General features: G+C 40.5%; 1 protein-coding gene and 1 long non-coding RNA gene across 2 annotated transcripts in view; one reads left to right on the forward strand and one right to left on the reverse strand.

The window, feature by feature from the left end:
- Nucleotides 1–32,703: 32,703 nt before the first annotated feature.
- On the reverse strand, nucleotides 32,704–120,099 carry LOC115836104. Its single transcript, XR_004031110.1, has 3 exons — nucleotides 119,918–120,099; nucleotides 117,450–117,586; nucleotides 32,704–34,050 (listed from the first exon to the last, which is right to left on the reverse strand). It is a non-coding gene; the product is annotated as an uncharacterized LOC115836104 (long non-coding RNA).
- Nucleotides 120,100–121,098: 999 nt separating this feature from the next.
- FRG1 (FSHD region gene 1) overlaps nucleotides 121,099–144,179 on the forward strand; it is a 23,526-nt gene continuing 445 nt past the window's right edge. Inside the window, exons 1-8 of the mRNA XM_012503867.2 lie at nucleotides 121,099–121,334; nucleotides 123,767–123,834; nucleotides 132,826–132,951; nucleotides 133,732–133,789; nucleotides 136,284–136,398; nucleotides 138,607–138,711; nucleotides 142,172–142,263; nucleotides 143,238–143,348. Of these exons, the coding sequence (XP_012359321.2) occupies nucleotides 121,273–121,334; nucleotides 123,767–123,834; nucleotides 132,826–132,951; nucleotides 133,732–133,789; nucleotides 136,284–136,398; nucleotides 138,607–138,711; nucleotides 142,172–142,263; nucleotides 143,238–143,348 (737 nt within the window). The 5' untranslated portion in view covers nucleotides 121,099–121,272. The remainder of the gene's footprint in view (nucleotides 121,335–123,766; nucleotides 123,835–132,825; nucleotides 132,952–133,731; nucleotides 133,790–136,283; nucleotides 136,399–138,606; nucleotides 138,712–142,171; nucleotides 142,264–143,237; nucleotides 143,349–144,179) is intronic.

The following is a 144,179-nucleotide window of genomic DNA, read 5'->3' on the forward strand; positions in this document are numbered from 1 at the left end:
ATAAATGTAACTATTGAAAAGTACAAGGTGTCATAATTACCAGTAACATCCTTTTATGAGATAAAGTGTCTTAACGGGCATCAAGAAAGAATTCAATGTCCACCTCTCAGTGACTGCAATTATATTCAGTGACAAGATTAACTGAAGTAACTAATCATTTATTGTATTTCAAATGCTGGTATCACAATTTGGATAATGTATTTTTAAAGGGGGATAATGCACTTTTAAGTTCTACATTAATATTTGCAAAGAACTCAGAGACCCCTGTGATGTGCAAGTCAGATCTATACAAATGATCTGCAGGACAACGTCCACCCAGCCGAATGAGGGTAACCCTAGGGAAGGAAAGGGGTGCGAGATCATCCTATGATACAGAGCACCAAACTGATTACTTTTGCTTGATTTTCAGGCAATCTGAATATACCAGCAGGATCCAAACCGCTCTGAAATATGGTCTCACTGAAACAAATTGGTTTTGCCAGCAAGGTGGAAATGAATTCATCAAGTCTGTGTCACAAGCAGCCACACAGTGTGAAAACAGCCAACGCTTCTCCTGTTGACTGACATCACTTCAAGGATTTAACTTCTGTGCTTCCAAGCCCAACCTGTATATCCTCTCCACAGGTATTTTACATATTACTTGTCACTCTCTACTCTCTAAAAGCAGAGAAGCAGCTTTGCAAGAAGTAGTAAAATTATGAGAACAAGCTGGGAGAAATGTTTTGGATAAAGAGCTGGTAACATTTAAAGCAAATTGCTCTGGTATAAATTCAGTCCTGTACTAGCACCATCTCATAGATCACAGAGTAGGCGGTCAGTGAAGTTGATGGGATATTGATTCCAGCAGGAAAATAAAGGGCTATAAAACAAAAGATGATTAACATGAAATCGTTGAGCAAAGCAAAGTCTTAATAGACTGGGAGTTGTTAAATGAAAGAGTGGGTGAGAGGACTGGGCTCTCAGATCGCTTACAACTGAATTCTTTTCATTGTGTATTAAAATTCTCCTGTGTGTTTTTACTCTCCTGTATATTATCAATCCATATTCCCCCAGTGAAAAACATCTGAAATTGCATGTGGGGAAAAGTAACCAAATCCAGGACACATCATCAATCAGAGAGAAGGCAACTCAGAAAGCAATGTCAATCAGGGCCTTAAAAACCTATAAATATTGTCAGAAAATGAATATTTTTTTATTTCTTTCATTTCATAAAGTCCCACTAATGTTTCTCTACATACCATGTGCACCTCTTTTTTAATAAATGCTGCCACAATGCACTTTACAGGTTGATTTGTTGCTTAAAATATGCAGCACTCAATGAACAGATATACTTCTAAAATATTCTTGTAGCAAATTTCCGGAGCCAAGTAGTTTTTTGGTCAAAATTACTCTACAAAGGAAATGCACCCCTGATTCCCTCCACCCTCTATGAACACGCACACACACCACCACCACCACATCACCAATGCCGCTAGTATGCACACCACCAACACCACATCACCACTACCACTAACACACACATCACCACTACCACTAACACACACATCACCACCACATCACCACTGCCTCTAGCACACACATCACCACGACCATGAAATCACCACTGCCGCTAGTACACCCATCACCATGACCATGACATCACCACTGCCTCTAGTACACACATCACCACGACCATGACATCACCACTGCCTCTAGTACACACATCACCACGACCATGACATCACCACTGCCTCTAGTACACACATCACCATGACCATGACATCACCACTGCCTCTAGTACACACATCACCACGACCATGACATCACCACTGCCGCTAGTACACACACCACCACTATCATCACATCAACACTGCCTCAAGCACACACACCACCACCACCACATCACCACTGCCACTAGCACTGCCACTACCTCCATTCCCACTAAATATCATTACTCCAGAAGCTCCTTGGCCCAGGAAATCAGGCATTCTTCAACACTTCATGGTTTCATTACACAAGGAGAGGCAGCTTTTGTGAAATAGAGTCAGAACTATTAGGGAAGTAACTACTGAGCTTACTGTGTCCAGTCAGCCACGCAGAACCGAGAGTTAAAGGGACAGCCTTAGGAGTCCATGTGCCCACGTTCCAGAGCAGAAACGCTCATCGCAACTGAAAATTTCAAGTTCCTGCTGATGGAAGGACTTTTTTCCAGAAGACCTCAAAGGCCCTGCAGTACACTCAGATAAAAATTAAACATTTGGAAATATTAAAACAAGGTTTGCCTTGAGTCTTACCTTGTGGGAGCTTCGGCGGAACTATTGATAAAGACAAAATAATCCTTGCGATGGTTCTAATCGTTACCATTCTACACAAAATATCAATGACTGAAAACACGTTTGACATGGACAAGATTTTATGAAAAGACTGATTATACAAAGCAAGTTGATTCAAGTATTTACTTTCCCAATGTTTCTCTTCTACCCATTTCACAGGAGTTTTCTCTTGACCTCTGTGGAATATCATGAAACGCCAAATCCAAGTTTCATTCTTTGGACATACACCTCTCTAATTTAATGCAGGGCTACCCGACACAGCAAATAAAAATACAGACACCTCATTAAATTTTAATTTCAAAAAACTATGAAAAATATTTCAGTGTGAGTATGTCCCATGCAGTATTTAGTAAATACTGACAACTTTTAAAATTATGTGTTGTTTACCTGAAAATCAATTTATTTGATGTTTTGGGTTTTACCTGGTAACTTTACTCTAATTTTACTTGCTGATGATTTACATTGTATTTTAGAACTTGCTCCATCATTAAAGAAAATAAAAGAGCTGTCAGGGATAGAACAGCTGGAGAAATCACTATTTGTGAATGAGAAAAAGTACATGAAGGCCTTTTATAGCTTTATATGTGTAATATCAGTAATTCCCAGTGGGCCATGGCAAGAAAGAGGGAGGAGAGAATTAGAATCATTGAGGAACGTTTACCTGAAACTGAAACCACTGCACTGTACAAATATTATGCAGTTCTTTCCTGTTTTTATTTTCATCTTGGAGGACAGTGGTTATAGGCACCAGCTTTGGAGTGAGTCTGACCTGTTGAACCATGGCTCTCCCTCTTACTAGCTGTTCCATCCTAGACCAGGCATTTAACCTCCCTAAGCCTCCTTTTTCATATTTAAAATGAAAGTGATGATACGCATCTCATGTGGTAAGAGAAAGCACTCATAGCGGTAGTCCTCTTTCTAAAGCACTGGAACATGACCTGGCTTAAGGTGAGCCCTCTCTAATCGAATGCTGTTATTCTTGTCATATTGTGCAAATGTTTTCACCATGCCTGTTAGCAACAGATAAAGCTCCCTGGCAATAACTGTCACATAAAGTGTTCCACCTACTTTATCTAGGAGTCAGCTGTGGCGCAAGTGAGAAGGGCAAGCAGCCACTTGTAACTTGCAGAATATCAGGCTCTACAGGAGCATTTATTCTAAAAAAGTCAGGACTCCGGGGAAAGTCAAGCTCCATTCACAGCCGTGTCTCTCCTCATCTGTCCTCGTGCGACTCTCTAGAATCTCTCTGGATGGAATTCCTTCCCAACTCCAACTGACAGAAGTAGTGAGTCCGTCCAGTCTGTAAGTCGAACAGTCCTTCGATGATTCCACTCCAGGGTGTGCTCTGTGCGGTCAGAACAAGTGCTTCATCATAACATGTCTACACATTCGAAAAGGTTTTGCACAGCCTCGTTCTGCTCTTAGAAGCCAACACTCCTCACACCCAATCTACCACATAATAGAACAACAGAATCAGCCAAACCCTCTCTCCACAGAGGCGAAGGACACAGAATCAGCCAAACCCCCTCTCCACAGAGGGGAAGGACACAGAATCAGCCACGTCCCCTATCCACGGAGGTGAAGGACACAGAATCAGCCACATCCCCTCTCCACGGAGGCGAAGGACACAGAATCAGCCAAACCCCCTCTCCACAGAGGGGAAGGACACAGAATCAGCCACGTCCCCTCTCCATGGAGGCGAAGGACACAGAATCAGCCAAACCCCCTCTCCACGGAGGCAAACGACACAGAATCAGCCACATTCCCTCTCCATGGAGGCCAAGGACACAGAATCAGCCACATCCCCTCTCCACCGAGGCGAAGGACACAGAATCAGCCAAACTCCCTCTCCATGGAGACGAAGGAGCTGCTGCAACTGACGGAGGGACCGTCCAATTGCTCGGAGGGTCCATTCAGCCTGTGTGGGCAAAACCCATCTGATCATTGACCCTGGAGACTTACATTGCATTTTCAGGCGTATTACCTTATTAGAGGAAACAGGACAGCTGCTTCCCTGAAAGAAATGCTGGCAAAGCCCAATATGTGAAATGTTTCATTTCAAAGGCTGTAGCTTACAGGCAACATGGATTTTGCAGGACCAACTCATAATGCAGTTTCAAACCTACCCAAAATCTGGAGTTTCTCTTGAAGATTTTTACCTTTCTAACGTACTTGAGGAAGTGAAGAATTACTCATAATATTCTTTGCTACCTACAGTGCCGGCAGATGCCAGCACTGTTAAAACTGCTGTAGGTGGCAGGCGCTTTGCCCCCTGTGCCCTAATACCACATGAATATTTTCAACCTGATCACTTTTAAACTTTTAACAGACACCTAGAATTATACTGCTGAAGAACAAATAGATAAGTACATAACCTCTTGAGGTTTCTTACAGAAACAGAAAACATTTTCCTAGGGCTTAGTAGTAAAAATGCTTTTGCAAAAATTTTGACAATGAGAAAACTCTGACATAGAAATGTTATGACAGTGAAACAAATCTGACCTAATCGGGTTCATCGTGCCTCTAACCTCCAAGCTGCCCTTGCTCATCCTTGAGTGTAAGCCACGCTAACTTTGCAAGGAATCTGGGTAATAGTTTAACTTTGAAACAAAGATGATAACAGCCCTTCCCTGAAACAACTCCCTCCTTGCCTGGGGACCAGAAGACCTTTGGAAAATTAACAAATTAGCCACAAGATTAGAAATTACGGCTCAGGAATCATGCAGCCAGAGCCCACAAAATCACTGACCTCTCCAGTTGTTACTATGGATAACATTACTACTGTAAACCTAAGATTGGTGTTCAAGGTATTTTTCAGACCCTGAATTTTGATGCACCAGCTGGCACCACATAGAAGGGTAAACTGGCTCATCTGGTATTGGCGCCCCCACCCAGGAACCAACTCAGCACAAGAGGGCAGCTTCAACTCCCTGTCATTCCATCTCCAACCCAGCCAATCAGCACTCCCCATTCCCTAGCCCCTGCCCTGCCAAACCAGCTTTCAAAAATCCTAGCCTCTGAGTTTTCAGGGAAGTTGATTTGAGTCATAAGAAAGCTCCAGTCTCCATTCTAGCTGGCTCTACATGTATTAGACTCTCCCAGTTGCAGTCCCCTGGTCTTGACAAATGGGCTCTATCTTGGCAGCAGGCAAAAAGAACTCCTTGGGTGGTTACCGTGGTCTGTTTATTTCAAAGGCACTCTCATTTCCAAACTCACTAGCAGAGAACACCCACACATGGAGAGATGCACACCCTTTGTTTTCATGGCATTCCTAAGATGCTGTTTCAGAAACCATCCTTTCCCCGGTGTTTATGCAGAGAAGGAGATGACTAGATGGTAGACATATTACACCTGCACCTCAGTGGTACCTGTCCTTCCATCCTCCACATTCCCCTCCAAAGCACTTCCTTCCTAGTCATCTCACTAGCCCCATATTCAATAGGGAAACAGGGAGAACTAAGGGTGATAGCAATTCTTGTCCCGTGAATTCTGCCTTCTAGCCCTCTGTCAATGTATCCAGCATCACTGCTCAGAATGTCTAGGGGACTAATCTCTCACCCCTTCAAGTGCACAGGTTAGGAGGTGGATAATAATACACGTATCCCTTAAAAATTATCAATAATTTTGATTATCTTCAAAATTTAAGGTCAAGAATGCTAAGATCGGAAGGTTCTGCCAGGCCCACCGCTAGGCCGTGGTGCAGGGCTTTAAATCACATGATCAAGATCCTTGCTCATGAGGCGCAAGAACTCCATGTATAAAATGTCTGAATTTTAGACTTTCAAGGTGTGTAAACATGTTAAACCACATACAGATATTTTTTGGTACGGTGCAATTGAGATTCTAAAATGCCTAATATTTGCTGATTACTTCTTTATATTTAGTGTATCATGCCTTTTAGATCAATGCTGAAATTTAAAAGAATACTTTTCACCAGAGATGGGCAGTGACCCATCTTAAGTAGGATAGAATATCCCTGAATTTAGAAACAAGTAGAGGTGGCTGTAGCAAGCTTATGTTTTAAAAACAGTGAGGAGCAGCAGTCCTTAACCTCCCTGATCAGAAATACAGGTCTTATGTGAAAAGAAAAAGGGAAAATAAAAGGTAAAATCTCCAGAAAGAAGGAAAGTGCCTAGAGCATCTGGGACTACCTTGTTAAATCAGCCTTGGGAATGCTGTGATGTACGCTGTTGCAAGGATGGCACAGACATCTAATATATCTAACTATAATCACATAGCTACTGGTTCTTTGAGTTCTATAGTGGGTGATATTAAAAAGAAACGACACTCTTCCAAGGAGGTCGTTGACTACAAAGTAGATATTTTATATCCTCCTCAAAAATCAATTCTCCTTCAAAGCAAATTTGTCTGCCCAACCCTCTAATCACGTAGTTGGCTCTCCTGGCAACCAGCCCCATTCTGAAGCTATCTAGGGACCCACCAAGGGTCATTACCATAAACCCAGGCACCGTTGTAAGTGGCTTATTATGAACAGCAAAAGATGGTCCTCGCACCCCATCTCCCAGAAAATTACAAGGGCTGTGGGAACTCTGTGCAAAGAACCTGGGATAAAGGTCAAATATCTATTTCTTAGGATGTTGCAAATCACACCACCGTTTAGCACTACAGCGACTCGAAGCAAGAAGCTTTCATCTGAGTCTAAACGAGTGAACACACCTTGTCATGATATTGAGATTCAGGCACCATGTTTAGCCTACGGTGGGAAATGAGAAACTTGGGACCTAAAAGATTGGGTTTCTTTTTGTCCCATCCTAACAACATCCAATCACAGAGTCAGTATGCTGGGCACTGTGGATGGCGTAACATCAAACAAAACTCACGTACTCAGGGACCCTGTTCTACTCTGTGGATCAACAATTGTGGTAAGGAGAAGTACAACAAATTGTAACTTTTTTTTTTTTTAGATGGAGTCTCATTCTTGTTGCCCAGGCTGGAGTGCAGCGGTGCAATCTCGGCTCACTGCAACCTCTGCCTCCCCATTTCAACAGTGCTCCCACCTCAGCCTCCCGAGTAGCGTACACATCACCACACCTGGCTAATTTTTGTAGTTTTAGTAGAGACAGGGTTTCACCATGTCGGCCAGGCTGGTCTCAAATTCCTGGCCTCAAGTGATCCACCCACCTCAGCCTCCCAAAGTGCTGAGATTACAGGCATGAGCCACTGCACCCAGCCCAAATTTTCTTGATAGATCAGTCAGTCAGAAAAAGAGTTGTTGAATACTGAACCCACCTTAAACTCGAGCAGGGTGGACAACTGTGAGATTCATGTGTTCATTGCTCACATACTATGAAGTGCCTACTCCATGTCACCTACTAGGTGGTGTGTTCTAAAGGGTGGCAACAAACTCTCCCTGGCAGCCTGGCAACAGCTTGTAAATCCTATGCCCAGCCCCAGCTGCAGGAAGCTGTTAAATCCTAGGTGCAGCCACAGCTGCTGGAAGGTGTCTCACTGCATTTTTCAACATTTGGGCTGCTTCAGCAACCTCCAGCCACACACCCACCAGCACTCACATGTGCAGTCACCTGCAAATTAGAAAAATGTTCTCACTCAGTCCCTGAAACAATTTAAAACTGCATGACTTGTCTCCAGCATCAGCCATAATTAAACGGCTAAGTTGGCCGTGTGAGTTGTACTTTGTGTGACTTGTCTCCAGCATCGGCCATAGTCAAACGGCTAAGCCGGCAGCATGGTTGTACTTTGTCATGTTTTCCCTTGTCCTCCAGCCTGACCCCCTCCTACCCCATGTCACTCCTCCCAAGCTGACCAGCAGGGGCCCTGCCGGATGCAGGTATGCCCCTACCTTTTAATATTGGTTTTTGAGACAGGATCTCACTCTCTTGCTCATGCTGACCTTTACATTTTTTAAACCCCTTTCCGTCACTCATTTCCCTTCTTCCCTCCACTGCATCTGAAACCTGCCCAAGGTAACAGCTAGTTAATTTTAGATGAGATTGAAGAATTCTGCTTGACTTCTTCAGGTCATATATTTGCATTTGCTGAATGCATTCTCAGCAAACAAACCTTATGCAGTTTGCTTTAGGCGGTGACTATTCCAGCACACACAAGCCATGAGAAGTTCAGAAAGTAAGTGGGGTGGAGGTGGCACGGTCAGCAGTTAGGAGCACCAGCTCCAGAAGCAGATGATTTGGGTTGGAATCTGCCCCACAGCTTAGTAGTTTAGCAATTTCCCCTCTCTGTGCTCAGTCTCTCATCTGCAGTTGAGAGCCATAACACCTAACTCAGAGGATTGTTACAAATATTAGATGAACCGATACAGATAAGAAGCTTAAAACAGTTCCTGCTAAGAACACAGTCAATGTCACTTATTATGTTACTATCAGCAAGATGGATGACATAATTGGTGAGGCCCAGTACAAAATGAAAATGCAAGGCCCCTTGTTCAAACATCATTAAGAATTTCAAGACCGGGAGAGGAGCCAAGATGGCTGAATAGGAACAGCTCCAGTCTACAGCTCCTAGCATGAGCGACGCAGAAGACGGGTGATTTCTGCATTTCCAACTGAGGTACCAGGTTCACCTCACTGGGGAGTGCCAGACAGTAGATGCAGGACAGTGGGTGCAGCGCACCATGCATGAGCCAAAGCAGGGCGAGGCATTGCCTCACCCAGGAAATGCAAGGGGTCAGGGAATTCCCTTTCCTAGTCAAAGAAAGGGGTGACAGACAGCACCTGGAAAATCGGGTCATTCCCACCCTAATACTGCGCTTTTCCAATGGGCTTAAAACACGGCACACCAGGAGATTATATCCTGAACCTGGCTTGGAGGGTCCTACGCCCACGGAGTCTCACTCATTGCTAGCACAGCAGTCTGATATCAAACTGCAAGGTGGCAGCGAGGCTGGGGGAAGAGTACCTGCCATTGCTGAGTTAGTTGTTTGATTAGGTAAACAAAGCAGCCGCGAAGCTTGAACTGGGTGGAGCCCACCACAGCTCAAGGAGGCCTGCCTGCCTCTATAGGCTCCACCTCTGGGGGCAGGGCACAGACAAACGAAAAGACAGCAGTAACCTCTGCAGACTTAAATGTCCCTGTCTGACAGCTTTGAAGAGAGTAGTGGTTCTCCCAGCACGCAGCTTGAGATCTAAGAATGGGCAGACTGCCGCCTCAAGTGGGTCCCTGACCCCCGAGTAGCCTAACTGGGAGGCACCCTCCAGTAGGGGTGGACTGACACCTCACACAGCTGGGTACTCCTCTGAGACAAAACTTCCAGAGGAACGATCAGGCAGCAGCATTTGCGGTTCACCAATATACACTGTTCCGCAGCCACCGCTGCTGATACCCAGGCAAGCAGGGTCTGGAGTGGACCTCTAGCAAATTTCAACAGACCTGCAGCTGAGGGTCCTGTCTGTTAGAAGGAAAACTAACAAACAGAAAGGGCATCCACACCAAAAACCCATCTGTACGTTACCATCATCAAAGACCAAAGGTAGATAACACTACAAAGATGGGAAAAAAAACAGAGCAGGAAAACTGGAAACTCTAAAAATCAGAGTGCCTCTCCTCCTCCAAAGGAACGCAGCTCCTCAACCAGCAATGGAAGAAAGCTGGACAGAGAATGACTTTGACGATTTGAGAGAAGAAGGCTTCAGATGATCAAACTACTCCGAGCTACAGGAGGAAATTTGAACCAATGGCAAAGAAGTCAAAATCTTTGAAAAAAATTAGATGAATGGATAAATAGAATAACCAATGCAGAGAAGTCCTTAAAGGAGCTGATGGAGCTGAAAACCAAGGCACGAGAGCTATGTGACGAATGCAGAAGCCTCAGTAGCTGATGCAATCAACTGGAAGAAAGGGTATCAGTGATGGAAGACGAAATGAATGAAATGAAGTGAGAAGAGAAGTTTAGAGAAAAAAGAATAAAAAGAAATGAACAAAGCCTCCAAGAAATATGGGACTAAGTGAAAAGACCAAATCTACATCTAATTGGTGTACTTGAAAGTGACGGGGAGAATGGAACCAAGTTGGAAAACACTCTGCAGGATATTATCCAGGAGAACTTCCCCAATCTAGCAAGGCAGGCCAACATTCAGATTCAGGAAATACAGAGAACGCCACAAAGATACTCCTCGAGAAGAGCAACTCCAAGACACATAATTGTCAGATTCACCAAAGTTGAAATGAAGGAAAAAATGTTAAGGGCAGCCAGAGAGAAAGGTTGGGTTACTGACAAAAGGAAGCCCATCGGACTAACAGCTGATCTCTCACCAGAAACTCTACAAGCCAGAAGAGAGTGGGGGCCAATATTCAACATTCTTAAAGAAAAGAATTTTCAACCCAGAATTTCATATCCAGCCAAACTAAGCTTCATAAGTGAAGGAGAAATAAAATACTTTATAGACAAGCAAATGCTGAGAGATTTTGTCACCACCAGGCCTGCCCTAAAAGAGCTCCTGAAGGAAGCACTAAATATGGAAAGGAAAAACCGGTACAAGCCACTGCAGAAACATGCCAAATTGTAAAGACCATCAAGGCTAGGAAGAAACTGCATCAACTAATGAGCAAAATAACCAGCTAACATCATCATGACAGGATCAAATTCACACATAACAATATTAACTTTAAATGTAAATGGGCTAAATACTCCAATTAAAAAACACAGAATGGCAAATTGGATAAAGAGTCAAGACCCATCAGTGTGCTGTATTCAGGAAACCCATCTCATGTGCAGAGACACACATAGGCTCAAAATAAAGGGATAGAGGAAGATCTATCAAGCAACTGGAAAAAAAAGAAAGGCAGGGGTTGCAATCCTAGTCTCTGATAAAATAGACTTTAAACCAACAAAGATCAAAAGAGACAAAGAAGGTCATTACATAATGGTAAAGGGATCAATTCAACAAGAAGAGCTAACTATCCTAAATATATATGCACCCAATACAGGAGCACCCAGATTCATAAAGCAAGTACTGAGTGACGTACAAAGAGACTAAGACTCCCACACAATAATAATGGGAGACTTTAACACCCCACTGTCAATATTAGACAGATCAACGAGACAGGAAGTTAACAAGGATACCCAGGAATTGAACTCAGCTCTGCACCAAACGGACCTAATAGACATCTACAGAATTCTCCACCCCAAATCAACATAATATACATTTTTTTCAGCACTGCACCACACCTACTCCAAAATTGATCACATAGTTGGAAGTAAAGCACTCCTCAGCAAATGTAAAAGAACAGAAATTACAACAAACTGTCTCTCAGACCACAGTGCAATCAAACTAGAACTCAGGGTCAAGAAACTCACTTAAAACCGCTCAACTACATGGAAACTGAACAACCTGCTCCTGAATGACTACTGGGTACATAACGAAATGAAGGCAGAAATAAAGATGTTCTTTGAAACAATGAGAACAAAGACACAACATACCAGAATCTCTGGGACATATTCAAAGCAGTGTGTAGAGGGAAATTGATAGCACTAAATGCCCACAAGAGAAAGCAGGAAAGATCTAAAATTGACACCCTAACATCACAATTAAAAGAACTAGAAAAGCAAGAGCAAACACACTCAAAAGCTAGCAGAAGACAAGAAATAACTAAGATCACAGCAGAACTGAAGGAAATAGAGACACAAAAAACCCTTCAAAAAATCAATGAATCCAGGAGCTGGCTTTCTGAAAAGATCAACAAAATTGATAGACTGCTAGCAAGACTAATAAAGAAGAAAAGGGAGAAGAATCAAATAGATGCAACAAAAAATGATAAAGGGGATATCAACACTGGTCCCACAGAAATACAAACTAACATCAGAGAATACTATTAACACCTCTATGCAAATAAACTGGAAAATCTAGAAGAAATGGATAAATTCCTCGACACATACATCCTCCCAAGACTAAACCAAGAAGAAGTTGAATCTTTGAATAGACCAATAACAGGCTCTGAAATTGAGGCAATAATCAATAGGTTACCAACCAAAAAAAGTCCAGGACCAGATAGATTCACAGCCGAATTCTACCAGAAGTAGAAGGAGGAGCTGGTACCAATCCTTCTGAAACTATTCCAATCAATAGAAAAAGAGGAATCCCCCCTAACTCATTTTATGAGGCCAGCATCATCCTGATACCAAAGCCTGGCAGAGACACAACCAAAAAAGAGAATTTTAGACCAATATCCTTGATGAACATTGATGCAAAAATCCTCAATAAAATACTGGCAAACTGAATCCAGCAGCACATCAAAAAGCTTATCCAACATGATCAAGTGGGCTTCATCCCTGGGATGCAAGGCTGGTTCAACATACACAAATCAATAAATGTAATCCAGCATATAAACAGAACCAAAGACAAAAACCACATGATTATCTCAATACATGCAGAAAAGGCCTTGGACAGAATTCAACAACCCTTCATGCTAAAAACTCTCAATAAATTAGGTATTGATGGGACATATCTCAAAACAGTAAGAGCTACCTATGACAAACCCACAGCCAATATCATGTTGAATGGGCAAAAACTGGAAACATTCCCTTTGAAAACAGGCACAAGACAGGGATGCCCTCTCTCACCACTCCTATTCAGCATAGTGTTGGAAGTTCTGGCCAGGGAAATCAGGCAGGAGAAGGAAATAAAGGGTATTCAATTAAGAAAAGAGGAAGTCAAATTGTCCCTGTTTGCAGATGACATGATTGTATATCTAGAAAACCCCATCGTCTCAGCCCAAAATCTCCTCAAGCTGATAGGCAACTTCAGCAAAGTCTCAGGATACAAAATCAATGTACAAAAATCACAAGCATTCTTATACACCAATAACAGACAAACAGAGAGCCAAATCATGAGTGAACTCCCATTCACAATTGCTTCAAATAGAATAAAATATCTAGGAATCCAACTTACAAGGATGTGAAGGACCTCTTCAAGGAGAACTACAAACCACTGCTCAATGAAATAAAAGAGGATACAAACAAATGGAAGAATATTCCATGCTCATTGGTAGGAAGAATCAACGTCGTGAAAATGGCCATACTGCCCAAGGTAATTTACAGATTCAATGCCATCCGTATCAAGCTACCAACGACTTTCTTCACAGAATTGGAAAAAAAATACTTTAAAATTCATATGGAACCAAAAAAGAGCCGGCATCGCCAATTCAATCGTAAGCCAAAAGAACAAAGCTGGAGGCATCATGCTACCTGACTTCAAACTATACTACAAGCCTACAGTAACCAAAACAGCATGGTACTGGTACCAAAACAGAGTTATAGACCAATGGAACAGAACAGAGCCCTCAGAAATAATGCCACATATATACAACTATCCGATATTTGACAAATCTGATAAAAACAAGCAATGGGGAAAGGATTCCCTATTTAATAAATGGTGCTGGGAAAACTGGCTAGCCATATGTAGGAAGCTGAAACTGGATCCCTGCCTTACACTGTATACAAGAATTAATTCAAGATGGATTAAAGACTTACATGTTAGACCTAAAACCATAAAAATCCTAGAAGAAAACCTAGGCAATACCATTCAGGACATAGGCATGGGCAAAGACTTCATGTCTAAACACCAAAAGCAATGACAACAAAAGCCAAAATTGACAAATGGGATCCAATTAAACTAAAGAGCTTCTGCACAGCAAAAGAAACTACCATCAGAGTGAACAGGCAACCTACAGAATGGGAGAAAATTTTTGCAACTTACTCATCTGATAAAGGGCTAATATCCAGAATCTACAGTGAACTCAAACAAATTTACAAGAAAAAACAAACAACCCCATCAAAATGTGGGTGAGGGATATGAACAGACACTTCTCAAAAGAAGACATTTATGCAGCCAAAAAGCACATGAAAAAATGCTCATCATCATTGGCCATCAGAGAAATGCAAATCAAATCCACAGTCAGATACCATCTCACACCAGTTAGAATGGCCATCATTAAAAAGTCAGGAAACAACAGGTGCTGGAGAGGATGTGGAGAAATAGGAACACTTTTACACTGTTGATGGGACTGTAAACTAGTTCAACCATTGTGGAAGTCGGTGTGGTGATTCCTCAGGGATCTAGAACTAGAAATACCATTTGACCCAGCCATCCAATTACTGGGTATATACCCAAAGGACTATAAATCATGCTGCTATAAAGACACATGCACATGTATGTTTATTGCGGCACTATTCACAATAGCAAAGACTTGGAACCAACCTAAATGTCCAACAACGATAGACTGGATTAAGAAAATGTGGCACATATACACCATGGAATACTATGCAGCCATAATAAATGATGAGTTCATGTCCTTTGTAGGGACATGAATGAAACTGGAAAACATCATTCTCAGCAAACTATCACAAGGACAAAAAACCAAACACCGCATGTTCTCACTCATAGGTGGGAATTGAACAATGAGAACACATGGACACAGGAAGGAGAATATCACACACCAGGGACTGTTGTGGGGTGGTGGGAGTGGGGAGGGACAGCATTAGGAGATATACCTAATGCTAAATGACGAGTTAATGGGTGCAGCAAACCAACATGGCACATGTATACATATGTAACAAACCTGCACGTTGTGCACATGTACCCTAAAACTTAAAGTATAATAATAATAAAATTTTTAAAAAAAGGAATTTTAAGACCATAGCCACAAACCATTAAATCAGGTACAGGGCCCTGCTAAGCACAGAGCACTTGGGAATGCATGGCCACATACTCACAGCACAATCCTGCCTCCCAGCTTTAGCACAAAAACACGTTATTGCCCTAAGATCCAGGGACACTTCTGGGTGATCATTGAGAAAAAAATCCTGGAAACCCATCTTTAGTTTGCCTCTGGGAGAGTGGGGACTGGCAGGAAAACATAGGTAGCACTTTCCAAAAATACAAACAAAATTGGCCCCATGCAGTGGCTTAGGTCTGTAATCCCAGCACTTTGGGAGGCTGAGGCAATCCCAGCACTTTGGGAGGCTGAGGCAGGTGGATCACCTGAGGTCAGGAGTTCAAGACCAGCCTGGCCAACATGGTGAAACCCCGTCTCTACTAAAAATACAAAAATTAGCCAGGTGCAGTGGCAGGCGCCTGTAATGCCAGCTACTCAGGAGGCTGAGGCAGGAGAATGGCATGAACCCGGGAGGCAGAGCTTGCAGTGAGCCAAGATTGCGCCACTGCACTCCAGCCTGGGCGACAGTGTGAGACTCGTCTCAAAATAAATAAATTAATTAATTAAAGTAAATGTAATACCCCCACCCCCCAAAACATCCCACAGTACATTCTGCAAGTGACCATCTCTTGCACAGCTTTTTGATGGAAGATGAGGAACAAAACTCACTTTGCATATTTCACTAAAGCTTCTCTTCAATGACAAAATCTTACAAGAAATCCATGTTGGTCATTCACCATAACCTCCTGCAAACAAAAGCTTTTACTACATGAAAGGAATGTTGGGACAACAAAGTAGATTTGTAATAAATTTGCATTCCATCTGAGATTTAAAAAAAGATGGCTCTTTAGATTAATTTATTTTTAAAGGCATAAGTTTTACTGTTTAATTTTGTGTTTCAATTGCCTGTCAAACTATAAGAAAATAGAGCCTGAGTCCAGAGCTACATAAACCAGTTTTACTTTCACCAGCAATTATAGTTTTTTAATCTTTTTTACCAGTTCATTTTCAACCTCTTTTTATCACTTGCAATCAAAACTCAGCAATTTACTATACAAATGTAATCAACTCCCTTCCATTTATTTTAAAGATCTAAATTCTGATGAAATAAGACTATGTGATGAATACAAATAGCATCCTGTATTCAGTCCCAGATCCTTGGTTGTAAATCATGATAGGACAGGGTCTACCCAGAGGCTGAATCACTGGAACCAGTTCACATTGCTTAGTACCAGATCACAAAACCAGTTCTATTACTGATAGGACAGTGTCTTCCCAGAGGTTGAATCACCGGAACCAGTTCATATTGCTTAGTACCAGATTACAAAATCTTCATGAGTCATATTACTTTTTCCTTTTTTCTTCACTTCACATCTTAGTACAAACACATTCATTTTCCAAACTCATCATTTCCAGCAGCATTCATTTCAACCATAATTTCCTGGTCAATCTATTCATTCAGGTCCCTTTTTTGGAGTTTGTATTTGAACATGCTGCACTAAAGCCTGTAATTTTTTTAGAACTGTTCTCATCTGCTACATAATCCCTGAGAAAAGGTTAATATATCCCCTTAAACATTCTTAAGTTTCAAATCTCTCCTATTCCATGAGCTTAAAATCATATCAGGTAATTTCAGATCACTTGAACTATGGTTCTGTGCTGTGTCCCTCAGCTCTCTCCTATTCTCCCTGCTGTGTCCCTCAGTTCTCTCCTATTCTCCATGCCGTGTCCCTCAGTTCGCTCCTATTCTCCATGCCGTGTCCCTCAGTTCTCTCCCATTCTCCATGCCGTGTCCCTCAGTTCTCTCCCATTCTCCATGCCGTGTCCCTCAGTTCTCTCCTATTCTCCATGCCGTGTCCCTCAGTTCTCTCCTATTCTCCATGCTGTGTCCCTCAATTCTCTCCTATTCTCCATGCCGTGTCCCTAGTTCTCTCCTATTCTCCATGCCGTGTCCCTCAGTTCTCTCCTATTCTCCATGCCGTGTCCCTCAGTTCTCTCCCATTCTCCATGCCGTGTCCCTCAGTTCTCTCCCATTCTCCATGCCGTGTCCCTCAGTTCTCTCCCATTCTCCATGCCGTGTCCCTCAGTTCTCTCCCATTCTCCATGTCGTGTCCCTCAGTTCTCTCCCATTCTCCATGCCGTGTCCCTCAGTTCTCTCCCATTCTCCATGCCGTGTCCCTCAGTTCTCTCCCATTCTCCATGCCGTGTCCCTCAGTTCTCTCCCATTCTCCATGCTGTGTCCCTCAGCTCTGACTCCTATTTTCTGTGCTGTGTCCCTCAGTTCTCTCCTATTCTGTGTGCTGTGTCCCTCAGTTGTCTCCTATTCTCTATGCTGTGTCCCTCGGCTTTCTCCTATTCTCCATGCTGTGACCCTCAGCTCTCTCCTATTTTAGTAGACAAGAATAGCATTAGATTAATTTTCAATTTTCAAAAAAAAGACAAAAACAAAATTTTTTAATATACCTTTTACAATTCTCAAAAACTATATTTTTTTAAAAACCTGCCTCTGGAATCAAATTATTTAAAAGTGTAGTTTTTACACTTTTAGTAAAAATAGTACAGAAATTTAGTGTTCTGTGGCCTTTAAAAATCCTCTTAGCAAGCTATTTTTATAAATAGGCTGTCCTGACTAATGATTCTTGGGCTATAAGGTGACACGCCCACCCCACCTCCCGTTTAATTCTCGGGCACTTTGTCTCCAACAATAAGATAAATAATAATTAGGAGATGATTTTTAAGTTTGCACAAGTGCACTGCAATTCCTCTGGCTTCTGTACATGACTGTGGATGATGGTGACCCTGAGACAGGACCCTGGGGTTCATTAGGAGAACTCACATCTGCCCTATAGTCACACATTCCCGCCCTACCCCAGTTTCATGCAGTGTTATCACAATGGCTGTGAGAGGGTGTATATCCTTAATTCCAGACCACAGTCATGCAGGGGTCCACAGTCATGCAGGGGAAAGCACAGGACTTGGAGAAGTGGTGGCCAAATGAGTAACTCAAGGCTGGTGGTCCACAAATCTCTCTTCGAATCCAAGAGAGGGACCCTTAAGGCGAAGAGAAAAGACAATTGTTGATGAGAGTTGTATGCATATCCCCCAGCACTCTGTGGACTCACTGAGAACAAGGGCCTTATTGTGCTTGCCCTTTGTGCCTGACACGGTGCTGGACACATGGCTGCAGCCTGTAACTTAGGGTGATTCAATCAATGATCTTGTCTAGAGTGGGAGATAGCTGGGAGCAGTGGTGAAGTAAGACGCTGAAAAGGAAGGTTTTGTCAGCAGAGAAAGGTATGGAAGACAGGCCTTAATGGGAATAACAACAGGAGATTGCTGATATCTGAGGGATTGATGGGAGTGACAAGAAAAAAGGAGTAAACAAGCAGAGTCACGGGAAAGGCGACAAGGACAGGTTGCTTCTGCTTTGCAGTTTTTACCAGGGCCTTCCCTTGAGGAAGACCATCCTTGGCAGGCCCAAAGCAGCTAACTTAAAACGAGCTCTGATTGCTCACCAGTAGCAACAAAATGGTGGCACATTAAAAGCTGAGACGGTTTCAGCCATGGGAGAGTTTAATCATCATACATGGGAAGGGCTAGAATAGATTCTGGTGGGGAATTTATTTTTTGGCTCATAATTGACCTTGGCCTCTGAACATCTACTCCCAATCAACAACCCATGAAGCTTCAGCAGAAACTATGGCGAGGCTGCTCAGAGAAGAGACCCAGCAGACGCTACGTCAGAGGCTGCTCAGGGGAGACACCCAGCAGACGCTATGTCAGACTCTGCTCAGGGGAGACACCCAGCAGACGCTATGTCAGAGGCTGCTCAGGGGAGACACTCAGCAGACGCTATGTCAGAGGCTGCTCAGGGGAGACACTCAGCAGACGCTATGTCAGACGCTGCTCAGGGGAGACACCCAGCAGACGCTATGTCAGAGGCTGCTCAGGGGAGACACCCAGCAGACGCTATGTCAGAGGCTGCTCAGAGAAGAGACCCAGCAGACGCTATGTCAGAGGCTGCTCAGGGAGACACCCAGCAGACGCTATGTCAGAGGCTGCGCAGGGGAGACACCCAGCAGACGCTATGTCAGAGGCTGCGCAGGGGAGACACCCAGCAGACGCTATGTCAGAGGCTGCTCAGGGGAGACACCCAGCAGACGCTATGTCAGAGGCTGCTCAGGGGAGACACCCAGCAGACGCTATGACAGAGGCTGCTCAGGGGAGACACCCAGCAGGAAAATTCTGGTTATTGACAAGATAAAATGGCCAACCTATATTTTTAGGATGCATTGAATGAAATCACCTTCCTTAGAAATGTTTGATAAAATATGCCATCTTTTATGCTGAGCAAAAGAAGTCAGACACAAATGAATACATATTGTGTGATTCTACTTACATGAAATTTGAAAACTAGCAAAACCAATCTATAGTGACACAAAGCAACTGGTGATTTTCTGGGGCTGAAAAATTACTGGGGAAGACTGACTGACAAGGGGCAAGAGGGAACTTCTAGAGTTACACCAATGTTCTACACCTTGGGTACACCAACACATACATTTGTCAAAACACACTGAACTTGATCTTTAAAATGTAGGCCTTTTATTGTATGTAAATTGTATACCTCTTAAGTTGATTTAAAAAGAGGCGGTCTTAAATTTAGACTTTGAAACCCTTCAGAAAGTCCTAAAAATTCTGTACAGTTAGTATTGAACACTAGGATACACATGGGCAACCAATCCTACACAGCTCAGCAGAGGACAAACAGGTCATCCCGCAACATGCAATCTAGATGATGAAGAAAGAGAACTCAAATGAGATACCTCAGAGACCTCTCTTTTCCAGTTCTGGCTTTGATTTTCATGAATTACAAAGTAAGGAAGATTCATAGTTAATACCATAGGCATAATGTAAAATATATTTAGTTTGTTGAATATTAATGTTTTACCATAATTATAATGTACATTTAGTTTGTCGATTATTAATGTTTAAGTTTCCTGTATGAAAAATGTATGCATATATAATTCTTGTTCTACATCTAGGTTCATTCATTCTATCTACTAATCCTTTTATTGCCTTTTAAAATCTGGTTAAGGAATTTATAAGGTGACTGTCTAGACCAGAGGAACTCAACTGACAATGGAAGTGATGATTCTGGCAGCTAAGCTAGGTAGATCTTACCCTTTACAGGCTGGTGTTTCAAAAGGTCTTGCTCCTGTCGAGGGGTGAGTTACTTCACCTCTAGGACAAGCCCAAGGTATCCTAAACCAAACAGCACTAACAGGGCCCACCTGTCTCTGGGCAGCAAAATGTTTTTGTTTGTTGGTGTTGCTATTTTCATTTATAAATGTGTCGATTTTGTCTAATCTATAGACCATTCTTTTCTGAACATCAGGAACAAGGCGTCTTTCAGATGTGTAGCAGAGTTCGGTGCAGAAGCACTGAGCTGACTAATAATTTGGAGACTTGGGTTCCAACACTGGTTCATCATTAACCAGAGGCATTGCTCAGGCAAGTCAAGGGACCTCTTTAGATCTAATCTATAAACTAGGGGAAAAAGAATAAATGAAATATAAGAAAAGCTTCCTTTAGCTATAAAAGTTTACGATTCTATATGTCAAAACCACCAGAAAATCTTAGACCTCACCTGGAACTTTAAAGACCAGACTTCCCTAGAAAGGGATTCAGGACCCTTTAGGACACATATAAACTCACAACAATGGACCTCATATGCCTGGAGGCTTAATTGACCCAGATTGTTGCAAATGACCAAGCTTCTTTCTCTTATAAAGCTGAATAGTACTTCATTGTATGTGTATAGGCCATGTTTTATTTATCCAATCATCTGCTGATGGTCACTTAAGTTGATACCGTAACTTGGCTATTGTGAATAGAGCTGCAATAAACGTGGGAGTGCAGACATCTCTTTGGCATAGATATGGGTTTTGTGTCAATACACAGAAGCAGGATTGCCAGGTCATATGGTAATTCTATTTTTAGTTTTTTGAGGAACCTCCATACTGTTTTCCATAAAAGTTGTACTAATTCACATTCCCACAGAGTACAAAAGTTCTCTTTTCTCCACATTCTCACCAAAATTTTTTAATCCCTTCTCTTTTTTTTTTTAAATAGCCATGTCAAGAGGTGGCAGGTGCTGTCTCATTGTGGTTTTAACTTGCATTTCCCTAATGACTAGTGATATTGAGTTTTTTCTTTTTACATATGTTTGTAGGCTATTTGTATATCTTCTCCTGAAAAATGTTTATTCAGGTCCTATGCCCATTTTTTAAATTAGTCTTATTTGTTTTCTAGAGTTGTTTGAGTTCCGTATGCATTTTGGATATTAGCTTCTTATCAGACATATGGCTTGCAAATATTTTCTCCTAATTTGTAGGTTGTTTCTGTTGTTGCCTTTGTTATACAGAAGCTTTTATATTTCATGAAATCCCATTCATCTCTTTTTGCTTTTGTTGCCTGTGGTTGTGGAGTAAAATTGAAAACATAATTGCCCAAACCAATGTCATGTAGTTTTCTCCCTATGTTTTTTTCTAGTAGTTTTACAGTTTCAGATTTTATGCTTAAGTCTTCGACCCATTTTGAGTTAATTTTTTCACATGATACGAGAAAAGAGTTCAATTTAATTCTTCTATATATAGATATCCAATTTTCTCAAAAACATTTATTAAAGATATTATCCATTTTATATTGTGTATTCTTGGCACACTTATAGGTTACGATCTTTTGTATTTATTTAGTTTTATAATTGATCCTTTGCAGAACCTGGAGAGGTGCTTGTGGTTTTGTCTTGGCTGATTGCCTATTTAGAGTACAATTCAGTATGTTCTTCCGAACTCTTCTTCTGCTGCAAATTGTTAACTGAATCCAGAGGTTTATTTGACAAGACTATACCTGGTAGTGTGTTCTCCCATCAGGAATCACATACTATCTGGTTGACTCTCTATCTCTTTCATGTTGGCAGTCTTTAATGCTCAATGCCTAGATCAGGGGTCAGCAAACTCCAGCCACTGGCCAAATTCTGACAATCATCTGTTTTACTTGTTCTATGAATGCAGCCAGACTCATTTACTTAATAATTATCTATGGCTGCCTTATTGAAAATCAATTGATCATACATGTGTTGGTTCCTTTCTTGGCTCTCTATCCTGATCCATTCATTGATGTGTCTATTTTTCTTTTTTTGTTTTTTGATTTGCTTATTTTTATGGCAGTACTAAGCTGATGTAGTAGTATAGTTTGAAATGAGTAGTGTGAGGCTTACAGCTTTGTTCTTTTTCCTCATGATTGCCTTGGCTATTTAAGGTTTTTTGCAATTCCATGTGAATTTTAGTTGTCTTTTTATTTCTGTGAAAATGGCATTGAAATTTTGACAGGGATTGTATTGAATCTGCATATTGCTTTTGGTAGCATGTACATTTTAGCAATATTAATTCTTCTAATTCACAAGCATGGGATATCTTTTTCCATCTCTTCACTTTTAGTCTATATGTGTTTTATAAATATATTTTTTTTATTATACTTTAAGTTCTAGAGTACATGTGCACAACTTGCAGGTTTGTTACATATGTCTATATGTGTTTTTAAAAGTAAGATGAGTATCTTGTAGGTAGCATATAACTGGGTCTTGTTTTTAATCCATTCAGCCACTCTGTCTTTTTATTGGGGCATTTAATACATTTACATTCAAGGTAATTATGAATGTTAAGGACTTACTACTTCCATTTTGTGAATTGGTTTCTGATTGTTTTGTAGATACTTTGTTTCCATCTTCCTTTCTTTCTTCTTCTTTTGTGGCTTGATGATTTTCTTTAGTGGTATACTTTGAATTCTTTCTATTTTTGTTTTGTGTGTCTACTGTAGATTTTTGCTTTTGTAATTAGTATGAAGCTTACATAAAACATTTTACAACTTACAAGTGTAACAGTCTATTTTGACAGTTCATATAATTGTTATGCTATAACAGTTGTACGTAGTCAAAGTCATACAACTCTCCACTTTTATCTCCCTGATATTTTATGTTTTTGATGTATGAATTCACATTATTTTGTAATATCTATCCCTTGAAAATGTATTTTAGCTAAGTTATTATTAATAATTTTGTCTTTTAACCCCGATACCAGGAATAAAATTGCTTTACACATCATCATTATAGTCCTAGAGCATTCCACATATGACTCTTTATTATGCCACTGAGTTTTGTGCATTTGTACATTTTCTGTTAATAATTACTGGCCTTTTATTTCAGCTTAAGAAACTCCCTTTAGCAATTCCTGTAAGGCAGGCCCAGTGATGATGACCTCCTTTGGCTGGGAAAATTTTTATTTCTCCCTCATTTCAGAAAGACAGATTTTCTGAGTAAAATATTCTTCGTTGGCTATTTTTATTTTCCTTCAACATTTTGAATCTATCATCCCATTATCTCCTGGCCTTCAGGGTTTCCACTGAGAAATCTGGTGAGAGTCTATTGAGACTATTCTAGGTGCTGTGTTGCTTTTTATCTCTTGCCACTCTCAGAATTTTTTCTTTGTCTTTTATTTGTGATAGTTTATTACGTGTCTTGGTAAACTCCTCTTTGGGTTGAATTTGACTGGAGACCTCTGTGCTTCCTATAACTTGATATTGGGATATATCCTAATGTTAGGAAAATTCTCAGCCATTATTTCTTTAAATATGCTTTCTTACATCTTTTTTTGTCTTTCTTCTCTTTCTAGAATTTATATTATGTGTATATTCAGTCTCTTGAGGGTGGCACATATTTCTGCAGGCTTTCTTCATTCTTAAATTTATTTTTTTAAATTTTTGCTACTCTGATTGGATAATATCAAATGTTCTGTCTTCTAGCTCACTGATTCTTCTTTTAGCTTGATCAAACCTGCTGTGCGAGCTTTCAATTGCATCTTTTCAGTTCAGTCATTGTATTCTTCAACTCTTGAATTTCTGTTGGTTTTTAAGAATTATTTCTATTTCATTGAAGTTCTCATTTTGTTCATGTATTTTTTTCTAAATTTCATTTAATTTTTTATCCCTATATTATTGTAGTTCATGATCTTCTTTAAGAGGATTTTTCTAAACTCATTTTCTGTCATTTTATAAATTGTTCTTTCCTTGGGGTTCATTGTTGAATCTATTTTAGTTGATTTTTCTTTTTAGAGGTGTCATGATTTCCTGAGTATTTGTTATCCTTGTAAGAATGTTATCCTTCTATCCTTACATAAGTGTCTGCATATTTGAGGTGATAGCCACCTTTTCCAGTTTTTGCAGGTATTCTTTGGCAGGAATAATCTTCACAGTTTAGTGTGGCCTGTGGTTCTGAATGGGTCAGCTCATAACAACCCTGAATATGCAGAGCTTATTTGGGGGTTCTTTCATTGATGGTGTGCTGCCTTTTCTGTGAGTTTGAATGGGGCAGCTGGCTGGGATCTGCTACCCAAGCAAGAGCTCAGCAAGACCACTAAGCTGAACTCTCCAGTGAGGTTGGACTGCTGGATGAGCACCGCAATTTGCCTCTGATTAGACTGGGCCATGAAATGCAGTATTCTCTGGCCAGTTGGTACCTCAATTTAAAGTCAGCAGTTAAACAGGGTTGCAGAAAGCACTCTGAGGTTAGGTGGAGTCACTGACTAGGATGGATGGGACCAGCTACTATGCTCAGTAGAAATGCACAGTTGAGGTTTGCCTACCTGCTTAAGTGAGATCTTGGGGTGGGCTTTGAGACTAGGCTGAGCATTATTTAAACTCCTGGGTGTGCTAGGTCAAGCCCCAGCTTTTTGCTGAAATTTGCTGCAGTGGTTGTCCCCTTCCTTGGGTGGGATATGGGTGTGGGCTTTGAGGCCATGCAAAGTACTATTTAAACACTCCTCGGTGTGGCCAGGCATGGTGGCTCACCCCTATAATCCCAGTACTTTGGAAAGCAGGGACAGCAAGATTGCTTGAGCCCAGGAGTTAAAGACCAGCCTGGGCAACATAGTGGGACCCCGTGTTCACAAAAAGTTTAAAAATTAGCTAGGTGTGGTGGCATGCACCTGTAGTCCAAGCTGCTTGGGAGGCTGAGGCAGGAGGATCACTTGAGCCCAGGAAGTTGAAGCTACAGTGAGCTGTGAACATGCCACTGCACTCCAGCTGAGGTGACAGAGTGAGACTCTATCTCAAATCAAAGTGATAATAGTAATAAACTCCTCAGTGTTGCAACACTAGCCCTGGATCTTTGCCAGAATTTGCTCTAGTGGTTATCTCCCTCCCTGGACATGTTCTTAGGGTAGGGTCTGAGGCTGGTCATCTAAGGATTCAAGCCAGGTAGAACTTCCCACCACTTCTGAGGGTGACCAGCTCAGATTTGCAGGTGGGTATGGTGTTAGCTGGTACTATTGATTGGGTGCTACTGCTGGCAGGTGTGCAGAGCTACAGCCAGGATCTGTCTGCTTGTCACCGTGGACTCTGCCTCCTCGCTTTGCTTCTATCTCACCCAAGGTGTTCTAGTCTCTAACAGATTTAAGGACCATCCACAGTATTCCATAAGGAATAGATCAAAATGTCATTTTAGCAAAGTGGCATTTCCACGTGGGGTCGCCTATGTGTTTTCTTACTTTCTTCAACACTGTTGCAAAGTTTAGCTACTAAATGAGGTTAGCTAGGATGGGTTCCTTTTTCAATGGAGTGGCAAACATAGTAGCTGTTTCTTCCGTTATATTCTCTCCTAGCTCTGGGCCCTGGGGCCACAATTATCTGTGACATGTTTGGATTTATAGAATTGTGCTCTTCATAATTTAACTGTCTCAGGGCACAAGTACAGAGAACGCAGTCAGGAAATAAACATAGTCTAAAAGATGAATTTGCCATCTTCTCTGAGGGTCAGTAAGCTAGCCCTCTGCCAAACCAAAGCAGGTAGAGAATTCTGTGATGAGGCCTGAAGAACCACATACTAGAAGAAATTGTGTACATTGTTACCTAGAAGATCCCAAATGACCCTAAATAGTGCCTGTAATTCAGCACAAGATGACAAGTTTATGCTAATTTTTTAAAGAAAGCACATGCTTTAGAATACGGTTAGTGAATGTTTCTGCTCTCTTGATATAAACAGAGTACTGAGTTTGAACATTGAACCAACCTAGGCATTAAGTATTTAAGCAGAACCTGCTATAAGTAACTGGTGAAATAATACTGATTGTACTAACATATGACATTTCAAATGTGTTTCAAGGTGTGACTCTGCTTGAATGAAGAGTGGTTGCCCTTTTAATACTGTGGCATTTATTAACCTGTCACAACAGCTGCTTAAATAAGAATGATTGGAGCAACATGTCTAACACTCTGGCCTTAATATAAAAACAACTTGAAAATAGGTATTTCTCTTTTTGTATCCATCCTTCTAATTACAAGCCTAAAAAGGTGTTTTCCTTTCTTCAAAAATATTTATTGCATACCCACCTCTGTGCCGGTAGCCGGGAAACAGAGAGGAGCAAAACAGGCACATCGCTACCTAATGGGGCTATAGTCTGGCAGAGAAGACAGACATTTCAAATCATCTCACAAACAAGTCATAATCTGTGATAAATGCTATGAAGGCAAAGAAAGTGCAGAAACAAAAATAAGGGGCATAATTTAGAGATGGATGGGGGAAACTGTTATGAAAGAGATCTTCGAGGAAGTGAGATCTGGTAAGCAGTAGTTATTCAAGCAAAACTCAGGTGAGTCTCTTAGGCAGAGGGATCAGCATATACAATACCCCTGGGTCAGATAAGAGCTTGTTCAAGAAATTGAAAAAAGGCCAGTGAAAGCAATGACAGCAACCTGAAGCTCGAAAGTAAAGAGTGGAAAGATGAAACAGACATCGCAGGCAACGCTAATAATCTTTTACTTTATACTAATTATAAGGGGAAGTATATATGCTCTGCAACATCAGTCAGCTCACTTCCAGGCCTCCCTATGAAAGCACTTGCGTTTCCGTTCCCTCTGGTCTGCTGTACTAGTTTTCTTCACTAGCTCATTCATTTACCAGTGGGCAACCATAGCAAAACTATCGCAAACTGGGTGACTTCAACAACAGGAATTTATTCTGTCTCAGTTCTGGAGGTCAGAAGTCTGGAAGGAAGATGACAGCATGGCCGATTCCTACTTGGAGACTCAGAGAGAGGAGCCATCTCATGCTTTCCTCCCAGCTTCTGGTGATTGGAGGACGTCCAACCACACGTCAGTCCCTGGCGTCCCCTGGCTTGTGGCATTGTCAATCCAACCTCTGCCTTCATGGTCGCATGGCTTCTCCTGGAGTGCCTCTGTCTCTGTGTACACATTTCCCCATAGAATACCACTGAGGGCTAGGGCTCATCCTAAGCCAGTATGAGCTCATGTTACCTTGATGATATCTGCAAAAATCCTATTTCCAAACAACGCCATAGTGAAGGTACCAGGGGTTAGGATTTAAACAAGTCTTTTGAGGGATGTATTTTAATCAATAACAGAAAGCTATTGAAGGATTTTTACCAAGGGAGTGATATTGAGGCAGGAAAACAGGGTCTGGAACTTAAGGCCAATTTGTGCTGAATCGAGGAAAAACACCAGGGTCTGGGGGCCAACTGGTGCTGACTTCTCAAAGCTGGATCAAAAGGAGGACACCTGGGTCTGGGGGCAGGGAACCTGAGGCCAATTAACACGAACTTCCTAAAGCTAAGCCAGAAGGGAAATCCCATCTCTCCACGCGGAGCAGCAAAGGATCAAATCTCTCTACAGCCCTCGCGCTTCCAGCACATCTCAGATGGAAAAGGAGAGTGCCTTGATTGGCCAAGCACGGGCCACCCCTTCCTCTGCATAGGGCACCCATTCACCTCAGCCTTTAATTAGCCAGGGATCAAACCCTTCATCCACACAAGAGGTAACTGATAGGAGCCTCAAAAGCAGTACTTAAAACCCAGAAAACTGGCTCCTGCCCCCACCCTGTGGAGGGCTGTCTTGCTTCAGTGAATTCAGCTTTCGCTGCTTTGTTCTTGTGTCTCTTTCCTTTGTTGCTTTGTGGGTTTTGTCCAATTCTTTATTCAAAACACCGAAGGACCTGGACAACTGACATTCAAGGCCTTCCTTCCAGTAACAATATGATCCTATTTTCACTTAACATTACTTTGGCTACTTGACGGAAAATGGATTGGAAAGAGTCTAAAGAAGAAGGATGAGATGGATTGAGAGACTATTTTGGATTCCATTTTGGTAGAAGTGTTCTGAAAAATTTTCATCATATTTATAAATATCATATAAATAAATACTTCTAAATATTTAAAACATTTAGCTAGGCAAGAAATAATATAATTAACTTTAAAGGGCATAAAAATATTCACAGGCCAAAAAATAAAAAGAAGACTTAAATTCCGAACGGTGAGCCATCACTGCGGCTGTGGAGTGATCAGGCAGCAGCCTCTGGGCCTGAAGGCTGGCATTTCGCATGATACACAGGACAGGAGGAGAGGCATGATCTCAGCCCAAAGAGGAAGTTACAAATAAGGTCTCCAAATAAAGCTAATGCCCACAACATTGATGTAAGTGTTTATATACTTTACATAGATTATATAGAAAGACATAAAAATATATCTGTATATATATCCATCCACTGGTTTAAAAAGATGACAAAAGGTGACCAAAAAATGTCATCCTTAGTTTGGACTCAGAGTGACAAAAATAAATGTTTTTCATGACAACATCTACACAGTTGACACACTCTGGAGTTGGGTTTAAAATCATACTACCCAGTAATTCCAGGAAAGTTCAAACCGAGAAACTATTTTACATAACCTTGAGTCAGGAATGCCCAAGAAACAAAAACACAAATTCTCTGTGGAAGGTGCACCCTCAACACAAACCTCGACAGATTCTTGCACATAAAGTCCAAACACTTAAATGTGAGCTTAATCCAAAATATGTTCTTAAAAAAGCAAAATACAAGAGTTAACAGAAACAACTAACAGCAGAAAAAACCACCAAGGACTTTCAAGTATAAAAATATTGCATACAAACTATAAAATAAGTATTTTTAAATTATTCAAAAAAGAAATTGAAATTATGAACTAGAAACAAAATGCTATACCAAAGAAAACAGGCTATTTGAAAAAAGAACCGAAAAGAACCTCTCAAACAGAAAATGTAATCACTCAAATTAAAAATTCAGTAGGTAAGATAAACAAAAGATTAATGTAGCTAAGAAAATAATGACTTACAGAGAAACTACTAGAATGAAGCTCAGAGACACAATGGAGATAATGAAGTGCAAAATATGAAAGAAGGTTAAGATACATAAAGATCAGCCCTCAAAGACACAAGAGGTTCTGAAGAGTGGCCAGAAGGCAAGGATTGGCTGGGCATGGTGGCTCACACCTATAATTCCAGCACTTTGGGAGGCCAAGGCAGGTGGAATGCCTGAGCCCAGGAGTTCAAGACCAGCCCAGGCAACATAGCAAAACCCCATCTCTATAAAATTAAAAATGAAAAATTAAAAAATAGGAGGTGAAGATAGAGAAATAAGAGAAACCAAACATTTCTAAGATTAGATGAAAGGAAACCCACATCTGGGCACAAACTTCAACTTCAGGCCACCAAAATTAAAAAAAAAAAAAAAAAGACCTTAAAAATAGCCAGAGTAAAAAGTTTACCTTCAATGAAATAACCATTATATGAAAAACAATTTTTCCAACAGTATCAGTGGATCCAGAACAAAGCATTAGCCTAAAATTCTGACAGAAGATAGCATCCATCTCAAGATGTTTGCTCAGCAAACTATTGTATCATGATTAGGACAAAATAAACTCATTTTAGGCAAACAGAATCTATGTATAATATAATCAGACTCTTGCTAAAAGAATTGCTAAAGGAAGGCCAGGCACGGTGGCTCATACCTGTAATCCCAGCACTTTGGGAGGCCGAGGTGGGCGGATCACAAGGTCAGGAGATCGAGACCATCTTGGCTAACACGGTGAAACCCCATCTCTACTAAAAATACAGAAATTTAGCTGGTCTCAGTGGCGGGTGCCTGTAGTCCCAGCTACTTGGGAGGCTGAGGCAGGAGAATGGCATGAACCCGGGAGGCAGAACTTGCAGTGAGCTGAGATTGCACCACTGCACTCCAGCCGGGGTGACAGAGCGAGACTCCTGTCTCAAAAAAAAAAAAAAAAAAAAAGGAATTGCTAATGGAAATACTTCAGATAGAGTAAAATGATTCCATAAAAAGGGTCTGGGATGAAAAAAGGAACAATGAGCAAAGAAACTGGTATAAATGAAATAATAAAAACACTGTAAACATGTGGAGGCAGAATCTAAATAATGCACAAAAATACAATGTAAAGCAGGAGGCAATTGATGAGAATTAAGATACAGCATTGCTAGGAAGGAGAACAGATTCATTTTGGATTTTATTAAGATTAAGAGCAACCACAGAATGATTAGAAAAAGAGTTTATGGCTTCCAAACCAGTAGAGAAGGTAAAAATATTTTTAAAATCAAAATTCAGTCAAAAAGGAGAGAGAGAGAGAAAGAAAAAGAAAGAAAGAAAGAGAAAGAAAGAGAGAACGAAGGAAGGGAGAGAAACAGGGAGAAAGAGGGAAGGAGGGAGAGAGGGAGGAGAGAAAGAAAGAGGGAAAGAGAAAGAAAGAGAGAGAGAGAAGGACAACATAGTAACAGGAGGAAAATGTAAAGCACAAAACTAGAGGATGACAATAAATCCAACTCTAAAAGAAATCATACAAAATATGTGGATCAAAATCATCAACTTAAAAAAAAAATTTTAGACCTAGTCTTTAATTCAGTAGTAAATTATTTGTAAGTGACATATTTGAAACACACAAGCTCCCTCTCTCCACCAAAAAAAAAAACTAGATTAGATGATAAAGGCAGGAAAGAGAATGAACCTTTGCTTATAACCTACTGTAATGTACCCTCTTGTAATTTAAATTATGTCTCAGGGTTAGATTTTATTATTTCCATATTAAAGACAGGGGATTTGGGGTGCAGTGCTTAACGGCTATACCCAGAGTCACACTTGGTAGTAATTTGCATAGCAAAGATCTGCAAAGACTGGCTTTTGCTGACATCAACACACTGCCATGTGAAACAAAGTGGCTTTCAGACCAGGAGAGCAGTACTGAGATAGTCTTATGAAGACCAAGTAACAGGTAAAAAGGAAACAGCTAATATCTGCTGATTGTCCCAGTAACTGGTTCTCAATGTTTTTTGTTTTCATTTCTTTGGGGCAGTGAACACACAGACCACTGAATTCAGAAATCTTTATATTGTAAACTACTTTATTTGTTCTCTACTAAATTCACCTGGTCTGTATAATTTGAAAAGCTGCATATTTTATTGTTTTTGATCAATTGTTTTTATGCAAAATGTTTACTCTTTTTGATCAATTGTTTTTATTCAAAATGTTTTATGTAAGGAGTTCAACGTTTTTGTGAGAATGGGCTACCTGTGCAGGCATCTACCTGCTCACTGGTGGGAGAGTGAACATAAATATTGTCCAGGGAAATTGAGGAGAAGGCAGCTGACATGTTTCTGCAAAGAAGAAGCCATCTCTTTCTTTCCATCTCTGTCTGCCTAAGAAAGGCAGATCAGGTCTAAAGCCCTAGCAGGTTAGCCGTATTTCTTCTAGAAGTCAGGCCTGTGATGGAGCGGTAGAAGCCAAAGGCAAGAGGAAAGAACTGGAACACAGCTGGGCGCAGTGTGGCTAAGTCCACAACGTAAAAAGCTGAGGCCGCGTGATGTTTTTATTTCAATAGCTGACAGCCTGCATTTTAAATAAGGCTTAACTTTTTAGGTACATATTGTTAACCTAATACGTTTTAATCTTTTTAACATGATGCATAGTTTGATCTTGTACATATAAAATTTTACTTTTTGCCTGTCTCTAACTCGCTGACTAGCTGTTCTTCACCCTCTCCATATGTGCATGTCCACGCACCTGTCTGTGAGTAGATACACGGAGAGAAACAATAAGATGTTTGACATGACGTTCACCTAATTTCATAATGAGAATTTCTAAGTAGTAGATTTTAGATGGTATCTGTTTTCACTTTCACTTTGTTTTTTTATTTTGAGATGGAGTCTCGCTCTGTCGCCCAGCCTGGAGTGCAGTGGTGCGATCTCGGCTCACTGCAAACTCTGCCTCCCGGGTTCACACCATTCTCCCGCCTCAGCCTCCCGAGTAGCTGGGACTACAGGCGCCCGCCACCACGCCCGGCTAATTTTTTGTATTTTTAGTACAGACGGGGTTTCACCATGTTAGCAGGGATGATCTCGATCTCCTGACCTCATGATCCACCTGCCTCGGCCTCCCAAAGTGTTGGAATTACAGGCGTGAGCCACTGCACCCAAATGAGAATGCACCTTAATAAAATTTTTAAAAATAATTCATGCTTATTGTAGAACACTTATAAAATATTAAAAAGTATAAAAGAGCAAAATAAGTATCATTGCTAATTTTATCACTGTTAACATTTTAGTGAGCTTTCATTACAATCAACTTGAATTTTCAATTTGGACTCCTACTTTTTTTACATAATGTGCTTTTTCTGTGTCATTAATTATTTGGAGACATGGAGAATGGAACTATATTCCAGGAGTCCAGAGAGTGAGGAATGATGGTGATCTGGACTCTGGTTGTGGGAGCAGAAATGAAAGTAAATGAAGAAACGTGAGAAATATTTAGAGATAAGATTGACAGAACACAGTGATGGACCTGATATGTATTTTGAAATAACTTTACGTGTTTTGTTTCCACATATGTAAAGGTCTCATAATTTTATCATAAATCACGCACAAAGAACGCAAGGGCAACAATATCTTCAATGGAGATACATGCAAATTTCTTACAAAGTCAGAGTTTTAAATTGTGAATTCATGTGCCAGCATACTTACTTAAAGGGTATGAAGAATCATGTTATGGGTATTATATTTTCTAATAATTTTACTCAACACTCTGAATGTGCATAGTCTATCCTAAAGATCAGATAGAGATGACGGGATCTGAAATGATACAGGAGAAAAAGTCTTGGCTCTTAACCAGAGACTTCTAAGGCATATTTCTGTCTTCACTACGTAACAGTGACATAACAGTGAAGTCTATTAAAAATCCAAAACTGAAGCAAATTCACCTTTTTATACTGCTTCAATAATTGTGTTTTGAGGGTCTTTGCTACATACTTGAAATATATTTTCAAAGCTATCTGACTGATTTATGAAGAAACACACATGTGTTTTGTGCTTCACAAAAGCACATTTGGATATTATTAAACAGAAAAGATAAAATATTACATAGGTCTGAAGAATTAATTTTAAAATGTTTCTTTAAGATAAACAGTGTATCAACTATATCTTAAATGTCATCGCTTTGGATGACCAACTAAGCAGATTTACAGACAACCGCATGGCTAAACAGGAATTATTTTGGTCTCTTTGTCATAAACGATTATGTCCAAAGACAGCAGCAGCATCTCCATCGACCCTGCAGTGGGAAATCTGCCCTGTCACCAGAGGAATCTCCACTGGCAACAAGGGAAAGAATATACTTCACACTATGCATAATTCCTCAAAAATTTTCTCATTTTGAGATTGGCTCAAAAACAATCTGCTAAATAAAATTCTAGCAATCACAGGTAAGAAAGAAGGAACTGTCAGTATTCCATCCTTCAGGCTGTAATTCAGGGATGCTGTACAAGTCACACACTGTTCTTATCAGAAATCTGCTTTCTTAGCTTTTCTTTACACATTCCAACCTATCTTCACATACACTGAGATTTCTGTGGGGAAGTGAGCACTCTAACACATAATTATTGGTTGCTATTTTATGACTTGCCAGGTCTATGGCATTCAGAATTAAATCATGTAGGTATGCATGCTGTGTGTCTTACCTGGCCAAGGCCCAAGGCAGCCAGCCCTGTGTCCCTGGGAATGGCCCCTCTGCTGACTGGCATTTGTCTGCAGGATTGATGCAGCCACCCCAAGACCTTCTGAATTCTCAAGTTTCCTTGAAGAACTGCAGGGAACTTCGCGTCTTTGGTTACTGAAACTGGAAGATGCAGCAAACTCTTCCCAGGACAAATAGCTGGAATAGAAAGGCAACCATGAAACTCACTGGCAACACTGTCTCCCCATGTGAAAGTCATTGGAGGTCAAGCTCCAGTAAACCCATCCAATAAACCTATTTCATGGAGGATTCGTTCACTCATTCCATAAATATTTCCTGAGGGTCTACTTTGTGCCAAGCACTATTCCTCACATCAGGACAGAATAGCCAACAAAAGAGGCAAAAACACCTTCGCTCGGAGCCTACATTTCACATTTTGGAAGGCTTCTTGGGCCAAAAGAACCCAGAGAGAAGGGCTCCATCCCTTCTGCAGCACCAGAGAAGACCCTGCTGCACTCTACAATGGACGGGTCCAGGAAAGAAAATTTGAGGTCCTGGTTACAAATGATAACAACAAAGACTACAGCAACTGAGATGTTCTGTTCCTTCTGCAAAGCTGAATTTCTCTAGTCGTAGTAAACATAAAGCTGTACTTTTCTTAGAAAAGCCAAGGGGAAATCAGAGGATGATTAATCGGAACCCTTGGAGTGCCCGAAGTGTAAGCCATCTGATATTCGGCTTATGCTTCACTGTCTGTTTCTTAAGAGGAGTTACCTTGTGTTCATTACCTTAGAGAAAAGAAAGACAGACAGAAAAAGGAAACTGTCACAGATGCTGGGAAAGTAAGTACTGGTATTAGTAACAGAAAACCGCAGTAACGTGAGGAGTCACTCTCAGAAAGACTTTAAATCCTCTCTCACTCTCCAGCACATGGGAGGCCTAGGGATCTTTAGAGAAATCAGGGAGAAGGATAGATAATACAGCACCATGACTCTCCCAGGAAGACAAGATAGACGTGGGAGGCAGGGGCCCTATCTTTCAGCAGTTTCTACTCATTTGTAAGAAAACAAGGCTTGCTTTCTTAAAGAACAAATCCTGTATCCACCATCTGAATTATTCTTGGCATCTGATAAGGGATGGAGACTACAGAGGCAAATTTGAAAGAAGAAATATTTTATTTTACAAGCTTGATTTGAATATAAGCCTTAAATTTATGTTGACTAAATCCAAGAATAAGGTTATACAACCAAAACATAGCAAGGGGCAGGGGAAGTTTTGAGTTTTTTTCCTAATTACAAACTCTACTAGGAGACTAATAATGAGGAAAGCTTTCTCATAGAGCTGAATCCTGCAAAACCTAGTGATAAAGAAACAAGAAAGTAAGAATTGCAGTTTATTTCCATTCTCTTTTTCTTTCGTTATTTTATCTTAACCTATAATATATATGATTTTGCTTGTTCTAAAAGTGAGCTCACTAAAAGTGAGCCTTCCTTTTGTGACAATTGTAGCCCAGATATATCTATTAGGAAATTTTTTATATGAATGCAGTGTCTATATTTATATAATATTCATTTTTGTAGTCTGTAGATCTGAATGGGTGATTAAATTAATTTTATAAACGGCTCACTTGAAATAACAAAGAGACCATTCCTTAATATATAAGCACAAAAATTAAAATCAATTTGCAATCTTGATCAACAATATCAATAGTCACAAACAAGGCTGATTAAGAAAGCAACGTGAACATTCTATAACTTGATCACAACCTATAATGAGTGTTGTCCGGAGGAGAGACTTTTAGCAATTCACAAGGCCCTGTGTGCCTAACAGTTAATTCCTGCTTACCCAGAGTGTACAGATTCATTCTCAGGCACAACATATAAAATGCTGGGAAATACCCTGATTTTTGGCTGTGCTGCAGAACTGCAATTGAGCCATGAGGAAGACAGCCTCAGAGGAGAAATAGGAGAGCACAGCTTTCCCATGAGGGACAGCCTCAGAGGAGAAATAGGAGGGCACAGCTTACCCATGAGGAAGACACAGCCTCAGAGAGAATAGGAGGCACAGCTCCAGAGGAGAACATAGAGAAATAGGAGGGCACAGCTTTCCCATGAGGAGGACACAGCCTCAGAGCAGATATAGGAGGGCACAGCTTTCCCATGAGGAAGACACAGCCTCAGAGGAGAAATAGGAGAGCGCAGCTTTCCCATGAGGAAGACACAGCCTCAGAGGAGACATAGGAGAGCGCAGCTTTCCCATGAGGAGGACACAGCCTCAGAGGAGAATAGGAGGGCACAGCTTTCCCATGGCAAATGGCTCAAGAAGACCTGGACTCTGCTGTGAAGAAGGAAATCATCCCAAAAGTCCAGAGCAAGAGTCCTCCCAAATTCTTTATCAGCTCATCCTAAGAGCTCACTGGATGGCTTCTGTGGGGGGTCATCAATCCTTCTCCTCACTTGGGAGCTCTAGTCCACAAGTGTCCAGTTTCACACACAGCTGCAAGACCCTCCATTCTAGGGCCACACTCCAGGATGCAGTCTTCACAGATTATTTGATCAAATGGATCAAGAGTAGAGGGTCTGTCCCTGAATAATAAAACATAGGGAGGAAATAAGACACATGGAACGGAATTCTCTCATTGGGTTGAGAATATATATACCCAATAATTCTTTTTTTATTCCTTTGTAGGGGAAGAAAGGTTTCTTTTCCTTACCCATCACTAGGATTATGGCCCATGCCCCTGTAACAAAGCACAGATTAACGAGAGAAAAGCATACACATTTATTTAAAAAGCTTTATGTGGCACAGGAGTCTTCATAAGAAAATGACCCAAAGAAACAGGAAACCTTGTGTATCATAGTGCTTAGTTAGGTTGGATGAACCGTGGACACCAGGGACTGGTACAATTGGGCAGAGTGAGTATGCTCTCATGGAGATAAACTGGGGGAACTTAGCAAGGCCTGTGTGTTCAAATTCTTCTCTGTGTCCCTCTGTCTTCGGAGATAAGGATGTTTCTTTCTTCCGGGTATAAGGACTGTTCCTCTCAAATGAGGTCTTATGATCTGCTCCTGGGGGGACAGAGAGTGACCTGCCTGCTTCTGCTTCTTCTCAAATGCCGCTTGAGTTATCTCAGCTGATGCCCTTCCTGGGAGGCAAAGCCATCTTTGAGTATTTCAAGATTCCAAAATAGACTCCGTTCCTTGGATTTACCAAAAGCACCAGTCTAAAGGGCCTGTCAGGAAGTTCACCAGAAAGAGAAACCTATTTCCCTGTAAGGGAAGTGGCTGGATGGTCTCGCCCCAGATTCTCTGATGTGGACCTCACCTGGGATGCAACCCTGGTACAGCTCCTCTGTCTCAGTCATTAGAAGTAAGTTAAATGAAAATGGTCTTCTGATACAGTCATTGCTTAATTGCAATTTCAACTAATTATACCCCTCAGAATCTCCTTGAATTCTATTCAATAACTAAATGTCTACTAAGTACCTATAATTGTGCTTTCAAGAGTAAAAACTGAGGCCTAGCACGGTGGCTCACACCGTAATCCCGGCACTCTGGGAGGCCAAGGCGGGTGGGTCACTTGAGGTCAGGAGTTTCAGACCATCCTGACCAACATGGCAAAACCCAGTCTCTCCTAAAATTACAAAAATTAGCCAGGCATGGCGGTGCATGCCTGCAGTCCCAGCTACTCAGGAGGCTGAGGTAGGAGAATCACTTGAATCCAGGAGGCAGAGGTTGCAGTGAGCCAAGATCACACTATTGCACTCCAGCCTGGGTGACAGAGTGAGACTCTGTCTCATTAAAGAAAAAAAAAAAAAGAAAAAGAAAAACAGTAGCAAGGGAATAATATGCAATATTATTCTTTCTACAGCTTCATATGCGTTGCATTTACCCATGTTCTTATGTTTTTCATGAGAATTATATAGTGTGCAATGTGTATTTTCAACAGTGAGACTAAAAACTGCTCATGTCTCTTTCTTCTTTGGCCTTAAAAATTATTTTTTATGCTAACTTAATCATCTACATTATTACTCTGTGCTAACTAACATAAATAAATTAGTACACTATTCTCATTTACCCAACTTTTTAATACCATTCCTACTAACAGTTCCAAATATAAACTGTATTTATCATCAGTTAGTTCTAAAGAGTTTAGGTGCTCCCCCAATGTGCTCCTACAGCACCCCGAACTTCCTGTGTACGAGCTTTGATGATCCTGTATAGAAATGAGAAACTCCTGCATTTCCACTTGTCTGCTAACCCCAGCATAACACATCTGCAGAGTAGGGAGTGTGTATCTTACTCATCCTTGCAGTCGCAGTCACTGGGACCCCAGCATAACACGTCTGCAGTGTAGGGAGTGTGTATCTTACTCATCCTTGCAGTCGCAGTGCCTGGGATAGGTGCTCAGTTGCTGAATGGCCACGGCCCGTGTGTTCTTTCTGTAGTGTGTGTCTCATTCAGAGGCTTAGCTGCTGACACAGGCTGAAATTCGACACAAACTTCTTTCCCACCAGTCTGTTTCAAAGGAGCTCAACCACGCCCCAACACACTTTGACCCTTTTCAGTATCGATTTTCAACTGCTGTTTTCTACTCCTTGAAAGCATAACAACTAAAAGAACTTTCCTTTTTCAGTGAATTCTGAAACATAATTACCTTACCAGTCACGCCAGGTGAATCTCATTAAGCTCTTTTGATTAAGGTAATGCTAATTCATAAAAGAAATTACCGTAACTTCTGACTTTAACAAACAGGAAAGATCAGGGACTTGTCTAATTCAACTCGCAAAATTGAGCCACGTTTCTTTTACCGTGAGCATGGTGAAAGGGATTCAACTGACTAAATAAAAGAAAACAAAAGGTAAGGTTAAGTAATAGCATATTACATTTGGGAAGGAGGGAGAGTTTCCAATGCTATAACAGACGGATTACTTTTGAACTTATTTTCCCCGTCTTTATTACTGACTTTGAAGAGGAGTAAATTGCATATATTTTTTTTCTTTTTTTGAGACAGTCTAACTCTGTCGCCTAGGCTGGAGTGCAGTGGCACGATCTCAGCTCACTGTAGCCTCCGCCTCCTGGGTTCAAGGGATTTTCCTGCCTCAGCCTCCTGAGTAGCTGGGACTACAGGTATGCACCACCACACCCGGCTGATTTTTGTATTTTCAGTAGAGACAGTGTGTCACCATCTTGGCCAGGCTGGTCTCAAACTCCTGGCCTCAAGTGATCCACCTGTCTCAGCCTCCCAAAGCGCTGAGATTACAGGGGAAGCTGAGATAGCAAATTTGATAAGGCTTTTGGAGCTGATGTTGGATTCTGCAGGAGTAATGTCATAAGGGGTGCCCACATAGAAGGAGCCCCTTTACTCACAGCATTTATCATGACCTGGGTAACAGGCCTATTCAGCTGGGGAATATCCCAGTCGTCATAAAGTCAGCCCCTCATGGCTCACATACAAAGCATATCGGCTGGGTCATCTGGGGTGCTCTGACATACAAAGCATATCAGCTGGGTCATCTGGGGTGCTCCGACATACAGAGCATATCAGCTGGGTCATCTGGGGTACTCTGCTTGGCATTTATAGGTGGAGTTGGACAGTCCACTTATCATGGAAAACAGACCTTCCCATGGCTTTTCTCTAGTCCACTCTGCTGGCTGTTCCTGCAGGAATAACCTCCTGTGTGTCTGGATCACATATACCCATCTGTGGTTGTTCAACAGTGAGTGTGGGTCCTGCACCAGCCCAAACAACTCTTCCACTCTGCAGCATTTAAAACCAGAGACGCTGCTCCTAAATTAGTCACTCTCAATCTGTTTTAGTAAAGGTTCCTTGAGAAGTTGATGATATCAATGTTCAAAATGGAGCAGTTCCTTCACAGGACACCCTCTGGTTTCAATAGTAGTTGGTTTTTCCCTTCTCCCACATTCACTGCCTTCTTGGTGAACACAGTTCTGAAGGTTTTTTCTGGTGCCCAGGCTTAATGTTCCCCTTTCTGTGTGGCTTTGAGGCTAGTGGCCTGAGTTGAGACAGACCCACATCTGAGTTTAGTCCAGCCTCAAGGCCTGACACAGCACCCTCTTTAACTTTCATTTTAGCCATTATAGATAACAACAACCAAGGGACTGAATCTTTTGCTTTTTTCTTGTTAGTTTGCATTTCCTTATGCATCCAGTGAACTAATTCCTGGGAGGTTGGATCCATCTCTAAATTCAGCTGATAACTTTTACCTTTAGTAACTGATCTCAGCATAGCTGCAGCTTCGTACCATGGGTGACTGCCTGGCCACCTGGGAATCGAAGATTCTTCATCCTCCCACCCTTTAATCCTTTCTCTTTTCAAAGCACATGCTTCCATCAGTCAGGGCCATTCAAGCAAATCCCACTTCACTGACAATTATGTAGGGAAAAACTCTCTCAAACCTCGTTATTTTTCCTCTACTCTCACACCACAAAAATCATCAGCACAGAAGAAGACTTCTTTGACCAAATGTATGGGGGTCTTTTCCCCATGCATCAAGCAGCAGACACGAGTTGGCTGTCCTCGAATTCAGTTCTGACACAGTCTACCCTGAGATAGCATCAGGTCCCATAGGCTGGGGGCTCAGTACCCAAGATTCTCCGTAGACTCCCAGACACGAGTTGCAAGTCTGGGCCTCCAGAATGTCTGACTGACTGGCTTCAAGGTGAAGTTCCCATGATCCCCTCATTGAGCTTGATTAATTTGCTGCAGCAGCTCATAGAACTCAGAGAAACACTTATGTTTGCCAGCTTCTCCTAAAAGATGCTACAACAGATACAGGTGAAGAGACACATAAGGCAAGGTATGGGGGATGTGGCATGGCACTTCCTCACCTCCCTGGACATTACCCTCCTCTATGAACCTCCACGTGTTCAGCTAACCGGAAGCTTTGGTGCCATTTTCAAAGGCCATGGGCTCACTTTGTATCTGTGTCACATTCTGGTAATTCTAGCAATATTTCAAAATGTATTATTATACTTGTTATGGTGCTCCATGATCAGTGACCTTTGACATTACTGCTATGTTCTGGGGCACCATGAGCTGCATCCATGTACGATGTCATACTTAATTGATACATAATGTATGGACTCTGACTGCCTCACCAACCGGCTGTTGTCCCATCTCTCTTCCTCTCCTTGGGCCTCCCTATTTTCTGAGACTCAACAATATGAAAATTAGGCCAATTAATAATCCTACAAGCCAAATAATAATCCTACAATGGCCTATAACTGTTCATGTAAAAGGAAGAGTCTCATGCATTCCTCACTTAAAATCTAACGCTAGAAATGATGAAGCTTAGTGAGGAAGGTATGTCAAAAGATGAGACGGGATGAAAGCTAGGCCTCTTGGATAAAACAGCCAAATTGTGAATGCAAAGGCAAAGTTCTTGAAGGACGTTAATCCAGTGAGCACACCATGCTGAGAAAGTGAAACAGCATTATTGTTGGTATGGAGAGTTTAATGGTCTGGATAGAAGGCCCAACCAGCCAGAACATTCCTTTATGCCAAATCCTCATTCAGAGGAAGGCCGTGACTCTCTTCAGTTCCACAAAGGCTGAGAGAAGTGTGGACTCTGCGGAAGAAAAGTTTGAAGCTAGCAGAGGTTGGTTCATGAGGTTTAAGGAAAGAAGCCCTCTTCATAGCATAACAGTGCACGGTGAAGCAGGAAGTGTGATGGAGAAGCTGCAGCAAGTTACCCAGAAGATCTAGCTCAGATCACTGATGAAGGTAGCCACACTACACAATAGATTTTCAGTGTAGATGAAACAGCCTTCTCTACTGGAGGTACATGTCATCTAGGAGTTTCAGGGTTAGAGAGAAGAAGTCAATGCCTGGCTTCAAAATTTCAAAGGACAGGCTGAGTCTCATGATGGGTTAATGCATCTGGTGACTTTAAGTTAAAGCCAGTGTGCCCTTACCATTCTGAAAATTCCAGGGCCCTTAAAACTTATGCTAAACCTACTCTGCCTATGCTCTACAAATGGAACAACAAAGCCTGAATGACAGCACGTCTATTTACACTATGGTTTACTCAATATTTTAAGCTCACTGTTGATACCTACTGCTGAGAGAAAAAGTTTTCTTTCAAAATAGTAGTACTCCATGACACCTAAGAGCTCTGATGGAGATATACAAGGAAATCAACTTTGTTTCCATGCCTACTAATACAAGATCATTCTGAAGCTCAGGGATGAAGGAGTAATTTCAACTTCCAAGTCTTATTCCTTAAGAAATACATTTCATAGTGTTATCACTGTCATATAATTCCTCTGATGGATTTGGGCAAAGTAAACTAAAAACCTTATGGAAGGGATTCACCATTCTAGATGCCGTTGAGAACATTCATGATTCATGGGAGGGGGCAAAATATCAACATTAACAGGAGTTTGTAAGAAGTTGATTAAAATTGTCATGGATAACTTTAAGGAATTCAAGACTTCAGTGGAAGAAATAACTGAAGATGTGTAGAAAGAGCAAGAGCAAAAGAACTAGAATTAGAAGTGGAGCCTGGAGATGTGACTGAATTGCTGCCTCTCATGATCAAACTTGATGAAATGAGGACTTGCTTTTTATGGATGAGCAAACAAAATTGTTTTATTGTTTTTGGTGTTTTTTTGGGGGGATGAAATCTCCTCCTGGTGAAGATACTATGAACGTTATTGAAACAACAATCAAGGATTTGGAATACTCAATAAACTTAGTTGATAAAGAAGCAGCAGGCTTTGAGAGGATGGACTCTAATTTTGAAAGAAGTTTTACTGTGGGTAAAATGCTATCAAACAGCATCACATGCCACAGAGAAATTTTTCATGAAAGGAAGGGTCAATGGATATGGCAAACTTCACTGTCATCTTATTTTAAGAAGCTGCTGGCCAGGCGCTGTGTCTCATGCCTGTAATTCCACAACTTTAGGAGGCTGAGGCCGGTGGATCACCTGAGGTCAGCAGTTTGAGACCAACCTGGCCGACATGGTGAAACCCCATCTGTACTAAAAATACAAAAATTAGCCAGGCATGGTGTTGGGTGCCTATAATCCCAGCTACTTGGGAGGCTGAGGCAAGAGAAATCACTTGAACCTGAGAGACAGATGTTTCAGTGAGCTGAGATCCTGCCACTGCACTCCAGCCTGGGAAACAGACTGAGACTCCATCTCAAAAAAAAAAAGAAAAAAGAAATTGCCACAGGCACTCCAACCTTCAATACCCACTACCCTGATCTGTTGGCAGCAATCAACGTAGAGGCGGAATCTGCATCATCAAAAAGATTACAACTTGCTGAAGGCTCAGATGATCATTAGCATTTTTATTGATAAATTATTTTAAATTAAGGCATGTACATTGGTATTTTTAGACATATTGAAATTGTACTCTTAATAGACTACAATATAGTGTTAACATGACTTTCATGCATTGCAAAACCAAAAAATTTGTGTGACTGACTTTATTGCAATGTTTGCTTTATTTCAGTGGTCTGGAACTGAACTCACAATATTTCCAAGGTGTGCCTGTAAATAGGAGAGAGATACAGTGAGTTATTAATGGTCAAGAAACCAAGAAATCTGATGATAGTAAACTAGCCTCAAGACTGAGGAAAAACTTTCCAGAAGAATTTGGGCCCGTTATTGTCCTCATTCATGCATGCAATACTAACCTGCATGCCTACTTATGCCAAGAACTATTTTAAGAGATAGAGATGCAGCAATGAACAAAACAGTCTCTGCTCTCATGGAGCTTGCATAGGGCAGAGTGGGAGCAACCAGTGAAGAAATTTGAGAGTGTGTACACAATATAGGTCAGATGGTAAGAAGTGCTTTAAAGAAGAATAAAGTAAAATAAGAGAATAGTGAGAAGATGCCATTTTAAGTGAAATGGTCAGAAAAGACTCTTCTTATGACGGAGTAATAATTAATAATTAAGCAAAGGCCTGGATAAGAGAGGAAGTAAGCCATGCTGATTCCTGATGAGAAAGCACTCCAGACAAAGGGGACCACACATGCAAAGGCCCTGAGGCAGAAGCACATCTGCCTGGTGTCTTTGAAGACTGCAATAATAGAGGGGAGACTGATTGGACTAGAGATAGAGAAGTGTCAGGGGACAAGATGGTTTAAGACATTCCTAGCCATGGAAGGTTTTAAGCAGATTAAAACATTATTTGCCTTACACTTTAAAAAGACTTACTCTGGATCACCTGAGATCAGGAGTTCGAGACCAGCCTGGCCAACATGGCAAAACCCATCTCTATTGAAAATACAAAAATTAGCCAGGCTTTGTGATGCAAGCCTGTAGTCCCAGCTACTTGGGAGGCTGAGGCAGGAGAATTGCTTGAATCCAGGAGATAGATGTTGTAGTGAGCCGAGATTGCACCACTGCACTCCAGCCTGGGCAACAGAGGAGACTCTGTCTCAAAAAAAAAAAAATGAAGACTTACTCTGGTTGCTCAGTGAAGAACAAAGTGCAGGGAGAAAGAGAAAGTGGGAGAGGAGTTAGGAGGCTATTTTGATAATCCATGAAAGCAATGACGTAAAGTGAAGCAGGGTGTACACAGTGGGTGTGGCAAGGGAAGCTCAGATTCTGAATACAGTTCAACAGTGTATGCTGATATGAGGTGTAAGAAACAAAGAGGGGTCAGGGCAAGTTTTCTGGCCTAATGGCTGGTACACCAGAGGTGCTATTTACTGAGACAGAGAAGACTGAGAAGTTTTGGGCCCAGGGGTTGAAGGTGGAGGATCAAGAATTCCCTTATGGATGTGTGATAGTTGAGTTGTCTATTAGTCTTCCAAGTGGTGATAATTGGCAGATAATTAGATGTGAGTCTAAATTTTAGAGGAGAAGTAGGAGCTGGAAATGTGCATTCATGGACTGTGCACACATACATGGAATTTAATGCCATTCGGCTTCATGAGATCACAGAGGCATGAGTGCACCTAGAAAAACGGTTGAGAACTGAGACCCGGGATACTCCCTTGTGAAAAGGTAAATGTTCCTTTTACATTTTGAATTTATAGAAGTAATGACACAGTAGCCAGTTGCTGAAACTCTACTCAGTTCAGAGTAAAGCAAAATTCCTATTTGATCGTATCACTGAATGCCATTTAAAATTCAGAATACTTGCAGAGACCCCAAATATCTTAATAAAGATGAAAGCCTAAGTTCAGATTGGTGGCCTAGACTCTGCCTTCCCTCATCATCTATTTAAAAATAAGAGTAATGATAATAATGAGAAGAAAATATCTATGGGTCACTAGGTATGTTGAAATACACTCAAAGCTAGATTCATTTCTTTCCTAAACTATCAGTCTATAAAATAGTTTTATTAGAAAGGCACAGTCACCCTCAAGCCAATAGCAGCTTATAAATATGGGGCAGGGAGCCTGGTGTGGGGAGGCTGAGAAATAATTGAGAGAACCAGTAGATATGAAGCTAACAAATAACACTGTCAACCAAAATTAGCCAGATAAGCCAGAGGCTGCACAAGTGGCAGGTCAAGACAGACAGAAGCCAGGAGTGAGAGGCAGAAGGTCCAAAGTGCAAAACACACTCAAGCACCAGTCAATCCATGGGAGCTTACAGCGGGAGGGGCAGCTGAAGAAAGGAGCATCCAGATAGAGGGGAAGGGATAGAGGTGTGAACAGGAGGCAGGAGGGCACAAGCTATTTGATATGTTTGGAGAGTGAGGTGCTTTTTTGAGGCTGAGAAAATAACTGGAAGCCAGAATCTGGAGGACTGGGTAGACCATGTTAAACAGCAAGCACTTGATTCTCTACGTGTTGGAGGCCAGTGCAGGGCTTCTAAGCAAGGCAGTGACATGATCACATCACATTTTAGGAAGGGTATAAATCAGGCATGGCCACAGGCAGGAAGACCTGAGGGATCTCTTACAGTCAGGGATAAGAGTCTAAACGACAAGGTGGCCATGAACATTTAAAGAAAGAAGACTGAAGAGACTTTAGAAGGCAGGCTCCATGGGACCTGAGTGAAGGGGTTTGGGAGACTCACAGCTTTCTGCTGTGAAGTCAAGGATATCACAAACTATCAGAATAAAAGAAACAGTCCTAACGCTGGGGGTAGGTGGATGAACGCAGTTCCATTTTGAACAGGAGGAGAAAATTCAGGTAATTCATTTTGATTGACCAAGCAAAATAATTTGAAGCTGAACATTATAGAAGCAACAATTCTTAAGATGTTGCGGTATAGGAAACAGGCCCAAGAAAGCACAGTGTTTCCTGTTTCTCTTCTGATTCAATAAATAATAAGAATATTTTCTGTTAAGGTTTTTGATGACCTGTTGTTTTAATTAATCAAAAGGAGACAAGATAAATTTGAACTTAAAAGCATAAGAAAATCAGTTGTCTTTTTAGAAAAGGTGAGTCAGCATGGGTAGGAAGAATCAACATTGTGAAAATGGCCATACTGTCCAAGGTAATTTATAGATTCAATGCCATCCCCATCAAGCTACCAATGACTTTCTTCACAGAATTGGAAAAAACTACTTTAAAGTTCATATGGAACCAAAAAAGAGCCCGCATTGCCAAGTCAATCCTAAGCCAAAAGAACAAAGCTGGAGGCATCATGCTACCTGACTTCAAACTATACTACAAGGCTACAGTAACCAAAACAGCATGGTACTGGTACCACAACAGAGACATAGACCAATGGAACAGAACAGAGCCCTCAGAAATGATGCCACATATCTACAACCATCTGATCTTTGACGAACCTGACAAAAACAAGCAATGGGGAAAGGATTCCCTATTTAATAAACGGTGCTGGGAAAACTGGCTAACCATATGTAGAAAGCTGAAACTGGATCCCTTCCTTACACCTTATATAAAAATTAATTCAAGATAGATTAAAGACTTACATGTTAGACCTAAAACCATAAAAACCCTAGAAGAAAACCTAGGCAATACCAATCAGGACATAGGCATGGGCAAGGACTTCATGTCTAAAACACCAAAAGAAATGGCAACAAAAGCCAGAATTGACAAATGGGATCTAATTAAACTAAAGAGCTTCTGCACAGCAAAATAAACCACCAGCAGAGTGAAAAGGCAAACTACAGAATGGGAGAAAATTTTTGCAACCTACTCATCTGACAAAGGGCTAATATCCACAATCTACAATGAACTCAAACAAATTTACAAGAAAAAAATAAACAACCCCATCAAAAAGTGGGCAAAGGATATGAACAGGCACTTCTCAAAAGAAGACATTTATGCAGCCAAAAAACATATGAAAAAATGCTCATCATCACAGCCATCAGAGAAATGCAAATCAAAACCACAATGAGATACCATCTCATACCAGTTAGAATGGCCATCATTAAAAAGCCAAGAAACAACAGATGCTGGAGAGGATGTGGAGAAATAGGAACACTTTTACACTGTTGATGGGACTGTAAACTAGTTCAACCATTGTGGAAGTCGGTGTGGCTATTCCTCAGGGATCTAGAACTAGAAATACCATTTGACCCAGCCATTCCATTACTGGGTATATACCCAAAGGAATATAAATCATGCTGCTATAAAGACACATGCACTCGTATGTTTATTGCGGTACTATTCACAATAGCAAAGACTTGGAACCAACCCAAATGTCCAACAATGATAGACTGGATTAAGAAAATGTGGCACATGTACACCATGGAATACTATGCAGCCATAAAAAATAATGAGTTCATGTCCTTTGTAGGGACATGGATGAATCTGGAAACTATCATTCTCAGCAAACTATCATTCTCAGCAAACTATCACAAGGACAAAAAACCAAACACCGCATGTTCTCACTCATAGGTGGAAATCGAACAATGAGAACTCATGGACACAGGAAGGGGAACATCACACTCCGGGGACTGTTGTGGGGTGGTGGGAGGGAGGAGGGACAGCATTAGGAGATATACCTAATGCTAAATGATGAGTTAATGGGTGCAGCACACCAACATGGCACATGTATACAAATGTAACAAACCTGCATGTTGTGCACATGTACCCTAAAACTTAAAGTATAATAATAATAATAAAAGAAAATAATAAGACTAAAGTCAAACTGTTCATTAGCATTTATATAATTCAATTTTGTGATTTTCTTAGTATATAATTTACATACATGACATACATGTGGATATTTGGAGGTATATCCACATACATTCACCCATTTATTCTTTTATTTATTAATTTATTTCCTCATTAAAAAAAATACTAAGTGATTACTCCACATCAGGGGTCTAAAGATGTGTAAGGCTTGGGGCCTCTCCTTAAACTCAAAATCCACTGAGGCAAGGGCAAATAAATGACTATAATGTATCCTGAAAAAAAACAAAAGAAAAGAAAAGGAGAGTCAGTATTTCCTACGGTCTTAAATCATCCTTCAAATAATGGGCTATGAGACAAATGAGATCCTACTTATCCAGCCTTTTCCTTGATAGATTACAAACTATACCAAAATCTTACTATATTGCAAAGACACTAAGTCACTCAATTGAGAATCCACAGTATACAAACATATAAATCAAGGGAATTTTAAAAACAGTCATTGTGTTCAAAATGGGAAGATTATTCCAAATTTTTTCTACATATTTTAGAATAATTTCACAGTTTAAAACCCTATACTTTATAAAATCATTATCCAGTATTTAATAAAGCATATCTGTAACAATATCAACATTGGAATTTAACAGTTTACAAAGCACTTTTGATACATCACATTTAAATGAAGGCGGCAACAAGTTCAGTACATTCATGCAGATTAGAAAACAGTAGTTTTTGAAGATTGCATTTGTTCATGTAAGTCAGAAGTTTTGAACTATTTACTACCCCTGCTATAGGTTTAAGTCTAAGAATTGCTATTCATTATGATTTGGTCTTTAAATAAATCACGAAGGTAGAGGGTAGAGCACACCCCTTCAATGCACTGAGGTGCCGTAAGGCTCCAACGCCAGAGGCGGCGGGTTGAAATTTAGTTCAATCACGCATTGGTTATGAGAACTCTGACAAGCTTCAGCTCTAAAGTAAGCGGGGAAACACAAAGAAACTCTGTGAAAAATACTAAAACACACACACACACACACACACACATACACACACTCACTCACCCCTCTCTTTTTAGCCTGGCATAGAATACGTAAGTGTACTAACAAGCAACCTCCAAAGAGCAAATGAAACAGAAAATTCAAACGAGTGCCTGGTAGGAGTTCTAACTTCAACAAAGTGCCTCTCATATCTGCCTCATAAACCCGTACTCACTTTTCACAACTAACTCAAATAGCACCTACTCAGTGACACCTTTCCTGTTCTGCCCACCAGATATACCTGCAGACCGAGTGTATCCTCTTGCTGAGAACACAGGGCACCTTATACAGGGGGCTCTATGCTTTGACACCAGATATACCTGCGGACCGAGTGTATCCTCTCGCCCAGAACACAGGGCACCTTATACAAGGGGCTCTATCTACAGGGGGCTCTATGCTTTGACAGGAACTGTGGACCTATGGGAAGCGGTTTTTCAATTCATGTTTGTGGCTCTCATTCCAATTGTCCTGCCTCAGGCACCCAGCAGGCGGTAATAAACGCTGGTTGAACACTAAAACCCTGGAATGCTACATCATTGTTCTAAAGGATAGTCATTTTTTAAAACATTTTGGAAGTTCTTTTGAAACTGACTTTTTAGATTATGAAAATATCTCAGTGATAGGTTTCGGTTTTCCAAGTTAGACCTTATTTTATTTTAGAAACTGTCAAAAGTTATACAAAAGTAAGTATGTATCTCTGTGCATTTTGTTTTCTCTCCTCCCTTAATGCTAAGGAAAGGTTTCTTCTCTTTTCTAGGCCAAATGCTCCACAAACGAATGTGTTAACGAATGAAGAAATTAATAAATAACATGAATGGGAGCTCAAACTGCATAAAAGTATATTTACTCAAAAATGAGAGGTGACGATTGCTAACATGTCATAACCAGACTCTGTCCTGACCTCGGCAAGCCACAACTTTGACAATAAAGAGGAAAGAGGATCAAGTCTCTAAATACCGCAGGTGCACTAAGACCTTCCCACGTGCCTGAAGAAGATACACTTGCAGAGGAGAAATGATGATGCAGAGGCCTGCTCCAAGATGCAGGAGGAAGTTTAATTGCCTGTGAATTTGACTGGGACGGAAGGGATGAAATGAGGTTTGAAAGGAAATAGAGATTGTTAAACACCTGGCTAGGCGATAACTGTCATCCTTCTCTAATATCTGTCCCTGTAACTAGGCGATAACTGCCATCCTTCTCTAATATCTGCCCCTGTGACTAGGTGATAACTGCCGTCCTTCTCTAATATCTGCCCCTGTGACTAGGTGATAACTGCCATCCTTCTGTCTGCCCCTGTGACTAGGCAATAACTGCCCTCCTTCTCTTCTATCTGCCCCTACCTTGGGCCCCAAATGACTCAGCACTAAAGTGCCTTGAGCAGGCTCCAGCCCAAAAGTGGCCTCCATGGGCACCACTTCCCGCTCTGCTGCCCTGCCCCACTTTCCTCCTCTGCCTTCCCAGATGGATGACAGATGTCATTTCCTGGTTCCCTAACACTCAAGTCTAGCCCCTCAGTTTCTAGGAAGCATCAAGCTTCACTGTGTGTCTAGCCTCTCAGGAGTCAGACCTCAGAAGTACAGCTTGGTGGAAATTCATAGGCAGGGAAGAAAGAAAGAAGGAAAGAAGACCCTGAGCTGGATTCATACACATCATCACAATTCATCCACACCACAGTCCTGTAAGGTATGTGCCATTGTACTCAGAAAACTGAGGCTCAAAGAGATTGAGCAACTTATCTAAGACCTCACAGGCCCTGAGAGCAGAGCCTGGATTTCAAACACCTGGGAGACTCTGAAATCCATGTTAGCTCTTCTATACGTGAGCCCAAAACGCAGCTGTACACCAGCAAGACTGACTTCCTCTTGCGGTTTATCACTAGCTCTGAATACCAGAATCCTCAAGATGCTTTATAAGCAACAGTAGCATCACGGGAATAAGTTGACAAGTTCCCAGCATTACTGCTTTAGATGCACTTGAACTTTTTCTCCATGTATAGAGTCAAGAATAAGGAAAAAGGATCTAAAGGAGAAGGAGAGAAATAAAACGGGACTGAGACTTGTACTTCTTGACCAGAACAGATAATGTTGGGATTTTCCTTACTTTTTTTCCAGACAAATCCAATAAAGATGTCTGTTTCTGTTACCTAAAACTAACTTTGAAAAGTTTGCTCCCTCCCACCTTAAGCGGCTTTGTATAGAGCCCACAGTTGAACATTGGTTCCTATGGCAAAGATTCATTTCAAAGTGTTTATAGTATTATTCAAATCACGTTTGATTTCAGCCTTGGCAACCATGGGCAGAATGTCAGCAATGCTCCCCGTATTCACTATTGGACAGAAAACAGTGTGAAACTCTAAGACTTTGGTTATTGGGCCAATGAAACATTTATGCCCTGATCAGATGGAGCAAAGCTTCGGCAGGGTTAGTGAGCCACCTTCCTAGTGTACCAATGAAGCTCTCGCCTGCTGTTTCAGATAAATGACTTTCATTTCACTGTTGGCTTGTGCTTGAGAAGGTTATTCGATTGATTCCAGTTGTTTGCAATGCCTTGAAGGCAAATAATGTTGTAGCATCCACTGTCCTCATAACACACTGTTTCTTTTCTAAGGAAGGTTCTTGTCAAAATACCCTAGATACCAACAGAAAATATTCCACTTCTTATCATATATTAATTTTGCTCTGGAATAAGTAAATATAACTACCAGAATGCTAATGAGGATGTTATACTGTTTATTTGTGTGTTCTAATCTGTAGATAAACAGCAAAGTCTCTTTTAATTCTTTTAATTCTCTGAGATTCTAAGTCTCAGGCCACAGCAGGACAAATATCAAAACATCTATTCTCAATTCGGAGTTGAGATTCCTAATAAGAATTCTATTTTCTCCATAATAATAAAATAGCACCAGGAAAAGTCAACATCTTAAAATACAGATCATTTAAAAGTAGATCTTTCTGCCGTTAACATAAACAAACTGTAAAATCTGAAGTTAAAATTATTCCTTGTACCAGCCTCCTAATTTACCCAGAGTTAACAGAGAAGTTATAGCAGTGCATGAAACTCTGAGGCTTTGATGGGTGTAGATATAGACATCCAAACCTATCATTTCACACTAGTCAGAATACCAGTCATAGAAATCCCACAGGGAAAAATCTGAAGGTATCTGGTCTTATGGATTATAAAATTAAACTTTCTTATCATTGTACCTAAACTGAAATATGCTTCCTATACAAAGAAGGTTTCTTTCAAGAGTTAAGACTGCCTCCCGCCATCCTCCTTAACACACACACACACACACACAGAGAAGAGAGAGAGAGAGAGAGAGAGAGAGAGAGAGAGAGAATTGAGAGCATTAGTCCTTTTCTCCCTTAGACTGATTTTTTCTTACTGTTATTTTCAGCCACTTTGTTAACGGTGGGTTTAAAGGGCGGGATAGCTGTAACACCCATTTCACATACATGTTGCAACATCAGAGATGCTGGTTTTCATTAAAAACACCAGATCTAAATTCCTTCTAAAATATATTTTTAAAAATCAGTACACTTGGCACCTTGGAAATGCTGAAATGTTATCATGAATGCTCGTTGTTATGAGTCAATTGAATATTATCTTCAATATAAACTATAATTTACTGGTCTGATAGCTCTTCCTATCTTACCTGTATATACTCAAAGGGAGCGATTTCTCATGTTTAGCAAATTGTTCTTCAGGTAATTTGTTCTTTAGGTTTTTTGTACAAAAGTACAAAATAATTATCAGAGCAAACTTTCCAGTATTTTTTTTTTGAAGCTATATATTTTGGAGTAAAGTTGGTTTTTTTTTTTGTTTGTTTTTTTTTTTTGCCGTGTCAGGCTTGAGCAGGATAGCAAATATATAAATTGAGCTCTCTAATTATAATCTCAATATATGAATTCTTGCTGATTAAAATACTTTGCACTAGCAAAAACAATTTTCATGTATGTGTTTAGGAGGTAGTTAAGTAACTCTACATAAAATTTTTTTTTTTATTAATTTTTTTTTGCACACAAAAACAATAAACATTTTCTAAAAATACATACAAACAAAAAGATGCGTATCAAACATATTAGGAAGGTTACACATGGGAAGTCGGGGAATAGAAATGGGGGGTGGGAGTTAAAATAAGGTAGAGAGGGACTTTATGTGGATCAGTGATAATAACTCAATCCTCTGTTTGACAAAGAAGAGGGAGAAGGAAGAGGAAGAAAAAGAAAGTGGGATAAAGGATCAGAAAGGGAGGAAAATAGAAAAAATTAGAGTATGACTCCAGGGTAGACCTGTTTTGTTGTCACTGAGTTGGTTGGTTGGTTTGTCTGTTGTATTTTTCATGTTTCGCCAAGTTGGCCAGACTGGTCTTGAACTCCTAGCCCGAAGTGATCAACCCGCCTCGCCCCCAGAGTGCCGGGACCACAGGTGTGAGCCACCACGTCCAGCCCCCACATTGCTTCTGGCCTCCATGGTAGACCTCCCAGACGGAGCGGCCGGGCAGAGGCGCTCCTCACTTCTTCCCAGACACGGGGCGGCCGGGCAGAGGCGCTCCTCACTTCCCAGACGGGGCGGCCAGGCAGAGACGCTCCTCACTTCTTCCCAGACAATAGGTGGCCGGGCAGAGGCGCCCCTCACTTCCCAGACAATGGGTGGCCGGGCAGAGGCGCTCCTCACTTCCCAGACGATGGGTGGCCGGGCAGAGGCGTTCCTCACTTCCCAGACGGGGCGGCCGGGCAGAGGCGCTCCTCACTTCCCAGATGGGGCGGCCGGGCCGAGGCGCTCCTCACTTCCCAGATGGGGCGGCCGGGCCGAGGCGCTCCTCACTTCCCAGACGGGGCGGCTGGGCAGAGGCGCTCCTCACTTCTTCCCGGACGGGGCGGCCGGGCAGAGGCACTCCTCACTTCTTCCCGGACAGGGCGGCCAGGCAGAGGCGCTCCTCACTTCCCAGAAGGGGCGGCCGGGCAGAGGCGCTCCTCACTTCTTCCCGGACACGGCGGCCGGGCAGAGGCGCTCCTCACCTCCCAGACGATAGGTGGCCGGCAGAGGCGCTCCTCACTTCCCAGACGGTGGGTGGCCGGGCAGAGGCGCTCCTCACTTCCCAGACGGTGGGTGGCCGGGCAGAGGCGCTCCTCACTTCCCAGATGGTGGGTGGCCGGGCAGAGGCGCTCCTCACTTCCCAGACGGTGGGTGGCCGGGCAGAGGCGCTCCTCACTTCCCAGACGGTGGGTGGCCGGGCAGAGGCGCTCCTCACTTCCCAGACGGGACGGCCGTGCAGAGGCGCTCCTCACTTCCCAGACGGTGGGTGGCCGGGCAGAGGCGCTCCTCACTTCCCAGATGGGGCGGCCGGGCAGAGGCGCTCCTCACTTCCCAGACGGGGCGGCCGGGCAGAGGCGCTCCTCACTTCTTCCCGGATGGGGCGGCCAGGCAGAGGTGCTCCTCACTTCTTCCCAGACGGGGCGGCCGGGCAGAGGCGCTCCTCACTTCCCAGATGGTGGGTGGCCGGGCAGAGGCGCTCCTCACTTTCCCGGACGGGGCGGCCGGGCAGAGGCGCTCCTCACTTCTTCCCGGATGGGGCGGCCGGGCAGAGGCGCTCCTCACTTCTTCCCGGACGGGGCGGCCGGGCAGAGGCGCTCCTCACCTCCCAGACGATAGGTGGCCGGGCAGAGGCGCTCCTCACTTCCCAGACGGGGTGGCCGGGCAGAGGCGCTTCTCACTTCCCAGATGGTGGGTGGCCGGGCAGAGGCGCTCCTCACTTCCCTGACGGGGCGGCCGGGCAGAGGCGCTCCTCACTTCCCAGACGGTGGGTGGCCGGGCAGAGGTGCTCCTCACTTCCCAGACGGTGGGTGGCCGGGCAGAGGCGCTCCTCACTTCCCAGACGGGGCAGCCGGGCAGAGGTGCTCCTCACTTCCCAGACGATGGGTGGCCGGCAGAGGCGCTCCTCACTTCCCAGACGATGGGTGGCCGGGCAGAGGCTCTCCTCACTTCCCAGACGGGGCGGCCGGGCAGAGGCGCTCCTCACTTCCCAGACGGTGGGTGGCCGGGCAGAGGCACTCCTCACTTCTTCCCGGACGGGGCGGCCGGGCAGAGGCGCTCCTCACTTCTTCCCGGACGGGGCGGCCGGGCAGAGGCGCTCCTCACTTCCCAGATGGGGCGGCTGGGCAGAGGCGCTCCTCACTTCCCAGACGGGGCGGCCGGGCAGAGGCACTCCTCACTTCTTCCCGGACGGGGCGGCCGGGCAGAGGCGCTCCTCACTTCTTCCCGGACGGGGCGGCCGGGCAGAGGCGCTCCTCACTTCCTCCCGGACGGGGCGGCCGGGCAGAGGCGCTCCTCACTTCCTCCCGGACGGGGCGGCCGGGCAGAGGCGTTCCTCACTTCCTCCCGGACGGGGCGGCCGGGCAGAGGCGCTCCTCACCTCCCAGAAGATAGGTGGCCAGGCAGAGGCGCTCCTCACTTCCCAGACGGGGCGGCCGGGCAGAGGCGCTCCTCACTTCCCAGACGATGGGTGGCCGGGCAGAGGCGCTCCTCACTTCCCAGGCGGGGCGGCCGGGCAGAGGCGCTCCTCACTTCCCAGACGGGGCGGCCGGGCAGAGGCGCTCCTCACTTCCCAGACGGGGCGGCCGGGCAGAGGCGCTCCTCACTTCCCAGATGGTGGGTGGCCGGGCAGAGGCGCTCCTCACTTCCCAGATGATAGGTGGCCGGGCAGAGGCGCTCCTCACTTCCCAGACGGGACGGCCGGGCAGAGGCGCTCCTCACTTCCCAGACGATGGGTGGCCGGGCAGAGGTGCTCCTCACTTCCCAGACGGGGTGGCCGGGCAGAGGCGCTCCTCACTTCCCAGACGGGGCGGCCGGGCAGAGGCGCTCCTCACTTCTTCCCGGATGGGGCAGCCGGGCAGAGGCGCTCCTCACTTCCCAGACGGGGCGGCCGGGCAGAGGCACTCCTCACTTCTTCCCGGACGGGGCGGCCGGGCAGAGGCGCTCCTCACTTCTTCCCGGATGGGGCGGCCGGGCAGAGGCGCTCCCCACCTCCCAGACGGGGCGGTGGCCGGGCAGGGGCTCGGGAGGCTGAGGCGGGCAGAGCACTCGGCGTCAGGAGCTGGTGAGCAGCGTGGCCAACATGGCGACCGCGCGCCTGCAGCCAAAGGAGAAAAAGCAGGCAGCGGTGGCGCGCGGCGGCAGTCCCAGGCAGTCCGCGGCGTGGGCAGCAGCGAGCTGAGTAGATTGCAGCCTGGGCCACAGAGGGAAAGAAAAGAAAGAAAGGAAGGAAGGAAGGAAGGAAGGGAGGGAGGGAGGGAGGAAGGAAGGAAGGAAGCCTCTACATAAAATTAAGTGCGCTTTCCCCTCCTTTCTTCAGTGACTAGAAAACTTCCATACTTTTAAAATAATCAAATAATAATTTTAGAGAGCAACAGCCCTCAACTCTTTGCTGGTGCTTATCACACTGCCTTTCTTCACTCCATTCTTAGCTCTGCTAGTTTCTTCTTGTCTGTAATGATAATAAGGGAATGTGGGTGGGTCAGCACTTCTGTGTAGGTCCCCTTTCCAAATTTGCCTTCCAAAAAGCCAACCAAATAAGCAACTAAAAAATAGTGCAACAAAACACAAATAGCATTCCAACAGCAAGTGATGCATTCACCTGAGATTAAGTGATTTTAGGTGTTCGGTAACAAATTGCTGCTTTGCTGTCATAGTAGAAAGGCAACAAATTCTTCAAAGAAACCAAGAAGGTTACAACACTGACAAAGTCTCTCATTACCTTCCTCCTCTTATGTCTTTTTTCTCCACATTGTCTGTTGCATATCTACTATAGAAGGCTGCAAAACATACCACAGAGAGGATGGCTTGAAGGCAATTGATGTTTGTAAATAAATCCACAACAGGATCCAAGCTAAAGAGGTGAACACAACAGCCGGGTGGGACAATTCTCAGCATTTGCAAACATAGGTAAATTCTAGCCTATATTACATTAAAAACAATGTCAGTGCATTTTTTTCACGTTAAAGTTTTTTTCAAAACTAAAGTGTGTTCCTTGCTGTGCTGACCACAAAGGAGTTTTAAGAGTTTCGAAAGTCTGGCAAAAATAGAAAAAAAAAAAAAAAAGCTGTAGCGACATTGAACCACTCAATGTAAGCATTGGGCATGCACAAATTTTCAAAACAAAGGAAGGAAATCATCCCTCTCTACAACGTGGTTAGGCTGATCTTTAAGAAATAAAATGTAAGAAATCAGAAAAACAAATGTTTGGCACCTGCATATCCAATATCTGGCACTGTGCAGAGTAGAAGAGTGAAAGAAATAACGAAGAACAAAGTGGTTACTTTGCTTCAGGAGTTCATGATCTATAGTTAGAAACCAATATAAACATTTTGAGTATATTTCAAAGAAAGAGCAAAAGCAGGCCGGGAGTGGTGGCTTGCACCTGTAGTAATAATGCTTTGGGAGGCCGAGGTGGGAAGATTGCTTGAGCTCATGAGTTTGATACCAGCCTGAGAAATATAGTAAAACCTCATCTCTATAAAAAAAAAGTTAATTTAAAAAAGGCAGAGCAAAAACAAATATGAAAGAAAACATTAGAAATCAGAGCTTGGGCAAAGAGTTCAATGTGAGCAAAGCAGCTCCACCCTGGGGGGCCTCTGGAGCATCCCGGCTTCCTGTAGACGCCCCACCACATGGCCCTTTCCCGTCACTGGGAATCGTCTTCTGTATCATGCCAGGATTTTTCCCCAAACTTCTCAACCTAATTTATTCAGCCAAAACATATATATTTCTTGAATCCTTACTAAGAGCAAGGCACTGTTCTACATAATAAAAATATGGCTATGATATAAAACAAAAATATTTACCCTCATGCAAATTACATTCCAGTGAGAAAAGACAGATCATTAATAAAATGAATATGTAAAATATATAATATGCCAGAAGGTAATAAGTGGCACAGAGAAAAATTAAGCGTGGAAGGGAGCTCAGGAATGCTGGGAGTGGGTAGATGTGAAGGTAGTTAGAATGCTCAAGGAGGGAGTAATAGGCAGAAGAATGGCCTTTCTACATGTCCATATCCCTATATGGCAAAAAGGACTTGTGGATGTGATGAAGTTATGGATCATGAGATGAGGAGATTATTCTGGATTACCCAGGTTGGCCCAATGTCATCACAAGAGTACTTGAAAGCAAAAGAGGGAGGCAGGAGAGTCCGAGGCAAGAGGCGTGACAGCTAGGGTCAGAATGATGTGATTGCTGCCTGGAAGGGGGCTAGGGGCCAAGGGATGCAGGCTTCCTCTCAGAGCTGGAGAAGGTAAGAAAGTGTTCTCTATCCCCTAGAGAGAGTGTGTGTTCTCTTAGCCTGCTAGAGGTGTGCTAATTTATTCCAGCAGTCATAGAAAACTTATATAGAAGGTCTCACTGAGAAGATAACATTTGAACAAAGATTCCAAGGAGGTGAGGGCACCAGCTATGCAGATATCTGGGGAAGAGCACTCCAGGAAGAAAAGGCAGGCAAACAGCAGGGTGCATGTCTAGCCCAGGTGCATGAAGTAGAGAACACTGGGAGTCAGAAGGCTAACAGAAGACAAGTCAGAGAGAGGGATTTGGGTGGGTCAACTCACACTCAGCCTCACTGGCTATTGTAAGGACTTCAAGTTATTCTAAGACACTGAGTATAGGAGAGTCTATGAGTATTTATAGAAATTCTGAATGTTTACAAGATGAATAAAAGTGGTATGCTAGTAAACCTATTGGTTGGGGGGGCAGAAGCCCAGATTTGTAGCATTTGCTGATTTCCATTGTGTAAATATTTCTACTGATGGTTTGACAAACACTTCATAAAATTCCTGGGTACTTAATTATCAGCTCCAGTAGAGCGCTGCATGTATGACACCCCACTTGCCAATTCCACACTGGATTCTATTGGGGACAAGCTGTATGAGAGTCAACTAGTGGCAGAAATAAGGAAGTCCTCAATAAAAATCAGCATTTACTTTTGACAGATGTGAGATTCTAGTACTTATTTCTCTTTACTTGCTCTGCCTGGTGATTAAATTATGATTTTAAACAGTTTTAATTCCTTATCAGAATGCTGCCACCAAATAAATAAAATATGTACTTTAACTATATGCAATCTTGTCTATATTATACTGTTGTCAACAGAAACATTATCAGGGGCCAGCTTCATGAAAGGAGATATGTGATAGAAGCTAGAGTTGTTGGAATGAAAAAAAAAGTCAATTTTTTCTTTGGATTAATCAGAGGGAAGAAAGTAGACAGACAGGAAAGGAGAGGCAGGCTTAGCCAAGTTGAGGAAAGAGGCTGAACTCAGGAGGCAGTGGGAGAATATGATCATAGTTTGAAGAGAGCTGCAAGGCTGTTTATTCCAGGTGAGGATCATAACCCAGAAGACCCAGTCACAAACACCATAACCCTGAATGTTGAAATCCTGAAAGATTAAAATTCCTAAAGTCTAAATTCTTTTTTTTTAATAGAGATGGAGTGAATTAGTTCATTCTCATGCTCCCAATAAAGACATACATGAGCCTGGGTAATTTATAAAAGAAAGAGGTTTAATTGACTCACAGTTCAGCATGGCTGGGAAGGCTTAAGAAAACTTACAATCATGGTGAATGCAAAGAAGAAGCAAGGCACCTTCTTCACAAGGCATCAGGAGGTGCTGAGCAAAGGGGGAAAAGCCCCTTATAAAACCATCAGTTCTCGCTCACTGTCATGAGAACAGCATGGGGGTAACCGCCCCCATGATTCAATTACCTCCAACTGGGTTCCTCCCACAACATGTAGGGATTATGGAAACTACAATTCAATGTGAGATTTGGGTGGGGACACATCCAAACCATATCATTCTGCCCCCTGCCCCTTCCAAATCTCATGTCCTTACATTTTAAAACATGATTGTGCCTTTCTAACAGTCCCCCAAAGTCTTAGCTCATTCCAGCATTAACCAAAATGTCCAAGTCCAAAGTCTTATCTTAGACAAGGCAAGGCCCTTCTGCCTATGAGCCTGTAAAATCAAAATCAAGTTAGTTACTTCATAGATACAATGAGGGTATAGGCATTGGGTAAATACACATGTTCCAAATGGGAGAAATTGGCCAAAATGAAGGGACTGCAGGCCCCATGCAAGTCCGCAATTCAATGGGTCAGTCAAATCTCAATGGGTTAGTCAAATATTGAAGCTCTGAAATAATTTCCTTTGACTTCATGTCTCACATTCAGGTCATGCTGAAGCAAGAGGTGGGCTCTTATGGCCTTGGGCAGCTCCATCCCTGTTGATTTGCAGGGTACAGCCCTCCTCATGGCTGCTTTCACAGGCTGGTGCTGAGTGTCTGTGGCTTTTCCAGGCATATGGTGGAAGCTGTCAGTGGATCTACCATTCTGGAGTCTGGAGGATGGTGGCCCTCTTCTCTCAGCTCCACTAGGCAGTGCCCCAGTGGGGAATGTGTGGGGGCTCTGACCCCACATTTCCCTTCTGCACTCACTGCCCTAGCAGTGGTTCCCCATGGGGGCTCTGTCCTGTCACAAATTTGTGCCTGAACGCCCAGGCATTTCCATGCATCCTCTGAAATTTAGGCATAGATTCCCAAACCTCAATTCTTGACTTGTGTGTACCCACAGGCCCAGCACCTTGTGTAAGCTGCCAAGGCTTGGGGCTTGTACCCTCTGAAGCCATGGCCTGAGCTGTACATTGGCCCTTTTAGCCATGATTAGGACACAGGGCACCAAGTCCTGAGACTGCACAGAGCAGCAAGGCCCTGCACCAGGCCCATAAACCATTTTTTCCTCCTAGGCCTCCTGGCCTGTGATGGTTTGGGCTGCCATGAAGGTCTCTGACATGCCCTGAAGACATTTTCCCATTGTCTTGGTGATTAACATTCAGCTCCTTGTTACTTATGCAAATTTCTGCAGCCGGCTTGAATTTCTCTCCAGAAAATTGGTTTTCCTTTTCTATCTCATCATCAAGCTGCAAAATTTTTAAAACTTTTATGCTCTGCTTCCTCTTGAACACTTTGCTACTTAGGAATTTCTTCTGCCAGATACCCTAAATCATCTATCTCAAGTTCAAAGTTCCACAGACTTCTAGGGCAGGGGCAAAATGCCATCAGTCTCTTTGCATAGCAAGAGTCACCTTTACTCCAGTTCCCAACAAGTTCTTCATCTCCATATGAGACCACCTCAGCCTGGACTTTATTCTCCATGTCACTGTCAGCATGTTCCTCAAAACCATTCTACAAGTCTCTAGGAAGTTCCAAACTTCCTCACATTTTTCTGTCTTCTTCTGAACCCTCCAAACTGTTCAACCTCTGCCTGTTACCCAGTTCCAAAGTCACTTCCACATTTTTAGGTATCCTTATAGCAACACCCCACTACCTCAGTACCAATTTACTGTATCAGTCCATTATCATGCTGCTAATAAAGACATACCCAAGCTTGGGTAATTTATAAAGAAAAGAGGTTTAATTGACTCACAGTTCATCATGGCTGGGGAGGCCTCAGGAAACTTACAAGTGTGGCAGAATGCGAAGGGTAAGCAAGTCACCTTCTTCACGAGGTGGCAGGAAGGAGAAGTGCAAGGAAAGGGGAGAAAGCTCCCTATAAAACCATCAGATGTTGTGAGAACTCACTCATTATCATGAGAACAGCATGGGGGTAACTGCCTCCATGATTCAATTACCTCCCACTGGGTCCCCATCATGATACGTGAGGATTATGGGAACTACAATTCAAGATGAGATTTGGTTGGGGACACAGCCAAACCATATCATGGGGTCCCACTTTATTGCCCCAGCTGATTTCAAACTCCTGGGCTCAAGTGATCCTCCTGTCCTGGCCTCCCAAAGTGCTGGGAATACAGGCATGAGCCACCATGCCTAGTCCTAAAGTCTAAATTCTTAACATCTAAAATCCAGAAAATCACAATCACAGGAGACTTGTACCACATTAGTTGCATCATGTTAGGTAAAACTGTTGCTTTGTTTTCTTTTTATTTGGAAATTATGTATGGTTTAAGGGGGTCCATATGGGTGCCAAATCTACAAGGGGTGGACTTGCAGACTTAATTTCAGGTGTCAACTTGACTGGATTAAGGAATCCCTGGAAAGCTCAGAAAGCATTATTTTGGGTATGTTTGGATGGTTTTCTCAGAAGAGATCAGTGTGTGGGTCTGAGTGGACTAGGTGGGGAAGATCTGCTGTCAATGTTTTGAATTTCTTGAATATCACAGAAGAAGTGAAAATGAAAGTAAAAAATGCACAAAATCTTGTCTGCCAAATTATGTAATCATGTACCAAGCACCTCTACACGTAGCACCATGTTTGCCTTCACAAAATGCCTTTTGTCAGATAATAAAAAGAGTCCAACAAATTCAGTGGCCTTCTGAACCAGACACCTCCTGGCACAGAGCTTCCTCCAGTGCTACAAGACATATTAAATCATAAACTATTCTTGATTAGGGATTTGACTGTCAAAAAATAAACATATTTATTTACCACTAAGTCTAACATAACAAAACTGGTGCATGTTTCACTTTGGCTGATGAATGGCACTTTCAAAACTGTCCCCAGTGGATTTTTATAATCAACTTTATACAGTTTATGCCCCCATTGGATTACAAAATTCTGTAATTTCATCTGAAGGTTTATGGTTTAATAACTGGAAAAAGTGAAGTACTTTATAAAAGCTTATTTGAAGATTTGGAGGGCTTTGCAGAAGAAAATAGATTTCAATCAGATCCCCAAATTATAATGACAAGTTTTTAATCAGGTGTGATCAAAGCTTCTAAAAGTGAATTGCAAGTTGTTACCAGTAAAGTCTGTACCTTCCATTCAGCCCAGTTTATTTGCCAGAAAATTAAGGTGAGTGGATTGGCCAGGCCATACGGCAATGATGAAAATTTTAGTTTAAAAATGTGTCATTTGTCTGTATTGGCATTCCTTCCACCTGATAAAATTCCAGGAGCTTTTGATAAATTAAAACCACAATTGCCTGAAGAAGCCAGAAAAATTACATGCTGGTTTGAAAATAATGATGTGCAAGGTAGGATAAGAAGTCATTTAGGCAATGGTGCTGCTGTTCAATCAAGAGTATTGTTTCTGCCAAATGAGTGGCCTCTCTATATGAGGGCCTGCAAAATGGATTTCCACATACTCAAAACAATAGACAAGAATGGCATAGAAGATTGGAAAATGTAATAGGAAATGCTCATGTCAGTGTGTATCAAATTATAGAAGAGTTTCCAAAAGAGAAGTGCCACGTAGAAAATGAATGTGAACATATTTTGAGAGTCAAATCCTAAAAACAAAAAAGGCAACTATTCATCGTGATGCAAGACTTCAAAATATAGTTAATGATCATGAAAGCCAGCCAGCTATGATGAACTCTGCAATTGCCCATAATCTATCCATGTAATATACTTTTTATATGTCAATTTTCTTTTTAGTTGTTTCTTTTTCCATTTTTTCCACCATCTTAAATTGTCAGCATTATTTTTTACAACTTGCTATGATATGTATTTCATCTTAGTATCATTTCCAATACTGGAGGTATAAATTTTGCAAAGACTTTTAGAGAGTTCTAATTTGTTTTATGCATTTTTTTGCAAATTTGACTCCACAAGAGTGCATTATCACAACACTGACTTTGTGTGTAAGCATTGTACATGTACATAAAAACATTAAAGCTTCCTCAATAAATGAGAAGATATCCTTTTTGCACATTTGCATTTGGGAAAGAGAAAATTTCTCAAGATGTCAGCTTTTTGACTGCATATTAGATGGTGACCCATCCCAGCTTTTGATGAATCTGGTCAAAAGACTTAGGTTGTCTGTTACAGTATTCCAGATGACCTAAGTTATAAAGCTGAATGCACCCAGTTACCAACCATGCTTTTATACATTTTGCTTTTTGACCCATTTCTTTACGAGTACAACTCATCTGCTCATTACCATTATACCCTTAAGACTCTTATTAGCATACCTGAGTTTTATGCTTGCAAATATATGTATGTTATTATTTCCTATTGATTGTGTAAAGTGGCCTAGGAAGCATTCTGTTGTGTTTTTATACATTTCTCAAATAAATTCCATCTTAAAAATATAAATAAATGCTTTTTGTTGTTGTTTTTAGACAGAGTCTCACTCTGTCACCCAGGCTGGAGTGCAGTGGTGTGATCTCGGCTCACTGTAACCTCCATCTCCTGGGTTCAAGTGATTCTCCTGCCTCAGCCTCCCAAGTAGCTGGGACTACAGGTGCCCATCACAATGCCTGGCTAATTTTTTGTATTTTTAGTAAAGATGGGGTTTCACCGTGTTAGCCAGGATGGTCTCAATCTCCTGACTTTGTGATCTACCCGCCTCGGCCTCCAAAAGTGCTGGGATTAAAGGCGTGAGCCACCGCGCCCTGCCCAATAAATGCTTTTTAAAGAATGTGTTAATAATTTTTTTCCAGAATTGTATTTTCAGAATTTTGTTTTTTGAGGATTGCAATTTTCAGGATTTTAGGCTGTACAGATTTAGATCTTTTGGGACTTCAACATTTGAGATTATGACGTTCAGGATTGTGTCTTCCTGGGTTGTGGCCCAAACCCATGTGATCCAATGCTATTTCATATGAGAGGAAAGCAAACCATGTGCACGGATGCAATGAAGGCTTAAATAGGCGTCATGTATAGATTATATCCCAGGAAAACATGATTAAGATGGTATGTAGCGACTTTTATTTTTCCCAGTGAAAAAGGTCCACATTCTTTTTCTTGTGTGGAACTAAACACAATTTCTGAATCAATGTAAGTGAATGCAAATCACCATGTTCACTTAGCTGATGCTCCTTTTTTAATGGGAATAGAAGGGAGGTGATTTGAAGAGATAATGGTGTGGGACCCTGGACCTAAGGAAGCTGCAGTGGGTGAAGGGGTGAAGAAGAGAAACAGAGGAGCAGGGGCTGGAGAAAGAGTGGGGAGTCATCAACTACCCTCCTTGCTCCCGGCGTCTGGTGTTTGGAGCCCAGAGGTCTTCTCTAGGGCCTCAGAGAAGCTACCAAGTCTGTTCATTTCTCTTTCCCCACCCCTGCTTGTATCACAAATAAAGAAATTATTGACAACTGAGTTCCTGACTAGGTGGCAGGATTTTAGGGACTCTTCACCTCGTCTGAACCACATGAAAGTAGTGGGAGTCCCATGGATTAGTTAGCAATGGTTCTTGAGATTATTTGGTCATATAAATAATCAGAATACTTGTAGTCATCTTGCTTTTCTCATAATGCCTAGCTGGGGGATGGTGGGGGCAGAGAGGACTGGAGTGAGAAGAGATAGAACCAGAGCTGGCTTTCATGTATGGGGCTCTCCAGAGCAATCAGGCCTAAGTACAACCAAGAGGGGTCTTGAAGCAGCTCCGGCGAGGGCAGCCTGGGTTCAGGCCCCAGCTCGCACCAAGCACGTCACCTGTCCAACTGGGAAGCTTAAGCAATGTGTTTCTGTTTTTGTTTTTTTTTTTCTAGTAAAGAATTCAATGTCATTAGCTACATTCACAATGCTGTGCAATCATCACCACTATCCATTTCCAGAACATTCTATCATCCCAGACAGGAACTCTGTGCCCATTAGACACTAACCCCCGCCCATTTCCACCTCCTGCCAGCCCTGAAAACCTCTATTCTACTTTCTGTCTCTGTTAATTTGCCTGTTCCAGGTTCTTCATATAGATGGAATCACGTAGTCTGTGTCTGACGTCTCACTTAGCATAATGTTTTTAAGTTTTATCTATGTGGTAGCAAGTATTAGAATTCCCTCCCTTTTCAAAGATCACTAATATTCCATTTTATGTCTATAACACATTTTGTTTATCCGTCTATCCCTCAATAGACTTTTAGGTTGTTTCCACCTTGTGGTTGCTGTAAATAAGGCTGCTGTGATGCTGCAATGAACACAGGTGTAGCAGCCAGGTGGCATGTGCCTGTAGTTCCTGCTACTCAGGCATCTGAGGCAGGAAGATCGCTTGAGCCCAGGAGTCCTGGGCTGCAGTGTGCTGTGTTGATCAGATGTCTGCACGAAATTAGACATTAGTACAGTGACCTCCCGGGATAGGGGACTACCATGTTGACTAAGGAGCTGTGAACTGGCCTGGGTTGGAGACAAAGCAGGGCACAACTCCCAGTTTGACCAACATGGGGATCGCGCCCGCAGACAGCCCCGTAGCAGGGGGATCACGCCCGTGGACAGCCCCGCAACAGGGGTTTATGCTCGTGGACAGCCCCGCAGCAGGGGTCATGCCCATGGACAGCCCCGCAGCAGGGAGATCATGCCCGTGGACAGCCCCGCAGCAGGGAGATCATGCCCGTGGACAGCCCCGCAGCAGGGAGATCATGCCCGTGGACAGCCCCGCAGCAGGGAGATCATGCCCGTGGACAGCCCCGCAGCAGGGAGATCATGCCCGTGGACAGCCCCGCAGCAGGGAGATCATGCCCGTGGACAGCCCCGCAGCAGGGGTCATGCCCATGGACAGCCCCGCAGCAGGGAGATCATGCCCGTGGACAGCACCGCAGGAGGGAGATCATGCCCGTGGACAGCCCCGCAGCAGGGGGTCATGCCCGTGGACAGCCCCGCAGCAGGGGTCATGCCCGTGGACAGCCCCGCAGCAGGGGTCATGCCCGTGGACAGCCCCACAGCAGGGAGATCATGCCCGTGGACAGCCCCGCAGCAGGGGGTCATGCCTGTGGACAGCCCCGCAGCAGGGAGATCATGCCCGTGGACAGCCCTGCAGCAGGGGGTCATGCCCGTGGACAGCCCCGCAGCAGGGGGTCATTCCCGTGGACAGCCCCGCAGCAGGGAGATCATGCCCGTGGACAGCCCCGCAGCAGGGGGTCATGCCCGTGGATGGCCCCGCAGCAGGGAGATCATGCCCATGGACGGCCCCGCAGCAGGGGGTCATGCCCGTGGACAGCCCCGCAGCAGGGAGATCATGCCCGTGGACAGCCCCGCAGCAGGGGGTCATGCCCGTGGACAGCCCCGCAGCAGGGGATCATGCCTATAAACAGCCCCTGCACTCCGGCTTAGGAAACATAGTGAGACCCCATCTATTAAAAGAAAAAAGGGTAGGGAGAGAAAACAGGTGTACAAGTATCTATTTGAGTAACTGCTTTCCACTCTTTTGAAGATAGGTATAGGTAGATATAGACACAGATATAGAGATTTATAGATATGAGGGGGATTACTGAATCATATGGTAATTCTATGTCTAAATTTTTGAGGAACCATATGCTTTCCACAGCTGACGTGCTATTTTTCATACCCACCCTCAATGCACAAGAGTTACAATTTTTCCACGTCCTTATCAGCACTTGTTATTTTCTGGGTGTTTTTGCTTTGTTTTGAGTCCGAGTCTTCTTCTGTCTCCAGGCTGGAGTGCAGTGGTATGATCTTGGCTTACTGTAACCTCCGCCTCCCAGGTTCAAGCGATTCTCATGCCTCAGCCTCTAAATTAGCTGGGATTACACACGTTTGCCACCATGCCCGACTAATTGTGTGTGTGTGTGTGTGTGTGTGTTGTTGTTGTTGTTGTTTTTTGGTACAGATGAGGTTTCACCATGTTGGCCCGGTTACTGTCAAACTCCCGACCTCAGGTGATCCACCTGCCTCGGCCTCCCACCTGATCTCAGCTGGGATTACAGATGTGAACCAGCATGCCTGGCCCCTGATTGTTTTGTTTTTTTCTTTTTTGATAGCAGCCATCCTAATGGGTGTGCTGTGTGTGTGTGTGTGTGTGTTTAATGTCACATTGGTGATTCTAATGTGTAACCAGCAAAGAAAAGCATGGATTCCGGGTCTCAATTTTTCATCTAGGAAAACCGGAGCAAATAAAACCTATTGAAGAGTCCTCCTGATGATTGAATGAGTTCCCCCATAGAAGGCAAAATCTACAAATGTTGGTTCCTCTCTTATTCCCTTGGAATTCTACTAAACTTCCTGCCTCAACATACAGAGAAACTCCCTGAAGCCTAAAAGTGTGCAGATTTGACACAGGGCTGATTTTAACTTCTGTTTTGCTTTTACCATATAGCTAGCTGCAGATGTTACATGTGTCCTCCATGACATCTAAATAGCACTACACCTGCACCAGCTTTCCTCTCAAATTAACTACTCATCAGTTCTATTATTAAACAAACAGGGAGCAGCTGTAATACTAAAGGAGTGAGTGGGATTGTGCTTTAAAATTACACCTCTGCCAACACTTTTAGTTTGCTTGTTGAATAACTGCAAGTTTTCCAGTTAAATTAATAGAATACATTATACCCATAAAATCCTGACATACTTGGCAATACACACAACAAAATATTTTAGAAGTAGAGAATATAATAAATGTATGACACTTTAGAAATGCATTGAGATAAGTTTAAACAGTGTTTACTTTTAATTGGTGTGCTTTCTTTCATCTCACAGTAATAAGCTGTGGTTTAGTTTATCGGCTGAATACTCAGTATGCAGTCGTTTGTAAAATTTTGGAGGTCCGCAGTAATGTGATTATTGAGCTTCAACAGAATACACAGAAGATCCCAAGAACCACAAACTAATCCATCCACTATGCAGTATCTAAAGTGTTTGCAAAAATAAAAACAAACAACAACAACAAAACACCTGAAAAATTGACTCGTAGCAAAGCTATCAGGTTAGTGCAAAAGTAATTGTGGTTTTGCCATTGAAAGTAATGAAAGTAATTGAAAGAATAGGTATTCTAGCTGGACATTCTACAATGCATGCCACAACCATGGATCAATGATGTATTGAAAACCCAAACCAACTGAGGATCACTGCTGTGCATTATTCCCATCGTGTCATAATGTGGCAAACTAAAACTAAGCACCTGTAACAAGGGATTTTCAGAGGGAAAGCAAACATATTGGTTAAAGCAAACAAAACTGGCAATTTTCAATTTGCTCAAATCAAACTATTCACATACTTTGTATGCTTCTCTACAAAATCCACAACTTTTGATAGGATCACCCTTAGGTAAAACTCTAAAGTGAGCAGCTTCTGATCAATAGGCCTCAACTCCTTTTCCCTTCTGTATCACAGACCTTGTGGGTGAATACATCACATGACCTAATATGATTTGGCCAGTTGGGAAAGGTCTCTTTAAAGAACTAACAGTCAGGCTGGGATCTAGAGAAAAGCACCATAAACTTGAATGTGCATAGGAACTACCTGGGGAAATTGTCAACATGCAGATTCTGATTCATTGGATCTAGGGTGGTGCCTGAGCTCTAGGAAGCTCCCAGGGATGCCTATGTGACTGCCTTGGACATCACTTATAGCAGCAAGACTATAAGCAGATACCAGACAACAAAGCAGGAGTAAAGGCATCATGGCCCAGGCAGCCCTGGACCAGGCCAGCTCCGGGATCTGAGTAAAGAGTAACTGGACTGAGGTCTATGAGTGCTGCCATGAGAGGTGAGGCTGAGAAGGTGGACAAGATCTAGGTCAACGTGTGAAGTTCCTACTAAATGCAAGGCTAGGCTCTGCATAAACAGAAATAAATAAGGTAAACCTAGTCCTTGCACCTTTACAGCTTGTGGTCTAGCAGAATTATTTCGTGGGTAGAAAATCATTAAAGATTTTTAAATGAAGGAGAGACATGATCTAATTGAAATTTTTGATGAACCTCTCTGGGTGTGCCATAGAGAAGGTATTGGAGAGGCAAAAAGTTGGAAAGAGGAGTGTACGTTTGCAGACCAGGTGAAAGATGCAGATGACAGAAGCGGATAATTTTAGCACATATTTTGAAGGTGAAATAACAGGACTTGGTTGCAAGTTGTGATGGTGGGGGGGTGGCAGGAAGGAGAAAGCATCAAGGATGATTATGCTTTCTGGAAGAAGTAAATGGGTGAGGTGGAGCCAAGATGGCCGAATAGAAACAGCTCCGGTCTACAGCTCCCAGCCTGAGTGACGCAGAAGACACGGGTGATTTCTGCATTTCCATCTGAGGTACCGGGTTCATCCAATAGGGAGTGCCAGGCAGTGGGCGCAGGAAAGTGGGTGCAGCACACTATGTGCAAGCCGAAGCAGAGTGAGGCATTGCCTCACTTGGGAAGTGCAAGGGGTCGGGGAGTTCCCTTTCCTAGTCAAAGAAATGGGTGACAGATGGCACCTGGAAAATCGGGTCACTCCCACCCTAATACTGCGCTTTTCTGATGGGCTTTAAAAATGGCACACCAGGAGATTATATCCTGCACCTGGCTTGGAGGGTCCTACGCACATGGAGTCTCACTGATGGCTAACACAGCAGTCTGAGATCAAACTGCAAGGCAGCAACGAGGCTGGGGGAGGGGCACCCACCATTGCCCGGGCTTGCTTAGGTAAACAAAGCAGCCAGGAAGCTCAAACTGGGTGGAGCCCACCGCAGCTCAAGGAGGCCTGCCTGCCTCTGTAGGCTCCACCTCTGGGGGCAGTGCACAGGCAAACAAAAAGACAGCAGTAACTTCTGCAGACTTAAATGTCCCTGTCTGACAGCTTTGAAGAGAGTAGTAGTTCTCCCAACCCGCAGCTGGAGATCTGAGAATGGGCAGACAGCCTCCTCAAGTGGGTCCCTGACCCCTGAGCAGCCTAACTGGGAGGCACCCCCCAGTAGGGGCAGACTGACACCTCACATGGCTGGGTACCCCTCTGAGACAAAACTTCCAAAGGAACGATCAGGCAGCAGCATTCGCGGTTCACGAAAATCCTCTGTTCTGCAGCCACCGCTGCTGATACCCAGGCAAACAGGGTCTGGAGTGGACCTCTAGCAAACTCCAACAGACCTGCAGCTGACGGTCCTCTCTGTTAGAAAGAAAACTAACAAACAGAAAGGACATCCACACCGAAAACCCATCTGTACATCACCATCATCAAAGACCAAAAGATAAAACCACAAAGATGGGTAAAAAACAGAGCAGAAAAACTGGAAACTCTAAAAAGCAGAGCGCCTCTCCTCCTCCAAAGGAATGCAGTTCCTCACCAGCAATGGAACAAAGCTGGATGGAGAATGATTTTGACGAGTTGAAAGAAGAAGGCTTCAGACGATCAAAGTACTCTGAGCTACAGGAGGAAATTCAAACCAATGGCAAAGAAGTTAAAAACTTTGAAAAAAAATTAGACAAATGTATAACTAGAATAACCAATACAGAGAAGTGCTTAAAGGAGCTGATGGAGCTAAAAGCCAAGGCTCAAGAACTATGTGAAGAATACAGAAGCCTCAGGAGCTTATGCCATCAACTGGAAGAAAGGGTATCAGTGATGGAAGATCAAATGAATGAAATGAAGTGAGAAGAGAGGTTTAGAGAAAAAAGAATAAAAAGAAATGAACAAAGCCTCCAAGAAAATGGGACTATGTGAAAAGACCAAATCTACATCTGATTGGTGTACCTGAAAGTGATGGGGAGAATGGAACCAACTTAGAAAACACTCTGCAGGATATTATCCAGGAGAACTTCCCCAATCTAGCAAGGCAGGCCAACATTCAGATTCAGGAAATACAGAGAATGCCACAAAGATACTCCTTGAGAAGAGCAACTCCAAGACATAATTGTCAGATTCACCAAAGTTGAAATGAAGGAAAAAATGTTAAGAGCAGCCAGAGAGAAAGGTTGAGTTACCTACAAAGGGAAGCCCATCAGACTAACAGCTGATCTTTTGGCAAAATCTCTACAAGCCAGAAGAGAGTGGGGGCCAATATTCAACATTCCTAAAGAAAAGAATTTTCAACGAAGAATTTCATATCCAGCCAAACTAAGCTTCACAAGTGAAGGAGAAATAAAATACTTTACAGACAAGCAAATGCTGAGAGATTTTGTCACCACCAGGCCTGCCCTAAAAGAGCTCCTGAAGGAAGCACTAAACATGGAAAGGAACGACCCATACCAGCTACTGCAAAAACATGTCAAATTGTAAAGACCATCAAGGCTAGGAAGAAACTGCATCAACTAATGAGCAAAATAACCAGCTAACATCATCATGACAGAATCAAATTCACACATAACAATATTAACTTTAAATGTAAATGGACTAAATGCTCCAATTAAAAGACATAGACTGGCAAATTGGACAGAGTCAAGACCCATCAGTGTGCTGTATTCAGGAAACTCTTCTCACATGCAGAGACACACATAGGCTCAAAATAAAAGGATGGAGGAAGATCTACCAAGCAAATGGAAAACAAAAAAAGGCAGGGGTTGCAATCCTAGTCTCTGATAAAACAGACTTTAAACCAACAAAGATCAAAAGAGACAAAGAAGGCCATCACATAATGGCAAAGGGATCAATTCAACAAGAAGAGCTAACTATCCTAAATATATATGCACCCAATACAGGAGCACCCAGATTCATAAAGCAAGTCCTGAGTGACCTACAAAGAGACTTCAACTCCCGCACAATAATAATGGGAGACTTTAACACCCCACTGTCAACATTAGACAGATCAACGAGACAGAAAGTTAAGAAGGATATCCAGGAATTGAACTCAGCTCTGCACCAAGCAGACCTAATAGACATTTACAGAACTCTCCACCCCATACCAACAGAATATACATTTTTTTCAGTACCACACCACACCTATTCCAAAATTGACCACACAGTTGGAAGTAAAGCTCTCCTCAGCAAATGTAAAAGAACAGAAATTATAACAAACTGTCTCTCAGACCACAGGCAATCAAACTAGAACTCAGGATTAAGAAACTCACTCAAAATTGCTCAACTACATGGAAACTGAACAACCTGCTCCTGAATGACTACTGGGTACATAACGAAATGAAGGCAGAATTAAAGATTTTCTTTGAAACCAACGAGAACAAACACACAACATACCAGAATCTCTGGGACACATTCAAAGCAGTGTGTAGAGGGAAATTGATAGCACTAAATGCCCACAAGAGAAAGCAGGAAAGATCTAAAATTGACACCCTAACATCACAATTAAAAGAGCTAGAAAAGCAAGAGCAAACACATTCAACAGCTAGCAGAAGGCAAGAAATAACTAAAATCAGAGCAGAACTGAAGGAAATAGAGACACAAAAAAACCTTCAAAAAATTAATGAATCCAGGAGCTGGTTTTTTGAAAAGATCAACAAAATTGATAGACCGCTAGCAAGAATAATAAAGAAGAAAAGAGAGAAGAATCAAATAGACACAATAAAAAATGATAAAGGGGATATCACCACCGATCCCACAGAAATACAAACTACCATCAGAGAATATTACAAACACCTCTATGCAAATAAACTAGAAAATCTAGAAAAAATGGATAAATTCCTCGACACGTACACCCTCCCGAGACTAAACCAGGAAGAAGTTGAATCTCCGAATAGACCAATAACAGGCTCTGAAATTGTGGCAATAATCAATAGCTTACCAATCAAAAAGAGTCCAGGACCAGAAGGATTCACAGCCAAATTCTACCAGAGGTACAAGGAGGAACTGGTACCATTCCTTCTGAAACTATTCCAATTAATAGTAAAAGAGGGAATCCTCCCTAACTCATTTTATGAGGCCAGCATCATCCTGATACCAAAGCCTGGCAGAGACACAACCAAAAAAGAGAATTTTAGACAATATCCCTGATGAACATTACTGCAAAAATCCTCAATAAAATACTGGCAAACCGAATCCAGCAGCACATCAAAAAGCTTATCCACCATGATCAAGTGGGCTTCATCCCTGAGATGCAAGGCTGGTTCAACATACGCAAATCAATAAATGTAATCCAGCATATAAACAGAACCAAAGACAAAAACCACATGATTATCTCAATAGATGCAGAAAAGGCCTTTGACAGAATTCAACAACCTTCATGCTAAAAACTCTCAATAAATTAGGTATTGATGGGACGTATCTCAAAATAATAAGAGCTATCTACGACAAACCCACAGCCAATATCATACTGAATGGGCAAAAACTGGAAGCATTCCCTTTGAAAACTGGCACAAGACAGGGATGCCCTCTCTCACCACTCCTATTCAACATAGTCCTGGAATTTCTGGCCAGGGCAATTAGGTAGGAGAAGGAAATAAAGGGTACTCAATTAAGAAAAGAGGAAGTCAAATTGTCCCTGTTTGCAGATGACATGATTGTATATCTAGAAAATCCCATTGTCTCAGCCCAAAATCTCCTTAAGCTGATAAGCAACTTCAGCAAACTCTCAGGATACGAAATCATTGTACAAAAATCAGAAGCATTCTTATACACCAATAACAGACAGAGAGCCAAATCATGAGTGAACTCCCATTCACAATTGCCGCAAAGAGAATAAAATACCTAGGAATCCAACTTAGAAGGGATGTGAAGGACCTCTTCAAGGAGAACTACAAACCACTGCTCAATGAAATAAAAGAGGATACAAACAAATGGAAGAAATTCCATGTTCATGGGTAGGAAGAATCAATATCATGAAAATGGCCATACTGCCCAAGGTAATTTATAGATTCAATGCCATCCCCATCAAGCTACCAATGACTTTCTTCACAGATTTGGAAAAAACTACTTTAAAGTTCATATGGAACCAAAAAGGAGCCTGCATTGCCAAGTCAATCCCAAGCCAAAAGAACAAAGCTGGAGGCATCATGCTACCTGACTTCAAACTATGCTACAAGACTACAGTAACCAAAACAGCATGGTACTAGTACCAAAACAGAGATATAGATCAATGGAACAGAACAGAGCCCTCAGAAATAATGCCACATATCTAAAACTATCTGATCTTTGACAAATCTGACAAAAACAAGCAATGGGGAAAGGATTCCCTATTTAATAAATGGTTCTGGGAAAACTGGCTAGCCATATGTAGAAAGCTGAAACTGGATCCCTGCCTTACACCTTATACAAAAATTAATTCAAGATGGATTAAAGACTTACATGTTAGACCTAAAACCATAAAAATCCTAGAAGTAAACCTAGGCATTGTCATTCAGGACATAGGCATGGGCAAGGACTTCATGTTTAAAACACCAAAAGCAATGGCAACAAAAGCCAAAATTGACAAATGGGATCTAGTTAAACTAAAGAGCTTCTGCACAGCAAAAGAAACTACCATCAGAGTGAACAGGCAACCTACAAAATGGGAGAAAATTTTCACAACCTACTCATCTGACAAAGGGCTAATATCCAGAATCTACAATGAACTCAAACAAATTTACAAGAAAAAAACAAACAACCCCATCAAAATGTGGGTGAAGGACATGAACAGACACTTCTCAAAAAGAAAAAGACATTTATGCAGCCAAAAAACACATGCAAAAATGCTCATCATCACTGGCCATCAGAGAAATGCAAATCAAAACCACAATGAGATACCATCTCACACCAGTTAGAATGGCCATCATTAAAAAGTCAGGAAACAATAGGTGCTGGAGAGGATGTGGAGAAATAGAAACACTTTTACACTGTTGGTGGGACTGTAAACTAGTTCAACCATTGCGGAAGTCAGTGTGGTGATTCCTCAGGGATCTAGAACTAGAAATACCATTTGACCCAGTCATCCCATTACTGGGTATATACTATAAATCATGCTGCTATAAAGACACATGCACACGTATGTTTATTGCAGCACTATTCACAATAGCAAAGACTTGGAACCAACCCAAATGTCCAACAACGATAGACTGGATTAAGAAAATGTGGCACATATACACCATGGAATACTATGCAGCCATAAAAAATGATGCGTTCTTGTCCTTTGTAGGGACATGGATGAAACTGGAAATCATCATTCTCAGTAAACTATCGCAGGGACAAAAAACCTAACACAGCATGTTCTCACTCATAGGTGGGAATTGAACAATGAGAACACATGGACACAGGAAGGGGAACATCAAACTCTGGGGACTGTTGTGGGGTGGGGGGAGGGGGGAGGGATAGCATTAGCAGATATACCTAATGCTAAATGACGAGTTAATGGGTGCAGCACACCAGCATGGCACATGGATACATATGTAACAAACCTGCACATTGTGCACATGTACCCTAAAGCTTAAAGTATAATAATAATAAAATAAAATAAAAAAAAGAAGTATCACATTTTGTTACTCATTCATCATTTGATAGATATTTGAATTGTGTCCAATTTTAGGCAATTATGAATAATGCTGATATGAACGTTTATATACAAGTCTGTGTGGACATGTTTTAATTTATCCTGTGTAGATATCTGAGAATGGAATTTCTAAGTCAAATAATATGTGTATGCTAAATTATTTAAGAAAGTGACAAATCTTTATCCAAAATGGCACTATCATTTTTCATGTGCATCAGCACCATGTAAGGCTTTCTGTTCTTCCAAATTTTTGCCAACCTTGGGTATTTTTACTCTTCTTAATTTTAGTCATTCTAGTTGGATGTGTAATGCTATCTCGTGTGGTTTTAATTTTCATTTCCCTAATGACTAATAATCTAGAGAATCTATTTATGTGCTCAGTAGCCATTTGTGTATCTTCTTTGGTGAACTTTCTATTTATGTCTGTTGCCCACTTTTAAATTCAATCATGAGATTCTTATTGTCAAGTTATAAGGGCTTTGTATACTTTAGATATAAGTAATGTAAAAGTCAGATGATTTATAAACATTTTATCTCAGCCTGTAGTTTTTTTTATATTTAATGGTGTCTTTTAAAGGGTAAAGTACTCTCAATTAATTATGAAGTGCAATCTATCAAGATTTTCTCTTACAAATTACGTTCTTAGTGTCGTATATACATAAAAATTGCCCTGTCAAAAGTAAAAAAAAAAAAAAAAAGAAGCAAATGGGTAAATGGAGATAATTTTTATGAAGAATGGTAAGGCTGAAGAAGAAATAAACTAACAGAAGGGAAATGACTGAGAAAGTGCCATAGATTTGGGGGCAGAACTCAAGAGTTTTGAATTCTGATTTTAGGAATGCCTGTGAAATTCCCAGTGGAGATTTCAAGATGGCAGGTGCACATAATGTTTTGGAGCTTGGAAGGAGAGCTCTGTAGGAGCCATACACATATAAATGGTATCTAAAGCCATAGGAATTATTAAAACCTTGTCTAGAGTCTGTGTAGGCAGGGGTGTCCAATCTTTTGGCTTCCCTGGGCTGCATTGGAAGAAGAATTGTCTTGGGCCACACATAAAATATACTGACATTAACAATAGCTGATGAACTAAAAAAAAGTCATAAAAAATCTTATAATGCTTGAAGAATGTTTAAAAATTTGTGTTGGGCTGCATTCAAAGCTGTCCTGGGCCACACGTTGCCCACAGGCCACAGATTGGACAAGCTTAGTATGGAATAAGTACAGAAGGAGGACCCAGGATTTAGGAACTTCAACATTTAAAGTTTGGGCAAAGAGGGAGGAGCTGATAATAGTTCAAGCTAGAGGAAGAGATCAGGGGTCTACCCTACTGAATGTTCCTGAGACCACATTGGACTTATATATTACATAATATGTACAATATATGTTAATTCAGTGATGGATACCCTAATAGCTTTGAACTGACCACTATGCATAGAACAAAATTGCACCTGTATCCCATAAATTTTATATAAACAAAAGTAAATAAATAGGCAGGAAGAGAGAAAGAGAGGGAAGGAAGGAAGGAAGGAAGGAAGGAAGGTAGGAAGGAAGGAAGGATGAGGAAAGGAAAGGGAAGGGAAGGGAAGGGAAGGGAAGGAGGAAGGGAGAGTGAGGAAAAGAAAGAAAGGAAAGGAAAGGGAGGGAGGGAAGGAAGGAAGGGGAAAGAAAGAAAGAAAGAGAGAAAGAAAGAAAGAAAGAAAGAAAGAAAGAAAGAGAGAAAGAGAGAGAGAGAAAGAGGAATAGTGTTCGTGATGTTTATGAATCACCAATTCTGGGGGTGCTGAATTGTGTCCCCCAAGATTCCTATGTTGAAGAGCTGATCCCCACTGCCTCAGAGGGGACTGATTTACAGAAGGCTTTCAAAGAGGTAAGTGAGGTCAAATGAAGCCATATGGGTGGACCCTAAACCAATATGGCAGGTGTCCATCTAAAAAGAGATTGAGACACAGGCAACACAGCCTGAGGACACAGTAGGAAAGGAGCCATCTGCAAGGCAGCAGTTCTTGGAAGAAGTCAAACCTGCTGACATTCCATCCTGGATTTCCAGTCTTCAGAGCTGTGAGAAGATAAACCATTCAATCTGTAGCAGCTTGTGATGGAAGCCCCTAGCACTCTTATATGGTGACCTTAGCACAAGCAGTTTCATAGGCTTGATGAAAGTGAAAGCCAAACTGACCTGAATAAAGAGTGAAAGGAAAAGGAGCAAAAGGAGACAGTAAGTGTGGAAAATCCTTAAGGAAAATTTGCCAAGAAAGGAGGAGATGGCTTGATAGCTAGAAAGACACACAGAGTCAAAGGTAAGGTTTCTCCAAGATAGAATATTTTTTAAATGAAAAATTTATATTTAAATGTTGACAGAAGGCGTCAAGAAGGAGAGAGACTGAAGATGCAGATGACAAATGGAAAAGCAATGAGCAGAATCCCTGAAAAGTCAGGAAAAGAATGGAGATTATTAGAGGGATGTCCTTTTACAGTAAGAGGAATACTTCCTCCACTGCCCCAGGATTTAAAAAGCTTATAAATGACAGGTAACATTCTACCTAATTATAGAGCTTTACGCTTTTCAATAAATTTTGTTTCACATGATACAGTCACTCTGTGAATTCAGTGAGACAAACAGTTATCCACATTTTACATAAAAAGAAAGAAAAGGCAGAAAAGAAGTGATTTGCTTGAAGTGACAAAGAAACGGCTGGTAGAACCGTACACTGTGTAGATGTCAGGGCTCCTGACTTCTCATTTAACACCAGAAATGTAGGCAGAATTAGATATAATGACAGTTATTATATTTTTAAACCTTTCAAATAAGAATATCCTTAGATTTTCATTCATTAACAAAGCACAAATCATGTGATTAGCATTTGAAAATGTTTTATTATATGATGACTAGACACCAAAAGAGGTTTCCATTTTCCTGTGTATTTGAAAGAGTTCAACAGCCCTAAGTCACACAGTTGGAGGAAACTCAAACAAGGGAAGTTTCGTTTGAAGTGATGAAATTAGCATGATGAAGTTTACAATACAAAGATTTTTGTTTCAAGACTCTGAGCTTTGGTAGGGAGGAAGGGGAAAGGCAGATGACACCAAATAAGACTGGCTGGAGAGGGGATGAGAAGCATCAGTTAGAAAGCTCTTCAAATTCAAATGGACCATTCAAACCATCCTAGGACTAGACTCCAATTGGGAAAGACTGAAGGAAATGATCTCCTACTCCCACGAGATGGCTAACGTGATTTAGGTAAAAAGCTTTTAGTTTTATGGCTGGGGAGGTAGCAATAAAGAGAATGAACTTCCTGCCAGTGATTCTTTTTCAAGCCCTGCCAATTCCTGTGTCTGGGGAAGCTATAAAAAATGTCCAGCCTCATGTCAAAAGAATTGCCACAGATGTCCAGCTCGCCTGCATTCAAGCATCGAAACATCCCTAAGCCTGTTCCCAGGCCAGCTTGGAACTGAGAATCCAGGAGAGTCCTTTCTGTTCTGCTGCTGCAGCTACACTACCTACTTGTTAGCACAACTAGGGCCACCAGCAATAGATGCTAGAGAAATACACAGAGCAGAAATCAACAGCTGATGAAAAGCAGAATCTTTTCTTTTTGGCAGCAATACCAATAGCACGAAGCGCGTCCCTTTTGGAGCTTTCCAAACCACTTCAAAAGCGAGTTTTCTGGTGTGGATCAAGAAAGCTAGGCAAATTGCCCCTGAGTGCATAGACACTGGCCAAGATATTGATGAGTGTAGGCAGCTCAGGACCCATCCTTGGCCCTGGTGCTGTCTTTCTCAGAGCTCTGTTTAATTCCATCAGGCACGGGCAGCGTTTGGAGAAAGCTGTGTTGATTTTTGTGATCTTCAGCCAGCACAGGGTGTCAGTTCCCTAGCCTCACAGAACCGTCCTCCTCCTGCCCTGCCCCTTCATGGCCTGCCTGGGCTTACTGGACCCAGACTTGCCTTTCGCCCCTGTCAAAACCTCACAGTCCTGTGTCTGTTTCCCTTTGAACTACACAAACTAACTAATTTGGTGAACCTATTAAGTGAATTTCTTTATACTCATGGCCTAGAGTGCATTGAACACTAAAGGGTTTGCTAGAGATTGTCAAAATCAATTCTATCTTCTTCCAACTGGACCAAGGCTTCTTTGAGTTGACAAAACTCTGAGAAATCTGAGTTGATTTTTCATAGTATCTCTTTCTATTCTTTTGGGGTTTTTTTTTTTTTACTTATCATGGAGATTTTCCTTAATTTAACCGAAAAGATATATCCATATGACATTGAACTAATATGAAAGAGTAGTAGGACAAAGAATTGAAGACAGCTTTCAGAGCCCAAAAGTACTTGAAATTATCATAAACCCTCCGTGCTTCCACCATGTTCTGCATTCCATCTCCATTTTAAGCCATGAAGCTTCAAGTGGCATCTCCTCCTGTGATGTGTTTGGAGATAAATTATTGATGACTAATGACTTAGAAGAACCAAAGAAAGGATCCTCTAGTGGAGACACAGCATAGAAATGGTGGTCCAGGGTGAGACAGAACGGCTTCCAATCCCAGTGCTGCCTGTGTGGTTCCAACTGTGTGCTTCTCTGCCTCTAATCTTGTTTACTCGTCTCTAATGTGGGACTAATAACATATACATCAGAATATTGTGAAGGTTGAATGTAACGATATTCCAAATTGTTGCATGTGTCCAGTACTTAACACAGTGCCAAGAACAAAGCATGTATCAATAAGTATGAATAGCCTTCCCAGCGCACACCTCCAAACAGTGGATTTCTGGCCGGTGACAGGCAATGGTTCCCAGCAGTCCTACAGGCCATGGTTTAACTTACCACTAGACAATCAGTAAGTTTGCCTCAGACCACATCACGATTCTTTTGCAAGCCTGGAGCTTGGTGAAAAACAAGGGGGAAAATAATCAATGTCCCTAAGGCAGATGCTGAAAGATTTACCTCATAACACAATTCTCTCACCAGACTTGTTTCCTGAATGTCCATTTAAATTTTAATTCTGCAAATAAAATAAAGTTGGTAATAATGAAAGTGATTAAGACAGTATTGTCCAGGGAACGAATCTCCCCACAACATACCTAAGAAAGAGATATATATACAGAAAATGAAGCACAGTAAAATACCACTTCATTACTATCTGGAGATTTTCCCCAAACACAGAGAAAGCTCTACAGAGCTAAGCTTAAGGCAGAAGAACTCTGTTATTTACTCGGTCTAATGTCAAAACAGGACAGAGACTCCTTTCACTTACTTCTCTTTAATCCCAAACCCATGTCTCAATTTGATCTAAGAAAGAGCCAAACGCCCAGGAGGTACCAGGGTAGAGAAAAGCAGCCAGCCAGAGAGTGGCCTCTGTGCCAGGGGACTGTGTCTGAGCTTTGTTTTATTTTTCTTGTCTGTAGTTGTGTGATTGGTAGAAGAGAGTAGATATGAAGTCTACCGACACAGGATTGGTCTTCAGGCATGTCTCTTCAACCATTTGGGGGAAGAGAGGGGTTCCACAAATAAGAGAGCAATGATCAGACTTTCTTCTAAAAGGAGCAGCCACAAGCTACCTTAACTCTCCAACTTTCCCATAAATCTTCACCTAGAGTTAGGAAGATTTCACCATTAGCTGTGGCCCATGAAAGATCCTTAAGCTTGACCAACCACAGAGGTCCATCTGCTTGAGGGGGAAGTGAAAGGGGTATGGACAGAAGCTGTGAGCTTTCTGTCCTCCACAGACCCCCAGCTGTGTCTTCTACTTTTTGTACAAGATAGTCTCCAAATGATGTTTTCTGGCTGATAATGCCACAGAACTGATCCTTATCTCACTATGGAAATGAAAGATTTCAAAGAATTTGTTGCCTGAAATATGGTGCCCTAATCACATATTAATAAAGCTGCTATCCAGAAAGAAGGCAGATTTCAAAAGAAAGGCTGTTACCATCCTCAGGGACCTAAAAAGTACATATTGTAGAACAATGGTAAATAGATCTTGGAATCAGGTAGACTTTAATTCAAACCCCAGCTATGCCAGTTATTAACTTATGTGACATTGGGAAAGCCTCTCAAATTTAGTTTTGCAAAATCAGAATAATATAAGTAGCCAACAAATAGGGTTTAATGGAGCTAATAATGAAGGTGATTAAGATGATAAAATTAAATAATGAATATAAAGTGCTCAGCATTTAATAAATTTTATTGTATTATTTCAAAGCACATGTTTTACCTACAGTGCTATAAAGCTGCTTGCAATAGTCAAAGCTAATAGAAGCCTTGTGTATGTAATTATTTAAGAATTCTGTAAACATACATAATAGGGTAGGAATGAGAAAATCTTTAGAGGAAATATTCAAGTATGCTTGGTTACTAGCAAATCCAGATAGACAGTTTTGGCAAGAACCAAGTCATAATTTTAAGTCTTGTTATAGGAGCTAGAATTTTATTCAAGGGGCAACTGATTTGATTAGATAAGATGCTGTGGACTGCATGTTTGCATCAACAAATGCACATGTTGAAACTCTAACAATAGAATGGAATTAGAAGGAGGACCTTTTGGAAGTAATTTTGTTTCGATGAGGATGGAGTTCTCACGATGGGGTTAGCATCCTAAGAAGAGAAGGAGACTAGAGCCCTCTTCTCTCAGCCATGTGAAGATACAACAAGAACACCTGCAAACCAGTAAGAAGGCCTTCACCAGACACTGGCTCTGCTGGCCCAGATTTTAATCTTTGACTTCCCAGAACTGTGAGAAACCGGTATGTGCTGTTTAAGCCACTCAGTCTACAGTTGTTTGTAACAGCAGCCTGAGCAGACAAAGACATAGGGTTCCTTTTATTTTCAGAATTCGGTTTAGCTGTAATCACCTACCATCCTGAAATGCTGTTTCCTCCCTCCTCCCTTGAAATATAAGTTCCGGGACTATAGCTTCATGGACAAATTCTGAAGAATTTGTCTCTGCTCCTGTGGAATGCTAACCTAACCAATCAAAGAATGTTTTCTCAATGGAATGAAACATCTTAATGCAGCTCATCAGCCAATATCTGCAGAGCACACCTCATGGGTTCTGGCTGGCTTCATCCTGCCCCTCAGACTGTGGACTCAGATTCAGCCAGGAGGCCCAGATTCTAGCATCAGCTTTGCCCTTAGGATACAAATGCACACCCTGCTTCACTGAACATGAAACCCTGAATATTTGGCCATTACTCTGGCCATTGTCCCCCCTCCCTGTGCCAATTGCCAGTCAACCCAGCTCCCAGGCAGCCTTGGCAGTTGTGTCTGCTTGGCCTGCTGTAGCAGCCAATGACGTAGTAAAAGTCAGAACATAGATCTGCTAGCTCCCAGTCCAGGATTTCCCCGTAACTCGACCATGTATGTATTAAACAACTAGGCTTGCTTTTAAAATTCTTTTTCATTTAGCCTCTTCTTAGAACTTACCATTTTGAGAATCCTGACCTGCCAATATTCCATAATCTTTCTGAAAGTGACACAGTAAATATGATGCATGCACAGTGCTAACTGCAGCTGATTTCATTTTTCTATCATCTATAAAGCACATAAGGTAATTTCTAAACCAGCAGTAAAATCTATTTATAAAGAATGCTGATTTGTTTTCTGCACTTTCCAGCACAGAGCTTCAATTTATTTCCTTACCATAAAAAATTACTTTGTTAAACAATCATAGTTAGTATATTTTATAAATATTTTAATTTTTTTAAAGCCCAACTTGCAAATTGGAGTGTAAATAGCTTTCTTAAAATGGAAGGAACCGTGTTAGACCCAGTATGCTGACTGATGATTTCACTGCACTTCAAAGCAGACGATTTCACAGTCATTGGGTATATAATGTAATGAGTTTTTATAAAGCAATTGATATCACTAAAAATATAATTATAATAAATAAAATTATAGGGAAAAGGAAATCTTCGTTCTGATAATGCCAAACTTTTTAACTAACTCATTGCTAAAAGATTATGTTTCTACATGTAAAGTTTTACACATTCTTTCTATGAGATAAACCTGATAACACCTTGAAAACTTAATAGTTATGGAAAAGGAACTATTGTGATACTTTTTAGAGAATGTTGTGTTTTTGATGTTCTTGAGTGAGCTGTCTCATGTTATTAGAAGGGAAACAGCAGCACCTTGTGGACAAAGAAAGAAAGTGAATGAATTTTTAGGGCCTGGTGCAGTGGCTCAGGCCTGCAATCCCAGCACTTTGGGAGACCTGGGCGGAGGGTAACTTGAGCCCAAGAGTTCAAGACCAGCCTGGGCAACACAGTGACACGCCCATCTTTATAAAAAATTTGAAAAATTATCTGGCCTTGATGGCTCATACCTCAGGTCCCAGCTACTTGGAAGGCTGAGGTGGGAGGATTGCTTAAGCCCAGGAGGTCAAGGCTGCAGTGAGTGTGATCATATCACTGCATTCCAGCCTGGGTGACACAGCAAGACCCTATCTCAAAAAAATTATGTTTATGTAGTACTTTCTACAAGGAATATGGTATCATGTTTGTATTTAAATGACATTGGGAACAGCATGGTGGCTTACAGCTGTAATCTCAGCTCTTCAGAAGGTAGAAGGCAGGAGGATCACTTGAGACTAGGAGTTGGAAGACCAGCCTGGGCAGCATAATGAAACCCCCATTTCTACAAAAATAATAATAGTAATAAAAAGCTAGGCATACTGGCCCACACCTGCAGACCTAGCTACTGTGGAGGCTGAGTGGTAGGATCGCTTTAAGCCCAGGAGTTTGATTGTATTGTGTATGGTGAGCTACGATCGAGCCACTCCACTCCAGATAACACGGCAAGATGCCGCAGTCTCTAAACAAAATAAAGGGACATCAGAGCATTGCTTATATTTATAAATGATCCCAAAATGTCTTCAGGGAGATAAATCATCTAAATATAGCAATATGGACTCTTCCTAAATTCCAAATTTGGGTGGGAAAAATAAATGAGATAGAAGACTTCTTGAAATGTATCAAGACTCAGAAAGACAAAACAAACACTTTCATTAGGCAGCATAAAGAATGTTCACTAATGCCATTTCTAATTTATGATACGATCATCTAAAGAGGAAATCCCAGCTACAAGAAGCCAAAGGAAAGGGAAAACAAATGACAACAACGACCATCCTTTCTACACTTCCAACCTCTTCTCTACCAGCTCTCAGCAAGACCTCCCACAGCCAATCACTGCTTTCTCTTGCGGACTTACCCTCTACTCTGTGAACACATGAGCCAGAGAACACTGAGAATTCCCTGGGTCCCTTCCAGGGGCTCTGCGAGGTCAAAAGTCTTTTCATAAAAATACACAGGTTTTGTTTACCTTTTCCACTTTCATTCTGTCACAAGCATAATTGGAGTTTCCCAGAGGCTACTTGACATGGGATGTCACAAGAAATTAAACGTAGAAGCAGAAAGGAGAACTAAGTTTTCTTCTATTAAACTAGACATTAAAGACATACCTAAAAATATAAAACAATGTCACTGTTCTCACCAACTTTACTGCTTAAAAATGATAACTTTAAATAAAAATGTGATTTATGTAAACATATATTTTTTAATTTCTCAGTTTTAATGTTTAATATGATAAATATAGATGATATAATCCAAATAAATAAAATCTCTTTGGGGTCCTCAATAACTTTTAAAAATGTAAAGTGGTCCTGAAACCAAAAAGTTTGAGGACTGATGCTCTAAAGCTCCTACTCTTTGATGTAGCTTCCACCTTGGTCATTTCTTAAATACTTGATCAATCATTTCCCATGTCCCTCACCCTGTCCTTGTTGTAAAATTCCATTTTCCTACACTCCAGCCCTCCCTGTCATGAGAAAGTTCCAGGTTGTAGACACGATTTACTAAAACTTTCTTAACAGCTTTATGATGATAACATGACATATAAAAATTGTATAAATTTAAGGTAACTTAATGTTATGATATTTCTATTCTTTTTGAAATGATCACCACAATCAAGCAAATTAGCATATTTATTATCTGTACATATTTACCATTGTGTGTGTTGACAGTAATTAATTTATGGTCTGGTCCTTTAGCAGAACACAGGAATATGATACAGTGTGTTCCATGTTGTACATTATATCTCCAGAAATTATTATAACTTGACCTTTGTACAATTTAACCAACATCACCCCATTTCCCCTCCCTAAGCCCCTGGCAAGCACTGTCCTATTCTCTGTTTTTATGAATTTGACTGTTGTAGATTCCACATGTAAGTGAGATCATGAAGTATTTGTCTCTGTGTCTTGCATTTTTGCTTGGCACAATACCTTCCAGCTCCATCCATGTTTTCACAAATAGAAGGATTTCCTTTTTTTTAAGGTTGAATAAAATTTCATTTTATATATACATGCCACATTTTCTTTACCCATTCCTCTGTTCCTCTGCCAAAGAATATTTAGGTTATTTTCATATTTTGGTCATTGTGTGTCATGCTGCAATGAACAGGGGAGTACAGACACCTCTCTAAGACTCTTATGTCAATTTCACTGGACATATATCCAGAAGTGAAATTATTGGATTATGTGCTAGTTCTTTTTTTTATTTTTGAAATGGGGTCTCACTCTGTCATCCAGGGTAAAGTCCAGTGGCAAGATCACAGCTCACTGCAGATTGAACTCCTGGGTTCAAGCGATCCTCCTACCTCAGCCTCCCGAGTAGCTGGGACTACAGGTGTACAACACCATGTCTGGCTAATTTTAATTTTTTTTTTCAGAGATGGGGTCTTGCTATGTTACCCAGGCTGCTCTGGAGCTCCTGGACTCCTGCCTTAGCTTCCCCAAATCCTGGGATTACAGGTGTGAGCCACCACACCAGGCCAGTGCTATTTTCAATTTTCTTTGGAGGAACCTCAATACTGTTTTCTTTTTTACTAATTTGCATTCCCATCAATAGTGTATGAGGGTTTCCTTTTCTCCACATTCTCACCAACACTTATCTTTTGTCTTTTTGATAATAGCCATTTTAACAGGTGTGACCTGATATCTCGTTGTGGTTTTGATTTGCATTTCTCTGAAGTTTAGAGATGTTGAGCACATTTTCATATACCTGTTAGCCATTTGAATTTCTTCTTTTGAGATATATTTATTTAGATTCTTTGCCTTAAAATAAAATTAGGTTATTTGTAATTTTGGAATTGATGTGTATGTGTCCTTCTTATTTTTTGAACTCCTTATAAGAGATACGGTTTACAAACTTTTTCCCCATTTCATAGGTTGCCTTATCATTTCATTAGTTGTTTTCTTTGCTGTGCAGAAGCTTTTTAGTTTGATGTAATTCATTTACCTATTTTGCCTTTGTTGCCTGTGCTTTTGGCATCATATCTAAACAAATTATTGCCAAGACCAATGTCAAGAATGTTTTCTCCTCTCTTCTTCTAGGAGTTTTATGGTTTCAGGTATTACATTTAAACGTTTAATCCATTTTGAGTTAATTTTTATGTATGGTGTGAGCTAGGGATCAGATTTCATTCTTTTGCATGTGGACATGCAGCTTTCCTAACACCATTTGTTCAAGAGCATATCCTCTCCCTATTGTGTCTCCTTGTCACCCTCCAGGGTGATCAATTGCTGCAAATGTGTGGGTTATGCCTAGGTTCTCTATTTTGTTCCACTGGTTTATGTGTCTGTTTTTATGCCAGTACCACAGTGTTTTCCTTTCTACAGCTTTGTAATTTAATTTGAACTCAGGAAATGTGATATCTGTAGCTTTGTTCTTGCTCAAAATTGCTTTGGCTACTCAGGGTTTTTTGTGATTCTATATGAATTTTAGGATTATTTTTTCTATTTCTGTGAGAGACACCATTGGAATTTTGATATGGATTACAATAAATGTGTAGATTGCTTTGGGTAATATGGACACTTTAATAATACAGTACTCACTCTTTCAATCCATGGGTTGTCTTTCAATTTACTTCGGTTTAAATTTCCATCATCAATCTTTTGTAATTTGTAGTGTTTAAGTCTTTCACTTCTTTGGTTATTTAATTCCAAAGTAGCTTATTTGATATTGTTTTTTAAATTTCCCTTTCAGACAATTTATTGTTAGTGTTTAGAAATAGCAATGATTTTTGTATGTCGATTGTGTATCCTACAACTTTAGTAAATTTATCATATAGTCAGTCCTTCATATTCATGGGTTCTGCAACCATGAACTCAACCAACCATGAACCAAACTTGTACATATTTTCCATCTGTGGTGGTTTGAATCCACAGATGTGGACCCATGGATACACAGGGCCAACTGTACACGATTTTATGTGAGGGAGTTGATCATCACAGATTTTGTTATCTGAGGGGGTCCTGAAACAAATCCCCAGCAGATATGAAAGACTGACTGTATTATTTCTAACCATTTTCTGTGGAGTCTTTAGAGTTTTCAATGTATAATAATCGTGTCTTCTGTTAACAGAGGTAACTACATCTTTCCTTTCAATTTTGATGCCTTTTATTTCTCTTGCCTGATTGCTCTGGCTAGGACTTCCAGTACTATGTTGAATAGGAGCAGTGAGAGTAGGCATCCTTGTCTTGTTCCAGATATTAAAGAAAAACTTTCAGTTTTTCCCCATTGATTATAATATTAGATACAGGTTTTTCATATACAGCCTTTATAGTGTTGAGGTAAGCTTCTTCTATACCTATTTTGTTGAGAGTTTTATCATGACAGTATGTTGAATTTTGTCAAATGTGTTTTCTGCATCTATTGGGAAGTTATTTTTGTCTTTCATTCTGTTAATTTTTACACATTGAACCATCCTTGTATCTCATAGATAAATTCCAATTGGTCATGGTGTATGACCTTTTCAACGTGCTTTTGAATTCAGTTTGCTAGTTAGTAGTTTATTGAGAATTTTTGCATCTATATTCATTAAGGATACTGGTCTATAATTACTTTTTCTTGTGTTGTTTTCCTCTAGCTTTTACGTCATGGTAACATTGGCCTCATGAAATGAGTTTGGGAGTATTCTCTCTTCTATTTTTTCTAAAGAGCTTAAGAAGTTTTGGTGTTAGTTCTTTGACTGTTTGGTAGAAGTTGCCTGTGAAAGCATCTGTACCTGGGCTTTTCTTTGTTGGGAAATTTTAAATTACTGATTAAATCTCTTTGCTTGTTTTTGGTCTGTACTATTTCTTTTTTGTTCCATCTTGGTAGATTGCATCTTTCTAAGAATTTATCCATTTCTTCTAGGTTATCCAATTTATTGACATATAATTGCTTAATTGTCCTTTATAATCATTTGTATTCTGGTACATTTGTTATAATGTCTCCATTTTCATTTCTGATTATATTTACTTGAGTCTCTCTTTTTTTCTTAGGGTTTGTTATTTTTGTTTGTATTTCCAAAAATTCAACTCTAGCTTTGTTGATTTTTATATTTTTTTATTTTATAGTTATTTTATTTATATTCTAATCTTTATTATTTACTTCATTATGCTAACTTTGGGTTTAGTTAGTTCTTTTTCTAATTGTTTATTTGTAAAGTTAGGTTGTTCGATTGAGATCTTTCTTATTTTTTAATGTAGGTGTTTATCACTATAACATTTCCCTCTTAGCACTTCTTTTGCTGCATCCTGTAAGTTTTGTTGAGTTGTATGTTCATTTTTGTTTGTCTCAAGATATTTTTAAAATTCCCTTTTGATTTCTTCTTTTACCCAATGGTTGTTCAAGAGTGTGTTGTTTAGTTTCTGCATTTTTGTAAATGTTTCTGTTTTCTTTGTTATTGATTTCTAATTTTATTCCATTGTGGTCTGAGAAGATACCTGGCATTATATCAAACTTCTTAATATAGTAGGATGCCTTGTGACCTAAGATTTGATCTATCTCAGAGAATGTTCTGTGTGCACTTGAGAAGAATGTATATTCTGATGCTGTTGGATGGAAAGTTCTGTGTATGTCAGTGTTTAATCTACCGTGTTGTTCAAGTCAGCTGTTTCTTCTTTTTTTTTTTCCTGCCTAGATGTTCTATCCATTATTGCATTTGGGGTCCTGAAGTTGGCTACTATTATTTTATTGTTACTGATTTCTCCCCTTAGCTTTGTTGATATTAACTTTATATATTTAGGTGTTCTAATGTTGGGTGGATATATATTTACACTCTTCCTGAAGTGAACTTTAATCATTACATAATGACCTTCTTAGTCTCTAGTGACTGTTTTTGATTTCAAGTCAATTTTTTCTAAGTATAGATACCCTTGCTCTTTTTTGGTTACCATTTGTGTAGAGTATCTGTTCTCATTCCTTCACTTTGAGCCTCTATGTATCTTTATATCTAAAGTGACTCCCTTATAAATAAGTACTGATGAGTATCTTTTTTGCATTGTGCCACTCTATGTCTTTTAATTAGATAGTTTAATCCTTTCATATTTAAAGTCATTGTTGATAGGTAAGGAGTAACTTGCATTTTGTTAATTGTTTTCCATATGTTTTGTAGTTCTTTTTTTTTCCTCTCTTGCTGTCTTCTTATGTTTGGTTATTTCTTGTAATGGTTTGGTTTCTTTTATTTTTCTTCACATTTTGTGGATCTCCTATAAGTTTTTAATTTGTGGTTGCAAATTAACTTCTTCTAGAAAAAGCTGTCTTAATGTTATCAGCTTTTTTGGAATCATTTTCTTTCTCTTCCCTCTTCAGATATATTTGCAAATACTCTGTTTTTCAAGACACAAGTAAATAGGGCTCTGGTTAGAAATTTATCAACATGAAAAAAAGATCCTCTGAGTCTTTTGATAAGTTAGAAAATAATGATAGACTGTGGTAGAATGTCATGCATTTCAAGTTCTGTCATCTGTTACTCTGCAATATATTTTCTGTGTGTATTTGTCAGTGTTATATATTTATAAGGTAAGTCCATAAAGCATACATTCTAGAATGTCTTAACTCAGGTCCTTAAGAGATATGCTCCTTATAGCCTTCTTGGCACTCCTGAAGTGTTAAATATTTCCATTGAAGAAGGTTGCATATGGTTTCTGAGATGAAGTCTAGGCAGGTTAGGATTACTTTTTGTTCCTTTTGTGCACACAGCACCCACTGTCCCCTCCCTTTGTTATTAGCCATTATCTGATACCCTAGATTAAGCCATCTTCTGTCCTCCAGTTTTGGTTTGGGGGCTGATTTCACCCCCAGCTTCAGGAATAAGCACAGGACAGCTACTAACAAGTATGTTGTTCACTCAAGGAAGAAACCCAGCTAAGGGAGAAAGGGGGGTTGAAATCCAGCCTGCATGCTCTTCTCCAAGCCACAAGCCCCGATACAGGGCTGCATCTAACTGGAGAAAGGGGAGCCATTTCCTGATACTTGCAAAGGCACTGTGTGGACAGTGGAAACCCTGCATGAGCTCGTGACACAGGCCTGGCCAATAAATATACTTCTAATCCTGGCACAGATCAGACTAGAGATGGACATGAAATCCAAGCCTCACACCCAAAGTCAATCTCTAGTCTCTTATTGAAACTATTAGAAGTGTTTCTGTGTTTGCTTTATTCCGGGGGTGTGGAACTAAGGAAATGTAAACTGGAGGAGTGATGATGGCCACATTGCAGCACAAAGGGAAAACTTGTCTGATAATAAAGTCAATGGGGAAGAAAAAAGCAAGGAAGCTGAGAGGAGCCAAGTCCTGAGTCCCTACGTTCAGCCATTCTGAAGCTACACCTTGGATTTTTCCATTACACGAGTCCACAAATTAACATTTTTTTTGGCCTAGACCAGTTTGAGTTTGAATTCTATTATTTATAACCAAAGGAGTCCTACCATATTATCTTAGCAGGATTTTCATAAACACGGTATATGTTGATCAACAAACTTCCTGGATGTTTCAAGTTCACTCCAAAGAGTGAGGGGAAAAAAAAAATAAGAGGGAGAAAATGGTTACTTATCATCCACAGTGGTCAAGGAAGCTACAGAAGCATCAAGCAAAAGCAGCGGAAGTTAGCTTTGTACTCCCACAAACCCTGCTCTGAAGTACTCCGCCTAGTCGCCCACAGCAGAAGCTGCATTTCTAAAAACTTTAAAAAGATAGAAAAGGAATCACCACTTACCCTGGGAACCCTAACAGGTGAGCAGGCCACATGGGAATATGTCCCATTGGTTTGAGGTAGATAAGTCCATTTTCAAAGCTGTAGTAATTCTGGAAACAAGAACATATTTATTTTACTTTGATCACACAATGCCTAGTTATATTAAAAGTAAAGAGACATTCAATAAATACCTTTTATGGAAATAAAAACAATTTAGGAGAGAATTAACTATCGATGCATTATTTTCAAAGGTAAAGAAAAAAGAAATTACTCTAAATACACAAAACTATTTTATCAAATATCATGGTAAATTATCATTATATACTAGGTCACTTAATAAATTTCCAGAGATGATTGTAAAGAGTTTCCACAATAGATTTTGTTTCACCCCAGGAAGTTTCACAAAAAGTTAGTTCCTTATCTCCATTGTTACTAGTGTCAACTGAATCCTATCATTCTGAGTCAAATTAAAAATAACGTCCACACTTTTCTCCAGTGAGATCACAGGAGATGTCTAAGTGGAGTGTGTTTTAATGTGAGAGGATAATTGGTTTATATTTTTCACTGACAATAACAAATAAATTCTAGACAACTTAAGCAAAATAGGAATTCAATGAACGGATACTGAATAGTTCACAAAATCATTGAAGATGCTGGAGAACCAAGGTAAGAGCTGAGGGAAACTTGGCACAGCCAAGTTCATCCTACGGAAGCAGATCTTGGGATGCCACCACTAGGATGTTGCCATTTGACACTCGTCACCATGTAGCTGGGCTCTGCTGAACCTAGGCACTTGCCGCCACATTCCTGGACCTGCATCTCTGCTCAGTTTCTCAGAATCATCTCTGATTCTTTCAGGTCTTTTGCATCATTTCGTCAGGTTCCAAGTTCTAATAAAGAGACATCCATTGGCTGGGCCTAGATATGTGCCCACACTTAAGTGGCCAAGAAACTGGAAAAAGGATCATGCACTCCCTTTCAGCTTTTGTAATGGAAGGTGGGGCCTGTCCTCATACTTTGCTTGGGGTTCAAAAAACTAGGAAGGGTGTTTTGTTGAAATGAAACCCAAAACAATAGCTATTCATTTATAGCACCTTATTGGTACAGGAAGAAACCATGAGACAAAATGTATAAAAGTGCATGGGAGGTCTAAATATATGAGGGGGTTTCTGAGGAGAGAAAGATCATACTGGATTGCTGCTGTGGTTTCACTGTGCCTCCTCCGAGATTCAGCATTGACAATGTGATAGTGTTGAGATGGAGCCTACAGGAAGTGATTAAGCCATCAGGACTCCTACCTCAGGAATGGGTTTAGGAGCCCTCATAAAAGGGCTTCATGGAGGGAGTTCATCCCTCTTGCCCTCCCGCCTTCCACTATGTGAGGACACAGTGTTCCTTGACTCTGGAGGATGCAGCATCAAGACACCATCTTGAAAGGAGAGAACAGCCCTTACCAGACATCAGACCTGCCAACGCCTTAATCTTGGACTTCCTAGTCTCCAGAACTGTGAGAGATAAATGTCTGGTTTTCATAAATTGCCTAGTCTGTGTTATTGCATTGTAAGAGCATAAATTGACTAAGACAACTGGGGATTAGAAAAAGCTATATGAAGCAGCATTTGAGAAGGGCTTGTTAGATAAGATCTCTACAAACAGAAATAGAGAGATGGTTTCACATCACACAGGTGAAGGGAATAACATAGCCATGTTCAGTCTGAATGCAAAATGGAGATGGTAAAAAAAAAAATACATAGGATTCCACCACCAGTGGGAGGACAGAATTGCAATGTGGCAGCAATCTGTAAATTAAAATATTTATCACTCATTCCCATTTATTTAGAGTCTAATGTGTTCTAGGCTCTGAAATTAAGCAAAGAAAATCCAGATATGAGTAAGTCCAAGACTTTGCCTTTGTGACAGTCAGAATAATGACCCCATAAAGATGTTCTAGTCCCTGGAATCTGTGACCATATTACTTTACATGGGGCAAAAGGGATTCTGTAGATGTGATTAACCCTTGAGTTAGGGGGATTATCATTGATTATCTTTGGGGCCAATCTAATTGCATGTGTCTATAAAATCAGAGAATCTTTCCTAGCTGCAGTCAGAAGGTGACATGACTACAGAACAGTGGTCACAGATATCCCACATTACTGGCTTTGAAGATGGAGGGATGGTCCCATGATCCAAGGAATGAGGACAGCATCTAAAAGTTGGAAAAGGAAATGGATTCTCTCTAGAGCTTCCAGAAAACAATATAGCCCTGACAACACCTTGACTTAAGCCCAGTAAGACCACGGTCAGAGGTTTGCCCTACAGAACTATAGGGTCGTAAACCTTTGATTTAAGCCACAAAGTTGTGGTAATTTGTTATGGCAGCAATAGAAAATTAATTTTAAGGAGTTTATTATTTGGAAGATAGGCAGACCAGAAAATCCAAATTATGATATAATTTGATTAAAGTCTATGGAGATTTGGGCTACGTGTTTTAGAAAAGAACTGAGTATTAACAAGACTAACACAAGAAATGTTCTAAAATTTACACACTAAGTACATTACATTTTTCTAATGATCAGGTTGATAGAGCAACTTAGAATGCATGGTTTCAACAAACCAACAGGCTTATATACATATATATATAATATATAATATATGGAATAGCCCCACAGCCACAGGCAGCCCTGGGCCACAGGGCGGCACTGTACTAGCAGCCCACACCCCACGTCACCTGCCTACCCTGAGCTGACTTGTTTGCTAAATGCTAAATAAACCTGTCAATCTGTCAGGTTTAACTCAGAAGGGCCTGGATGCAACAAGCCTGAGGGCTGTGACTGGGGGAGGAGAGAGAGCACAGACAGAGCTCCTCCTCCTTCCACCACTGCCCACCAGCTGAAAACCACCAACTGAAGTTTGCTTAGATTCTCAGCCTACACTTTGTTCCCAACAAAACTCATGCAATACTTTGGCCCCCACTACAATCTCTTGAATAAAATAGTCTACGGATCTGCTTTTTGAGCTGCAACTTACCTTACTAAATTCCAAGAAGCTTATGTAAGACAAAACCATATAATACAAGATTTTCAATGTGATCATCATTGCTACTTTTAACTAGAAATTATCCAGTAAATGTATTGTGAACTGCTTTGTGACTATGGTGATTTATTTAGTCTTTCTGATCCTTGGTTTGATTATCTCAAACATATGAGTATCACCAATTTTATGAAGTTGCTTTAAAGATTAAATGAGAGATAAATAATTCTCCTTCTCCATATATTGAACACTTACAAAATTGTAGGCATTGTATCCAGGTTTTTACGTATTTACCTGATAGAAGTCTCCTAACAACCCTCTCTTTTAAATTACAAGCATTTTGTCATGATTTTTACACATGTATGTTATGGAAGCCTCGTAAAAATCACATCTTTTATAAGTGAGCAAACTGAGGCTCAGACGAGTTAAAAACACATTCGCCATCAAATCATAATGAGGGATGGAACTGGGATTCAAATCCAGTTCTCTCTGATGCCAAAAAATGGTGCAATTTAACAAGGACCAAGTTACACCCAGAACATGGATGGATCAAAACATGTGGATTCCCTTTTATGCCCCCTCATGTGGGAATTTCAATACCTTTCACTGCCTCAGAGCAATACTAAACTCCCTCCCAGGTTGCCTTGCAATGGCCCCCTTATTCGTGGGGGTGATTAGGAATCTGCATTTTTGGACCACAAGCATCCATAAACAGTTGTGTTGATCAAGAAATAAAATTTTCTAGGCCATAGGTTACTGTGAATTGTCTACCTTCTCTGCAAAAAATAAAGGGGCTATTCCATATAAAAAAATCACAGGGTCCACTGAATTTGTGCAGAAAGACTTAGAACTATACTGCAGGAGCAGTGCCTCAAGCAGTACTGAAGCAGTGCCTGAAGACCAGCTGAACCACACAAAGCAAGAGCACCTCTAATGGCCAGGTGTGGTGGTTCTTGCCTGTCATCCAGCAGTGTGGGAGGCCAAGGTGGGTGAATCACTTGAGGCCAGGGGTTTGAGACCAGCTTGGGCAACACAGTGAGACCTTGTCCCTACAAAACATCATTGTTTATTATTAGAATCAAGAAGAGTACCTCTAACCCCCTGCCGTTGCTTTAGGTAGAGAGCTCTGGTCTAGAACTGAAGATATGAAATTGTGAGTCCCAGTGTAGCTACTTAAGCTTAAATACAAGAGCTGCCAGACATTTCCTCTACAGCAACAAAATCTGTAGCATCCATTTTGTATTTTGAAAACTTAGTTTTTGGCCGGCCTCTGGGAAGAAGAGGGCCCAGAACTGGGCATTTGGGTAGGGAGGGGAAAGGAAACTGGCTGGATGCAACAGGAGTAGATGAAGGGGTGGGGACGCCAGGCAGAGCCAGTCCTCATGCTTGGGTCCTGGGCCTAAGAAAGCGAACTAGGTGAAGAAGGGAGGAACTCCAGGCTGTGGAAGTCTCTGGGGGAACCTTGGTTCAGCAATGGCCAGAGGAGCTCCTGAGGCCGAGCGGTATCTGTCGCCTCCCTAGCTTTGGGCGTCTTCTGGTCGCCAATGTGCTGCAGGTCATGGCTCTGGAATCAAAGTGGGCTCAAACTGGGCGAGCTCCAACACAGTGGAGCCTGGCGCTACTCCCACCTCCACCTTATGGATCTCAGAGCTGCAGGATGGCTCTGTCCACCGCACCCTGAGCTGGCCCCACTTGGGGCTGGCATTGGGGGACAGTGTGTTCTGGGTGTCTCTGCTCCTCTCTGCTGGTGCCTGTGCCTCTGTGGCTGCCCACTCATAGATGTCAGAGCCACAGGATGGCCCCACAGAATCCCTGGGCCGGCCCTGCCGGGGGCTGGCTTTGGTGCACATGCGACCCGTCATCGTGGTCCCCATGGGGCACCTCTGCTCTTCTCGAGGCAGCTTGGGCCTTCCCTTGCCCCCACGTCTGCAGAGCTGAGCACCTGCCGCCTCTCCCCAGGAAAGGCAACCAAATGCCACCAACTTAAGGAACCCACTGAAGGCCACCAATGGAAGGCCGGTTGCCTTGCCAACCAGATCATGTCCTGCTTAGGAAGAACCAATCAGGCCTTGAGCTCCCTCCACGCGCTGCCCTTCCATTTGTGATGTGGAAGTCCAGGCGCTGGCTCACAAAACCGCGCCCCCCCAGGGACCCCGCCCCACCTTTCATTTATTGGTAGCTGGTAGCAACTTTCAGGTTTCCTCACTGTGAATTATGAATATGAATTATGATGAAATTACTGTATCCTAATGTACCTCATGCACTATCTGACAGTCAAAGTCCCCTCCTCCCCCGTGGCCTCTGAGTTTTTTGGAAACTAGAAAGAAGACACATTTCTGTAGGTGCTTTCAGAAAAAGCATTGCCACGACCTAAGGTTACTCTGTGATGTCAAGTCATATTTCATATATCATACATATTCATATTTATATTCATAATTCAAAATGCACATAGTCAATCAAATTAACAGGACTAACAAAGGAAATTTTCTAAAACTTATACACGAAGTACATTATATTTTTCTAATGATCACTTTGATAGAGCAACTTAGAATCTATGGTTTCAACAAATGAAGAGGATTATGTAAGAGAAAACCACCACCTAACACAAGATTTTCAATGTGATCATCATTGCTACTTTTCACTAGCAATTATCCAGTCAATATATGGTGAACTGCTTTGTGACTATGGTGATTTATTTAAACTTACTGATCCTTTGATTGTCTCAAAAATATGAATAATACCAATTTTATAAACTTGTTCTAAAAATTAAATGAGAGAAAAATAATCTTCCTTCTCTCTATATTGAAAACCTACAAAATTAATAACATCGTGTCCAGATTTTTACACACTTACTTTATTGAAGCCTCATCAAAATCCCGTCTTTTAAATTACAGGCATTATTCCCAGATTTTTACACACTTAACTTATGCAAGCCTCATAACAATCTCATCTTTTATAGATGAGCAAACAGAGGCTCAGACGAGTTAAAAACACATTCACCATCAAATCATAGTGAGTGATGGAACTGGGATTCAAATCCAGTTCTCTCTGACACCAAAGGTAGTGCAATGTAATGAAGACCAAGTTATATCCAGCACATGGTGGGATAAAAGGTGGTGCAATGTAATGAAGACCAAGTTATATCCAGCACATGGTGGGATCAAAACATGTGGATTCCCTTTCTCTACCCTCATACATGTGAATTTCAATGGCTTTCCCTGCCTCAGAACAATCCCAAACTCCCTCCCAGATTGCCTTGCAGTGGATCCCTTCTTCTTGGGGATGATCAGGAATCTGCATTTTGGACCACAGGCATCTATAAAGAGTTGTGTTGATCAAGAAATAAAATTGTCTAGGCCATAAGTTACTGTGAATTGTCTTTCTCTGCAATAAATAAAGGGCCAATTCTCTTTATTTTTTATTATTCCACTATTCACAATAGCCTAGAATCAACCTAAGTGTCCAAGAAGACTGGGTTTAACCCTGGGGATTACTAATGTTTTCACTGCGGCCAATGTGGTAGATTATATTACCATTCTCCCATTATCTGGTCTTCCTACTGCAGTGTCCCTATCTCCTAGAAGATTGTACATTTCTGTCCTATTGAAGTAAGGGTCAAATTTAGACATGTGACCTGTTTGGCCAGTGAAATGTAGGTAGAAGTGGCATGTGTAAGTTGCAAGCAGAAAATTTCCTTTTTCAAGGATCTGCGAGCCACCCCTTTCAAATGTAATCCTCCAGAAACATAATATCTTATTTCCCAGTCTCTATGAGAGAGTAAGAGCTTAATCTTGCTCCAAGTTGTAAAAATTACCTTATATCATAAAGATAAAAGAAAGTTTATTTTTCCTTTGAGAAAAGACAGTTACCAAAGACAGGTGGCCTATGATCACCCCCTTACCCTCGCTTTCAAAAACTCCACCACCCTTTGTATCAGGGGAGCTGAGTTCAGACTAGGTTCTGGCCTCTCTCCCCTATTGAATAATATCTTCCTTACTTATTTAATTTTTTCCAGTGCAATTTTTTCTTTGACTCTTCCCTCCCTCTCTGAAACTTGCATTGGAATTTTATTGGATACAAGGCAGCTGATCTCGACCCTTGAATATATAAAAGAATCTTTAGGATTAAAAAACCCATGTTCTCGTCCATAAGTTATTTCATCAGACTATTGCCTTATTAAAAGTTTCTAGTTCTTATTTTTGCATTGAAAAGGAGAATGATGATTTTTAAATAAGTTCCTACTCACTTTTAATTTCTACTATCACAGTTTTATTGCTTTTCATGGCAATAGATTCCTCTGGTTCAACAAGAAGGCCAGAACAAGGAAGTACAGAAACATCTCAATATAACTTAAAAAGTTATTTAACATGGACAGTGTCATTTAATATCTTTAACATCCCTATCAAATGGATGCTATTATTATCCCCCTTTTAGAGGATATTAAAACTTACATACTGTAAATAACCAGCTGAAATTCACATAGCACGGAAGATATAATAAGCATACAAAGAAACAATGGCATTAGAAGTGGAGAAGGGTGAAGGATTAAAAGACTAAACTTAGTTTGGTTAAGAAAAAAGAAAACTAGGAGGTGGCAAACTCTTGATGGAAAGGGGAAGGATTTGGGCAGAGCAAGGTAGTGGAGTAGATCTCTCCAGTAATCATACCCCTACGGACACATCTATATGAACAACTATCCACATATGAAATTACCTTTACAAGAGCTAATGAACCCTGAATACATGAGTGAGTCTATGAAGCCCCTTTGGACTACAAAGATGAGTAAAACCATGCTTGGTCAGTAAGGGAACCAGTACTCTGTGACTGTGATACTCCTCCCCCAGGCCATTATGGTATTATATGCAGAAAGTCCTCCCGAACTCACAGTTTTTACGCTGAATAAAGTGAGCAGAAGTTGAACATTTTTTTCCACCATACTGAGTCCCTTCACAGTAGACTCACTCCTGCATCAGCCCACAAGCAGCACCATGAGTGTCAACAGAGCTGAACCACCCGAGGCATGCTAGGGACATAGAGAAGGGGTTGGGTTAGCAATACTCATTACATGAAACTTAGCAGTGGCTAGCCATTCCTACTAGAGGAAACATTACACGAGGAAGGTTTTTTATGGGCACCACGCTGTGGGAAACATGATACACAGACTGTCCAGATTTGATAGCCTGACTTGTTCTTCCCCACGGCCAGGAGCCTTTCTGTGGATCACCCATGGGCCCATTCAGTTACATTGCATCAGTAGTAAAGCCCCATTGCAAGACTTATGTCTAATCTTTGCTTTGGGCACCTCCTAATGCTAAAATGGAATATAATGGAAATCTACACAGAATTTCTAAACAAGCCCACTGAGAAACAGTCAAAAACAAACCCAGACTGAGAAGATTGAAGTAAATATTTAATTCATCAATGTGTAGACAGAGATGTACATCTAAAAAAAATAAGAATAGCCTAGGAAAAACTGCCTCACCAAATGGAGAAAACAAGTTGTCAGCAACTGAACCTAAAGACATGCAAATGAATGATGTGGCAGACAAAAAAAAATCAACTAGCTGTTTTTTTAAAAAAATCTGTGAACTTCAACAAAGTACAGAGAAACAATATGGAAATTTATGAGAAATTCAACAAAGAATTTAAAATAATGGGAAGAAATCAAATGGAAATCCTGGAGGTGGAAAGTTCAGTAAACAAATTGACATAGACCAATGGAACAGAACAGAGCCCTCAGAAATAATGCCACATATCTACAATCATCTGATCTTTGACAAACCTGACAAAAACAAGAAATGGGGAAAGGGTTCCCTATTTAATAAATGGTGCTGGGAAAACTGGCTAGCCATATGTAGAAAGCTGAAATTGGATCCCTGCCTTACACCTTATACAAAAATTAATTCAAGATGGATTAAAGACTTACATGTTAGACCTAAAACCATAAAAACCCTAGAAGAAAACCTAGACAATACCATTCAGGACATAGGCATGGGCAAGGACTTCATGTCTAAAACAGCAAAAGCAATGGCAACAAAAGCCAAAATTGACAAATGGGATCTAACTAAACTAAAGAGCTTCAGCAAAAGAAACTACCATCAGTGTGAACAGGCAACCTACAAAATGGGAGAAAATTTTCACAACCTACTCATCTGACAAAGGGCTAATATCCAGAATCTACAATGAACTCAAACAAATTTACAAGAAAAAAACAAACAACACCATCAAAAAGTGGGCGAAGGACATGAACAGACACTTCTCAAAAGAAGACATTTATGCAGCCAAAAAACACATGCAAAAATGCTCATCATCACTGGCCATCAGAGAAATGCAAATCAAAACCACAGTGAGATACCATCTCACACCAGTTAGAATGGCCATCATTAAAAAGTCAGGAAACAACAGGTGCTGGAGAGGATGTGCAGAAATAGAAACACTTTTACACTGTTGGTGGGACTGTAAACTAGTTCAACCATTGTGAAAGTCAGTGTGGCGATTCCTCAGGGATCTAGAACTAGAAATACCATTTGACCCAGGTATCCCATTACTGGGTATATACCCAAAGGACTATAAATCATGCTGCTATACAGACACATGCACACATATGTTTATTGTGGCACTATTCACAATAGCAAAGACTTGGAACCAACCCAAATGTCCAACAACGATAGACTGGATTAAGAAAATGTGGCACATATACACCATGGAATACTCTGCAGCCATAAAAAATGATGAGTTCATGTCCTTTGTAGGGACATGGATGAAACTGGAAATCATCATTCTCAGTAAACTATCTCAAGGACAAAAAACCAAACACCGCATGTTCTCACTCATAGGTGGGAATTGAACAATGAGAACACATGGACAAAAGAAGGGGAACATCACACTCCGGGGACTGTTGTGGGGTGGGGGGAGGGGGGAAGGATAGCATTAGGAGATACACCTAATGCTAAGTGACAAGTTAATGGGTGCAGCACATCAACATGGCACATGTATACATATGTCACAAACCTGCACATTGTGCACATGTACCCTAAAACTTAAAGTATAATAAAATAAAATAAAATAAAATGTTAAAGAACAGTCTTCAAACTGAAAGAAAAGAGCACTAATATGTAATACAAAAAATTAGAAGGTATAAATCCACAGGTAAAAATAAATATTCAGACAAATTCAGGATGCTCTAATATAGTAATAATTGAATGTAAACCACTCACATATTTTTAGTAAGAAGGTTAAAATACAAAACAAAAATAATAACAACCACAACAATTTGTTAAGGAATAAGTGATATAAAAGATGTAAATTAAGACATCAAAAATGCAAAATGTGCGGGAGTGATTGAGTTAAAGAGCAGAGTGATTGCTTTTCCCCATTTCTTATTATGAATTCAAAATTACCTATTGAAACCATAAAATGTTCTTCACATGCCTCATAGTAACCAAAAGGCAAAAATTTTTAATAAGTACTCTGAAAATAAAAGAACAAAAAACAAAAACACACAGAAAAAAATCACTTAACTACAAAGGAAGACAATAAAGGAACAAAAAGGTACAAAAATTCTAAAAGACAACAAGAAAACCATGTATGGCAGTACAAGTCCTTATCTATCAATAATTACCTTGAATGTAGATAGATTAAATTATCCAGTAAGAAGACAGAGAATAGGTAAATGGATTAAAAACAAGACCTAACTATACTCTTTCTACAAGAGACTCCCGTCACCTGTAAATACACACATAAATTGAAAGTGATCAGATGGAAAAATGTATTTTATGACAATGGAAATCAAAAGAATGCAGGAGTAGGTATATTTATATCAAATAAAATAGACTTCAAGTAAAAAACTATAAACACAGACAAATAAGGCCATTATGCAATAATAAAGGGGTCAGTACAACAAGAGAATACAATAACTGTAAATATATAATGCACTCAACATTGGAGAACCTAAATATATAAAGCAAACATTAATAGATCTAAAAGGAGAGACAAAAAACTGTGCAATAATAGTAAGAAACCTCGACATCCCATTTTCAGTAATGAACAGATCATTGAGAGAGAATGTCAACAAGGAAACATTTAAACTGCACTCTAGATCAAAAGAATTTAACAGTTATTTACATAACATTTCATCCAACAATTGAATAATTCACAGTCTTTTCACCTGCACATGGAATATTGTCCATGATAGATATGATAGACCACAAAACAAGTCTTAGCTAATCAAAAAATCAAATCATATCACATGTTTTTTCTGACCATATGGAATAAAGCTAGAAATAAACAATAAGAGGAACTTCAGAAATTGTGCAAATACATACAAATTAAACAACATATCCCTAAACAACCAATGGGTCAATGAAAAAAAATTTAATTTTAAAAATGTCTTAAGACAAATAAAAATGAAATCAGAACATATGAAAACTTATGAAATACAGCAAAACAGTCCTTAGAGGGAAGTTTATAGCAATACATTTCTACACCAATAAAGAAGAAAGATAATGAATAACCCATCTAACAATGTATTTCAAGGAACTATAAAATCAAGAACAAACTAAGACCCAAATTAGCAAAAGAACATAAAGATCAGAGCACAAATGTACAAAATGAAGACAAAAAATACAAATGATTAATTAAATGAAATAATGTTTTTTGAAAAGGTAAAATTGACAAATGTTTTGTCAGACTAAGAAAAAAGAGAAAATTCACATAAAATCAGAAATGAAAAAGGGTATACTATGATGGACACTACAGAAATACAAGGAATCATGAGTAAGTACTGCAAACCATTATACATCAATAAATTGAAAAACTTAGAAGAAATACGTATGCTCTGGACACATATAACCTATCAAAATTGAAGAAAGAAGAAATAGAAAATGTGAACACACAATGACAAATAATTAGATGGAAGGAGCGATTTAGTCTGTCAGTCAAGGAAAATCCAAAAGACTTCACACAGTAGCTCACACCTGTAATCTCACATTTTAGGAGCCCAAGGCAGGAGAATCACAAGAGGCCAGGAGTTCAAAACTAGCCTGGGCAACACAATGAGACTCCATCTCTAAAAATAAAAATAAAAATTCTCCAGGTATGGTGGTGTGTACTTGTACTCAGGAGGCTGAGGCAGGAGGATCATTTAAGACCAGGAGTTTGAGGCTGCAGTCAGCTATGACTGCACCACTGTATGCCAGCCTCAGTGATAGAGTGAGATACTGTCTCTAAAAAAAATAGAAGAAAGAAAAGTTCACGACTTGGTGGTTTTCACTGACAAATTCTACAAAAGTTTAAAAAACCTATACAGATTATTTACAAACTATTTCAAAAAAATGAAAAGGAGGGAACTCTTGCAAACTCATTCTATGAAGACAGCATTACCTGATTCCAAAATGAGACAAGAACAGCAAATAAAAGAAAACTCCAGGTCAATATCATTGATAAACATAGATGCAAACATTCCAAACCAGCAGTGCTAGCAATGATAATTCAAAAGCACATTAAAAAGATTATTCACCATAATCAAGTGGTGTTTACCCGGGGAGGTAAGGATTGTCTAACACATGTAAATCAATAAATGTGATACATCACATTAAACAATGAAGGATAAAAAACATATAATCATTTCAATAGATGCAGAAAAGCATTTGACAAAATTAGACATCCTTTTACGATCAAATCTTTTGACAAATTAGTTATAAAAGAACATAATAAAATAAAGACCATATGTGATAACCCACAGGCAACATTATACTGAATGGTGAAAAGTTGAAAGCTTTGCCTCTAGGATCTGGAACAAGACAAGGATGTTCACTTTAATCACTTTTTTCAATATACTACTGGAAGTCCTAGTCATAACAATTAGGTAAGAGAAAGAAATAAAAGGCATCCAAATTGGAAAAAAAAAAGAAACGTCTAATTGTCCCTCTTTGCAGATGACATGATCATATATGTAAAAAACCCTAAATACGCCACTGAGAATCAGAAATAGTAAATGAATACAACAAGGTTTCAAGATACAAAAGCAACATAAAAAATCAGTAACATCTCTATACACCAATAGCAGACTATCTGAAAAAGGAATCAAGAAAGTAATCCCATTTAAAATATCTATTAGAAAAACAAAATATCTACAAGTAAATTAAGCCATGGAAAGATGAAAATTATTAAACATTGATAAAAGCAATTGAAAAAAATTAAAATAAATAGAAAGATATCCCATATTCATGGACTAGAAGAATTAATATTGTTCAAATGACCATACTACTCAAATCAATCTATAGATCCAATATAATCTCCGTCAAATTTCTAATTTCATTCTTCACAGATATTAAAAAAGATCTTAAAATCCATGTGAAACTACAAAACACCCCAAATAGCCAAATAAATCTTAAGGAAAAAGAGCAATGCTAGAGGTATTACACTGTCTAATTTCAAAATATATTGCAAAGCTATCCTAACTAAAACAGCATGGTATTGGCATAAAAACAGGCACATAGACCAGTGGAACAAAAATAGAGAGCCCAGGCATAAATCCACACATTTACCTACAACTTATTTTTGACAAAGATGCAAACATTCAATGGGGAAAAGACAGTCTTTTCAACAAATGGTGCTGGGAAAAGTGGATATCCACATACAAAAGAATGAAAGTAGACCCCTATCTCTCATCATATACAAAAATCAACTTAAAATAAGTTAAATATTTAAATGTAAGACCCCAGACTATGAAACTAGTAGAAGAAAACATAGGTGAAATGTTATATGTCATTAGTCTGGGCAAGGACTTTTTAGAAAAGACACTGAAAGACATGCACAACAAAAGCAAAAATAAACAAATGGGATTACACCAAATAAAAACTTCTGCACTGCATAGGAAACAATCACGAGAGTGAACAGACAACCTACAAAATGGGAGAAAATATCTGCGAACTATTCACTTGATAAGGGGTTAATATCCCAAATTTATAGAAAACTCAAACAACTCAACAGCAAAAGTACAAATAATTGGATTAGAAAATAGTCAAGAGAGCTGAATAGACATTTCCCCAAATAAGACATAAAAATCACCAACAGGTATATGAAAAAAATGCTCACCATCACTAATAATCAGAGAAATGCAAGTCAAACCTGTCAGGCCTCTGGGCCCAAGCTAAGCCATCATATCCCCTGTGACCTGCACATACACATCCAGATGGCCGGTTCCTGCCTCAACTGATGACATTCTACCACAAAAGAAGAGAAAATGGCCTGTTCCTACCTTAACTGATGACATTATCTTGTGAAATTCCTTCTCCTGGCTCATCCTGGCTCAAAAGCTCCCCTACTGAGCACCTTGTGACCCCCACTCCTGCCTGCCAGAGAACAACTCCCCTTTTTCCTTTACCTACCCAAATCCTAAAAAATGGTCCTACCCCTATATTCCTTCACTGACTCTCTTTTCAGACTCAGCCCACCTGCACCCAAGTGAAATAAACAGCTTTATTGCTCACACAAAGCCTGTTTGATGGTCTCTTCACATGGACGCGAGTGAAATTTGGTGCCATGACTCAGATCAGGGGACATCCCTTAGGAGATCAATCCCCTGTCCTCTTGCTCTTTGCTTCGTGAGAAAGATCCACCTATAACCTCAGGTCCTCAGACCAAACAGCCCAAGAAACATCTCACCAATTTCAAATCCAGTAAGTGGCCTCTTTTTACTCTCTTCTCCAACCTCCCTCACTATCCTTCAACCTCTTTCTCCTTTCAATCTTGGCGCCGCACTTCAAGTTCTCTCTTCTCTTAATTTCAATTCATTTCATTTTCTGGTAGACACAAAGGAGACACGTTTTATCTGTGGACCCAAAACTCTGGCGCCAGTCACAGACTAGGGAAGGCAGCCTACCCTTGGTGTTTAATCATTGCAGGGACACCTCTCTGATTATTCACCCAGGTTTCAGAGGTGTCAGACCACACAGGGACTACTACCTTGGTCCTTCACCCTTAGCAGCAAGTCCTGCTTTTCTGGGGGAGATGCAAGAACCCCAACCCCTTCTCTCCGTGTCTCTACCCCTTCTCCACTTTTCTGGGGGAGGGGCAAGAACCCCTCAACCCCTTCTTCTTCACCCTTAGTGGCAAGTCCTGCTTTTCTGGAGGAGAGGCAGGAACCCCAACCTCTTATCTCTGCACCCTGATCCCTTATTTCCACACCCCGACCTCTTATCTCTGTGCCCCAGCCCCTTATTTCCATGACCCAACCCCTTCTCTGCTTTTCTGGAGGGCAAGAAGCCCCCACCCCTTCTCTGTCTCTACTCTCTTTTCTCTAGGCTTGCCTCCTTCACTATGGGCAAGCTTCCACCTTCCATTCCTCCTTCTTCTCCCTTAGCCTGTGTTCTTAAGAATGTAAAAACTCTTCAACTCTCACCTGACCTAAAATCTAAGCATCTTGCATCTTATTTTCTTCTGCAATGCCGCTTGACTCCAATACAAACTCAACAGTAGTTCCAAATAGCTGGAAAACAGCACTTTCAATTTTTCCATCCTACAAGATCTAAAGAATTCTTGTCGGAAAATAGGCAAACAGTCTGAGGGGCCTGATGTCCAGGCATTCTTTTACACATCAGTCCCTCCCTAGTCTCTGTTCCCAATGCAACTCATCCCAAATCTTCCTTCTTTCCCTCCCACCTGTCCCCTCAGTCTCAACCCCAAGCATTGCTGAGTCTTTCTAATCTTCCTTTTCTACAGACCCATCTGACCTCTCCTCTCCTCACCAGGCTGAGCTAGGTCCCAATTCTTCCTCAGTCTCTGCTCCTCCACCCTATAATCCTTTTATCACCTCCCCTCCTCACACCTGGTCTGGCTTTCAGTTTCGTTCTGTGACTAGACCTCCCCACCTGCCCAGCAATTTACTCTTAAAAAGGTGGCTGGAGCTAAAGGCATAGTCAAGGTTAATGCTCCTTTTTCTTTATCCCAAATCAGATAGCGTTTAGGCTCTTTTTCATCAAATATAAAACTCCAGCCCAGTTCATGGCTTATTTGGCAGCAACCCTGAGATGCTTTACAGCCCTAGACCCTAAAAAGTCAAAAGGCCGTCTTATTCTCAATATACATTTTATTACCCAATCTGCTCCCAACATTAAATAGAACTCCTAAAATTAAATTCTGGCCCTGAAACCCCACAACAGGACTTAATTAACCTCACCTTCAAGGTGTACAATAATAGAGTAGGGGCAGCCAAGTAGCAACATATTTCTGAGTTGCAATTCCTTGCCTCCACTGTGAGACAAACCCCCAGCCACATCTCCAGCACACAAGATCTTCCAAACACCTAAACTGCAGTGGCCATGCATTCCTCCAGAACTGCCTCCCCTAGGAGCTTGCTACAAGTGCCAGAAATCTGGCCACCAGACCAAGGAATGCCCACAGCCCAGGATTCCTCCTAAGCCATGTCCCATCTGTGCAGGACCTCACTGGAAATTGGACAGTCCAACTCACCTGGCAGCCACTCCCGCAGCCCCTGGAACTCTGGCTCAGGGCTCTCTGACTCCTTCCCAGATCTTCTCGGCTTAGCAACTGAAGACTGACGCTGCCCGATCACCTCAGAAGTCCCGTAGACCATCACAGATGCCGAGCTTTAGGTAACTCTCACAGTGGAAGGTAAGTCCATCCCCTTCTTAATCAATATGGAGGCTACCCACTCCACATTACCTTCTTTTCAAGGGCCTGTTTCCCTTGCCTCCATAACTGTTGCTAAGTATTGACAGACAGGCTTCTAAACCTCTTAAAACTCCCCAACTCTGGTGCCAACTTAGGCAATACTCTTTTAAGGACTCCTTTTTAGTTATCCCCACCTGCCCAGTTCCCTTATTAGGCTGAGACACTTTAACTAAATTATCTGCTTCCCTGACTATTCCTGGACTAGAGCTACATCTCATTGCTGCCCTTCTTCCCAATCCAAAGCCTCCTTTGCGTCCTCCTCTTGTATCCCCCCACCTTAACCCACAAGTATAAGATACCTCTACTCCCTCCTTGGCAACTGATAATGCACCCCTTATCATCTTATTAAAATCTAATCACCCTTACCCCGCTCAATGCCAATATCCCATCCCACAGCATGCTTTGAAAGGATTAAAGCCTATTATCACTCGCCTGCTACAGCATGGCCTTTTAAAGCCTATAAACTCTCTTTACAATTCCCCCTTTTACCTGTCCTAAAACCAGACAAGCCTTACAAGTTCAGGATCTATGCCTTATCAATCAAATTGTTTTGCCTATCCACCTCATGGTGCCAAACCCATATACTCTCCTATCCTCAATACCTCCCTCCACAATCCATTATTCTGTTCTGGATCTCAAACATGCTTTCTTTACTATTCCTTTTCACTCTTCATCCCAGCCTCTCTTCACTTTCACTTGGACTGACCCTGACACCCATCAGGCTCAGCAAATTACCTAGGCTGTACTGCCACAAAGCTTCACAGACAGCCTCCATTACTTCAGTCAAGCCCAAATTTCTTCCTTATCCATTACCCATCTCAGCATAATTCTCATAAAAACACACGTGCTCTCCCTGCTGATCATGTCTGACCAATCTCTCAAACCCCAAACCCTTCTACAAGACAACAACTCCTTTCCTTCCTGGGCATGGTTAGATACTTTCACCTTTAGATACCTGGTTTTGCCATCCTAACAAAACCATTATATAAACTCACAAAAGGAAACCTAGCTGACCCCACAGATCCTAAATCCTTTCCCCACTCCTCTTTCCATTCCTTGAAGACAGCTTTAGAGACTGCCCCCCACCCTAGCTCTCCCTGACTCATCCCAACCCTTTTCATTACACACAGCTGAAGTGCAGGGCTGTGCAGTCAGAATTCTTACACAAAGACCGGGATCGCGTCCTGTAGCCTTTTTGTCCAAACAACTTGACCTTACTGTTTTAGGCTGGCCATCATGTCTCCGTGCAGTGGCTGCGGCCATACTAATACTTTTAGAGGCCCTTAAAATCACAAACTATGCTCAACTCACTCTCTACAGCTCTCATAATTTCCAAAATCTATTTTCTTCCTCACACCTGATGCATATACTTTCTGCTTCCCGGCTACTTCAGCTGTACTCACTCTTTGTTGAGTCTCCCACAATTGCCACTGTTCCTGGCCCGACTTCAATCCGGCCTCCCACATTACTCCTGATACCACACCTGACCCTCATGACTGCATCTCTCTGATCCACCTGACGTTCACCCCATTTCCCCAATTTCCTTCTTCCCTGTTTCTCACCCTGATCACATTGGTTTATTGATGGCAGTTCCACCAGGCCTAATCGCCACACACCAGGAAATGCAGGCTATGCTATAGTACAAGCCACTAGCCCGCCTCTTAGAATCTCTCATTTCCTTTCCATTGTGGAAATCTATCCTCAAGGAAATAACTTCTCAGTGTTCCATCTGCTATTCTACTACTCCTCAAGGATTATTCAGGCCCCCTCCCTTCCCTACACATCAAGCTCAAGGATTTGCTCCTGCCCAGGACTGGCAAATTTGCTATTTTACTACTTCTCAGGGATTATTCAGGCCCCCTCCCTTCCCTACACATCAAGTTCAAGGATTTGCCCCCACCCAGGGCTGGCAAATTAGCTTTACTCAACAGGCCCCGAGTCAGGAAACTAAAATACCTCTTGGTCTAGGTAGACACTTTCACTAGATAGGTAGAGGCCTTTCCCACAGGGTCTAAGAAGGCCACCATGGTCATTTCTTCCCTTCTGTCAGACATAATTCCTGTTTGGCCTTCCCACCTCTATACAGTCTGATAGCAGACCGGCCTTTATTAGTCAAATCAGCCAAGCATTTTTTCAGGCTCTTAGTATTCAGTGAAACCTTTATATCCCTTACAGTCCTCAGTCTTCAGGAAAAGTAGAACAGACTAATAGTCTTTTAAAAACACACCTCACCAAGCTCAGCCACCAACTTAAAAAGGACTGGACAATACTTTTACCACTTCCCCTTCTCAGAATTCAGGCCTGTCCTCAGAATGCTACAAGGTACAGCCCATTTGAGCTCCTGTATAGACGCTCCTTTTTATTAGGCCCCAGTCTTATTCCAGACACCAGACCACCTTGGACTGTGCCCCAAAAAACTTGTCATCCCTATTATCTTCTGTCTAGTCATACTCCTATTCACCATTCTCAACTACTCATACATACCCTGCTCTTGTTTACACTGCCAGTTTACACTGTTTCTCCAAGCCATCACAGATGATATCTCCTGGTGCTATCCTCAAACTGCCACTCTTAACTCTTACAGTAAATAAATAATCTTTGCTGGCAAAGCTATGCTGAACCTCCTTAGACACTCTCTAATTAAATGTCCTAGGTCCTCCAAATTCTTAGTCCTTTAATACCTGTTTTTCGCCTTCTCTTATTCCATTTAGTTTTTCAGTTCCTACAAAACTGTATCCAGGCCATCACCAATAATTCTAAATGACAAATGTTTCTTCTAACAATCCCACAGTATCACCCCTTACCACAAAATCTTCCTTCAGCTTAATCTCTGTCACTCTAAGTTCCCACATCACCCCAATCCTGCTCAAAGCAGCCCTGAGAAACATTGCCCATTATCTCTCCATACCACCCCCCAAAAATTTTCAGTCCCAACACTTTACCACTAATTCGTTTTATTTTTCTTATTAATATAAGAAGACAGGAATGTCAGGCCTCTGAGCCCAAGCTAAGCCATCATATCCCCTGTGACCTGCACGTACACATCCAGATGGCCGGTTCCTGCCTTAACTGATGACATTCCACCATAAAAGAAGTGAAAATGGCCTGTTCCTACCTAAACTGATGACATTACCTTGTGAAATTCCTTCTCCTGGCTCATCCTGGCTCAAAAGCTCCCCTACTGAGCACCTTGTGACCCCCACTCCTGCCTGCCAGAGAACACCCCCCCTTTTTCCTTTACCTACCCAAATCCTATAAAATGGCCCCACTCCATCTCCCTTCACTGACTCTTTTTGGACTCCGCCTGCCTGCACCCAGGTGAAATAAACAGCTTTATTGCTCACGCAAAGCCTGTTTAGTGGTCTCTTCACACAGATGCAAGTGAAAAAACCCACAGTGAGTTATCATCTCACCCTGCTTAGAATGCCTTTTATGAAAAAGTCAAAAAATAACAAATGCTGGCAAGGATGTGAAGAAAGGGGAATGTTCATACACTGTTGGTGGAAATGTAAATTAGAGCAATTGTTATGGAAAACAATATAACTTCCAAAAACATTAAAAATAGACTTACCACATAATCCAGCAATCCCACTACTGGGTGTATATTCAAAGAAAATTTAATCAGTATCTCAAAGAGATTTCTGCACTCTCATGTTTATTACAGCACTATTCACAATAGCCTAGAATCAACCTAAGTGTCCATCAATGAGTGAATGTATAAAGAAAATGTGGCATATATGCTGTATTTGGCCATTCTTGCATTGCTATAAAGAAATATCTGAGATTGGATAATTTATAAGAAAAGAGACTTAATTGGCTCCTGGTTCTGTGGTCTGTACAGGAAGCACAGTGCCAACATCTGCTTTTGGGGCCTCAGTAAGCTTGAGAACTTGTTCACTATCATGAGGATAGCACCAAGCCATAAGGGATCCACCTCCATGACCAAAACACCTCCTACCAGGCCCCATCTCTAACAGTGGGGATTACAATATAACATGAGATATGGGTCAGGTCAAATATCCAAACTATATCATATGCACATTTGGCCATAAAAAAAGGATAAAATCATGTCATTTGTGACAACATGAATGAGCATAGAGGACATTGTGGTAAGTGAAATAAGCTAACCACAGAAAGACAAATATCACATGATCTCATTCATATGTGAAATCTAAAAACACTGATCTAATAGGGAGCAGAAGAGTGGTTACCAGACTGGGAAAGATAGGGAGGAGAGGTTTTAACAATGTGTCATGTATCAAAATACCACATTGTACCCCATCAACATGTGAAATTATCACGTGTCCACTTAATAAAAAAAAAGAAAATGGAAGAATCAAGATACTGGGGCACTCGAAGAGAAAGAAGAGAAGGTGAATTGGCAGTAAGGAAGAGAGAGTCTGAAAGAGCAGGTCACAGAGTGGAACATTAAAGTTTATAACATTAGAAACCAATTTTTAAGTTATTGAAAAGTTAAGTTTATAGCCATGAAAGTGAGTAGCTGAGTTGAAGTGAAAGTAAAAGTCAATGAAAGATTAAATTTGAAAATATATTGCTTGGCATTTAGTAGTTACTTCAGAAATATTAATAAATCTTAAAATTAAGAACACCAAAGCATTCATAGTGGGCCATTATCATAATATGAATTTATGTGGTAATCTTTTATTCTTTCTAGTGAAGGGAGTAACTCAACAGTCTTGATTATAGGTTAGAAAATGATTTCTCCAGGTGTGACCCACTGACCACATTCATTGTATTTGAATTGCTTGAGCAACTTGTTTCAGGAGAAAATGGAAAGATTTTAAGCTGGATCAACGAAATTACCACTGAGTGTCTTCAAGAAATCTCAGCCTTGTCTAGAATAATCTGGGTTATCTGTTTCTATGGGGTCTCTTTGCCTTTTGTTGTCTTTGTTATTTGCAATCCTGTTAGTTGTAGATTACTGATAGTAATGCAAATATTCTTGTCTATAGACATGCAAATGATTGACTTTGGTGGAAGTATAATTAATTTTCCTTTTTCCACCTTCCATCAAGAAGTCAGTTTTGAACCTATCAAGCAAATTTATTTCAGTGTTCCTTAGTGCCTAGATATGTGTAGCTCTTTTAATTTTCCATAAAACTCATTATAACATCTTACTGACTCCCTCAGTAAATAAATGAGTTAAACAAAAATCTTAGACAAATGTTCGTTTTATATTTGTAAGTCATAATTTACCCTACTTGAAGCAATTTTCCTTTAACATTCCTAAAAATACAGATTCCTATGCCCCATGCTAGACCTATTAAATCAAAATCTCAGGCCTAAGGCACAAGAATTTGCATTGCTAGTTAGCTTTTCAAGTGATTTTTAGGCATACTATATTGTATTAACCATTACCATTCTAATTCTTTAAACTTGAATTATTGTATTTATAATTCCAACTTCATCAAAGTAAACTTTTGGTTAGCAAAAACGGTAGAAACCCCCTTATTCAGTAAGATTGGGACCAGTAATAAATAGATTAATAACAAATTTAAGTTAGATGGAGGAATCATAAGAAGTATTAGATGTAAGTCCTTAAAACTTAACTTTAATTTAAAAGACATGTGTAAATGAATTTGCCAGTATTTTGATGACAAGGTCAAAGCCTTGCACGGATTCACTGAGTGGAGTTTCTTGTGGACACTATGCCGATGATATGTTGTCATTCATTTCTTGTTCACTTTCTGTGAAGACAACTGGGGTAAAGCAATCTGAAATCCTAGATTATACAATTTTTCCCATTTGTTTCTAGTTGTCTTGACAACAGTTAAGCTGGCAGCAACTGTTTAAGTGTCTCATTTTCCCAACACATTTAGTTTATTTCTCAGAGAAACAACAATACTACTCTTGATATACTCATTTTCTCAGTTTACATAATATTTATTTATTTATTTTTTATTTTATTTTATTTTTTTTGAGACGGAATCTCGCTCTGCCGCCCAGGCTGGAGTGCAGTGGTGCAATCTCTGCTCACTGCAAGCTCCGCCTCCCGGGTTCACCTCATTCTCCTGCCTCAGCCTCCAAAGTAGCTGGGAGTACAGGCGCCCGCCACCATGCCCTGCTAATTTTTTTGTATTTTCAGTAGAGACAGGGTTTCACCATATTAGCCAGGATGGTCTCAATCTCTTGACCTAGTTATCCACCTGCCTTGGCCTACCAATATAATATTTAATTAAATTGCATAACTACAAGAGCAAGAACAAATGGTGTAAACATATTTAGGAATGAACACAGCTTTCTCTTAGAAACTATACAATTTCGGTGATGGAAGGAGAAATGTACAGGCATTAAAAGTAGCTCAAAGGCTTTCAGTTTGCAGTGGACATCAGCCAATAAGTTGTACAGGGGTACCAGAAAGTGCTGATTGCAAATCAGTTAAGTGGAGGTCCATTAAGGCAGCATCCACTGTATCTTAATTTGTAAAGTGAATGTTCTAAAACTGGGTTCACTTTTGCTATAAAGGACCAGATGATAAATATTTTAGGCTTTGCAAACCATACGGTCTCTATAGCAACCATTCAACTCTACCATTGTAGCAGAAAAGCACCACAGATCCATGGATGTGCTCCAATAAAACCTTATTTACTAAAACAGGCAGCTGGTCTGAGGGCCATGTATATATCTTGCTGTTTTCATACAATTTTCTAAGTTAGTAGGTCCCTGCCTTTTTAACCATCAAGGATTACTTTTAATCCTCTCCTCTGATTTTATGTTTCAAAAGCCTTAAGAAAAAGCCACAAAATATATTTATTTTGTAATTTTGGGGGGTTCTTATTTTATTAATAATTAATCAATGATATATAAAGGCTACCCATTAGGTCAGTATGAAATAATCAACATTACTAACTCTAATGACTTAGGTCTGGATAGAAATAAAAAGTATTCAACTATATATATAACTTAAAACCTGTATAGCTTTTTCTGGTGTAAATATATAACTTTTCAAGATTTTTCAAGTATTAAATACAACTTTTGGGAATCCCCACACCTGGCTCCCTATGACGACATTCAAGAATTCTTTAGGATTCTGGGAATCTTAGAATGAAAGTCACTGCTCTGTAGGAATGAATGAATGAATGAATGAAAAAGAAAGGGAAGAAAAAAGAGCATGTCTACTAATTGTAAATTAATCATCATCGAACATTTATTTTATTAATAAATTTGTCAACTTTGGGTTGCCAAATCTAACAAGATACCAACATGGCGTTCATGGTGATCACACCTCTAGTCAAAGTTTATTTTAGTTTATTGACTATACTATTAATATCACCCTGAAATACTCAAAACTTCTGTCTTAATTCTGTGAATAATTCACTTATTAATCACCCTATACACTACTTAATGAATGGAATGGTGCTTGGAATAAAGATAATCATAGGGCTAAAAGGTTTTTCTCTGAAGGCAGGGCATAGGATTTTGTTGTATGACTGGAATAAAACAATATTAATCAATATTTTCTGCAAGCAGTGGCTTTTGACTTAGTCATCTATTAATATCTATCAATCACTAGCCTCAGTCCTATTTCCTCCATTCTTCTTTTTGCTATCATAAAACTTGTCCATTTTTTTCCATTAGATCCATGTTTCTCTTCTTTTCTTTTTATCCAAACCGGACATCAACTTAGTACAGATAGTGCAATTGATCCGAACCCTACAGAACTCACTGTTTCCACTTACATAACTTACATAACTGTCAAGCTGAAATCACTGTCAAATTTTTTTAATTCAAAATTTTAATTTAATCACATTTATTTATTCATTTATTAATTTATTTTGAAAATAATTTTAACTTGTATTTTATATTCAGGGGTACATGTGCCAGTTTGTTACATGGGTATATCTCACAATGCTGAGTTTTGGGGTATGAATGATCCCATCATCCAGATGCTGATTTGATATGGTTTGACTCTGTGTCCCCACCCAAATCTCATGTTGAATTGTAATTCCCAATGTAGGGGGAATGACCTGGTGGGAGGTGATTAGCTCATGAGGGCAGATTTCTACCTTGCTGTTCTTAGATGTTGAGTTGTCATGAGATCTGATGGTTTAAACATATGGCACATCCCCCTTGTCTCACTTGCTCTCCTGCCACCATGGTAGAATGTGCCTTGCTTTCTCCTTCACCTTCTGCCATGATTGTAAGTTTCCTGAAGCCTCCCAGCCATGCTTCCTGTACAGCCTGTGGAACTGTGAGTCAGTTAAACCTCTTTTCTTTATAAATTACCCAGTCTCAGATAGTTCTATATAGCAGTGTGAGAACAGATTAATACATGAGCATAGTACCCAATAGTTTGTCAAACCTTGCCTTCCTTCTTCTCCCCTCTAGTAGTCCCAGTGTCTATTCTTTCCATCTTTATGTCCATGAGTACCCAGCATTTAGCTCCCACTTATAAGTCAGATCATGTGGCATTTCGTTTTATGTTCCTGCATTAATTCACTTAGGATAATGACCTCCAGCTGCATCCATGTTACTTCAAAGGACACGATTTTGTTATTTTTATGGCTGCATGGTATTCCATGGTGTATGAAATGGCTTGGAAGATGGCCCCCATAAATCTCATGGTGAAATGTAATCCTCAGTGTTGGAGGTGGGGCCTGGTAGGAGGTGTTTGGGTCATGGGGGTGGATCTCTCATGGCCTGATGCCACCCTTGTGACAGTGAATTCTTTCAAGATCCGGTTGTGTTAAGGGTGTGTGGTACTTACTGCCACTCCCATTTTCTCTTGCTCCTGCTCTGACCATGTGATGTGCCTACTCCCTCTTTGCCTTCCATCATGAGTAAAAACTCCCTGGAGCCTCCACAGGTGCCATGCAGATGCTATCACCATGCTTCCTGTACAGTCTGCAGACCTGTGAGCCAATTAAATCTCTTTTCCTTATAAGTTACCCAGCCTCAGGTATTTCTTCATAGCAATGCAAGAATGGCCTAATAATACAGTGTAAATGTACCACATTTTATTGATCCAATCCACTGCTGATGGGCACCTAGGCTGACTCCATGTCTTTGCTATTGTGAATAGTGCTGCAATGAACATGCAAGTGCATGTGTCTTTTTGGTAGAATAACTGATTTTCTTTGGGTTATATACCAGTAATGGAATTGTTGGCTTGAATGGTAATTCTATTTTTAAATTCTTTGAGAAATTTCCAAACTGCTTTCAACAGTGGCTGAACTAATTTACATTTGCATCAATTATGTGTAAATGTTCCTTTTTCTCCACAGCCTCCCAAGATCTGTTGTTTTTTGATTTTTTAATAGTAGCTATTCTGACTGGTGTAAGATGGTATCTCGTTTTGGTTTTGATTTGCATTTCTCTGATGATTAGTGATGTTAAGCCTCATCTTTGCCACAATAAAACTGGGAAAATACAGTGTTACTTGTCAAAACAAATTGTTTTACTTTGCTTTAAAAATAGTCGAGTAGTATATTTCTTCCAGCACAATTAAGAAGTAAACATTTAGAAATGTACAGTTCCTTGCTGTTAAGTCTTTGCACAAATATACCAGTCGAACACAAAGGCCACCTTAAACTTTCATTTGAAACGAAAGACAATTTTTAAGAGGTTAAGGGCTAGTAAATTGTTAGTCCTGAAGTTAAATTAGCTCAAATAAATGCAAAGACTTTCCTTTAATTAAAACCTTTTAAATGAACACTTTAAATCATAGTTGGTTTCTCCCTCAAATCTTGTCCAAAGCCACTGTTTACAACTCAGTGTATCAAACAAGCTTTCAGACATGATTATGAAGCTCCCTCAACTTACAATGTGCTATTTGCAACCTTAGACGGCTATCATTCTGGCTTTTCTACCTTTTAACAACAATAAGCACACCCCTCCCATTTCTCCCCCACCCTGACTTACCCCTCTTTTCATTTAATATATAATTTTTCTGAGTGTTCTTACACATCTTTAACTGTAAATATGACAAAAGCACACAGTATAATACATGTGTCACGTGTATAAATGTTGTATCTAGTAATACAATTTTCCTTTTAAAAAAGAAATATTTTATTTTCAAAAAGCAAAGACTCTAGGAACCTTTTCTAGCTGCCAGTCATAAAAACATAAATTCCTGGTTAGTTTCCCAAATTTGCCTGACCATAAGAACCACTTGTGATACTTGTCAAACACATGTATTCTGAGTCCCACACATGATCTCCTGAATCAGAATCTCCAGGTGAGAGGCCCGGGAATACACATTTTAAACAAACGTCCACAGTTATTATATGATTAGTAAAACTTGAAAAAAATTTCACTAGGATCTTTATGACTGAATGAATAACCTCACAAACATAGGAAAGTTACTGGAAAAAAATATGAGCAGAATTTCAGAATTCTGCCTTTGCTGAAAGTGTTTGTTCCCTCCTCTTCTATTCATCAAGACCTGACTACTTATGTAACTCCCCAAAACCACCAACACCTGGGAGGGGTTGAAAATGATTTTAATGAAGAAGAAAAGCTGATGTTTAATTTCAAAACTGACAGTGAGAATAGAAGGGGGGGGCATGAATTTATCTTGATTCTAACACAAAGCATTGTATTTGAGTCTACAAACAAAATTGGTTTCTTTTTTATTTTTTGTAAGTTTTTGCCAAACTCTGTGCATATCCAGAGGCTGGGCAAGAAAGAAAGAGATCCAGAAATATGGCATACGCCATCCCTTATTTATTTCCCCATGTGACCAGCCAACAGCTTCTTCACCTAGTCCCTGCTTCAAGCTGACTTTCTACTTCTCTATTGGAAATGGAGCTTCCCCAAAGACTGCCTCAATGTCAGCTACCACAAGGCCTTTTTTCCATCTTATGCTCCTAAACTTCTACGATATTAAATGATATTATCCTTTCTGGAAACTCTCCTTAGCTTTGATTTCTATAACGTTACTCTAACTCTGTTTCATTTCTTCTTTTATAAACTCTCTTTCTTTTCTCTATCCCTTTACTGTAGACATGTTGTACGGCTTTGTTCTTAACCTTCTGATCTCTCCACATTCATTCCCTCAGAGCATGTATCCATTTTCTTGGTCTCGACCTTCCTATCTGATTATTACCATCAAGTAACGATGTTGGTGATGAGCATAGCTAACATCTCCTAGACATTTTCCATGTAGGTTTTAATAAGCACCCTATATAATTCGTACCATTTAATTCTTCAACCCTAAATGATACTATTACTAACCACATTGTAAGAGATGAGGAAACAGATTTTCATCAAAACCCCGGAAAGCCAACGTGAGAAGCCCCTGTGTGTCTCCTTTGTTAATGACTTCGGGCATCATGGCGTGTGGATTGCATGGAATGGGGATTAGGAAGCGCAGCACTGTGAAAACACCGGAAAATACTTTATGATAGTGGGTAAGGACGCTCATTTCCGCACATTGTGACGGTTTTGTTTCTGAGTCAGGTTTGAGATGGGCCAATCCTAAGCCAATGATGCCACCAGGGATCACGAATTTAATAAGATCTTCGTGGATGCTTGGAACCCAACTGGTCTGTTTTCTACTTTAGGGAAAGAGCCACAGCTTGAGTGTGGTGGTTTTGGTGTCACATACGCGATTAATAATACCCACCTCTGCAGAGGAATCACCGTGGACTACTCCTCGTTTCATCCCATGCTCTTGCGATTGATGCCTCTCACCTGTTTACTGATTTCATTCAAATTCTTCAGCGACCACAGGACCCCGACTTGCCTTCTCTATCCTGGTTCCCTCACTCTGCTTTACAGGCCTGGCCTGCTCGGTGCTCCTCACACCAGCGCTGCACGGCTCCCTCCATGCCTCCGCCCTGTTTCCTTCATCAGACAGGACTAGCCTCCTCCATCTCTGTCCGGCAAAAGCCTGCCCAGCGTTCAAGACCCTCCTCAGATGCCGCCTCCACCATTAGGTTTCTCCTGACCCCTGAGCCTGTAACACGTGCCACCATAACTCTCCACCTCAGCCCACATTCCCACAGCACTCGCGACGTCCGTGGCCCTCAACATGGCGCTTCATTCTATTTTAGGGTATTTCCTGCTTGCTTCCTGCACACACAGTCGCACGAGGCACAGCTCCGAGTGACCCGCGCACGAGTGGCCCGCGCTTCCAGCCGCGCCGCCGCAGGCCAGCGAGAGCAGCCGGAGCCGCTTCCCGCCCCCGCGGGGACCGTCGCCAGCCCGCAGCCCTAGCGGGAGGCGGTTCCACAGCGCGCCCGGAAGCCCCGCCCCGCCCCGCCAGCACCAGCGCCTCAGGCGGGCTTTCCTCCCCTCGGGGAGGCGCGAATCATCAGGGGCTCCTCGAGAGGGCGCCAGAGAGCAGCTGCGCGCGGACACCTTTCGGCCCTCTGCGGCCGCCGTAGCTCCCCGGCAGAAACCCGGAAGTGGAACTTTTAGCCATTGAGCGTTTCTGTGAAGACGGAGGCGGGTTCTGGAGAGACGTACGCTGTCAGGGAGTGTTTATTTCGCCTCCACTTCTGTTCCTCGCCGCCCTGATGCCGCTCCGGGTCACATACTCGTCCTGAGCCGGCTTCAGCCTCTCCGCGCAGAAGTCTCCCGGAGCCATGGCCGAGTACTCCTATGTAAAGTCTACCAAGCTCGTGCTCAAGGGAACCAAGGCGAAGAGGTGGGTCCTGCAGCTCGGGCGGGAGCCTCCTGCGTTCTTTTCGGACGCACTCCACCCCCGCGAGTCCGGTGGAAGCCGTGGCGCGGAGAGCCGGCTTCGTGGCCTTCCAGGCTTCGCCCTGGCCTCTGTCCGGGCTGGACGGAGGCCGGGCCGCGGTTCCTGGCGCCTGTGCAGAGAGGGGCAGCCTCCCGCGCGGACGACCCTGAAAACGGGGTAGACGGCGGGTGACCGATGACCCCGTACCCACGAGTTTGGGTCCCCTGAGGCATCTCTCCAGGCCTCTGCCTGGTGGGTCTGCGTTAGTCTGATCTCGTAGTTCATGATAATAACTTCCTTTATTAGGGATTATTCTTTTCTCCATTGTCTCTTCCTTGAAAAATTATTGATTTTTTTCTAACCTCATATGTAGAGTGAAACCAGGATGAATCACACAGTGGTTGAGGTGTATATGGGCTTTGATAGGGATATGGGCTCGAACCTGCACTCTGTCATTTACTGATTTTGTAATTTGTGGCAAATTGGTTAATATGTCTGAACTTCCATTTACTCATTAAGAGATCAAATATCTGAATCTCCGTTTACACATTTATACTTTCAGACGATTTTTTATACTTTTAGAAGACTGAGAATTAAATGAGAGAACATATATGCAGTAAATAAATTGAGCCAAATGTGAGGAGGAGGTCGTAGTGGTAATTTATTAGCTCTTTAGGAAAAAAATACCTGTGCACTCATATCCCCGCTTTTTTAACTGGCAGATTTGCCCAAGGTTGACTGTACATACAGATGTTGAGCATTTCCTCCTGGTCTCCGTGATAAACAGGTTTTGGTATTTTTAGGCGAGATGGAAAGAAAGTATCAAGGAGTGAGCTGAAGCCACTGGCCTTGAGAACCCTGTCTAGGAGTCTGGCCTCATGAAGATGCCAGAATAAATGACAGGTTTATCCTGAATAAATGTGAGATGTGAATTTCCTGTGAGGAGAGGAGAGTTATCTTCTGAAAACTTTATGATGAAAACGCAGACAAGAGTGTCTTAAGATTATCGTGGCCGGGCGCGGTGGCTCACGCCTGTAATCCCGGCACTTTGGGAGGCCGAGGCGGGCGGATCACGAGGTCAGGAGATCGAGACCATCCTGGCGAACACGGTGAAACCCCGTCTCTACTAAAAATATAAAAAATGAGCCGGGCGTGGTGGCTGGCGCCTGTAGTCCCAGCTACTCAGGAGGCTGAGGCAGGAGAATGGCGTGAACCCACGAGGCAGAGCTTGCAGTGAGCAAAGATCGCGCCACTGTACTCCAGCCTGGGCGACAGAGCGAGACTCCGTCTCAGAAAAAAAAAAGATTATCGTAATAATCATAATTAATGCTTATATAGCACCTTCAATGTGCCAAGAAATTGTTGTAGGCGCTTTGCACGTTAACTTTTTTCAAATCGCTCTTGGTTTTTTCTTTTTTTATTGAGATGTAATTCATCATTGTAAAATCCAGCCTTTTGTACAGTCAGTGGTTTTAAGTATACATTCAAGAGGTTCACCACTGTCTAGTTGCTCAGCATTTTCATCATCTCAGAAGGAAACGTCCCCCTACCCATTAAAGCAGTCACATCCCATCCTCCCCCTCTGCTAGTCCTTGGCAACCACTAATCCGCTGTCTATGTGAAATCGCCTATTGTGAATATTTCCTAAGAAAGAAATCATGCAGCGTGGCCTGTTTTATCTGGCTTCTTTCTCTTATAACATTCTCGAGGTTCATCATTGTTGTAGCACTTGTTCCTTTTATGTCTGCATAATATTCCATTGTATGGATGTAACATTTTGTTCACCCATTCATCAGTTGATGAACATTTGGGTTGTTTCCCCTTTTTGGCTATTGTGACTAATGCTAGTGTGAATATTCTTAGGTAAGTATTTTTGTGGGTGTATGTTTTCATTTCCCTTGGGTATACATACTTAGGAGTAAAATTGCTGGGTCATGTGGTAACTCTTTAACTTTTTGAGGAACCCCAAACTGTTTCCTGTAGATGCTGCACCATTTTACATTTCCACCAGCAATGTGTGAAGGTACATATTACCTCTTAAACCTCACAATAGCCTTAAGAGTTAGGTTAAGTTATTATCCTAATTTTTTAAGTGGGGAAGCTGACTCAGAGAGATTCAGTACCTTTTCCAAAAATCACAGAGCTAAGAAGTGAAAGAATCAGGATTTAAAATCTGGCAGTGTGGCTCTACAGTCTGCTTTGAACTCTAACATAGTATGTACAAAGCCTGAAGCAACTTCTCAGCACTGTATTTAAGAGGGCATAGCAATGTAAGTCTTCCTAAATCAATAATTTATAAATGAAACAGTTTAAAAGACTTCCAAGTTTCAATCTTAACGATATTTATCATACAAATCAATATACCTAAACTCATCTATATAAATTATGTCCTGTAGTAAGAAGAAAAAGAGCAAAGATAAGAGAAAAAGAGAAGAAGATGAAGAAACCCAGCTTGATATTGTTGGTGAGTCAGTTTTCAGTGCTCTATTCTGTAAAAGTTAACATTTCTTGAGATCTCATTGAAAATATTTTCCTAGTTAGAAATTTATGATGTATTCATATTTGTCTTAAAGTGCTTAAATATTACCTACAGTCATAAATTCCATTTATTCTTTAGCACAGTAGATGCTACTGATGCCTTTACTTCATTATCAGGAGAGAAAAATTATAACTCTTGACTTAGTAGGCACCGTTAGACTGCTTAATAGCCAGAGATTGTGATACATAATTTTAAAGGCCTAATGTAAATGTTATTCAACCAAATATATTTTACAAGTTATTTTCTTTGCACATGTATGCATTTTAATTGTAGAAGTCTGTTGTCTCTTAAAGGAAGTATCTTCACAGGAAAAATCATTATTTTGTGAACTCTGAAATGAATTAAAATCTTAAATACAACATCAGGGTAGCCTGTAAATGATACTAGAAATAAACTAACCTAAACACACTTAACCAGCCTATTTTCCGTTTAGTTCTTTCCATACATTTTTTTTCTCTTTTAAAACTTGGCAAGTTGCATTTTGAATCTTCATAAATTATGGTAACTTAAAAAAATATATAAAATATGGAATGGTATAAAGCTAATGTTCTGGAACAATCATTGCTTTCAAAATGGCAAATCAACAATTCTAAAATTAGGGTAGATATGTAGATGTGGAATTGCTGTGTCAAAGGATAGGTGAAGGTTTAACCATATAAGAAACTGCCAAAAATTTTCTAAAGTGGTTGTGCCATTTTACCCTCCCACCAAGAATGAATTAGTGCTCCAGTTACATCCTTGTCAAGAGTTGATGGTGTTATCAGTCTTTTCTCCCAGTCTGAGTTTTACCTTTTCAGTTTCTTAATGGTGGTTTTTGGATGAGCAGCTTTTTTTTTTTTTTTTTTTTTTTTAGGCAGAGTCTCACTCTGTCTCCCAGGCTGGAGTGCAGTGGCGTGATCTGGGTTCACCGCAAGCTCCACCTCCCGGGTTCACCCCATTCTCCTGCCTCAGCCTCCCGAGTAGCTGGGAGTGCAGGTGCCCACCACCACGCCCATCTAATTTTTTGTGTTTTCGGTAGCAATGGGGTTTCACCATGTTAGCCAGGATGGTCAGAAGCTTTTAATTTTTATAAAGCTCAGTGTATTTTTTTTTCTTTTATGGTTACTGCCTTATCTCTTTGATCTAAGAGATCTTTGCTTACCCCAAAGTCAGGAAAATATTCTACATTGTCTTTTAGAGGCATCATAGTTTTAGTTTTTACATTAAATCTGTCATTCATCTCAAATTAAATTTTGGCATGATGTTGTGAGTTCGGTTTCAAGATTTAATTTTTTTTTTTTGACATCTTGATAGCCAATTGTGCCAGCACCACTGGTGTTTCCTTTTTCCATTAATCCACTTTGGTATCTTCATAAAAAATCAATTAACTTTCTATGTATTGGTCTATGTCTGGACTCTGTTCTATCGATACGTTTGTCTGTTTTTCTGTTGGTATATTTCTCTTGATTGCTATAATTTCATGAAGTCTTGAGATCAGGTAGTGGGAGTCCTCCAACTTTGTACTTACTAACTATTAATTTATTAATTTCTACAGCGAAGCTTGTTTGATTTTCTCGAGAACTGTATTGAGTCCAGATCATTTGGGGAAGAATCAACATCTTAATATTGGGCCTCAATATTTCATAATTTTCAATGTAGCAGTCTTGCATGCCTGTTTAAACATTTATTCTTAAGTATTTTATAATTTTACACTACTGTCAATAGAACCTTTGAATTTGATTTTCCAGTTGTTTTCTGTCAGTATGTAGATATACAATTGATTTTTGTATAGTGACTTTGTAGTCTGATAAGTCTGTTTCACTTATTACTTCTAGTGGTTTGCTTATATAGAAAACTAAGAAATTTGCAATTGTGTTTCCTGTGACTATCATTTTACTTCTTTCTTTCTAATCCTTATGTCTTGTCTTTCTTTTTATTGGTTTATTATACTGTCCAGGACTTCCATAGTGTTGAACAGAAGTCGTGAGAATGGGCATAATTGCATTGTTCCCAAGCTTAGGCAGAAAGCTTTCAGTAGTCCACCATATGGTATGATGTCTGTAGGATCTGCAGAGAAAACCTTTATCAAAATGAGGACACTCCTTTTAAACTTTGTTTCTTGGGAGTTTTTATTTTAGTGGTGTTTAATGCTGTCAGATACCTCTTTCTGTATCTGTTGAGATGATTATACAGCTTTCTTCATTCTGCCAATGGATTACATTGGTTTCATTTTCAACTTTTAAAGTAACTTTATATCCCTGAGATAAACCCCACTTGGTTGTGGTGCGTTGTCCTTTGGGATATTGCTAGATTTGATTTCTAGGTGTTTGTGTGTGTGTTTGTTTGTTTGTTTTTAAGATTTCTATATTGGTGTTGATGGGAGATATTGGACTTTTGTATCCTTTTCTTGTAATGTCCTTTTTTGATTTTGGTGTCAAGGTGATACTGGGTGTCATAAAATTAGATGGAAAGTGCTGTCTCCTTTCCTATTTTTGGAAATAGCTGTGTGAGATGGGTATGATTTGTTCTTTACATGTTTGATAGAATTCACCAGTGAAGTCAACTGAACCTAGAGGGTTTTGTTTGGTTTGGTTTTAGTTTTTTGTGGGAAAATTAAAAATTTTTAAGAGATATTTTCAGATTTTTTTGTTGTGTCAGTTTTGGTAATTTGTGTCTTTTAAGAAAGTTTCATTTCATCTAAGTTGTTAGATTTATTGGCATAAAATTGTTCAGAATATTCCTTTCTTTAATATGCTTTTAATGTCCGTAGAATCTAATCTGTATTGCAGTCTCTTCATATTGGCAATTTGTGTTTTTGCTATTTTTTCCTGGATCGGTCAGTCTAGCTGGAGGTTTCTCAATTCTTTATAAGATCCAGAATCTAATCTGTATTGCAATCCCTTCATATTGGTAATTTGTGTTTTTGCTGTTTTTTCCTGGATCAGTCAGTCTAGCTGGAGGTTTCTCAATTCTTTATAAGATCATTTATTTTAGATCGTTAGTGATCTTTTAGTACAGGTGTATTCAATCTTTTAGCTTCCCTGGGCCACAATGGAAGGAGAAGAATTGTCTTGGGCCACACATAAAATACACTAACGATAAGCTGCTGAGCCAAAAAAAAAAGCAAAAAAATCTCATAATGTTTCAAGAAAGTTTATGAATTTGTGTTGGGCTGCATTCACAGCTGGCCTGGGCCACATGCAGCTCTCAGGTTGGACAAGCCTGTTTCAGTATTACTTATTTTCTCTCTTTTTCATTTTCTATTTCATTTATTTTCAGTCTTTTTTTTTTCCTCCCTTTAACTTATTTTCAGTTTACTTTGCTCTTGTTTTATAGCTTCTTAAGAAGGGAGTTAGATCTCTTCATTCCACTTTAGTTTCAGTTATAGTCAACACATTTTGTTTTCATTTTCATTCCATTCAAAATATTATCTAGTTTTCCTTGTGATTTTTCTTTTCATGGACACATGAGTTATTTAAAAGTGTATTGTTTTTAATTTCTACTACATAGAGATATTATAGGTATGTTATTGTTGCTGATTTCTAATTCATTTATAGTATAGTTGGAGAATATACTTTCTTAGTGAATTTCCATGTACACTTGAAAAGCATGTGTATTCTGCAGATGTTGGTTCAGGGTTTTTTTTTTTTTTTTTTGGAGATGGAGTCTCGCTGTTGCCCAACAGGCTGGAGTGCAGTGGCATGATCTCAGCTCACTGCAACCTCTGCCTCCCAGGTTCAAGTGAATCTCCTGCCTCAGCCTCCGGAGTAACTGGAATTACAGGCACCTGCCACCACACCCGGCTAATTTTTTAAATATTTTTAGTAGAGACAGTTTCACCATGTTGGCCAAGCTGGTCTCAAACTCCTGACCTCAGGTAATCCATGCGCCTCAGCCTCCCAAAGTGGTGGGATTCCAGGTGTGAGCCATGGTGCCCAGCCAGTTCAGTGTTCTTTAGATGTCTGTTAGGTCAACTGGTAGAACTTGTGACTATGCATATCTTCTGTGTCCTTACTGATTTTTTACTAATCCTACAGTGTATTGAGAGTTATGTTAAAATCTCCAGCTGTAATTCTAGATCTATTTGAGCAGTTTTTGCTTAAAGTGTTTTGAAGCTCTCATAAGATGTGTACACATTTAGAATTGTTAAGTCTTCCTTATAAATTCAGTCTTTCATTTTCATAATATTTTAACCTTATTTCTGTTAAATGTCTTGATGCCTAGTTAAATTATTTGACCACCCTTTTGCTCCTGTCAAGCCTGGGCCTTTGTTTGTTTGTGCTTATTTATTAGGGTTTTGCCCGTAGACTTAGATAGTGACTCTTACTCTAGGAAAGGTTCATCCTCATGGGCCTCAGCCACATGTTCTAGGCATACTTGGTGAGTTCTCTCCACTCTGCTGTGTCCCAAATTTGTGTGATCTCTGGCATCTCCAGTCAGCCCTCAGCAGTGCCAGCCACTCTGCAGAGGCCTTGTGGAGCCTGCCTACTGCATGCACTCCCCCCAGCCCTTGGCCCCAGACCTGCAGAGAACTTTTGCATACTCTTTTGAGGCCTCACCTGTGTGTAGTTCCCTCTTCTCCAGTACTTATTCTATAAACTCCCAACATATTAGCACTGCAAGACTCTCAGCTTAGTGACATTGCCTCATTTCTGGAGGTCTCTACCTCTCTCCGTGTGGTCAAGAAACTGCCATTGGGCAGAAAACAGAAGTGTGTGTGAGATCTGTATTTTCCTGTTCTCAAATATCACAGTCCTGTTCTGCCTGTGTTCCAATCCCCAGAAACAGTTTTCTCAAATACCGTATCCAGTTTCAGTTTTCTGGTTGGTCATGGTGGGAGGGGAAGTCCATCTTGGCTGGAAGAGGAAGTCCTTCTGCGTCTTTTTCTTTGTCCTTCCACCTTCTTTTGCATTGTGGATTTTCTAAACTTGCCGTATAAGTAAGCATGTGCCTATTTGTGAAGGGAAAGAAAAAAACCTTTTAATTTTTTAAAGCTGTTCTGTTGGTTCCTCACAAGGATCTGAAGGGATTGGTAAATAGGATGAAAGAAATTCTGTCTTTCACATGGAGAAAACCAAGTGTGACATTAATAAACACGAGCATGTCTGTAAGCAAAGAGTTTCACTGAGCTCTGCTAGATTCAGAAGCAGTTGGACTTACAACATCGTAGTTTGCAAAACACATATTTTACCCAGGAACTAAAGCTAAGTAAGCTATGGGTTAATAGAAGGTCTGTGAAGGGTACTTAGACTACAGTAAGATTGGGGAAGAAAATTCCATTTCCAAATCTAAGATATATCATTCCTTTGTGCCAAACACATAATGAAGGTAGAGATTTAAGGGGGCCCTTAGCACAGAAGCACTGGGTTAGTCAGAAGGTGAGGTGAGCTGTCACACAGCCTTGATGCTAGAATGAGGGTGCCCTGGTAGTATCTTATCAGCCATGACACTGGTGCATCGGGCCTTTTTTTTTTTTTTTTTTTTTTTTTTTTTTTTTTTTTTTTTTTTTTTTGAGACAGGCTCTTGCTTTGTTGCTCAGGCTGGAGTGCAGTGATGTGACCTCGACCTCCTAGGCTCAAGCAATCGTCTCACCTCAGACTCCCGAGTAGCTGGGACCACAGGCTCCTACCACCATACCCAGCTAATTTCTTAATTTTTTTGTAGAGATAGGGGTCTCCTTTTGTTGCCTAGGCTGATTTTGAACTCCTGGGTTTAATTGATTCTCCTGCTTCCACCTCTCAAAGTGCTGGGATTACAAGCATGCCAGACATGTAAACATTCTAAACTGTGTGAAAATGTGTGAAAAGCTTTGTCATGCATTGTGAGACAACACAGCAGGAATATTTGACCATCTGCCTAAGGTTCAAAAGGAAATAACTTTAAGCGTGTGTCTAAATAGCAAGTAATGTTTTAGAGCGGATTCTCTTAAATTCAGCTTGGGCGTCTGCAGCATATACACAGCTTGAGCTGTAACCTGACGTAGAGACAGGCAACTTCAGTGCCCACTGTTCTTAGGATCCACTGTTTTTTCACAGCTAAAACCCCAGAGTGGCACCGTTAAGTATTATGTTATGTAACTTTAGTCGTTAAGCATATAAGCGTACCTCCAAAGGCTGAATGGAGGCCACTTGCAGAAAATAGGCAGAATGCTCACATTTAAGTCTTGATGATACTATGTTTAGCTTTCTTATTCTTTGAAATCTCATTGAGAAAAAATACTGGCATCTGCCCAAAGTAATTTCTTTTTCAGTTGACAATATTATAAGTAATGTTATTGTATCATTTCCCTACTTGGACAGAGTGTGAAAATTTTGAGGAGCTTGTCTGCCAGAAATTTCTTCTTTTGCAAAACATTAATGAGATATTATATTTAAATGATTTTATTTAATATTAAGTGTACTTGGTCAATGTGGCATAGAACATACAAAATAAATCTAATTTAAAATCATTAACTATTACATTTATAAGAAAGACTTGCTGATCATAACACTGTTGATAATGATTCTGAATAAAGCATTATTTATTTTCCTGAAAACGATTGTAGCTATAACTCAAGCATCTAAATTGCCATTAGTTTTATTGCTTTTTAATTGTCTTTAGATGAAATTTTAATTTTGATTTTCTTTTTCTCCGTTGGTTTTGTGTGTGTATGGAGGTAAAATATACAGAATATAGAATTTGCCAGTTTTTCTATTTTTAAGTGTACACTTCAGTGGTATTTAAATACATGCACCATTTTACCTTCCCACCAGCATTGCACAGGGTTTCAGTTTCTACACATCCTGCCCAACATTTGTTTTTCTGGTTTTCTTGGTTTCTGTTTTTTGTTTGTTTGTTTCGATAATAGCTATTCCAATGGGTGTGAAGTGGTATTGCATTATGGTTTTGACTTACATTTCCCTAGTGACTAGTGATGTTGAGTGTCTTTTAAAGTGCTTATTGGCCATTTGTATATCATCTTTGGAGCAATGTTCGTGTACGTCCTTTGCCCAGTTTTGAATTGTAGTATTTGTCTTTTTGGAGTTCTCTATATAGTCTGGATATTAATTCCTTATAATATATGTAGTTTACAAATATTTTCTCCATTCTCTGGGTTGCCTTTTACTCTGTTGACAGTGGTTCTTGATGCACAAAAGTTTTTAATTCTGATGAAGTCTGGTTTGTCTATGTTTTCTTTTGTTGCCTGTGCCTTTGATGTTCTATACAAGAAATCATTGCCAAATTCATTTTCATGAAGCTTTTCCCATTTTCTTCTAAAAGTTTTCTAACTTTAGCTCTTACATTTAGGTCTTTGGTCTATTTTAAGTTACTTTTTGTATTTGGTGTTAGATAAGGGTCCAACTTCATTTTAGCTAAAATTTTATGTATTTTAAAATTTATTATGGAAAGCATGAAATGTTCAGTTGAATAGAAAATTTTGTGCAGTGGAATTAACTGAATCTTTAAAACCTTTTTATTATGGAAATATCCAAACTATTCCGTACATAGAAGAATATAATGAGTCCCCCATGTGCCCAGGCCCCAGCATTAATTATCAATATTTTGCCAATCTCGTTTGATTTACACACACACCCACACACACATTTTTTCCTAGAAAATTTTAAGTAAAATCACAGATATTATGTCATTTTACCCATAAGTACATAAAAATATATTTCTTAACATGGTATGTCTTTCTCTCATCACCTGTTTTGTTCTTTATTTTTATATATTATACTATGTCATTATCAGACCTTGTCAAATTAACAAGAATTCCTTAATATGTCATATCCAGTTATTGATTGACTCATTTCTACTCTAGCTAACGTACAATTTAGGAGGAGGTTTGAGGATGTTTTTTAACATTAAGATACAAACTTATAACAACTGCTTACATAATTGTTCCTAGAGTCTAACATTTCTATTGGCAAATTGGAAATTAATATACATAGACATAGATTCTGCTAATTTTACTTTCAATCTAAAATCATAGTTAAGATTACTGGCCAGGCGCAGTGGCTCACACCTGTAATCCCAGCACTTTGGGAGGCAGAGGTGGGTGGATCACGAGGTCAGGAGTTTGAGACCAGCCTGGCCAATGTGGTGAAACCCTGTGTCTACTAAAAATACAAAAAAAATTATTTAGGCATGGTGGCAGGCACCTGTAACCCCAGCTACTCGGGAAGCGGAGGCAGAGAATTGTTTGAACCCGGGAGGCGGAGGTCGCAGTGCGCCGAGATCGCATCACTGCACTCCAACCTGGGCGACAGAGCGAGTATCCATCTCAAAAAAAAAAAAAAAAAAAGATTGCTATGCTAGAAAGTCTTCCTGTAGAGGCATTTTTAAGAAACATTATGATCGGCATTGCCTCTGGAAAGCAGGCATGAATAGATGGCTGGGGTCTATCATAAGAGAGACCGTTCTCTATATATCACTTTGTACCTTCACATGTTGCCTTTGTTTTGTTTTGGTCTTTTTTTGAGACAGGACCTTGCTGTGTCACTCAGGCTAGAGTGCAGTGGCGTGATCATAGCTCACTATAACCTTGAACTCCTGGGCTCAAGTGATCCTCTTTCCCCAACTCCCCGAGTAGCTGGGATTACAGGCATGCACCCCCATGCCTGGCTGTATGTTGCTATTTTGTGTTCTAAAAACCTAATCCTGACTGTGCTGGTTGTCGCATGAATCTTTGCACATACATGCAAACAAGTACATGTAAAACTGGTGAAATCTGAATAAGGTCCATGGATTATATCAATGTCAGTTTCCTGATTCTGACAGTGTATGATACTTATGCAAGATGTCATCATTGAGACAAAGTGAGTAAAGGATATGTGAGATCTTTGTATTATTTCTTACAACTGCAAAATAAAAAGGTTTTAAAACTAAGTTATAACAAAAAAAGAACTCTGTGTCAAAACTAAAATATAAAGTTGAAATATTGATTTTATTTTTTAGGAATCTGGTGGACAGTAACAAACTTTGGTGAAATTTCGGGAACCATAGCCATTGAAATGGATAAGGGAACCTATATACATGCACTCGACAATGGTCTTTTTACCCTGGGAGCTCCACACAAAGAAGGTTTGTGTCTGGAAGGGAAGAGGCTGCCACAAGTGTAGATTTTAGGACATTGATTCACTTAGGCCAAACTCTAACTAGTCTCAAACATTTTCCAAAGGAATGGAACCATTGCATTTGACTCTTCCATTTCTTTTTAATTCGTTAATATTTACCAGCCATTGGCAAGTCCCTCTTTCTAATATAAGCATTTGAAAACATTCCGTATAGTTCCAGAAGAGTACCTTTGGAAATCAAAACAAGATGAATAATTAAAATAGTAAGTGGAAAGAAAAAAGAAAACCTATTTGAGTCAAAATGTTTGAATTTCTTTTTTATTCAGACCTATTGCCAAAACTAACCTGGGTGCATTTAACAATTTGAAGTTTCCTCATTTTCTTTAGTCCATTAGAGGAAGCACTAATGAGATACAAAGTAATTAGAAGATAAAAAGCAGTATCATTTGGTCAGCAAAGCCATCCCTTGAATAGATGAAAGCACTTAGCTTTTTAAATAAGTGCTTGTTTATGATTGTATTTTAAAACATAAAGAGAAGCTATCTCAAAAGTTATTAAATAAGCATTATATCACCTTGTCTTACTCAGTATATAAAATCAGCACTGTAGTTAAAAGAAGGTAAAATAGATCTTGATTCCAAAGATACAGTATTACAGTGACATCAGTATATCTGAATATTCTTACATTTAATTGCAGAAGAAAATAGCCACATTTTTTAAAGCAAAATAATGTCTTTATATTTATAGCAAATGTCAAATTTATTTTCAAATGTTTTTTCTCCAATAGTTGATGAGGGCCCTAGTCCTCCAGAGCAGTTTACGGCTGTCAAATTGTCTGATTCCAGGTGAGCTCATGTTGTCATATAATTAGTAACCAGTTATTTTAAAAATTTAATTGTATTCATTAAAAATTTTAGTATCTGTCTTAAGCCCACAGGGTAATTTTGATATAAAAAACAACATCGCATTTTTTTTTTTTTTTTTTTTTTTTTTTTTTTTTTTTTGAGTCGGAGTCTTGCTGTGTCTCCCAGGCTGGAGTGCAGTGGCGCAATCTGGGCTCACTGCAAGCTCTGCCTCCCGGGTTCACGCCATTCTCCTGCCTCAGCCTCCTGAGTAGCTGGGACTACAGGCGCCCGCCACCACGCCAGGTTAGTTTTTTGTATTTTTAGTAGAGACGGGGTTTCACCATGGTCTCGATCTCCTGACCTCGTGATCTGCCCGCCTCGGCCTCCCAAAGTGCTGGGATTACAGGCGTGAGCCACCGCGCCCGGCCTAAAATAGCTTTTTTGAAAAGTAGATTTTGTGATCTACTTTTAATGGGTTTCCTATCAATATATAATGCTAGGCTGGAAAAAAAATATGTAAGTTCAAAACGAAGATTAATAATTTCACACACCGAATAAGATAGATTAAAAAATAAATAGTACAAAACTTGGTTCACTGTTGCTATGATATTTAAACTCACTGTTTGGAAGTCCAAAGGCAAACAGGAAGACTAAAAAAAGGAATATTGTTGAAACCAGCAGAGAATGTTACAGAATCATAACGACCAAAAGAATGTTTTTACTCACTATTTTTACAGTCATTTTATAAAGTAACCTTTTTTATTCTCACCTTGTGCAAAAGTATAGAATGATTCTTTGGGTAGAAGATACTGAAAGTGAATTTACATATTTTAGTAATTGGTTACATCAATATGATAATGATTTCTGTTATATAGTCATTAATGTATAAAGGATTAAAAGTCAATTCTGGCATCCCAGGAGATTCTCGGTAAGGTAAAAGATTAGAAATCATGGCCGGGCGCGGTGGCTCACGCTTGTAATCCCAGCACTTTGGGAGGCCGAGGCGGGCGGATCACGAGGTCAGGAGATCGAGACCACGGTGAAACCCTGTCTCTACTAAAAATACAAAAAATTAGCCGGGCGTAGTGGCGGGCGCCTGTAGTCCCAGCTACTCGGAGAGGCTGAGGCAGGAGAATGGCGTGAACCCGGGAGGCGGAGCTTGCAGTGAGCCGAGATCGCGCCACTGCACTCCAGCCTGGGCGACAGAGCGAGACTCCGTCTCAAAAAAAAAAAGAAATCATAATTTTAAAAAATCACATTAAGATAATTATTTCTGTACTTTCTTTGAAAGTCTGATAAGTATGGTGAAAGACAAAGAATAAAAGCAGAGGAAGAAAAAATTCAATAGTTTTAAACTGCTTTACAATTATAAACAAAAAAGGATTATAAAGAAAATTAACTGACAAATGAGGAAAATATTTGCAACAATCTTAATAGGCAGTGAGTTCTTACTCTTCATGTGTATCTTATATAGAATTCATAGCACTGAAGACCCTAGTAGAAAAATTGCAAACAATCAGATCTCAATAGAGAAATGGACAAAGGACATTACCAGATAATCTAAAAACTAAAAAGGAAAGGAAAAGAAAAACAATCGTTATTCTAGTTAACTACTAAAATGCAAATTTATAGGATACTGTTTTTTCCATATCAGGTTTTCAAGTATTTTTTTAAAGTCATAATGTTTAAAAAAAAAATCCGTGATACAAAACATACTCTGTTAATTTGAGGTAAGAATGTAAATGGAAGCAGCATTTTCTGGAAAACAGTTTGATGACATTTGAACTTTATACCCTTCGATCCAATTATTTCTAGGAATTTTTTCTAAGGATAAAGCAGTTTTATTTATAGAATAGGTGTACATAGAACTATTTATAATAACAGAAAAAGTAAGTTTTAGTAATGTATTGAACTTTATAACTAAAGAGGTATAATTAAAGAATGATGAATTTTGAAAATATTATGTAATATATAAGGTACAATGTTTATATTAAAAAAGCACAATATAAAACTAAATTTAAAACTGCACTGTCCAACATGGCAGCAACTAGTCACATGTAGCTTTTTTTTTTTTTTTTTTTTTTTTAAAGGCACAGAGTCTCACTCCGTCACCCAGGCTGGAGTGCAGTGGTACGACCGTATCTCATTATAACCTCAAATTTCTGGGCTCAAGCAATCCTCCTGCGTCAGCCTCCCAAGTAGCTGGTATTACATGTGCATGCCACCATGCCCAGCTAATTTTTTAAATTTTTTGTAGAGATGGGGTCTCACTGTGTTGTCCAGGCTGATCTTGAACTTCTTGCCTCAAGCAGTTCTCCCATTGGCCTCCCAAAGCACAGAGATTACAGGAGTGAGTCACCACTCAGCCACATGCAGCTTGGAATATGTCTAGTCTGAAATTTTAGATATGTGCACACCCACACACATACACATGTCCTGTTTTGATGTTCTATAATTTTCTCTCAGTTTTTAACTTTATCTTATTAATGTGCAGAATTGCCCTGAAATCTGGCTATGGAAAATATCTTGGTATCAATTCAGATGGACTTGTTGTTGGGCGTTCAGATGCAATTGGACCAAGAGAACAATGGGAACCAGTCTTTCAAAATGTAAGTGCTGTTATTGTTCATAAAAACTTCCTGTCAGTTTAACAGAAAGTCTGTAACAGTCAATCATAATATATTTACAAAGTAGGATGCAATAGTATAATACATTAAATTGGAATAAATCAATAAGAACATAGAGCCTTAAAGAGATCTCAAAATGCAGTGCAACAAAAATAGCATTAGTACTTTTGCCCACAATTATTTCTGTATACCCTTAGTGCCTAGATATGGATCTCATTTCCATTAAAGAACCAGTCAATTTTAGGTCTCAGAGTAGGAAAACAGAATAGTTCCTAAGTATCTTCTTTGTAGCAGACATCATGGATGCTTTCAGAAACATTCGAGACTGTCAGCGAACAGTGGAGCTTGCTAAGACCAAGTTGTGACAATTTGTGCATAAAATAAATAATAATAGTTCATTGAAGTAAATTATCTCTAAAAGACTTTCAGTTTATAAGCTTAAAATAGTGTACAAAAAGATAGTTTTAATATAAGAAAAAAGATATATACTAATTCTTAATTTTAGTAAGTAGACAGTTGTAGTATATGTATGTTTTGTTAAATCTTTGTTGATACAGAATATATAATTTCCTTTTTCTGTTTGTGTGAGAAGTAAAGATTGAACAAAAATATGTGCTAAACAGTCTTTAAAAAGTAGATAACTATATCAAAACAGTAAGGACCAATGGGCACTACGCAGAACAAGCAAATAGAAGATAGGCTCAGCCCTAGTAGCAGCTTTGGTAGTATACACTAATGAAAATAGGAACTCAGAGTGTTTTCTAAGATGACAGATTAAACATCCCCCCAGAAAGACGTAATCACTTAGACTGATTTCCTCACCCCCTAAGATAAAATCTTGTCAGCGACTTGAAAACTATTTTGACCCAACCCATTGAGAAATGCATTTTTACATTGCAGCCCAGCACACACATATGTATAAATGAAGCAAGAGTTGTGCTGAACAATACTTATCCATGTGTTATGCACCTTGATATTTCTTATTCTCTTTTACCCCTTCCTCTGCGTGTCTGTGTGTATTCCTTCCCCCGCCCCCTATACCGTTCAGGAACACTACATTGAAACACTACATTGATTTCATGACCCACTAATGTGTTGAACCCCTTTGAGATGATCCTACTAGTTATGATGAGATACTTGTAATAAAAGTTACACCGGTAGAGAAGGCCAATATATCATAAGGCCTTAGGTGATGACTTAGGTAGTACTAATAATACAACGCTTTAGGAAAGTTCATTTCATTTTATTTTTAGGAAGGACACTAAGTTTCAAAAATTTAAATTTAAATGAAAGAGGGTCTTAAAACTCTATTGCAAAAAGGACTCAGCTGAATAATCTGTGGCACAGGTTTAAATTGTCTTGGACCACCCTGCCATGTTCCAGGGCTCACCAAGAGCCATCCAGATGAGAGACCACCCAGCCCTTGTGACCTTGACTAAGAAATTAAATCCATGTTATCAGCACTTTTTTAACTGGATGTGATATAAGGTTAACATATTTTGTAATCATTGTATTTATAAATATTTTGTCTAAATGTTATGGTATTCCAAGTTTTCCAAAAGAATCAACCAAAGTTATAAACATTATATTTGTTAAGGGAGTTAAGCTAACCAAATTTATAACCCAGATTTAGATACACAAGAAAATCAGTCTTTAAAGTTTTAATAGAAAGCAGTGTAATATATCAAACATTAAACAACTAAAAAAGTATATGAATATTTTCACACACAAAAGTCCCTCAGACATTGATTCTTAAATTCAAAACACCAAAGGCATTGTATATACCTTTTCATGTTTTCTAATTGTGAAGAAAATAAATTTTACTTAAAATGCTAATATTTGAATAAAGTATGCATTCATAATTATGTTGTCTTTAATTTTTCAAACTGAACTAAATCAGATCTTCAGTAGATCTTTTAGAAAGGAAGCAATCCTACCTCATCTAATTAGAATTCAGTCCTACTAGGAAGATATACTACAAATGTTTATTGTGGTAATCTTTGAATAGTAAAATGATAGGTGATTTTGGTTTCCTTTTCTATATGTTCTTGTATTATATTTTTCAGGTTTTTCTCTTAAGTTTTTCTGTGATTTTTAAATCAGGGAGAAAAAATTAATCCAGTCTAAACACTTAATGTTTCTTCTACAAGAAGTATCCTCATGGCTATTTTGTTATTTTGTTTCACTTAGGGGAAAATGGCTTTATTGGCCTCAAATAGCTGCTTTATTAGATGCAATGAAGCAGGAGACATAGAAGCAAAAAGTAAAACAGCAGGAGAAGAAGAAATGATCAAGGTAATGATGACATTTTATACAGATAACTACATTCACACATGCGACGTGACTGTATCTCTTTAAAATGTTAAATGGTCATTTACTGTCACTTTAAAGATTTAGTTAATAGCTTTTTGTAATGTGGTGTTTCAAATAGACTCATTTTTAATTATAAATCCCATAGTTGATGGCTCGTTTATACAATGTGGCAGAGAAATGAGTGCATCTAGGAGCTACCTTGCCATTATCTCCATGGATTAGTATCTTTTTCTGGTAGTTCCACATGCTCTTTTTAGGCTTTCGTGTTTTCTTGCATTTTAAAATCTAATTTTTAAAATAGATAACGTATACACGTGGTCCAACATTTTCAAATAAAAGCATGTGAAGACATATGCTTGCCATGCATCTTACTCACCTGTGTCCCAGCTCCTGTTCCTCTTTCCCTTTTTTATAGCCTAAAATTTCTTTATAAACATATGAATATATTTATAATTTTCAACTGTTTTACACTAAAGGTAGCCTCCTCTATAGTCTTCTAGACTTTGATTTTTTTTTCCTTAAAATCATATTTTGGAGAGTTTTCTACTATTAGTTTAAATGTAGAAAGTTTTTTTTCTTGCTTTTCCTCTCTCAACAGCCACCTAATATTCCATTTTAGGGATGTACCTTAATTTATTTAGTCTCTTATAGATGAAAATTTAGGCTGTTGCCAGTCTTTTGCTCTTATAAACAGTGCTGCAGTACATAACATTGAATATGCATCAATTTGTAGATGTGCGGGTGGACCTGAAGATAAATTTCCAGAAGGAGAATTACCAGGTCAGGGGTATATGCATTTGTATTTATGTAATGCTTGAGCTTATGTGATGATAGTCACTTTATGAAACATAAAAAATCATAGCAGAACTTCTGGGGCCTTAGCCCTCACATTTTAAAAATATTTTTATTAATAGTACCAGTCCTTCTTTGCATTAGGAGAAACATCACATAAAACATTTTTAAAATTTGTGTGCGTCACAAAAAGTTCCTTATTCCAGGCTAAATTCCCTCATCTGTAGTCAGACACATTCACCACTGGCCTGTGCCCTCCCTAATCCTCTTTGTTTTACATCACTGTAAAAGTTACACAGACATCTTCATATCAAGGTGAAATTCTAAATAATACTGTTAATATAACCTAGATAAATCAGGTAGTTAATTGGAATTTGATGAAAACATTTAAGGCTTTTTTAGACTCACAAAAGCCACTGATCTTTAATTATAAACGTATACCAAGATGTGTCTGAAGAATAAATCCCCCCTTATTGACACATGGTTTTTCTGTTTCTTGGCATTCTGTCCCAGTAATGAGCATCCTGAACCTTGCTTTGTCTGTCTCTGTTGGGAATCACAGGTTGCATCCAGTCTGACCCAGATTTGCTCTGTAAGGCATTGTGGGGGCCGGAGTGGAAGGCTCTAAGAGGGGGGCAAATGCCTTTTCTAAAATGCCTTTCATTCTTATTAGAGCATAAAAATTTGTTACATTTTTCTCTACTACCATGCAATTTAAAAGCATCTATCAAATCTCTATACGTGCTTCATGTTAGATTTCTGGTTATATGTTTTTTTTAGAATAGTCTTGATTTCAAATAATTTCAAATCTAAAGCTCAAACAATTTCAATCTAAAATGTAGGTATTTTCTTATAGAGAATGGAAATGTTATATTTTTTCATTGCATGCACCCAGCACATGCGTTGTAGTCTTGAATTTCCATAATGCCCCTGTGAGGTGGATGTGAGCTCAGCGTTACAGACAAGATGACAGCCTCTGACCCTCCTTACATCCTCGTAGTTTTTGTCAGTCAGTTCATGGAAATCACAGTGATTTCAAGGTGTGGTAAGACAGGATGTGTACCCAGGCCCAGCTGACTCCAGAGGCCACTCTCAATATTTCATAACACATTGCTTCTCAGGAAACAGGTCATTGGGGAAATGCAGATGGGTTTGTGACTTACATTTATATTTTATTGTATGTTTAAATTATTTTGCATCTGGATATCATCACAAAAGTGTTATTGAAGGCAACAATTGCAAATATATGTGCAGTGCTTTGCACTTATACAAAGATACACAAAGATTGCGTTTTTCACTATTTAAAGCAATTTTCAGATGAAATACAAAGTTTTCTGGGTCTCTTTGGCTAGTCAAGTACCTGGAATCTCTGAACAGTGATTATTTAGGACTCTTTTCCTTTACCATTTAATTGCAGGCTCTCCTAAATTTCTGTCAGCCCTTCGCCTTTATGACCTTGCCTTATCTACCAGAACACAGATCACTCTTACTAAAGGTAGCATTGTGTTACCTGTCAGCCCTTCACCTTTATAACCAGAACACAGATCCCTCTTACTAAAGGTAGCATTGTGTTACCTCTGTCAGCCCCTCACCTTTATGACCAGAACACAGAACCCTCTTAATAAAGGTAGCATTGTGTTACCTCTGTCAGCCCTTCACCTTTATGACCAGAACACAGATCCCTCTTACTAAAGGTAGCATTGTGTTACCTCTGTCAGCCCCTCACCTTTATGACCAGAACACAGAACCTCTTAATAAAGTAGCATTGTGTTACCTCTGTCAGCCCTTCACCTTTATGACCAGAACACAGATCCCTCTTACTAAAGGTAGCATTGTGTTACCTCTGTCAGCCCTTCACCTTTATGACCAGAACACAGATCCCCCTTACTAAAGGTAGCATTGTGTTACAGGCCCTAGCAGGGAATGTTTTCAGGTTTGGGATCCCTCTAATCAAAACTGTCACAAAGATGTCATTGGCACAAACACGTTATTTGTCATCACTTTCTAAGCAGCCCTGGAACTGGACTCTGGCCACAGAGATCCCTTAGGAGACATGAGTCCTTACCATTGCCAGTTGCCTGTTCTGTGGGTGATCCTAATTGTTGAATGCAGATCAATTAACTTATGACATGTGATAGTAAACATCTATCCAAACTTAGGAGGATATAAGAAGCTAGTAAAAGAGGTGGGTTCCAATTAATTAAAAACAAGTTGTGTAATGTTAAAAGTTTTAATACTTTGGTAATAGTCTGTGCAACATAAAATAGCTATTAAGCTTTCAGTCTGATCAAATGAACAGTTGTCTACTAGGGATAATTTGATCCTAGTATATTCACTTGGAGGACAAAATTAAATTAGTTAATGATTGCTTTAGTGCCTAGCAGGATCTGATGTGTAAAATGTTTCTCAAATAATTTTGTCTGTAGTGTTTCTGACACAAGGGCTGCAGAGGAAGCATGTGATAGCACTTACTCATAGATTATATATATGAAGTAAAAACACATAGCCAGAACCTTTTTCTGAATATAGTTGCTCAGTTAATTTTTTCTTCTGCATAAGAAATCATCTCGAATGTTCTTACGTGATATGTAAAGTGGAGAAGATGGAAGATAAACATATAACCCATTGGATTCTCTTTTCCAATATGTAGATTAGATCCTGTGCTGAAAGAGAAACCAAGAAAAAAGATGACATTCCAGAAGAAGACAAAGGAAACGTAAAACAATGTGAAATAAATTATGTGTATGTATTCTTTTCCTTTCAGACCTACAGATTTGACAGTGAAGTGCTTCTCAAAGTGCTTTCAAAATAAATTACCTAATTAGCTGGGGATGGTGGGGCATGCCTATAGGCCCAGCTACTCGGGAGGCTGAGACAGGAGGATTGAGCCCAGGAGTTCAAGGCTGCAGTGAGCTCTGATCACCACCACATTCCAGCCTGGGTGGCAGAGCAAGACCCTGTCTGAAAAAATAAAACTGACAAGAAGATACAACACAATGTGGCCTCTAGGATAGAGCACTGAGTTAAATGCTTTTCTTGAGGCTTCAGTTTTCCTAATCATCCTATCAGCTCTCAAAGCTAGTCACTCGGGTTAGTCAGTCTCTCTATTCATTCATAGAATGGGTGTGTTGCCAGTCAAAGGGTGTGCTATGGCCAGGACACAGGGGACTCCAGCCAGCATGCCCTACTAGAAGTGGGGCCTTGTGCTACCCAGCCAATGAGTGGCCCTCCTCATGAGAGGTCACGAAGGTCATCTTTGTTGAAAAGCTCCAGCTTATTAAAAAAAAAAAATACAATTAGACCTTTTTTTTTTTCTCCCCCAAGACAGAGTCTTGCTCTGTCCCCCAGACTGGAGTGCAGTGGCATGATCTCGGCTCATCACAACCTCTGCCTCCCAGGTTCATGTGATTCTCCTGCCTCAGCCTTCCAAGTAGCTGGGACTACAGGTGCACGCCACTATGCTTGGCTAATTTTTGTATTTTTGGTAGAGATGGGGTTTCACCATGTTGGCCAGGCTGTTCTTGAACTCCTGACCTCGAGTGATGCACCTGCCTTGGCCTCCCAAAGTGCTGGGATTGCAGGCATGAGCCACTGTGCCTGGCCTACAATTAGACTTTTTTAATAAGTGAAAAAAATTAACAGTATTTATAAATTTAATAGTAAATATGTATAATAAGAGTTTGAGGTATTTTTCAATGAAGACATTTTCCTTGCAGAAAGAAATTTCAGAGCTTCCAAGACCACAAACTTAAAATAAGTAAAGAGGACAGTAAAATTCTTAAAAAGGCTCGGAAAGATGGATTTTTGCATGAGACGCTTCTGGACAGGTAGCTATTTATTTACTTATTTCCACTATTTTCAGTAGCCAATAGAAATGGCATGTAGAAAACCTACATTCTCTTAAATTACTGTAGTTTTCACATTTTTATCTTTATTTCTAATTTATGAGTGTGGCAATATTACCTAGAGAGGACATCATAAGTTTGGGAAAAGACTGTCAAAGAAAGAATATCTAAAAAATATAACCGATTCTAACCAAGTATATACTTTAAGAAATTCAGGTTTGACTGTATCTACTTCATAAATTTGTCATTATCTTTTTATAACTATTAGAACCAGAATTAGAAAGAGGCAGTTTGACTAATATAAAAATTATGTGGATTCTGTTATAGTAGTTTAGGTTCCTTAAAATAAGAATAGAGCAACTAAAAAACTAAGTATAAAAGCTAAACAAGTGAAATTGAAGCAGTTGTAAGATTTGGAAGAGTGCAGGATGTTTATCATAGCACATTATTATTTGTTACTCTTCCTAGGTAGATAAGTTTACGACATAGAAAAACAGGTAGAGACGTTTAGCTGTGGGTGTACAAGTATAAATCAATTAAGTGCCAGATTTTGATAATCACCAGCCACTCATTCAGGTCCTATGTTGCAAAGTTACTCTTACCCTTTTTTTTTTTTTTTTTTACATTACTTGATAAAGGCAATGTTTAAAATTACATATTTCCTGTTAACTAGCTGGTAGAGTTCATACCTAAAGTCAGTAAATAATGTTAAGAATTTTTTCCAGCTGAGCAAATGAATATGTATCCAGTTGTAAGAAATCAAGAAAAGGATATAAAATATAATCAGGATGTGGACTCTAAAACAGAATAAGC

This window comes from Nomascus leucogenys, chromosome 7b, assembly GCF_006542625.1.
Source record: "Nomascus leucogenys isolate Asia chromosome 7b, Asia_NLE_v1, whole genome shotgun sequence".
Lineage (NCBI taxonomy): Eukaryota > Metazoa > Chordata > Mammalia > Primates > Hylobatidae > Nomascus > Nomascus leucogenys.